Genomic DNA, 144,179 nt, shown 5'->3' with positions numbered 1-144,179 from the left:
ATTTTGGTAAACCCAAACCCTTCTGAAATGCAGAGTTATTTTCTACCAAGTTATTTCTCTGTTGGGTCTACTTTTATAAATCCTTTTAAAATAAGCGACTGATCATTACTTCAATAATACAGAGAAAGTGGAGCAATACCCTTAAAACATATGAATCAATATGATCTCTACCTCATTTTATAGTCTATAGCTAGACATAGTCACAATAAAGAAATGTATGTGCTCTTGTACATTACAAAGGGACATTTTTAAGCCTTTGAATGGATGAAGTGCAGATCCCTCATCTCCACCAAGCCTAGAAACATATTTTAAAAAGTGAAGCAGAAATGAAAAGAGAACAAAAGGAAAAGATAAATAGAGTGACACAGCAGAAACAATTGTCTGAATTTCCAAAGTGTCATAGATAATCCAGAATTCACTTTTTTTTTTGTTTGTTTGTTTTGTTTTTTTTAAGGTTTAAAGATCATAAGATCAGTCCTTTTGGTAACATGCTTTCCCCGCAAAGAAAGATTCACAAGGAAAGCGAAGTGTGAACAGCAAGGAGTTGGTGTGAGAGATACAAGCTTAGAGGCAGTTAGCTGGGGGAACAAAAACCCTGTTTACTTCCAGAGTACACAGTACAGTAAAACTCCATTCTACATAGACAGATCACCATGCTGTACAGTGTTTATTAGCCATACCCCCAAATAAACGTGCAGCTTCAAGAATTCCCCTCCTGGGGTGGGTTTTCATACTTTGACAACATTCAGGAAATTATCCCCCACCAAGAGCAACATTTTTAGACATGTTTTAAAGAAGGGATCTTAAATGTTTACAACTTCAATGTATTGTCTTTTTAACACCACGTTCTTGTGACAAAAAACACCATTCAAAATAAATACAAATTTGTGAATAGGAAAAATCTTAAATGGAAGACTCTTCTGTGTGCTGGGGTTCATAAACTCCCAGGGTACTCAAACACCTTGGCTTGGGACTACTGAACTGAACCTGAAAATTCCAGTGACCAGTTTGCTTCAGCTCCTGAAAGGGCTGTGGACTTCTCAATGCCTACTATCATCTGCAATGTGACTTCACAACCATTGCCAAAGGATGCAGAAACTACCTGATTTTAAATAAATAATCCATAGCTTTTTAAAATATTTTCCTGGCAGACCCCCATAAATGGTGGGGAAGGGGGGATCCTCTTTTAATTTCTTTGGTTTTACATTTCTCCAGAACTCCAGCCTACCATGTTAGTTATCTATTGCTTAAGACCCTCCTGAGTATTATAGGACCAAGAAGATATTCTGTTCTCCAAGAACATTATCTTCCATAGCAAGTCATTTGTCCTGAAACACACTCAACTGAGGAACTACTTTATTGAAACAAATGCACTGGAACCCATAAAGCTACGCCAGTTTACATCAGTTGAGGATCTGATCTGATCTGTGAAAATTAACTAGAGTTGTGGAATTTTCCTATGTAATTTTTAAAAAACACGGTCCATGTAACAATCTGAATGTTTATGGTTGCAATTTCTTACTTACAAGTCAGTACACATGTAATGATATCCTGAAAAAAAGAAAAGAAAAGTGACAGACCTGGTGTAAAGACAACATTAAGAGTAAGGCGGTGCAAAAAGATAACAAATAACAACAAAAAATCTTCAAGGAATTATGTGTATCTGGTTTTTAGTCCGTCCCCCCCACCTAATATTCTTAAAAGAGAACCAGTCAATGGTTTAGTGAACACAAAATCAATCACATTTGAAAAAACAACAACAACATTATTTGATGTCTTATTTGATCTTGATTTATTTTAATAGCTTTCCTCCTATTTCTTTCCTTGCCCATTGTAGATCTCACAGGGCCCAGCACTGACAACTACTCCTTGTAGTTTCCATTTGCGTCAACATTCTTCTCTCGGCCTAGTTTGTCTTTGAGGAATGCCCTTCTGGATGTCATTGTGTTTTTGCTGAGCCTCTCAACAAATGTGACTTTATGGGTATGGCTACACAGCAGCTGGAAGCATGCTTCCCTGCAGGACTAGACAGACACATGCTAGTTCTGCTTGAGCTAGTGCACTAGAAATAGCAGGGTGGCTGCAGTGGAGGCTTGGGTTTGCTGCCCAAGTACATACCCAGGGGGTTGGCCAGAATTGTACTCAGGCAACTCACCCATGTCATGGCAGCCACACTACTATTCTTAGCATGCTAGCTCAACCCGAGCTAGCACGTGTCTGTCTCCCCATGCTGAGAAGCACCTCCCAACGTAGACATACCCTATATGGAGTAAGGGGGTAAATTTGAAGCTGTAGTGGAAGTATAGAGTAAGTTCAGTAGTCAATGGATGGATTCTGGAATAGTGACGAATTGGGAGCATCTATTCGTCTAAATCTACTCTGAATGTCCCATAATTACTTACTCATTTGTATTTTTATTACATTACACTTTTTCCATGTTTCACAAAAAACATGCACCCACCTTACATCTCCTTTCAAAAGATGTCATTCTTCCAAATTGGTTAACATAAAAATAACTCTACTCTGTAAGTCATTTGCACGCCAATGTTTCATATTTTATAATAAACATCTCCCACATGTAATGAAGCTGAAAATACTGCAAGTTTTACTAGTTCCTCTTGAGTCATATCAATATTTACCTTGGACACAGTTTTGTATCCTTTTGTTTGTAATACCAAAATTCTCCAAGACAAGCTTATCGTTCCTGGCTTGGCTTGTCTCTGTCACAGTTTAACACTTTCATTAACATATTACAGATAGCAAGGCAAATAATTTGTTGAGTTTGTATCTGCGGTTGGATAATCCTAATCCAAATGACTAACACCATCACACCTACGTCAGGAGAAAAATCTGCTCTCTGTACACTGATGTAAATTACTCAATTTAATTGGGCTCACTGCAGTTACTCTGGATTTGGGCAGGTGACCAAAGCCCACAGGTAAGTCAAGAACATGGAGACCTGGGAGAAAGTTTGGAATTTGGGGGGAGCATGGGCTGTTATATCAGGGATAAAGGAGACACAAGACGGAACTGGGGCGGGGGGGGGAATCAAATCAGTATCTTAGATGTCTGTATATAATGCAAGAAGTATGGGGAATAAGCAGGAAGAACTCAAAATGCTAGTAAATAAACACAACTATGACATAGTTGGCATCACAGAGACGTGGTAATATACATGACTGGGATATAGGTATAGAAGAGTACAGCTTGCTCAAGAAGGATCGGCAGAGAAAAAAGGGATAACGTGTTGCCTTATATATTAAAAAGGTATACACTTGGACTGAGATGGAAATAGGAGACAGACTTGTTGAAAGTCTCTGGGTAAAGATATAAGGGTAAAAAACAAGGGTGATGTCATGGTAGGGGGTCTGCTACAGAGCACCTAACCAGGAAGAAGAAGTGGATGAGGGTTTTTTTAAACAGCTAACAAAATCATCCAAAGCACAGGACTTGGTGGTGATGGGGGACTTCAACTACCCAGACATCTGTTGGGATAATAACACAGCTGGGCACAGGTTACCCAATAAGTTCCTGGAATGTATTGGAGACAATTTTTTATTTCAGAAGGTGCAGACAGCTACCAGGGAAGAGGCTGTTCTGGATTTGATTTTGACAAATAGGGAGGAACTGGTTGAGAATTTGAAAGTGGAAGGCAGCTTGGGTGAAAGATCATGAAATGATAGAGTTCATGATTCTAAGCAATAGTAGGTAACAGCAAAATAAAGACAATGGATTTCAAGAAGGCAGACTTTAACAAACCCAGGGAGTTGGTAGGTAAGATCCCATGGGAATCAAGTCTAAGGGGAAAAACAATAGAAGACAGTTGGCAGTTTTTCAAAGAGACATTATTCAGAGCACAAGAGGAAACTATCCTACTGCGTAGGAAAGATAGGAAGTATGGCAAGAGACCATCCTGGCTTAACCAGGAGATCTTCAATGATCTAAAAATAAAAAAAGAGTCCGACAAAAAGTGGAAACTAGGTCCAATTACAAAGGATGAATATAAACACACAACACAAGCATGTAGGGACAAAATTAGAAAGGCCAAGGCACAAAATTAGATCAAACTAGATAGAGACATAAAGGGTAACAAGAAAACATTCTACAAATACATTAGAAGCAAGAGGAAGACCAAGGAAAGGATAGGCCCATTACTCAATGAGGGGGGAAAAATAGTAACAGAAAATGTGGAAATGGTAGAGGTGCTTAATGACTTCTTTGTTTCGGTTTTCACCAAGAAGGTTGGTGGTGATTGGACATCTAACGTAGTGAATGTCAGTGAAAATGGGGTAGGATCAGAAGAGGCTAAAATAGGAAAAGAACAAGTTAAAAATTATTTGGACAAATTAGATGTCTTCAAGTCACCAGGACCTGATGAAGTTCATCCTAGAATACTCACGGACCTGACTGAGGAGATATCTGAGCCATTAGTGATTATCTTTGAGAAGCCATGGAAGACAGGAGAGATTCTAGAAGACTGGAAAAGGGCAAATATAGTGCCAATCTATAAAAAGGGAAATAAGGACAACCCAGGGAATTACAGACCAGTCAACTTAACTTCTGTACCTGGAAAAATAATGGCGCAAATAATTAAGCAATCAATTTGAAAACATCAAGAAGATAATAAGGTGATAAGTAACAGCCAGCGTGGATTTGTCAAAAACTAATCATGTCAAACCAACCTAATAGCTTTCTTTGACAGGATAACAAGGCTTGTGGATAGGGGGCAAGCAGTAGACGTGGTATATCTTGATTTTAGTAAAGCTTTTGATACTGTCCTGCATGACCTTCTCAGAAATAAACTAGGGAAATGCAACCGAGATGGAGCTACTATAAGGTTGGTGCAAAACTGGTTGGAAAACTGTTCCCAGAAAGTAATCAGTGGTTCAGAGTAATGCTGGAAGTGTATAATGAGTGGGGTCCCGCAGGAATCAGTTCTGGGTCCAGTTCTGTTCAATATCTCCATCAATGATTTAGATAATGGCACACAGAGTATAATTACAAAGTTTGAGGACGATACCAAGCTGGGAGGGGTTGCAACTGCTTTGGAGGATAGGATTAAAATTCAAAATGATCTGGACAAACTGGAGAAATGGTCTGAAGTAAATAGGATGAAATTCAATAAGGACAAATGCAAAGTACTCCATTTAGGAAGGAACAATCCACTGCACTCATAAAAAATGGGAAATGACTGCTTAGGAAGGAGTACTGCGGAAAGGGATCTGGGGGTCAGCTAAATATGAGTCAACAGCATAACGGTGTTGCAAGAAAAGTGAACATCATTCTGGGATGTATTAGCAGGAGTGTTGTAAGCAAGACATGAGAAGTAATTCTTCTACTCTACTCCGCCCTGATTAGGCCTCAACTGGAGTATTGTCCCCAGTTCTGGGTGCAACATTTCAGGAAGGTTGTGGGCAAACTGGAGAGAGTCCAGAGAAGAACAAAAAAAAAAATGATTAAAGATCTAGAAAACATGACCTATGAGGGAAGATTGGAAAAGGGTTAGTTTAGTCTGGAAAAGAGAAGACTCAGAGGGGACATGATAACAGTTTTCAAGTATATAAAAGGTTGTTACAAGGAGGAGGAAGAAAAATGTTTTTCTTAACCTCTGAGGCTAGGACAAGAAGCAATGGGCTTAAATTGCAGCAAGGGAGGTTTAGGGTGAGCATTAGGAAAACCTTCCTAACTGTCAGGGTGGTTAAGCACTGGAATAAATTGCCTAGGGAGGTTGTGGAATCTCCATCATTGGAGATTTTTAAGAGCAGGTTAGACAAACACCTGTCAGATATGGTCTAGATAATTAGTCCTGCCACGAGTGCAGGGGACTGGACTAGATGACTTCTTGAGGTCCCTTCCAGTTCTATGATTCTATAATTTACTAAAGGCAGAATCTGTCCTTTCATTTTTGGTACCATTAAAACATCAGTGGTAGCCTTTTCCATTTATCTTCTTAACTTCTGAGAGTGATGATCCGGAATCAGGAGGCTTTGCCATTTCCTGTCTCCCTTATCTTGTCTTTGACATTTTCTCTTTTGTCCACCTGCTATGCTGCAACATGAAAAGCCTCAAACCTTTCCTGAGGAAGCTTACTGCATTTCTATACTCCATCACCCCCTTTCATACCCTTCCTGGAATCTCTGCTCTTTCATTCTTGCTGCAAGCTGATCCTGAGCCTGCATCTCTGATGTAGCAAGTATGCAAACAAATCTTTGAAGGTTTTCAAGCCGGGAATCCTTGGTTCAAATGCAAGTAAGGAGAGAATACAGTACAGCATCTTGCAAAATGGTACCCCGCACCTGATTGGGACCTCTGGACACTACTGCAGTATATATGTTATAACAACTACAGGAAGCTTATGGGGACCAACAGTGTGCTGTGCAGGGACTCAGAAAATGCTTTCATGATGAATGCTGGAGTGTGATTAAGGGTCTCTAATGCCCTACTAGACTTTTTCAGTGAAGCATGGTGACATCTACAAATGGACAAACAAACTGATATGTTATTTATCGCACTTCATGCTGGGGGACGAGGCTCCTTGCTTTTCTCTTTGAGGTTTGCACAGAACCTGGAAAAATAGAGTAGGCATTGCCTGCCCTGCCTGCTCTGGATCAGCTGCCTCTGGACTCATTGAAGACTTGTTATCACAGAACTTAGACAATCCACTTGCATTTCAATAACACAAAGGTACTATGATTTATTAAAAGCTACCTGAGTTGTTTCACAGCGAGTGGTGTTCTCCTGGAATCTCTGAGACTTTTCAGAGTAAAAAGAGAAATTTAAATGGCATCAAAACCACAGCAGAGATATTCTTTTTGGGAGCTGGCTTCATTTACAGAATAAGTCTCTGATCATGAGGTTCAGTGCATTCAGGCAGACACCTGCACAGTGCCATTCCCAACGAGTTGCAGGGATCAACACCTAAGATGTAAGGTCTATCAATGCAAAGAAAAGATGCAGATAGACCTATAATGTAAAGATTAAATCCTAGAGCAACCTGTCTGGAATGGGGACAGAAGGGCCCAGGTTGCAGGAGGCACCAGGAAGCCAGTCTGTGCACAGCTGGCTGCAATACTAGCTGCAGTTGCAAAGAGACAGTTTAATTTTAGAAACAGGGAGACTTTCATGTTATTTGCACCCAGCAAACAGTATTTGAAACAGATCCTGCTACGTGCTAAGCATCTCATGCAAGGTGCCCTGAGCATCTGTAACTCCAGCTGTAGTCAGTGGGAACTGAGAGTACTCAGCACTTCCCAGGATCAGGCCCTTTATTTATAAATCCTAGTGCAATAGGGATAAGTGTTGTAAATCCATTTGAGAAAAGGATATTCTAAATAAAGATGAGAAAACAGAGTTAAAAGTTTGGAAAAAAGCGATGTAATTTTCTGGACACTTGTGACTTGTTCAGTTCATGTTCTTGCTCAAAGTGTTAGCACTAAAATATAGCGCCAGGTTTGATATACATGTATTTGTATTGAAATAAAACATTCTGAAATTTATATTGGGTTATGAAAGAATCAAGCTGGCAAAGTGCTCCAAAAATAAAAACAAAGGACTTTCATCTGGGTTTGTTTGAGGTCATTTTATCTGTTGCTCTTGACAGTTTTTAAAACTACTTTTAGATTGACAGAAAAGGCATACATCACTCACTGAGACCTGCAATGCATAGGGGCATGCCGCTGGGCACAAACCACATGGAGACATCCGGGGAAAGAAACTCACAACTTTCTGAGCTCTTAAGAGCCATGGATGCCCTCCCCACTCAGCCACATCTTCTAGGAGGTGACAGAATGACCTTTGGATAGTCTCCATCATCAGCCAACTTGTTTCTAGCTGGTTGAGAATGCTATTTTGTGCAAACTCCCCTTTATGAAGTGATTTTAGTAATAGATCAAGGAGACCATATTTAGAGCTGGATCCAGATGTGAATAGGTTTAGGACTAAAGTTCACTGTTTGTCTGAGGCTGAATCAGGGCTTGCATATGAGTGGCTGATAGTCTGTGCTTAAATCTAGTAAGATGTTCTCACGTGATTTGGCCAAAATGGCTGTAATCCTCCCCTAAGAATAGCCATTTTTGCAAGATATTAGCCACATCGAGGTCAGAATGAGGCATCTTCCCATTTTGACCCAATCCAGAATCAAGAAAAGAGATGGGTTTGAATCTGGAGATTTAAACCCAAACCCTTTGAGATGCCCTGCACCAATAAAGCCAGGGGTTTGGATCTAAGGTTACAGTTCTGGACCATCTCTCATTGATGGTCATAGCTGTAAAATTCCCCAGCACAGAAAAAGGGAGGGGATACGACACGTGCACACACAGAGAAGATAAAAGGGAAGAGTTTAATAATAAATTAACGAGTTTGATGTAAATTTTCAATTACAGAGACCTAATAAATGATACTGTGCAATATACTGTCAGGTTTTTTTCACTATCACTTTTGTTTTGCATTTGTCCTTAGAAAATTTTCCTCCATAGAGGATAATGTTCAAGTTTTAACATGTCAGTAACTCCCTGTGAAGCAATTGTTATATGGAGTGGCTCTCTCTTTTGTTTTAACGTGTTAGCTTATTATAATGGAATATAAAGGTGCTTTCATTTTGCAGCATTGCATACAACAGGGGTGCATGTGCAGGCACTGAAAAAAACAGGATGAATAAATCACAGAAATCATAGTGGGAAGCAATATTTTCTAAACCGAAGAGGTTTTAAAAATGTAGGAAGTGCCTAAATTACCAATACTACAACCCAGGGGGAAGATCCTCAGCTCATATGAATGGTCATAGACTCTGTTGGGCGGTCCTTTCACCCCCTTGTGGCCTGATGCAGTCCTGCAGGAATACCCCACCTTAGTCTCCCCTGATTGGCAGCAATAGATTCACTTTAACAGCTCAGGCCAAGAAGCTGCCAATGTACATTAACAAAACAGCACTTTAAAAAAACAAAAGTAAGGCTTCCAGACAGAAGCAGTTAAAAGAAATAGTTCATAAGGTCTGTCACAGTTTCACAGGTGGACACTCCCTGCCCTGGGTCATCACTGAAGGCACCACTTAAGGTTTTAGGGTTCCCAGCCACCACCTCTCTTGGACCAGAGACCTACGTCTCTCCCCCTACAGACCAGGGGGCTTAGCCCTGCAGTACTCCTGTATCTCACTGCAACTTCCCAGCTCATCTGACCAGGGTCCAGCACCTGTAGTTAACTCCTTCTCCAGAGGCTAGAACAGTGTACAGCAGTTATCAACCAACTTTCATAAGCAAACTGCTTTTGATCTTAGGGCAAAAGCATGACAAAGATAGATAGACGTATAAAAACCAATAAGAGTTCACCAACATGTGCTAAAAGCTTACCAGAAGGCACCCCCCAGTTTTATGGGGCCCTACAATGAAAAGTCTTTCCAACCCTTCTGCAAGTGTGCCCCCCCCTCCCGGGCCACTCCCTTGGACAGAGGGAGTCCCCATTTGCTGGACTAGCAGGAAGTCCATTAAAACAAAGCCTTTTTACACCAAAAGCCCCATGTCTCTTGGTCTATGGAAAACCCAGTTTGAACCAGTATGTGTTAGCTTCCCCATGGGGGCAGTACTTCTCTGGAGGGGTTTACCACCTGGGCAATTGACCTTAATGATCCCCTTCTCCCCATTTTTAGTTCTGGGGAGAGCTGGGGCAACCCTCCCCACCTACAGTTGCATACAATTCCTTGCCTACAATGATCCATAAATCATTCATAAACTTAATACAACATGGTCCCCAGAGATACTGCAATATCTGTCACACAAGATCCTCACCTCAGGAGCATGGTGCAGAGATCCCATACCTGACAGCTAAAACACCAACTTTCTGAGTCTGATGAGGCTAGTCTCCTGGAACCTGAGAGGAAAATCACCACCTGCTACAGCCTGAATAATTTCTACTCCCCCTCTTCCTTGCTCAGTTTCCCCGCTTTCCTCTTCCTTTATATAGCCCAGCCCTAGAACTGGGTAGGGCCACCTTGACTGCACTCCAGGCTGTCCCTTAAAGAGGCAGTACACTCCTTCACAGATTCATTTACTGCTATGGAGCTAGGACAATTTACACAGCTAAGGATCTGCCCACAGGTTACTGATAGGTCTCTCTCTCACGTATAGTTTACTGGCCACATTCCCATATGAATTTTCACACCTGATCTGGGGATGAAAGTTGCTATAAGTGCTAAGTAATGTTATTACCTGTATTATGCTTCACTGAATCCAGCTATCATTCCAATGGAGATCAAAGGCTTTATAGTTACACTTAGTATTTCTTTATATTCCATCTTGTTCACTCTCTGCTGATAGTCTGTTGTCATCCTCCCCACTCCCAACACTTGTACACAGTTAACTTTAGTAATAGAAAATTTACTAGCAATAAATCTGTAGACACAGTTTGTGTATTTAATGTAAAAATGAGCACCAGTGCCCGATTCAACCACTGGGGAGAAGTTATAAAGGAAAAAAACAACAACTGAAAAGAGACTGAAAATATGAGAAAGTAGCGAACAATATGGCAGGCAGCAAATCACATCACAGAAGCCCTATTCAAATTAAAATTCTAAATGAATGACTCTGGTGAAAAGGACAATATCCATCTGACAAGAAAACATAACGTATTATTTTTACTATTGCTATCATTCCCTTTTCTAATTTGTTCCAGCTGCGACCTTGATGAAGCTAGGAACATAGAGATGTTTGATATGGGAGGATATTTTAGTATGTTTCTTTTCACAGAAGACCTCAAGAGCACAGATAAGGGAATGCAACATTGCACCCACCGCGCCTACACACCCTGTCCTTTCAATGCTTTACACGTAAGTTTGTTGTGACTGCATGCAGTTTAAACTTAATTGCTTGAAACACAGATTGGAATTATGTGGTGTTAAATTACCAAACTAAAGGCCATACATACACTGCCTTTACAACCTTTCTTATGGTCAGATTCTGATATCCTTATGCATGTTAGGTTGCACCTTAATCCTTAAGTACTCCCATGAAACTATGTGTGGGGTAAGGTGCCACCCACCATGAGTGAGTGTACCAGAATTTGGCCTTAATGAGGAAACATTCACTTACTGGATTAACTGGAGGCAGGATACTGTCACTTTGCCTTTAATGCTTTAAATGGGGCCTGCATGGTGCATAGGCCCTTGTGTGAGCCCAATGCACTGGGGTAAATCCTATGCTCCAGAAATACCCACCAGGCCTTCTCTGTCCTCCCAAACACTGGGAAAGAAAAAGGGCCATTGACCTTGGGTATGGAGAAGGAGGGGAGGGATTAAGCAGAAGAAAGAGGATGGAGAAAAAGGAGGAACGAGAGATAGAGGGGAAAGATGGCACTGAGGGGATGGAGTCTGAAAAACCCTAATGGAATGCTAACTGTTATAAATGCCTGAGAAGCTTTTCTCATCTTTTATTGAAACAAATGTAGATGATAATACAACCCCCCACCCACCAAGGGGCTAGCCTCATCTCAGAGCCCAAAGGAGTTACATATGGAATAGTGTCTCCTGGGTACCCCATGAGTTAAGCTGAGGAGCTAAAAGTACCAAAAGAGAGCTTAAACTAGTAACGGAAATCTGGAAAGTGCTAAGTGATTCCTTTGCTATGGGCATTGCAGGGATGAAGAGAAACTAAAACTGGGGCTTTTCTGTTGGGAGGACAGAGAAGGCCTGGTGCATATTTCCAGAGCGTGAAATTTACCCCAGTGCATTGGGCACACATAAATGCCTATATGCACCATGTGAGTTCTCCAGGACAAGGACTGTGGCTTCATGTGTGTAAACTTAGTACAGGGGTGGGCAACGTGCGGCACACATGCCAAAGGTGGCACGTGAGCAGATTTTTACTGGCAATCTGCTGCCAGCCGAGGTCCCGGCTGCCGGCCCCACTCAGCCCACTGCCTGCCTGGGTGAACGGAACCCCTGGCCGGCAGTGGGCTGAGCGGGGCCGGCGGCCGGGACCCCAGCTGGCAGGACCCGGCAAACAGAACCCCAGACCGGAGGCGTGCTGAGCTCAATTCTCAAAGGTTGCCGACCCCTGACTTAGCATATTGTTGGTGTTGCTCGAGCACAGTAATACCTTGTATAACACAAGAGCTTAAAGTCAGGGTCTCTTTCACTTATCTGCTAAGATGATTTCTAGGCTCTCAGGATATTAAGGGAGTCCTTTATATCTTCACTCCATCCATATATCCCTGTGAGGCTCCCTGTTGCTCTCTGAGGCCTTGATTCAGCAAAGTCTAACTTGGCTTCTGTGGGACCTAAGCATTTAAGTGCTTAAAGTTAAGCATATGCTTAAGGGCTTTGATGAATCAGAGCCTGGCCCTCTTATTTTTGACTCTCTCCCTTTTACATTTTATCCTCTTTACTCACTTTATCCCACTTTATCCAAAAGACTTCAAGCTATTGAGAGTTTGTTTTCAGTAGCCAGGTTGCCCTCTTTTCCCTGAGGCGAGCTCAGGTGGTGGGAGCAGCACCTGTAACACCAATGGGCCTGTCTTGTGATCTGTCTTCCTTTCTCTATTCTATCTATGCTATAGGCAGAGAGGAGAGCAGAGCGCCAATCACCAAGGGCAGAGCTGACCTGACATTTCAAAGAGAGGCTTCAGCTTCTACTTCACCCTCATCCTTAGCTACTCCTGATTTCTCCCACTCCCAACCCCTCCCCCAGCCTCACTTACCTCAGTGCTAGTCCCAAAAAGTAATGGTCCCCAAGGATATTAGACTATATATCCTCTGCTCCCCACTGCCCATCCTAGGGATAGGTGGGTTTGCAGCAGCAGATCTGCTTCTTCCCCTTCAAAGGCTTGGATGGGGATCGTTTGCTGCATGGGATTGTCCTCTCTGATCAGCACCACCACTGCTCCTCCTGTTGTCAGCTACTCTTCATGCCTCCTTTCTCTGCCTCCCCACTGAATAGTACGGAGGAGGAAACACCTACCAGGGAGACCACAAAGAGTGGAAGATGCGGTGGGGAGAGAGCTGCCACCAACCATAGATGAGAATCAGTCAGAGGGCAAAACAGCAGAGAAACACGCCAGCTCTCCCACTGCTCCCGGTGTTCCAGGGCAGGGTTAGATACCATGGTGACAGAGCAACTAGAGGTCAAGGAGGTCAACAGGAGCTTGTTTCTCTTTTCTTCTCCCCACTTGGGTCGAGTGAGGAGGCCTACCGGAGCTCTTTCCTTTTCCCTCTCTCCCCCTCCTTGGGGCAAGGAAACTCTGCAGTAGGCCTTGACCCCGCTCCTTTGTGGAGTAGACAGGGGAGCCAAGCAGCAGCTACAGTTTCTCTTTCCTCCCTGCTCTACCCCTAAGAGATGGAAAGGCACTGCTTTAGCAATGCATCACCTTCACTGCTGCCCTCCAGACCTGCCTCTGCAGCCAACGATGAATAAGAACATTCTCAGTTGCAAAAGAGTTAATTTAAACCCAGATTTTCAGACACGCACTACAGACAGTTGTTACACTTGTAGGCTTGGAAGGATTTGCTTTTTATAGGTAAACGTTGATTCCACTGTACACGCACAAACTAACGAAAAAAATATTTCCATGCACAGTAATCAAAATTTGCAGATAAGCGAAGTAAGAAAAATGCTACTTGAGAACTGGAGTTTGTGTTAAGGATATTAATTTTGTATATTTTGATATGTGATGGTGATGATTTATGTTTTAGTGGTTATAAAGCTTTAACTTTTTGAATCTCGCCATTCACCCCCATTAAATAATTATTTTCTGACAGCCCCCTGAATTTCTGCAATTGTGAAAAGTTAAATTAATAGTTTCAAAATTCTTAAAAATGAATATGGATACTATTCAATACAATTATTCAAAAAATCAAATTCTGCCAAGCCTATCTATCTCTGCACTTACATATCAACTGATCATCTGCATGTGTGCTATCCATGGATGTGAAGGCTGGGATCTGGAAATCAGGTCTTTGAATTTCTCACTGAATAAAGACAGGTTTCAGAGTAGCAGTCGTGTTAGTCTGTATTTGCAAAAAGAAAATGAGTACTTGTGGCACCTTAGAGACTAACCAATTTATTTGAGCATAAGCTTTCGTGAGCTACAGCTCACTTCATCGGATGCATTCCAAATTCTTCTCCAGCTCTTCTGACCCCACCTCAACTCACCTCTTGATCTCTCCTTTCCTCCCTGCTAACATCCCTTCCTCATCACCTTCAATCTTCAGCTGTTCCCTTTCCTGACCTCCGGTCCTTTATTCTGGAGAAGGGGAAGGGTGGATTGAGTGTATTTGTGGACAGGGATCTGGCTAGATTACCCGCATTCAAGAAGAGCATAGAAAAGAACTCTGCAAGAGCCAGGAAGCACAGGACTTCAGTTGTTGAATTACTGATTAAAAACATAACAAAAACAAAAAAAACCAATGGGTTTGATTTTAACATCACTCACTCCAGTGGCAATCCAGAGCAACTCCAATAAAGTCAACAGAGTTACACTGGTCTGAGGTCCCAATCAAGATTGCATGTTTCAAATCAAGATTGTGTGTAGCACTGAAAAAAATTATCACATACATCTCATCTCTGGCTTGTGAGTTATGTTGAAGGTTTACACAGCAGCTACTGTATTTGCGAGCATAGCAGAATTTCAGATTATGATCTCTGATTGCTTAAGATTTATTCAGTATCTTTAATAAAGTTTGAAAAGGTTCCATCAAAGAATGTCTCCTTTGATTAATCAATTGAATTTGATATTTTCTCTATGGGGAATGCAAGGCAGTATATCCCTTTGCCAGTTGTTTACAGGCAGCTTCGCAGCACACAATAGAACAATTATTTTCTAAGTCAAAGAGCTGTGATTAGAAATGTTAATAAACCACTTAATAGCGTAGCATCTTTCTATTCCCTTAAAAATACATAATAGGGAAGTATCAAGTCATATTCGAATATAATCTGCATAATTTCAAAACAACATATTCAAGTGAACAGATCCTTTTAAATGCCCCTCTTTGCATTTACATCTGGAACAGCTGCAGTAGCAGGCAGCTCTGCTGGAGTTGACTTTATTCAGTGCTTCAGAATCAACATAAAATCTAGGCTGAAAATTAAGGTGAGTAAATTTACCTCTGACATTCGAAGAAATGGTTTTGGTCCCAGAGAGTATTTCTGACCACGACTCATTTCCAAAAGCAGCATTGAACTTGCTTTGTCATTTGTGCCTGGCCTAGCTCCAATAAATGCTTTTACGATTTGTTAAATTTTCTATAGAACCAGGAGACCATTTATTAGCCCGATGGTTATTGTACTGTGCTTTAGTTATATAATAATAGTCATTATTGTGCTGAATACTGATGCTTTGTAAGAAAGTTAACCTACTAGAAAGAAATTTAGAAGGTTCTCAAATAAATGATTTTGAGGAAGATCAAACTTCCATTTTCTGCTAGTTGAAAGATGGAAAGGTCCCTTCTTGATATAAATCATGAATAATTTGAATAGCCTTTTTTCCCCTAAAGCAAAACTCCTTTTTCTTTTAAGGGCATTGATAGCTTGGGATTCAAGCAGAAGAGTATGAAAATGAAAGAACAGCTTATTCTAGAAGAGAACCTGACATGAAAACTCTGAGATTAGCAGGATTTTAATTTAATTCTAACTGGGAGAATGTGTGTGTAAATGAGGATGGGGGAGGGAATCTTCCCCATACTCAGTTTTAGGGAGTGTCAAACATAGGGGAGAAGCATTCGTATGGGGGCAGACCCTGAGGTGGTGTAAAAACTGCCATATTCCATTGGTGGAGCTATAATAATTTACAGCAGTTGATGATTTGCACTATATATAGTTTTCAGCTGACTGTCAACAGCCCAATCAGGCAAACTGCTGAGCACCTCATGTAAGATGCTGAGTGATTTCCACTTCTGCTGAGTTATGGGCAAACAGCAACTCACAGGATTAACTCAAATTAACAAGAGCCCCATTTCCTCCTTTCCCCCAGCAATACCTGCCAGAGGTTTCCATGCATCTTTCTCTTCCAGCCTAATTTCATAATTTCTCATACTCTTTCTTTTTTAAAAGAATATATACATTGAAGTGAAAATTTAGCAGCTCTGAAACTGATTCCAACTAATTCAGTCCCTCAAACTTCACTGTATCTGGTGGGTGCTGCTGTCTTGAGCTCCTCCAGGAAGATTGAAGTGCATGTGAAATTTTCTCTGCATTCATTCATAGCCATTCGGTACAGTGCCTCTGGCAAACAACATATAGGAGAAAAGTGTATTCAGCTATCTTACTGAGTTCTAGGAGACAAGAATATGGACCATTCTACAAATCATTGAGTCTGAGAGTAACAATACTTGAGTGTTTTCAGCAATAAGCAGGGGAAAGGGGTGGAAAGGAATTGCTTGTCAGGAGTGATAGGGTTCAGAAACACATACTGCAACACTTTCTTACCCTTTAACATATATGGCCAAATTTACTCACAGATTGGTGTTTCAGTGGAGATTTTATGGATTTAAGCCCATTCAAATGAGAGCAGAATTCAGCCAACAGGCCTTTGTTGACTAACATTACACCATTTTATTAAAAAAAAAAAGTCAATTTGTAACACTGATGCCCCATCTACACTACAAAAAGAACCATGTTAAACAAACATGATGTGACCACAACCATGGTATAATGTATTTTTCCCCTGTTAACACAAGCAAAAATAAACTGTTATAACATGGGCTGGCCACAACCATGTTATCATATGGTTATTTTTGTAGTGTCAAGAGGTTCTGATTGGATCAGCTATGCTCACTACGTGGATTTCATTTTTCTATTCCAAACAAATTTCCTATTTTTCACAGCAAGAATTCAGATACAATTTTTAACAATAAAATATGTATTTAAAGTAAAAGTGTTTGCATGTTACACACACAGGATCAAATGAAAAGTGCCAGATGCTGGTGTCTCGTGCCCCTATGTAAATGACGACTGACTACATGAAGGTCAATAGTTACAGCAGATCCACATGATTCAGAATGGAGTTTGACTCACACTTAGAAAGTGTTTCCTTCCCCGATAAAAGTACAACTGTGTTGCTTCATGAAAAGTTCTGTGTTGAGTTCTAATAGAGGCTTTCACCATCAATAGTGTTGAGCTCAAGATCATAATAAAACCAAAGGATAAACAAAGTAGATCATCTGTGCTCTAATAATCTACTTATATTTTTGAAAACAGCAATTTTGATATTTAATACTTACTGCCTTCATCTTGCAAACAACGAGCCTTCATCTTGCAAACAAAAGCCCCATTGAAATCAGTGGCAGTTTTGAGTGGGCAGCAATTAAATAATCAGGTCTTTACTTAGCAGTGAAAAAAAAATGGCCAAATTTTCCTGTCATCCGTAAAAAGAAAAGGAGTACTTGTGGCACCTTAGAGACTAACTAATTTATTTGAGCATAAGCTTTCGTGAGCTACAGCTCACTTCATCGGATGCATCCGTGTTACTCAAACTCTAAAATGGATTTGAAAAGTAAAGTTAATATTATCAGCAGAATGGGAAGCAGATTTGTCTTCAGTCTAACATGCATAGAATACCAATATAATTTTTAATTGATTTTCATACAGGTGTTCCTTTCAATATAAAATTAGCCCCTCTTCCCTACAGGAATGGTCAATGGAGAGCATTAAACTAAGCTATCACTTCTACCAGTAGAAAAATATTTACAGCCAAAAAGCCAGAAATCAAGCTAACATTCCAGCCCTGGACACAATCAAATGCTAAATCAAATAAATGCACCTTGCATCATGCTCTGATACAAACAATGCTGAATCTGGAAAAGAGAATGTTCAGCAGAACTGTAAAATCAGTAGAGATGGGCAAACAGGGATTTTTTCAATGGTGTTTGTAATTTAGCCATTTCACAAAGACAGGTTCAGGTGTGCTGCTTTAAAACTGCTTATCTGGTCTGGGCTTGGAGAGACATTTGCTCTCTGTGATCAGCTAAGTATTGAATTTGAAGGGATTTAATAATTCTTTATGAGTTTCTCTCCAACCTTTCCCCTCTTTTCTTGGGAAGCCTGATTAAATGAGTATTATTTCTTCTTAAGTAATTTTACAGGTCATTTATCTTAGATTTATGGGTCTCAATCTTTGTTAGAAGGTATTAGATAGCTTTAATGTTTAACACATTCTCTAAATCATTTACTGTGCTTTCCATTTGCACTAGACGATCAGTACTCTTTTCAATATTAGATTTTATTGATAATGCACCATACAGAGTTCTAGTTCATTATATTATAATGATGCAAGATAGCTGAAAGATTAGGAATGAATAAATCCAAAGGTTTACTCCTGATTGTTGACACAAAGCACAGGAATAACAAATTCTTTCATATCAAAATGTTTTTCACGGATACAAAACATGTACATTTCTAATTCTGAGTGTAAACAGAAACTTGGAAATAGTATACTAGAATTTTTGATTTAAGATTGATGGACCAAATCCTGAAGTTCTGTTTTTACTCAGTTAAAACTCATTGAATTCAACCAATCAACCAAAAAAACCCTCTTCAGAATCTGGCCCATTAGTTTAAATTTGTATGACAATCAACAAAAACGTAAACAAAACATGACCATGTCTTCATATAACTTTATCCGAAGGACCAGATCCTCAGTTAAGGTAAAACAGTGTTATCCATTGACTTCAATGGAAAATCTGTCCCTATATTTATATTATTAATGGAAAACTAGAGTTGATCGGAAGTGTGAAAGTTCACAGGGCCAGGTCCTCTTAATATGTCCACTGAGTTTTGTAGAACTATGACCCTTTATACCTGCTGAAGCATTTGTCCTCGCAAGATATATTGTTAGTATTCTTTGCTGTTGTAATGTTTTGCTGCAAATTGAAACAACCTGTTGCCATTATAGCTGCTTGAAATGTTTCAGAATATAGATTTTTGGCAATATATTTTGTTGAAACCTCAACTAAAAAAAATACCAGGGTGAATTTTTGTTTTTTATAGCAAATCAAAAAAATATTGATTAAATGATCTTTGTGTGTGTGTGTGTGTGTGTGTGTGAGAGAGAAAAAGATTCTTATTTTTCCATCTAGCTGTAGCTCATGTTACAAAATGTAGGAATTGGCATACATTTGTGTAACTGCGAGTAGCAACAAAAATCAGAGTGGACTCACCGTTTCTCACGTTGCTAATTCAAAGAATCACTAGTTGTGACAAATGCCATTGACCCTGATTTAGTAGCAGAGGCTCTGGTCTTGCAAGATGCCTCGTACTTTCGACTCCCACTGAAATCAATATTGGGCCCTGGGTAAGGTAGTAAAGCAATGCTTCTAGGCTTCATTACTTCAGTAAAACATTGTGCAGACAATTAGCTAACATACAATGAAATATTACAAACATCCCAAGTCCCATTTTTTCCAAGTAAATGAACAAAATGCTTCGTTTCATGCAGGACCTAGATTATTTTAGCATTCATTTGCTAAATTGGGAAAATGTAGTAATTCTCTACGGGTCTTCCAATCACGAGTACAAATTCATTAACTACTGGGGGAGGGGTCAAGAAGGCTTGGGAAAATTTGTTAATATGATCCACAATGTGTATCTATCAGAGAAAGGAATTGAGGACATTTCTTTGGAAAGCAATCAAAGGGCAAAGTTCTGTTCTCGGAGCTGCCTGGTGATTCTTGATTTACTGCTGTACTCTGGGGAAGGTTGCAACTCTGAACAGTAGAGAGACCGGAATAGCTGGGCTGAGGTCTGCCTAATGGATCAGATAGTAGAATTTTTTCCCTTTGATAGTAGAAATGTATGATTGTTTATACAGTACCACAGGTATGTATGGCAGTTTAGAGGTGATTACTAAATGACAACTTTTGCCCCAAAGATTATAATTTAAATGATATAGCACAACAAGGAATAATAAAAGATAAGGACAGGGCTAGGGTGTGGTATAATGCTGGTAAAAAACTAGATTCAATTTACCTGAGATGCCTAAGAAGGGATTTGTCTTAACTGCATGTTGATATGTATCTCATGCAGGTCAGTCATCTGTAACTTTTTTTTCCTTTGTCATACTTGAACAGGCATAGAAAATATCATAATGTCACTTTATAAATCCCTGGTATACCCACACCTTGAATACTGTGTGCAGTTCCGGTGCCCCATCTCAAAAAAAAAAAAGATATATTAGAACTGGAAAAGGTACAGAGAGGGCAACAAAAATGATTGGGCGAAGGAAGAGCTTCCATATGAGGGGAAATTAAAAAGAATAGGACCGTTCAGCTTGGAAAAGAGAGGGTATGATAGAGGCCTATCATAAAATCATGAATGGTGTGGAGAAAAAGTGTCATTTACCCCTTCCCATAACACAAGAACCCAGGGTTACCCAATGAACTTAATAGGCAGCAGGTTTAAAACAAACAAAAGGAAGCATTTCTTCACACAACGCACATTCAACCTGTGGAACTTGTTGCCAGGGGATGTTGTAAAGGTCAAAAATATAACTTGGTTCAAAAAAGAATTGATAAGTTCATGGAGGATAGGTCCATCAATGGCAATTAGCCAAGATAGTCAGGGATGCAACCCCATGCTCTGGGGTCTAGTCTACATCACAGACTTAGATGGGCATAACATCATCACTCAGGGATGTGAAAACTCCAGTCCCCCGAGTGAGTTATACCAACCGAACCTAGGTAGACAACACTATGTCAGCAGCAAAGCTTCTGTCACTGACATAACTACTGCCTTTCGGGGAGGTGGATTAACTATGCTGATGGGAGAGCTCTCCCATTGGCATAGAGCACGGGTTCTCAAACTTCATTGCACTCCGACCCCCTTCTGACAACAAAAATTAATACATGACCACAGGAAGGGGAACCAAAGCCCGAGCCCTACCGCCCCCATGTGGAGGCGGCCAAAATTGAAGTACAGTGCCTCAGCCCTAGACAGGGGACCTGCAACCTGAACCCCACTGCCCAGGGATGAAGCCCTCAGGCTTTGACTTTGGCCTCAGGCAGTGGGGCTTGGGCTTCGGCCCTAGGTGCTGGGACTCGGGTTTTCGCTTTGGCCCGGGCCCCAGCAAGTCTAAGCCAGCACTGGCGACCCCATTAAAATGGGGTTGTGACCCACTTTGGGTTCCTGACCCACAATTTGAGAACTGCTGGTACACTGTCCTCATTAAGGTGCTACAGTGGTGCAGCTACATTGGTATAGCTGCACTGATGTAACATTTTAAGTGCAGATGCGCCCCGGGTGTCCTAAGCCTTTAACTGCCAGAAACTGGGAGTGGACAACAGCAGACAGCTTAATTTAGGAGAAATTAAGCCTGCCAATGCTTAATTAAACGTTCCAGAAAGGATGCATGGAAGCACAGAATTCATGGGGTCCACAAGGCAGAGCAGGTTTGGACTGGTGCCCCACAACACTGTAAGTGACCCAAACGAAAGCTCATTGAGTTAAAAGATAAACCTCCTCCACTCAAAGAAGAATTTAAAATGTGTAGGTTCTGTCTTGCTGGGAAAAGAAAAACAGTACTCCTCAAGCCCAGAGGCTCCCGGGACAATGGAACTGGCATGGTTCTGCAGCACAAAGTGTGTGCGCCTTTTGGAATTGGCAGAATTCCAGGAGGCCTTACAGGATAAGGGCATATAAGGAGCCATGTAGCCTGCTACAACCACTGAACTGTAATAACTTTTAAGGAGAAGCTCCATAGCTGCTCTGGGAGTCCTCCTTCCAACTCCTGTTCCTCCAATCTGCCCTTCTACCTGGGCTGAGGATTTGTCCATACATATATTTTTAAGTCTTCCCTGGACTATACGTTACATAGCAAGAAGTGATTCAAAAGGCAAAGTTATAGTAACTCTTGCTCTGAAGCCACCTAGTATGGGTTTTAGATTTGTTCCTGCTTACATTAAATTCCACAATAAACAAGACATTGCCACATTCATGCCAGTATGACTTGCACATTCCTTACTTTATATAAATAACTTTCAGGGAGGAAGGACTTTACCTTGTAGTCTCCAACAATCTGACTGTTTACGCTTCAGCACTCCGTTCACTCCACCTTGAAAGGATGTTTGTTACAACTGACATTTTTTTTAAATCGACTGTGTACATATGTAAAACAAATACAACTATCAGCTGTCATAGCCAACAGTGCAGGTGTAAAGCTTTACGTCAATACAAAAATATTCTTAATGGAGTTATTATGCAAACTTTCAAACAACAGGCCTCTGCTCTACAGTGTGACAAGCATACTACCCTCAAAGTTGTCTGCCCGCTGGAAATATTTCACATTCTGTTCTTCCTATTGTGGATATTATGAATTCAAGTAGGACTATATAAATTTATTGGGAAAATTTAATGATTCACTGAGTATAGTTTGATTTTAACTGCCGTATGTGTTGTCTGGTTACCCAGCTTCTATAATTTGAAGCTGGCTATATACAATGAACACCTGAAGAGGCACCACCAAATAATCAGAAGTTAAATAACTTTCATTTTTGACTTTGCTCATTTACAAACAACAAGTGTTTCATTTGCATGTTTCATGTTCTTTATTAGAGCTCCACTCATTCCTCAAAACCAGGGCAAATTTAGGCATTTAGTCAAAGCAAGGAGTAGGACGGAGCTGCTCTGCCCCAAAGGAAGTTTTAGACAGGGATTTTACCTCAAAGAGAGTCGCTGCCTCAGCTGCCCCATGTACAGGGGGACTGTGCAGGTTGTACTACCCTTTCTGGGACTAATTGCGGACTCCTTGCTGATGTTGATGATCACTTAACTGACATGAGAACCCTTCAGGTAGCTCTAATTTATGTCGGGGACAGGCTAGGCACATAGCCGAACCAGGAACAGGGCAGTAACAAATGTAATGCAAAGGTGGGCCAAACCCATCTTTGCACCCTCTCTCCTGAGCGGCCCTCTGTGTTTCTGGGCTCCAGCTAAGGATCACAGTCATAGCGGGTAGAATAACAATAGTGGCATTAGGAGCACTGGAGGTTCAGAAATAGTGGTATCCTCAAATCTCACAGGAACGAAAGAGAGGATCACATAGGCCCCTCCTGGGTGTAATTCCAAGTAACTTTAAAAAGGCAAACGGGCAGAAACAGAGACTCGAAGTTCTACATATCCTGCTGATTTTCAGATTGAGAAAGTGTGACTAATAATTTCTGAAAATAACAACACAAATGGCTAATATATTATGGGGTCTTTGTAGGCAATCCCATTACACAATTAGTACAACCTGTGCACAACCCCCACCCTCCTCCCAAGCCCTGTGCAATGAAAATAATATATTACACTTGGGGTAAAAGTCAGCAGTATGGGGGCATTTGGAAAAACCTGCCATAGCACATACAACTTGGGGCTCAACTGTACAGCTGTGCTTATCTGCATCAACATATGCTGATTTTGTGGGCATAATGGGTGTGTGGATTTTTAGCAGGTACACTGATGTCCATTTGGGGAAATTTTAATTTCACATCTGTGAAAAGTGGCTTATAAGTAACTATTCTGAAAAGGTAGCCAACAATTTTAAAGAGGACACCTAATTATTTGATGTGTTCCAAATTCAAGTGCAGTCTTGGTGCAGAGGGACAGAAGGATGATTCAATGAGAGAAGCTGATCAAGATATTAATAGATGAAAGAAACCATTCTCTCTTTGTCTCCTTCTCCCACTCCACCTTTTCTAAGCTCAATCTCTCTCTCCTTCAAATTGCTCCTTGCTTAATCTTCCATGTTTGCTTAACCTTCCATGTCTTCCCACACGAAGGCTATGTCATCACTGCAGAACAGATGTTTTTTTAAACAGCAGGATCACTAATGCATATGAACTATCCTGCTGTAAAATCCTACTGGCAATAAGCACTTGTTTATACCACAAGGTAGCCAGGCGAGGTCAACACTGCACCTCTACCTGTGGTTGACCTCACCTAGCTACCTTGCAGTAAACCCCAAGTGCCTTCTTGTTGCCAGTAGGATTTTATAGCAGGGTAGCTAAGGCACATAAGTTATCCTGCAGTAAAAACACACCCTTTTTTTTTTGGCAGCGTGGACAAATTCACCCACCTTTTCCTGTCTTTATATTGAGTCTGTCCAACTTCTATCAAAAGCTCTTCAGGGCAAGAACCTGGTTAAACAATTTAAACTATGTTCATGGGAAAGCACTGTGTCCATTATTAGTATAACAAAAGTAATAAATAATAAAGACTAAGTATACTAAAAGTTGAAAACAGTCCCATTTGTTTGCACAAGGAATTACAATGTAAGCTACTTTTAGACCAGGGGCGGGCAAACTTTTTGGCGTGAGGGCCGCATCAGGTTTCTGAAGTTGTATGGAGGGCCTGTTAGGGGAGGCTGTGCCTCCCCAAACAGCCAGGCATGACTTGGCCCCTGCCCCCTATCTGACCGCCCCCACCCCGCTTCTTGCCCCAACAGCCTCCCCTGGACTCCTGCCCCATCCAACTCCCCCTGTTCCCTGATGGCCCCCTGGGTACCCATCCAACTCCCCTCTCCTTTCTGACTGCCACATCCAACCAACCCTTCTCCCTGTCCCCTGACTGCCCCTGGAACCCCTGCCCCTGATTGCCCCCTGCTGCCCCTTCCAACTCCTCCTCTCCTTCCTGACTGACCCCCTCCCCGGGACTCCTGCCCCCATTCAACCCCCCTGTCCCCTATCCACACACCCCCATCAAACTCCCCTGCCCTTTATCCAACCCCCCTGCTCCCTGCTTCCTTACCGTGCTGCCTGGAGCACTGGTGGCTGATGGCGTGGCTGCACTAGGACAGGCAGCCGCGCCATGCAGCACAGAGCACCGGGTCAGACTGGGCTTGCAGCCCTGCCGCCCAGAGCATTAGGCCAGCGGCAGAGTGAGCTGAGGCTGCGAGGGAGGGGGGAAGAGCGGGGGAGGGGCTGGGGGCTAGCCTCCCGGGCCAGGAGCTCAGGGGCTGGGCAGGATGGTCCCGCGGGCCACAGTTGGCTCACCTCTGTTTTAGACGGACACTTACACAGGAATGCAGTATGACAAGGGATCTTAAAAACAGTAAGACTGATTTTTACCAATAAGAGCCAGGAAACCATAATTCATCATATTGTACCTACATATTGTATTAATATCAGTACATTCACATCCTAAGCATGACCTGTTGCATTTCATGTTAGCATTTTAAAACATAAAATTATTTTCCATTTTAAGATTAGGACTGTCAAGCGATTAAAAAAAAGTAATCGCGTGATTAATTGCACTGTTAAACAATAATAGAATACCATTTATTTAAATATTTTTGGATGTTTTCTTCATTTTCACATATATTAATTTCAATTACAATATAGAATACAAAGTGTACAGTGCTCACTTTATAGTTATTTTTATTACAAATATGTTCACTGTAAAAAACAAAATAAATTGTATTTTCCAATTCCCCCATTACAAGCGCTGTAGTGCAATCTCTTTATCATGAAAGTTAAACTTACAAATGTAGAATTATGTTTAAAAATAACAGCATTAAAAAACAAAACAATGTAAAACTGTAGCGCCTACAAGTCCGCTCAGTCCTACTTCTTGTTCAGCCAATCGCTCAGACAAACAAGCGTGTTCACATTTCTGGGAAATAATGCTGCCCGCTTTTTGTTTACAATGTCACCTGAAAGTCTGAACAGGTGTTCGCATGGCACTGTTGTAGCCAGAGTCATAAGACATTTACGTGCCAGATGCACTAAAGATTCATATGTTCCTTTATGCTTCAACCACCATTCCAGAGGACATGCGTCCATGCTGATGACGGGTTCTACTCGATAACAATCCAAAGCAGCACGGACTGACGCATGTTCATTTTCATCATCTGAGTCAGACGCCACCAGCAGATGGTTGATTTTCTTTTTTGGTGGCTTGGGTTCTGTAGTTTTTGCATCAGAGTATTGCTCTTTTAAGACTTCTGAAAGCATGCTCCACACCTAATGCCTCTCAGATTTTGGAAGGCACTTCAGATTCTTAAACCTTGGGTCGAGTGCTGTATCTTTAGAAATTTCACTTTGGTAACTTATTTGCATTTTGTTAAATCTGCAGTGAAAGTATTCTTAGAACAACGGGTGCTGGGTCACCATCCGAGACTGCTATAACATGAAATATATGGCAGAATGCTGATAAAATAGCAGGAGACATACTATTCTCCCCCAAGGAATTCAGTCACAAATTTAATTAACGCATTATTTTTTCAACAAGTGTCATCAGCATTGAAGCATGTCCTCTGCAATGGTGGCCGAAGCATGAAGGAGCATACGAATGTCTAGTGTATCTGGCATATAAATACCTTGCAACACTGGCTACAAAAGTGCCATGTGAATGCCTGTTCTCACTTTCAGGTGACATTGTAATTAAGAAAAGTGGGCAGCATTATCTCCCATAAAATGTAAACAAACTGGTTTGTCTGAGCAATTGGCTGCACAAGAAGTCAGACTGAATGGACTTGTATGCTCCAAAGTTTTACATTGTTTTGGTTTTAAGTGCAGTTATGTAACAAAAAAAAATCTACATTTGTAAGTTGCACTTTCATGATAAAGAGAATGCACTACAGTACTTTTTGAGGTGAACTGAAAAATACTATTTCTTTCATCATTTTTACAGTGCAGGCATTTGTAATAAAAATAATATAAAGTGAGCACTGTACACTTTGTATTCTGTGTTGTAATTAAAATCAATATATTTGAAAATTTAGAAAAACATCCAAAATATTTAATAAATTTCAATTGGTATTCTATTGTTTAACGCTGAGATTAATTGTGATTAATTTTTTTGAGTTAATCACATGAGTTAACTGCAATTAAATCGACAGCCCTATTTTAAATCAGTTCTTACATTTTGAGAATCATATGGTATGTCAGATCATTCATCCTGGTGTCTCCTTACAGAACCCAGGGATGAAAACCTGGCCCTACTTAAGTCAATGGGAATTTTGCCATTGGCACTGTTAATTTACTTCAATTGGACTTTTTGTACAAGTTTGGCCTGTGGGATTTGAACTAAGTTTAGGAATTTTAGTAGATTCCTCAGCTGTTCTACATATATACTAAGTCTGCATGTTAAATCAGTGTAACAATACTTTGCACTCATATCGTACTATTATTCATCTACCAAGTGCTTTATAAATCTCCCAGAGCTGGCTACACAGCTATTAAACATTTGTGGCTGTGTCAGATGACTAGAGCTCACGGGGCTAAGGGCTGAAGCCCGATCTCAGGGACCCTCCCTCCTCACTGGGTCCCAGAGCTCAGGCTCCAGCCTGAGCCTGAAGTCTATGCCACAGGTTTATAGTTCTGCAGCCTGAGTCCTGCGAGCCTGAGTCAGCTGACCTGGGCCAGCAGAAGGTATTTTTGGGGGGTAATTTTGGGGGTAACTTTCATACACAACTCCTTGTGATCTATTTGTGTGCTCAAACTAGAAACTGTTGGCTTTTATAGCTGGATGTGAGCCCTCAGGAGTTTGCTGACCAATGCTATATGAACAGAGACCAAAAGTGACAAAATCAGAAACATTAGCATAAATCAACCATTATGAGTTGTCAGAAAGCTAACCTTTTCCGGACTAAAAATATTCTGCTCATGCAAAATTTTAAACAGTTGCTATACAAGGTCATGATGTCCACATCTGAAATATTGTCTCAAGTACACATTCACAGCCCATTCCCACCCAGATGTGCTACTGGATGTTATTTATTTTTTAAATTACTTTTGATGCATGATGTGCAGCCACTGCCCCCTTCTGGTTTTAGTCTCAGTTCTGTACACACCAAGTATATGCCCATGCAAGTGAAAGAGTGGCAAACAAGACTCTTTAGGTAACTCATTTTCTTTCCTAATCAGGTTTAGACAGGTTTTTCATTAATGTGTATTTTCACCATCATAAAATGTGGATGGAATCGAAATAATTTCTTTAACATGTTATGAGAAACAAATATGTAATTTTACTGCTTAAAATGTTTTCAAATATTCCATTTACTATTTAGCCTAACCTTAGAAGCATGATTCATATTTAACCAAGTGCTTTCAAAGAGTCAGAGCTCTGTAATATAAAAATGAATGGGTTTAACAGTTCTAGAACATATTACACAGTTAGTCTCTCATTTATTTGTTAGGTTTCATTTTGGGCTAACCAACATTTATACAATATGTGCTAAATATGGAACAACGCTAATATATATTGAAGTAACAAATACAGTCAGAATAAAGTGTTACGAATTTCCAAACAAAACTCCTATTGAAGTCAGAAGCAGCTATGTCTGAGAAAGAAGTGTAGGATCCAGTCCTATGTTTATGTAATTTCAATATGGTGGACAGAAAGTGTTAAATGATACTCGAGTTTTTAACAAGTTCAGCAAAAAATTTAATCTGAATTTAAGAAAATAATTGTAGATCAAAAATATATAATTACATGTTAATGACATTCTCTCCTTAATATAGCCGCAATGTCTTCATATGGTGTTCTCTATTGTAAGCCAACAATATGCATCTCCATCAGTGAAAATTTACGAAAATATTGTAGATGGGGGTGGGGGGGTGTTGAATGCTAGAATCAGATCTAAAAGTACTTTACAATAGGAGGAACACAAAGGAGTGGAATTACTAAGAAGTTTAAAATTTTATCAGAAACTGCTATTTAGAAGTAGACTTCACTTTTATATTTTTGAACTACATATCCTTCTAATCCTTTTAGCTTACTAAGTATAGAGTAAATATAAATGATATTAGGAGACAGTAAAGTTGTGAAATTTGAATGAATATTTTCTCAAAAAACATTAGCTCAAAAGTTTCCTTTGTAAAAAAAATAATTAAATTCATGCCAACTGTGTTCTTTTGTTTTCGTAGATTTCTCTAAAACTCGGCACCACTTCTTGTCTAGCTACTCAGGTCTATTTTAATTTGTCTATTCTCACAGAATAAGCCTCTTCCTGCATTTGCAGTTTTTCGTTTATCTCAGTCTGTGAAGACAATCAGAAAAAAAAGTGGTTACGATGGAGCTATTTTGTGCTGCACATTGTCTTTGTGGTTTTGACATATTATAGTGCCTTAAAGACAGACATTTTCCTGCACACACCTTCCTGTTTTGCAGACATTATGATGTTCCAGCCTGTACTTATGTGATAACACTTTATCATATTACTGTGTACAATCCCAATGTAGTAGGTCTGCCATGAACAGGAAGTGATATTGGGACAGCCATTTTTCATATAACCTTAAATTAGGAGATAGGCTAATTTGTCTGTATTCTCAGACAGATTTCACCACTAACCACCAAATCAGAAAAATTGCTCTGGGGTTTGGTTATTGCAGTGTTTTCTTTTGCTGCAGATATTAGGTCTCTAGTGTAATACATGTTACTGACCCACTACTGGAACTTAGAAAGCATATTGGAAATGAACAATAAAAAAACAAGGTTCACGAGATGTTGCTTGTCTGTCTTGATCACATACATAATAATGAATATATATTATACATAGGAACTCCAGAATTCTGAAGCATTTCAGTGCTTAAATGCCAATGTAATATTTGCAATGAAGGTACATAGGATGAGACACATTTTAGCAAATTCTTTGGCAGTGATAATATGAAGCTGTCTGCAATTCTGCTGCCTGTAGAAATCTGGGCACACTGGATCTAATTCCATGAATATCAGAGGCCTTGGAATTTATGTAACCTTTTCAGTATGCATAGATGTATATGTCCATGGAAACAGATGGTGTTTCATAACAAAAATAGATCAGAAATGGAAAGAACACAAGATAAGGTCCTTTCAAGTATTTTAAGTTTTCTATGGAAGTCTGGAGAGGGTAAAAATATACTTCACTGTCTCCACACAAAATGATCATAGATTTAGGGCCAAATTCTCTATTAACTTCATATTCATTTCAATAGAGCTATGTAATTTATACCAGTAGAAATATTGGTCCTTAAAATCAAGTGCTGAATTCCATCTAAGAAAGTTTGTAGTAGGTTACCTTTTCAGTTAAACTTTAGGCTTTTAACCTTAAAATCCCTATTATTGCCATACTCCAACATACCAAGCAGTGATGGCCAAATCTCAAAATATTCTGAAATTCTGAAAAGTTTGGATAAAGCACCAAAAAATCTGAATTCTTATTTGAACTTTATCCAGATCTTATTTGAACTAAACTCAGATCTTATCTTATCTACCTTGTTCACTATGTTTGGACCACTGTCAAGTATAAACGAACAAGTCCATATCCCATTGATCTGTGTCTTCTAGGTGCATACTTAATCACTTTCCTGAGGAGAACTGAATCTCCAAGTTAATTCTCTCACTCACAGCCTAGCTGCCCTTCTGTTCCCATTCTTATATCCTTCTCTGATAAATGTCTTTAATGAAAATCAGCTGTCCCAGTGGCAGCTCCTGCTTCAGTCCACTACCATTACCGTCACACCTACTTTGAGCCAGCACTGTGATCCGACACTTAATGGTATTTCCTTGATTCAACCAGCACCAGAGGATGTATTACATCCATTGGAGAAACAATGCAGAGTATAAGATCACAGTTCAATGTCTAAGAATGTAGTGGAAGGATTTTGAATATGGATCAGACAGAATCGAATGATAAGAGCAACTGGGGGAGGAGGGTGTTAAAGAGCTGAGGAATCAGTTGCAGAAGAGACTGTGGAGGACAGTTACTATAATAAAGAGGATATTATTCTCTGGGTAGGTAACCAGAGCTTAATAGATGGAAAAAATGCATTTCTCACTTGATTCTGCAGTTCTTTTTCATGCAAAACTCTCAGTGACTTCACTGGGAGTTTTGCCAAGGTAAGGTCTGCAAGGTCAAGAGAAAAATATGTATTTAATTTCTTAGAAAAGATGCAGGTTCTATTTGCATGTATAGGAAATTCACAATTCAGGCTCAGACTTTTTCACCTATTTCTAATGACAAGTTGAATGGGAATACGGAATCAAACCTGGAAGGCATTGCACTGGTGTCAATTTTCCAGCTGATGTTTCCCATTCATGCATAATCCATACAACTACAGTTTCTCAATATCAAACAATTTTCAGATAATGTGATATTGTTAGTAATAAACTTTCTCATTCAAATACGTATATCACTGTGAGCAAATTTGCACCATATAAGATTTTAATGGCATGTTCTGTTTACAACAGCTAATACAGAGTGATAGGTGCAATGAAGACAATAATAATGGATATTGAACAAGGTTTGGCTGTTTCTCTTCAGTATGTTCAGATGCTTGATGGAGCAGGATGCAATATGAGATGGTCAAATAGTCTATTCCATTGGGGCAACTCTTATGTAACTACATACAAAGAAACTAAAGTACAGACTAGGCTTACATATGTTTATAATACAGAACCTACATAATAATTGAGTGTGTGTATACGTTTCAAAGGTTGCATGTTTCTGAAAATTCATATTGAGCATATTCAATATGGCATGTGTTCTCTCACTGCATCAGATCCTACACTACTGAAAAGGAATTTTTCCATTGATATGAAAGAGAGCAGGATTTAGCCCATACTTTCTAAATAACACAGCAATTGTGAAGATGTATTTATATGTTACTGAATCTATTTTTGGCTCTTATTACATGTGAGGTGACTAATTTGCAAGTTATGTATACCTGTTAAACCACATTCCTACAGCAGATGAATGTGTTGTTTGTCAGCATAGTGTGGATACAGTTTACAGTCATTAATTAGTTAATTAACTACAGTTAGAATTAGTGAACATATTTCTAAAATAGTACCTGAAGGCTGCCAATAATTTCATTTGTGATCTGACCCAATACTGACTTAACATCTTCAATAGTGAACCCAGCCATAGGATCTATATTCAAGGATCCTGTTTCTGGTTGGAGCCCTTCGGGATGACATTCTTGATCGATTTCCTAATAAATTAAAAGTAAATGCCACGAGAAATGTTTCAGTTCGAACATTCCACTATTATATACAATATCAAAGTGTTGCCAGCCCAAAAGCACAACAGTAATGTGCTTTGCTGGCATGTGAGAGATTCTAATTTGGGAGAGATCTTCAGAGTTCTTTTCATTGGCCAATACAAAGAAGGCACACTGCTGAGACATTGTGATTGTTTCCTGAGGAATGGTGGGAGAGGCTGACTGAAAACATGACATACATGCTCCCTTGCTGACCAATTAATGCAACAACAGCAACTTCATTCAGTCTTAAAACTGAGTGCACATTATACCCTGGTAGCATAAGATGGACAGAGGAATCAAACTGGTGACTTTCACTGTGCTCCTATGGGAAAACGTGTGTGTGGGGGGGAGGGTGGCTCATAGTAGAAAAGAAGAAAAAAGAAACCCTTACCTCAGTTTCCACCTCTGATTCTGGGGGTAACACAATAAATGATGAATACATATCGTAAGATATACCTTCTTCGAGCGGAGCAGGGAAAAGTGTATCCATTGGTTTGACAAGTTCAACCACATTCTGTTTGGATTAAAAAAACCTCATTGTAATATTGGATTTAATTCTTGCTTACAGCTTTGTGAAGACTTTTTGAAAGGAAACAAAATGCTTGTCTCACAACAAACATAGTACGTTTTTGTTACCATCCAAGTGCTTGATATTGGAAAGCCTACTGACAACTATTACAGATCACTGTTTACTTTCTGACATGTGCTTCCAGGGGCCCTCATTTAAAACTGAACAATTTACCTGGAAAGAGCTGTTGATTTCCATAGGTTCCATAGCACTGCAGTTCCATATCCACATGGATAATGAAGTTTGGAAACTAAAGTGTTGGACATACCTTGAGGATTATTATAAAATATAAATTTGTCACTCCTGAATAAGAATGTTTGTTGTATCTTAGAGTCAAAAGTCCCAGTTCATCACTGCATTATTTTAATAATTCTAAAGGACTTATACTAGGGTTACACAGTGCCAAGTCAGGCCCCAAGATTATATGATGTAATAATCTTCAAGTATATTACTATAATTTAATACTGTTCATAAGTGATTATCTAACTATTGCTTCTAAATCAGAGAGTAAAAGAAACCAGTATAAATAATAAAAACTAAATTAGCTTTTTAAAATAAATTCAGATTTAATCATTGAATGTGTTTTTTGAAACATAGATAAGGTTTTTGTTTTTGTTAATTTGTTTATTTGGGGTGTTTTACCTTACAGTTTCCCTTTAAATAGAGTCATAGTTAAAGGCATGGAGGGACCAAAAGCTCATGACCTCCTATATATCACAGGCCACCAACACCATCCAACACCTGCCCATTTAAACCCAACAACCAAAATGAGACCAAAGTAAATGAGACTCACAGGAGACTAAATTATTACGTGGTATAGACAAAGAATAAGAGGGACCGAATTGCACCAGTGCTTGAGGCCCCTGCAATGGGAGAGAAATGATTAAGAGAGATATACCCAGATAATCCTGGCAAATGACCTGCAACCACATGCTGCAGATAAAGGTGAACCCCCCCAAGGGTCACTGCCAGTCTGATCTGGGGGAAAATTTCTTCCTGACCCCAGGGACTCTTCCCTCCTTTTCTGTTCTGAGTCTTATAACACCCTTGAATTATCAGATTATAACTAAATTACAACACAACTAGTTTCTTTTATAAACCATAACAGTAACAAATTCAAACAAAAGATATTAAAAAGTGCCTGACGTGAGAAAGGTAGACTATGAAATATCTTGTTTAGTAATAACAGGTTTATGAGCAGCACTATACTTCGAAGCCAAAATGCAGTGAAAGGGCCATTATGAATTGTCCCTTCTTATATGTTGCATTCTTAATAAGTCCAGAGGAAAATTAGAATGAATGAATTGTGGTGAAAGCACAGAGCCAATGACTGCATTTAAATGAATCCTTCTAATGTAATACTTTCCTTTAAAAACTACAATTAAGTCTTTGTATTTCCTTAGAACAAAGCCTCATGTTTAACACCAGAAATGGTTCTGTAGTAAAATCTATTTAAAAACACAGAAGGAGACAGGGTCAGTATTATACTTCTGCTTATAAACAGTTACAATTTCCCTAAAAGAAACTTATAACTTTCTGAAGTCTGTGAATAGATTTAAGACAAATTACACTGATCTATATTAAAATATTTGTGCTGCTTATTGAAAAATTCTGAAGTTTTTTTTTATTTTCAGACTTATTTACTCATGACAAAATTGTGTTGTTCAAAATATCTTCTTAAATCACTAATTCTTGACCTGTGAGAAACAGTTTGATGGGGGAAAAGCTGACAAAATATTATGTTAAGGGATTATGCAATCTATTTGTGCTAATACGGTGTTGCACTTGCCACAGAAATGAGTCAGATCTTCACCGACTGCTATAAGTCCAGTGGTGCAAAGGAATCTTAAACCACCCTTAAAGTGGCTGATGAGGATTCCCCCATATTGGAGGAATCCTGGGCTGGCCCCACCAGTGCAGAGGGTGTCTTGATCAGCTGGGGACAAGGGAAGATGTGATAGAGACAGAGGAAGTGGAACTAGATCACAGTATGCTTTGCCAGTCTCCGGCTGGTGCAATGCTCCCAGGGAACCATGCTAACCATGACAAGTTACAGCTGCCCAGCCGCTGCTCTAACTTGCACTGGAGGTCAGTTTGGTGAAGGTGGTTTAGAGCCAGTTTTGGATCCCCCTTCAGCTGCACCAAGTATGACCTTGGTACAGCTGAGGATTGCACTTACTTGTTTCAATGTTACTCTAAACCTATAACCGTACACAATTACTTTTCATTTAATTCTTTTCTAGTGGAGGTTTGCATAAAAATGGAAAAGTCTTAAAAAGTAGTCATGTTGTTCCCCATGTATGCCATTTGTATTTTTTGTTCAGAACTAGCAGACTGCCTTTTTAGAAATGTGGGCATAGCACAGATAATAAAATAGTATAAAGGAATATTTCTAAACAGAACAATAGCAGGATTAGTAAGAAATTGTAATAAATGAGTTCTACAGATGTGGTGGTGGTTATAAAATTAACTTTGCATAAGTTATGAATATAGAATTACATTTCCCCCAGATGTTATCTGTTACTTAAATTAATGTTGCTTAAGTTACCATTGTAATACATTTTATCCAACACTGTATTATATTATTTAAGTTTCTATTGCATAAAAACAAGCAATGACATAACTTTTAATAGTGTATTTAAAGAGTTTTTAATATTCTATAAATGACTGTTTGGTATATCTTAATAGTCATAGCACAAATGTCCACTCTCAAAATATTATGGAGATTAAAACCAGCTATTGACTTATGCAGTAATTCAAGTCACTGGAAAACTCTGCAGTATTTACATATGCAGTATGAAGTGAACCACTCTATTCATGGAATAAATGTTAGAGTTTGAAAATCAGCAAAAGCTAATATTAAGGTCAGTTTGGATTTGCTAATATGTTTGCAGAAAATCAGAATCTACATTTGTTGCTTGTTTCTTCTTGAATGAGAAAATGTAATATTTTGGCCCAAAGCTCTATTTGCTTCAAGCTTTTTGTATCCTAAAGAAACTTTAAATTATTTTTCCCATCCTACAAAACATCTACAGTACTGTACTCTCCTCCACCTGATTAAAACTTTATTTCTTTGTAGTAAATCTTAACCAAAAGGAAGAAGTGCACGTTATATAAAGGATGAAAAATATTCCCAAAATTCTGTCTTATGGACCTGATCTAAAACCCAGTGATGTACCGGTGAATCTTTCCACTGATTTCAATACACTTAGAATCAGGCCATATATGAATGATAGCAAAATTAGAAACTATTCCTTGTTTCTTCTGTATAAATCCACACACCATACTTGTGGATTTTTAAATGGTATGCCTTAGGGCCACATGATACCTGCAGAGCCACACAGGCTTATCTCTAAAAAGTGCCTTAAGTGAGATTTCTTGTGACCAAAACACTTAATGCAGGATCTGCAGGATTTTACCAGCTACTCTAAACATGCTTAACTCCAGATCTGCAAATCATTGGGATGAAAGTCTGTGGTTTATATGGTAGAATACTTGGAATGAATAAACTAATGACTAGAGCTCTAAACTCACACTTTTGGCCAAACCACCAGTTTAGCCCCATCTTCAAGCACATATGCATACAATTTGCCTACTGTAGCTGCTTAATAGGCATTAAGCGGAACACCAAAATTCTAAAAGAGCACCAATTTTATGGGGAGGCTGCTGCTGCTAGCACCTCAGATACATTGCTTATACTACTTAGCTGCAATGTGGTGTGCACATTTGAGGACATAAGCAAGCCAAAAGAGTGAAGGCTGTTATCGGCCAAACAATCATTCCAAATATAGGGCCTATGAAGTCTGAATAGGATGGCAGAACTGAATTCTACACTAATCAGGGGCTAAATTTTTCCTCAACTTTCTTTACTTGCATGGGAGTTGTGTATGCACATTCAAGGGCAGAATTTGGACCACATGAAAACAACTACAATTACATAAAAGAAACAGAATAATAAATCACATTTCTTCTTTATTTTCCTTTTCTTTATCTTAGCATTTATGTTAATCCATTTTAGAAGTGGGTTTCTCAGCTATAGGAACTGAGCAATAAGAAAATACTTGAACTGTGAAACTCAACTTCACCAGGAATGAATCTGGCCCAAAATAGCTATTTTAAATAATTTGGTGCTATAACTAAATTCACAAAACAGGATATTTCCCCCCACAAAGCCGTAAATCAGTCAGTGACTTCTGGCCTCAAGGACATCAGTGTCATCTGAAATGTGGTAATTTATATTAATGAACATCAATATTAATTTTTAAATAAAAATAATTTGCTGCAGCCATTATGTTTACATATGGGATATTATTTATTGGTTGTGTTCCTCCTTTCCTACATTTTGCCCATAAATTATTGTAAGGAGAAACAGAGTCATAGTTATAAATATTTTCCCCCTGAGTTTAATCTTGTAAATATCCTCTTACTGTTTCAGTGCAAAAGGTACTCCCCTGTTAGCCAACAGGCAGGATTTTCTTGCTACTCCAGCAACTGCTGCCAATTTAAATGCTTGGGCAACTAGAAAAGGGTGCTCCTACAGAAAGCAACCAAACCCTTCCTTTCTAGAGGCCCCTCTGTGGAAAACACCTCTTAATGTCACATTCAGGGGCTGCCACAGTTTCAGGGACCAAAGAAAAGGAATAGTGCCTCCACTTTACTGGATTGCAACATGCTTTCTTTGTTTTTAACCAAGTTTTCAATTAATATTGCCAATTCTTAATACATTACAGACATCATGGACGGGACAGTGAAAATATTTCCAGTGTGCTTCCACACGGAAGGCATCAACGCAGTACTGATTCACCTTGGAACAGTAGCTGTAAATTCATATTGTGTTCACAGTAATGCTAACCTTCATGGAAACATGGGATTGCATGAGAATTTCAGCTTTCATTAAAAAAAACAAAACGTTAGTGTCTAGCCCTTGTGGTTGCTGAGAAAAGATTGGTTTCAGAGTAGCAGCCGTGTTAGTCTGTATTCGCAAAAAGAAAAGGAATACTTGTGGCACCTTAGAGACTAACCAATTTATTTGAGCATGAGCTTTCGTGAGCTACAGCTCACTTCATCAGATGCATGCCGTGGAAACTGCAGCAGACTTTATATATACACAGAGAATATGAAAAAATACCTCCTCCCACCCCACTGTCCTGCTGGTAATAGCTTATCTAAAGTGATCATCAGGTGGGCCATTTCCAGCACAAATCCAGGTTTTCTCACCCTCCACCCCCCCACACAAATTCACTCTCCTGCTAGTGATAGCCCATCCAAAGTGACAACTCTTTACACAATGTGCATGATAATAAAGTTGGGCCATTTCCTGCACAAATCCAGGTTCTCTCACCCCCCTCCCAAAAACCACACACACAAACTCACTCTCCTGCTGGTAATAGCTCATCCAAAGTGACCATTCTCCCTACATGTGCATAATTAAGGTGGGCCATTTCCAGCACAAATCCAGCACATGTGTATGGGGGTGGGGGGGATGTGAGAAAACCTGGATTTGTGCTGGAAATGGCCCACCTTAATTATGCACATGTAGGGAGAATGGTCACTTTGGATGAGCTATTACCAGCAGGAGAGTGAGTTTGTGTGTGTGGTTTTTGGGAGGGGGGTGAGAGAACCTGGATTTGTGCAGGAAATGGCCCAACTTTATTATCATGCACATTGTGTAAAGAGTTGTCACTTTGGATGGGCTATCACCAGCAGGAGAGTGAATTTGTGTGGGGGGGTGGAGGGTGAGAAAACCTGGATTTGTGCTGGAAATGGCCCACCTGATGATCACTTTAGATAAGCTATTACCAGCTGGACAATGGGGTGGGAGGAGGTATTTTTTCATATTCTCTGTGTATATATAAAGTCTGCTGCAGTTTCCACGGCATGCATCTGATGAAGTGAGCTGTAGCTCACGAAAGCTCATGCTCAAATAAATTGGTTAGTCTCTAAGGTGCCACAAGTACTCCTTTTCTTTTTGAGAAAAGATTGCAAATATAAATCATTGAGGCTCAAAAACCAGAAGGCAACCCAACATTTATTATTTTTAAGTCAATACCATGACTTCTTGGGGCTTGACTCATGATTTTCAAACGCTTGGAGTTGGCAAAACTGAGGTAATACCTCTTTAAGTCATGTACAGTGTTGTAGGAGTTTGGGTTTTTTTTTTTTGTTTTTTTTTTTAACACCAGAAAGCATGGCTCCTGTGTGTTTGAACCCTGCAAACTACTTACTGCTATCCCCCCCTTCTCTCTCACGGAAGTTCTGCCAGCAAATAAAGCACAGAAGCTGGCTCCAATGTAGGTTGCAGGATTTTGTTAATATAGACGCATACTCTCCCTGAAGATGAAGACTCACAGAGCATGTGTGGTTGGCACAACTTTTACAAACTGGCAGGCCAGCCTTGACATTCTTGGTTTGAAATCAGAGTTGTTCATTATATACAGAGATAGAGATATCTGAAATAAAAATCTAGGGACATTTGGACACCAAATGTCCATCTTAGTCGTCCAAACATTTTAAAACTTAGATGTTTTACCAGTCATAGGATACAATTTAGAAGACATTAAATTTGTACATGGCATGTGTAGCTACATCTAGGTGATGGAAAATAACCTTTCAGAAGAACTGTTGCCTATAAAGCTTCCCGGTGAGCCGCAAAGCAAGCAGTCAGAAAGGTGACAAAACCAGCCTTAGATGAACTGTATGAATTGAACAACTGCCCTCAGCTTGGCAAAAAGAAAATATATGCAGTTGCATGGACAAGAAACAAAAGCAAGGAATATGGAAGAAACACACCATTTGTAAAGATGTGGGGGCAGACTGCTTGTGATGAGAAACACAATATGTAACTATGAGAATACTATGTGAATCTAGTTAATGCAAACTCTTTATATGTTACACTAAACCAGTGTCAATTAATAATTATGGATATTGATAATCTGTCAGAGGCAGTGGTCAAAGACACACTGCTGAAGATGGCACCCGGAAAAGCAGCAGGTCCAGACAAAATCATGATGGAAATTATCAAAGCCTTGAGAGAGGTTGGTCACACTGCATGTAACTCTTAGAGCTGTGGTTCTCAAACTTTTTTTTTCCCACAGACCTCTTGAAAATTGCTGAGGGTCTTTCCAAATGTTGTTTGTACAGTTAGCTAAGTATTGTAAAGCGCTTTGGATAAAAGCACTATATAAAAAAAACCCCTTAATTAACAACATTTGTTGTTCTACAAATAAAAGCACACAACTTATATTCTAATACCAGTAGTACCACCTTTCTAGTGTGATGGATGTGCCCTCTCTCCCCTGCTGTGGCAGCCGCCGAGCTGGGGCTGGGAAGGAGGGCTGTCTCTCCCCAGCAGCCGCAGCCCTGGAGCATAAGCAGCCCTGCATGTCCCAAATTCCCCTCACCCCCTCTTCTCACCTCACTACCCCCTCCCACATACCTCCTATTCCCCCCAAGGCCACCAACTCACCTTACGTGTGTCTTCTCAGGGGCCAGGCACCTAATTAGTGGAGCCACGCCTGCATGGCTCCACTAATTAGGTGGGTGACCCTTCATTTGTTTGTATGCGGCCACCCAGGCTCGCACCTTAGAGGGAACTATCCGTGGACCACCTGAATGGAGCTCGCGGACCACTAGTGGACCACAGTTTGAGAACCTCTTTCTTAGAGGGAATCTCTTAGATGTGATGGTCACATCTGCAGAATAGTGGAGCCCATTTGAAGATAGGAGCAGTTTGGTTGTAGAAAAGGAAAAAGGAAGACAAATGTTATGTTCATTGTTAGACAGCTGGTAGAAAAGAAGCTGGAAAGGAAAAGAGCATGGTTGGGCTTTCCTTGAACTGGAGAAAGCATTCAACAAACTACCAAGTTGACTGCTGGTGCCTTTGATACGATTCTATGAGGTACTGGAGGATCTTGTCCAGATAATGTTAATGTATGATGGTTCTAAGAGAAAAGTGCAGATGTCCTTGGCCTTTGGTATAGTGGAAGATTTCAAGGTGAAGGCTGGATTCCATCAGGGATCAGCATTTAGTTCATTACTATTCATAACTGATGGATTTCATAATTAAGCAAATTCAAAGAGAAGGTGGGACAAAGATGATCTATGCAAACAATATTGCACGAATGGCTAATAGTGAGGAAGATTTCATCCAGGTGATTCACACCTGGAACAGGGAACTAACACATTTTGTCTCTAAATGAGTAAAAAAAAAAAGCCTGAAGTCCGGTGTGTGATTCACACGGAACCAAGACAGATGAATATCATCAATGAGGGCCTGCTCCTACATCGGGTTTCTGAGTTTAAGTACCTTAGGGGATGGGTTAGTAGCAAATGGAGAACACGACAGAGAACTGCAAGCAAGATGCCTGATCGCACGGGAAGTCTGGTGCAAGGTAAGTGCAGGATTTAAGATACATATATTGATTATATCTTACAAGTTAGTCAGTGAGGTCAGAGGAGGGATTTATACCTTTAGCGAAGACTCCCTTCACTTCTATCTGCTTGAAAGGGAAGATGGCAAACAGATGTGCCCGCGTACCTGCTGAGTTTAGCTGTACAAAGGCCTACCAACGTTTTGAATACTTCGGTGTAAAAAATGTGGTGGCACTACATTTGTCTCCTGTGAGCCCACCATAGTAGCAGATACTAGAACTGTGCCCGGAGCTGCAGGTTACTCACTCTCGGTTCACTGGGGCAGTTGCAGCTTCTCAGACTTCATCTGACTATAAGGGAGGTGTTAGTGACCCTCATCCAGAGCTAACATGCTACAAGTGTGAGGGAAGAACCCTGAGAGGCATAGGCTGAAGTTCATGTCATGTTCTTCTGGAATTGGCTTTCTGCTAATAAAACCAAACTGTAGAAGGGGGACTTTTTGATTCTGTGATTAGTGGCTAGCTATTGCCTGAAGCTAGACAGAGATTCCACCAGCTCACCTATTCTGTGAAATGTCAAGGCCTTGCCTGTCATACAAATGTATAGTACATTCTTCTCTTATCTTATGCCTCTGATTAGAGCACTCTCTGCATTCAAGAGTGGTCATACACAACTCCTCCTGCCCCAAAATGAAACAAAACAAAACCACCACCCAAACCAAACAAACTATGCATTGTGTGCAGCCGCCTCCAACTGTCAAATGGCCAGGAAACAAATTGTCTAAATTCCTCTCAGCCCATGGGTGGATCCAGTATCATTACGCTACCCTCCTCAACTAATTCTCAGCTGATGTATAAGTAAAATAGTTGTTTAATTTTTAAAAAGTTGGCATTAAAAAAACCACTAAACATAATATTGATTTTAAGCTAGTAGGATGTACAAATTGCTCATGTGATTTAAAGAGTGCAATATGGTGTTTCTTTTTAATATGTTGCACTATAAAAATGTTCTGATATAGGGTGATATAAGGACAGAAATGTTGCATCCTGTGCTATTAGACATAAAATATAAAGAGCATTGGCTTAAGTCTTTGCCTTGGAATGTGTAAGTTTCTGTTAAAACAACAAATTGTCCTGTGGACTATAAATTCAGTTTCTGTTTTTACTGGAATCACATTTTGCTTTGGAAACAAGCATGCAGAAAAACAACCAGTAAATATTTTAAAAACATCTCAAAACAGGCCCGGTTGTGAGATCAGTTGCTATTATTCTTCCTCTGTGAACTGTAATGTGTTTTAAATCCATTTCCATATTTTTAATTAACACCTAGCTCAAACAAAATCTTACCGTAGGTCATTTTAATCACAAATGAAAAAACAAGTTTATTTTATCAGAAAATTGACTAGAGACTGTTTTAGTGACTTATTTTCATGTTTGTATCATTAAAATTAAGTTATTAACATGCATTTCTGGATTCACGGATGTATACTCTGAAACAGTTATCCTCTAAAATTTCTAAGTTACAGATTTTAAGTTGCACCTCTGCATGTGACACTAATTTGGGGTATTACCAGTTTCCATCTTCAGACTACAATATTTGATCAACACTCATCAATTTAACAAAATAAAATACATAGCTTAAAAATACGAATCTTAAAATGATTGTCAAGGTATCAGTATTTCATGACAGTTGGGCTGCTGTATAAATTCTAAGTCAAGAACTCCAGCCATATTTTTTTTGATCTGAAAGAGACCATTGGTTCAGTATACCATATAAAAAGTTGACCTACTTTACATCCCACTATAAGCAAGCCAATACTAACTGGCTCTCTACTTTTATAGTACATGTTCATCAGTTTATTTATGTTGGGTCAGAAAGTAAGTTGAGTATTTGGGGGTTGATTAAGCTGTATTGTATGTTCCTGCAATTTATGTTAAATAGAACTGTAGTTATGGACCGGGCTATGTTTTTGTAGTATGACCACTTACCAACATAAAAACTAATTTAAATTTGGGTTAAATCTGCCGTGGTGGATGATTGGAAATAAACTTCCTCTTGGTTAGCTGCCAAAGCTATCCGCACCTTGGATGCTGTGAGTCTGGTTGGATTGGAGATAGTTATTGAGAGGGTATGAATCTCCTATCAGAAGGTTTTTCTTCTCTCCAACAAGGGTTGGAAAGTTTTGGAGAAGACATTTTCCAGTTCTGTTGGGTTGTAATGGTTTCTGATGGAAGAAACCATTTCCAACAGAATAATTTTTCCTTGAACTGAGTTTAAACATAACAGTCACTTAAGTCTGTATCCCCCACCAACTGTAATTTAATCTCCATTCTTAAAAAAAAAAAAAACAGCTGAATTTGTTTGCACAAGATCTTCATAATCATGTAGAATTTTATCTCAACCTGGGATTCATGGCAAAGATTTTGAGCTTTAAAATTATACTAAATTTAATCTTTAGTAGCTGCAGAGAATGTGGCATTTAAAATGGCTGTGTTTGTAGATATTTTCTGTTTGTTGGCCACTTTGGATTTCTAAGTGACTATAAGTGAAAGATTTTGTTATTGACATCCTTGTTTGTAACTGAATGTTCAAATGATTTGATTTATCACTGTACGCCTGTTACATGTAATCTCAAGCATTAACATTTCAGTTTCAGTTCTATGTCAAAAATTATGGAGATTTAAAGTTCAACGAAGCATCACCATAGCACTGAGGCAGAAGCCTTGACTCTTGAGATTAGTGACTGGATAGATAAAGTTTGTGTTGTACTCTAAAGGGAAAAAAGCCCTTGATATATACAAATTGTACCTTGTTCTAGATGCATATTGTACAACTCTATGTTTAACACTTTAAAGGGACTTTGTATTTTTTACATTTATAAATTAATATTCCCAGTAACCATATAAAGGTGAGAAATATTTTCATAAGATCATGTAAGTGGATAAGGTTACAAGATTAAATCTGAATCTTGATATTCCCCTCCCACCCCCCACAATCAAATGCATGTCAGTATCCTTGGGGACAGATGGACTGGCAGAGAAAATGATTATGAGGGGTGTGAAGACAGTTGTGTCTACAATTAGAGCAGTATCTCCATCATGGTCAGTTCTGGAGGAAAAATGTCAGAAGAATTTATTATTTACTCATTCTGAGAGCACCTATTACCATGGCAGCAATGCTCTTCAGTTCCAGATAAATGAAACATAAAACAAACACAGTTAATCCAATGTAAATCAAAAGAAATGTACTTTGCATCATTACCTGAATGATACTAGGCTATGGCTATGAGAAGACAGCCAAGGGGATTGAATGCTAAAGCTCTGCACCCCTGACAAAGCCTAGCACCAGAGCTGTTGGGTTTCAACCTGACCATCAAAACGGGAACCACATCAGGAACACCAGTCATGTCAAGACTGCAGGCCAGAGAAGCTGAGGAGGGAACAGATTTGGAGGCAGGCAAATGTCGGGGGGCGGGGGGGGGCGGCTGGAGACAGCAAAGGAAAGGTGGGAAAAGCACAATACAAAATCAGTCTTCTGGAGGAGAAAAGGCTTGTGCGGTGGCTCAATGAGATGAATGAGGGAGAAATGGGAAGCAGCTAATGAGAAGAGGTGGGATGGCTACTGGAGTGGCCAGGGGGTGAATGAAAGTGAACATATTCCTCTTTACAGATCCGCCTATATACTTTATTCTTGAGCTAAACCACCCCTGCTATTGGAATCCTGTATTTGTCTTAAGCATTAACTGCCCTAAGTGCCAATCTGTGTCAGGTGAGTAAGTGTCTTGAAAGAAACCATCAACATTAATTTCAGTTGTGATGCAAGTCAAAATTTAAACTAAATTCTCCAGAGGTAAAACAACAGCCCCATAACCAATGCCAATGACTCCATTCAAAAAAGTGGTTTGAGAAGCATCATATTCCTCTGGCTTACCCAGCCACCCTTTTACATAATCCTCTATCAACCTGGACAGGCTACCGTACATTTTATTTATATAAAATTAATAATTTTATGAAGCACTTTGTCAATGCCTCTTTCCCTTATGTGGTTTTCCTGCTCTAGCCCTTTCCCCATCTAACATTGGCAGAGTATGAAATTATTGATATACTTATATTATTCTAGTGCCACAGGATATGTCCGCACTGCAACTAGACACCCACAGTTGGCCCGTGCCTGCTGACTCAGGCTCATGGGGCTTAGGCTAAGGCTTGGCCTACACTACAAACATATGTCAGTATAACTACATCATTCAGGGGTGCAGAAACTCCCGGTGTAGACAGTGCTATGCTGATGGGGGGGCTTCTCCCATCAGCATAGCTTCTGCCTCTCAGAGGTGGTGTACCCACATCGATGGGATAAGCTCTCCAGTTGGCAGAGGTAGCATCTTTAATAAGTGCTACAGCAGCACAGCTGCACCTGTGCAGCTGCAGCGCTGTAAGTGTAGACAAGCCTTAAGGGGCTGGTTAATTGTGGTGTAGACATTTGGGTTTGGGTTGCAGCCTGAGCTGTGGGACCTTCCCGCCACAGAGGATTCAAGAGCCCGGGCTCCAGCCCGAGCCTGAACATCTACACCACAATTAAACAGTCTCTTAGCCTGACCTCCATGAACCTAAGTCAGCTGGCACGGGTCAGCTGTGGGTTTTTAATTGCTGTGTGGACATACCCAAAGAGCCCCACCAAGGGCCATCATCCCACTGTGCTAACTCCCATCATTGGCATTGGGCTGGTCTTTTACATCAGCTAGAAATACTCATTCCTGCATCAACAGACATACTCTCTCTCCAACGCACAGAATGTATCCATCCCAGGGTGCACCTATGCAGCTGCTATTTATCATATTAGACTAAGGCATTTTAAAGCTTGACTAAATAACACAAGCTAAGAAACAACTATGCCAAATATAAAGGCCAAATTTTTAGGTCATGGCTTCTAATTTTACACATAGTATCATTTGCAGCATTTATACATGCAAGTATTGCTTCCAGGAGCTCATTATATCATTTATACATGCTAATAAATTATATCTCCTGCAGAACTCCATATGGAAAAACTACAGATTGACAAGAGGCCCCATTTAGGAAATAAGGCTCCAAAACCACAAATAAATTTGTTGATGATGTGAAATATCCTAAGTGCATGTTTTTGTCCATCTACAGCAAATTAGTCTCAAGACTCCACCCTAGTAGAAGCTCTTCCAATGGAAGGAGGTTACATATACCACAATAACATCATATGCAGCTCCTCAGCTCATATTGGAATGAAGTCAGCAGCTGATTTAAAAGTTTTAACAATTTTTTGGCAACTAAACTTGTTCTTTAAATTATTAAAATTGTTTGTCTTCTTTAAATATATATGTCAATTGGTGTTTTACTAGCTCCCATCCCCATCCCAACCCCCCCCCATTTTAATTTTCTCATTTGCAGCATCTCCTGGCAGAGCACAGAAGAGAAAGCACAAACCTTTGTCTAGAAAGTAATCAGCAATCTGATTTTTTTTTTTTTTTATAAATTAGAAGTTGCTGACGGGGAAGCAGACAGAAGCATGCTTTGATCATGATACACATCTTGATCTCTTTTATCATTTTTAAAAAACAATAATATTACAACCAAAAAATCATCATACAAGTTTTTCGATCAAAGTGCGTCACTGTCTGCTTTCCAGTCAACATACTGCCAGAAAGCTGGCAAGCTACCCAGAAAGAGCAGGCAGCAGCTGGTGGATTTGATGATCATCTATGAACTCTCTAATGTACAAGATTAACTGTTATGTCTCCATCTAGCGGTCTAATGCATTTGGCAGGAAATTCAAAGTCAAGGAGATTTTTGCCATTGACATCCTGTGAGCAGGCTTTGGCACAAGATTTTTACCATTTTGGAAATCTGTAGGTAACAAGAAAGGCAGAGAGACAGATACTTAGGCCCCATGTACCATACATAAGTGTGGTAAGTAACCATATTATAGATTGTTTAAACAGAGTTCTAGCTAAAATGTTTCTGACGTCTTTTGGCGAGCAGGTGTGTACCGAGCCAGACTTTGCAGAGTTTTATGCTTATTGTCTCAATGATTTTCTGATCAAATTTACTCCATTTCCAAGTAACAAGTTTTTGTTACATCCCCCCTGACCCCTCCAACTACAAGGTAAGCTTGGGATCTGAAAAGCAACCTATGTTTTTAATGGCTTGCACATCTTCACCAGTTAACACATCTCAGTTGCATCTGGGTAACAGGTACTTAATGAACAATTGTGGTATACACCTCTGCACGCTCTGTGGATGATATACGTGTGTGTGTGTCGCAGATACAGCAGTTTCCTGCAATATCCTTGAAATTCTTATTGAATCAAGTATCTTCGGTTCCATTCTACTATATGCAAAGTTTATATAATACTGTGGGCCAGAATCGTATGCAACCTCTGTACGGGGGAGATGTGGTGTAAGGCCTAGATGATCAAAGGACTACACTGAACAACATGCCATACAAGAATGGACTTTTTGGGACAACAACATGTGAAGAGGATTTCCTGGGAAATATCTAGGGGGACAGGAGTGCAAATTCCAAAGCTCTGGTTCTGCAAAACCCCAACCTTTTGAAGCTATGCCCCGAGGAGTGTCTCTTTCTCTGGCTGATCACCTGTTACCTGAGGCCAAGATCAAAGGCCTGAGCTGCATAAGGGGGAAAAAATGAACTATTTATGTTGGTCTGGCTTTGAATCTGAGACAGTTATGAACTTGTAACCCTGAGGAAAACCCATTTGTGTGTTTTGAAGGACTAACATCTACTAGTCCAGACATCTACTGGATTTGGGGTGACCTCTGGGAAGCTTTTTAAGCATATGTATACATTCTTTTATTGTTTTTAAATGTCTACTCTCCAATGCTTACACCTTAAGAATAAATGTGCTTGCTTAGAAAGAGTTGTGTGGTAACCTGTAACTGCTGGCACCTACAGTTGTTTATAGCCTCTGAAGAGAAAGCACTGCAGGTCAGTGATGGGGCCAGAACTAGAACCCAGGTCTGGAGTCCTAGATTAATCAGACCACACTGCCTCTCTGGTTTTTAGTCTCCTCTAACAGCAGCACAGTGACCACTAGCACAACATTTGGACATGTGTTCATGATAGCAATTCAGAGGAAAGTAGCACAATGAAAAATCACCAACACCAAAGAAAATTCAGGCTGCTGTAGAATCTGGACTTCTCCCATCCAAATACAGATCAGGTCCAAACCTCCTTAACTTGAGAAACCTGTTGAGGTCACAACCCAACAGAGTACAGTTGCACTTAATGTAAGGACTGCAGTGGAAACAGGTGATCTTTTATTTTGCTAGATATTCTTTTTAATAAGATGTGTGCTCCAAGGCCAGTGTTTTGATTTGGCACATATAAAATGTATTAATGTAACTCATGCATACCTTTATGAGATCCATTTTCTATTGTATTCTACAATTTCGTGCACTGAAATTAAGTTTATTACTCTATAAGGAATTAATCTAACGGGACTCCAGTATAATAGCAACTGATATATACGCAATATGACCTAAACCAGCACACTAGAAAATGTCAAATGTAATCAGATATCTTCCATTGTTGTTTGCAATGCTGTTGTAGCTGTGTTGGTCCTAGGATATTAGAGAAACAAGGCAGATGAGGTAATCTATCTTTTATTGGACCAACAACCGTTGGTAAAGGAGATAAGCTTACGAGCTCTTCTTCAGCTCTTGAAGGTGCAACAGACTTTTTCTCTTTCACCAACAGAAGTTGGTCCAACAATAGATTTCCCTCATCCACCTTGTCTCTCTAAATTTAATCCAGAAGAAGATCTACCTTATAAAGATCACCTTATCAGAAAAAGTGTTATCTTTCAAGAAACTTAGCTGTGTGAACTAAAATAAATCTGATATCTACCACAACTGTTGTGCTAATTTATTATTGTTTTTATTTGTGCAGGTCAGAGATGAGTTATTTCAACCTAAATTTAATTCTCTCTATTTCAACAAGAAATAGGAACCCAGGATATTCCATAAACTGTTTGTTGTGATAGAGGTTTTATATTTTTATTAGGTAAGCACTCACCATTTTTGATTTCTCAATGTGCAGCATTTGTGAACATAACAAAGACTAAACAAGTATGCTTTAGAATATTAGGAAAAAGAAACTGCTGACTGCATGGTGAAGAAATAATGATTTATAATATATGGATAGAGGCAATAACTGGATAGCAAGCTGTACTCAAAAAAGCCTTAACTCACAGATCTGACATCAGAAAGTCATAACCCATCGATCTGAAATCAGAATGATGGATTATGACTAAGAATATGAAGGTATGTCAGTTTCATGAGCATTCCGGGAATTGTAGTTCAAATTGTTTTACTGAGCTCATTTGAACAATTTCAGCCTTTTCCAATATAGCTGATGCACTAATATTTTTAAAAGTAAAAGTTTTGTTGGACGCATATATTATTTTTAAAAACCCAGAAAACACAAATACTATAGGCCACTGTGAGTTGCGTTGAATTTTTGTAAATTACAGCTGGCCATCTATTGTTCTCTCCTCATAACAACACTAAAAATCTAGTCAATTTTCAACACATACCTTTTATGTCAACAAGAATTTTTGCATTATTAAAATTTGGAGGTGAAAAATTCATGCTGCAAAGTGAAGGATTAATTGCAGTGATTTGAGCCAGGCATAATGTGGAATGGCACTGTGCAAGCAAGCTATTGCCGATGCATCTTAAGGCTTGTCTCCAAGAAACAGCAATGCACACTACAGGGGTGTTATTTCTAAAGCGCACTAATGTGTTGCACTAACTGGGGTTGTGTAGACCCTGTTCGTAGTATGCACTAAAAGCTCCTTCATGCGTTTTAGTGTATTATTGTTTGAAACCAGTTTTAATGCACACCAGCACGGTCAAAACAGAGCAATTAATGCACAACACATTAGGGCTCCTCAATCACACCTCTGTAAGTGTGCATTACCCCACCATGTAGAGCAAGCCCTTAATTTTGATCCCTAGTATTTCCACAGCTTCAGCCCTGGGCACTTCTTAAGCAGAGACTGCTTAGAAATGCAAAGAAAGCATTTGAGCGGTATTGACATATTCACAAAATAGAGCTGGGGTATAGTATAGACCAAACTCATTTTCTTTTTGTGACAGACAATAGCTAGACCTGGAAGTCTACTCTCAAGTGGTAATAGGTTAATATATTAACCCAATATGCCATCTAGTCCCCTCAAAAGAGGTCTTTTGAACTACACCTTCTTAATGAAAGCAAGCATGAATAGGGCCATTACACCAAAATTCAGAAAGTTCAAAGACGCTTATATTGGGCTTAGTGTACTTAGCTACATATTAGCATTTGACAGCAAGATCTGCTAAAAATTTCCCCATTATAAATCAATGCAATCATCTATAAGTGATCTAATGCTTCACGGGAATTCAATAGCTCCAGATAGCTATTTGTCACAAAGTTTGTTCTTCCCTCAATAATTACCAAAAGCCAAAGGAAAACCCCTCTTGAAATATAAATATATGGCCAAATATTTTCAGTTTGTGGATACATTAAAATGTAATTATTTATCTTCTAATAAACATTATCTTGCAGAAGAATTTCATCTGGTCACAAGGGCTGTAGTCAGGAGTTACAGGGCTCAGGACATAAAACGAGCCCCCCGTCCCCTATCCATTTCTGTATTTTTGCACAAATTTCCTCCCACCCCCACATTCACATTGCTTTTCTCCCCATCCATTTTCTCCTCACCTAACCCCATTTCCTTCAATGTTTTTTAAAAACTTTTAACAGCTCTCTAACCAGTATAATTGTGCTAATTTTCTTCTGCATTCATATTTATCTTACTAAATGTTCCCAAGTGAGGTCACTCAGGAAGGGGCCACACTGCAGTCAGGTAACTGAGCTAGCAGATCTTTATAATGGATCAAATCCTGGTTCTATCAGCGTCAACATGAATTCTACCATTGACATCACTAGGGCCAAGATTTCACCCAAGGAACCCTGGGTCCCATGCTCAACCTAGTTTAAGGACAGTATACAGCCTGTGGGGCAATAGCTATTTTCATTTAAATCATTTAGGGCAAAAACAAGATGTTGTTAATAAATTGTACAGAAACAAATTTTGGACAGCTAAATGTAAAGTGGCTAATAATAATAACTGACATGTTACATAGTGCCTTTCATCCAGAGATCCCAAATCTTTCACAAGCTTTCACAGTCACCTCTTGAAAGGAAGCCTTTAAACACCAATCACAGTCAGCACTACACAGCAGATTCATATTTATAGATTCTAAGGTGACCATATAGTCTGACCTCCTGTATAACACAGGCCATAGAACTGCCACAAAATAATCTCTAGAGTATATCTTTTTAGAAAAATTATTCAATCTTGATTTATAAAAGGTCAGTGATGAAGAATCCACTATGACCTTGGTAATTTGCTCCAATGATTAAATACCCTTACTGTTAAAAAATTATTTGATTTTCAGTCTGAGTTTGTCTAGCTTCAATTTAAGAACCTAAGAAGGGCCACCTGTATCAGACCAATGGCCCTTGTAACCCAGTATTGTGTCTCTCTCTGACTGCAGCCAGTGCCAGATGTGTCAGAAGGAATGAACAGAACAGGGCAATTTTGAGTGATTCATTCCCTGACATTCAGTCCAGCTTCTGGAAATTGGAGGTTTAGGGAAACCTGGAGCATGGGTTTGTATCTTGGCTAAGTTCCAGCCATTGGATCATGTCATACCTCTCTCAGATAGACTGAAGAGCCCACTATCAAATATTTGTTTCCCATGCAGGTACTTATAAACTGTAATCAAGTCTTCCCTTAACCTTTTCTTTGGTACGTTAGCTCCTTGAATCTATCGCTGTAAGGCATGCTTTCTAATTCTTTAATCATTCTCATGGCTCTTCTCTGAACCCTCTCCAATATATCAACATCCTTCTGAATCATGGACACCAGAAGTGAACACAGAATTCCAGCAGCAGTCACACCAATGCCAAATATAACAACTTTTCTACTCTGAATTCAAATTCCCATTTATGCATCCAAGGATTGCATTAACTACATTAGCCACAGCATCACACCAAGAGCTCATGTTCAGCTGATTATCCACCTTATGCTCTAATAAATTTGTTAGTCTCTAAGGTGCCACATGTACTCCTGTTCTTTTTTTGATTATCCACCAGACACCCAAACCTTTTTTCAGAGTCACTGCTTCCCAGGACACACTCCCCAATTCTGTAATTATAGCCTATATTTAAGGATAAGATTTTGTCATGGATATTTTTAGTAAGAGTCACAGATAGGTCATGGGCAATAATAAAAAAAAAATCATGGAAACCTGTTACCTGTCCCTGACTTTTACTAAAAATATTCCTAACACAATGGGGAGCCCAGTTGCAGGGTCCCCATACAGCCTGCAGAGGTTGGGCAGCTGTGGGCGCTGCTCTGAGCTCTGGGGACCCCCACCACCTGTGGGGGCTCGGAGCTCCAGGGTCCCCTGCCTCAGAGCTCCAGGGTGCCCCTGCCACCCGCGGCAGCTCGGAATTCTGGCCCTCCCGCCACCTGTGGCAGCCAGCAGCTTTGACAGTGCCACCTGTGGCAGCTTGGAGCTACGGGGAGCCCCTGCTGCCTGAAGCTGCCTGTGGCCCGCCACCCACGGCAGCCAGGAGCTGCGGCAGCTGAGAACTCCGGGGGGCCCCCAGTACCAGTAGCCATGGGGAGCTGCAGGGTCCCCCTGGCGGCAGGGTACCCTACAGCTCCCGGCCGACAAGGCTGAATTCATGGAGGTTGCTAGAAGTTACGAATTCCATGACTTCTGTAACCTCCATGAAAAAATCATAACCTTACCTATATTCTTTGTTCCTAGATGTATATATTTACCCATATTAAAATGCATATTTGTTTGCTGTAACCTAGTTTACCAAATGGTCCAAATCACTGTAACAATTACCTGTCCCCTTCATTATTTACCACTCTTCCAAATTTTTGTGCCATCTTCAAACTATCAGTGACGATTTTTTCTTTCTTCATTGGCAAAAATGTTGAAATCGGGTAGGGCCAAGAACCAATCTCTGCAGTACCCCACTAGAAGCACACCTGCTCAGTGAGGATTTCCTGTTTAATTACATTTTGAGACCTATAAGTTAGCCAGTTTTTATCCATTTAATACGAGCCATGTTAATTTTATCAAGAGAGATGAAGAGAGAGTGAATACCTACCTCAACCAGTTGAATTTACCGAAGAATTACTGTAGGAAGGCTGTAATTACTCATTTGGAATATAGCAGGATGACATTGTGGTTAACACTTACTGTTGTGATTTGTGTCCTTGAGCTAATGATAAGTGGTCAGCCATCAGTTTTATATCTTCTCGAACAGATCCTGCCATGCAATGCCTACCACCACCAAATCATGGCATTGGTTCACTATTTATTTTGTTACCAATCATTTTCTACAACACCTGAGGGGGGTGGGGGGTTGGAATATTTCCAACCAAGTATTGACCCAACTTAATCTTACCTAGCTATGAAATCTGATGACACCATATCTAAAAAGAGTATAGCCACTTAGGATTTCAAGGTGAGGGGACAGAGACAAAGATACTAGTCTTCCATTTCTCTGTTCTGCCTCCTTTCTGCTACTAGACTGGTTGTATCTTTTACCCATCTTGACTGACACCACACACTCATTTTGCATAGGTTGCCAAACAGCTTCAGACTTCAATAACTTTCAATCACTACTCATCTGGGCTTGAACCAGTGACTTGAGGTGAAAGGCTCTAGATCAATATTAATCCCCTGAGTAATCCAGTCCCCTATACTGGTCCAGTTTTATACACATCTCATGTATTATATAAACACTTATGCAAAACTACTGTAGTCCTTATTTTGTCATGGCAGCACACTGCAGTGATAAAAGCTGAATTATAAAAATTGTGTGTTAGTGAAATATAAATCAAGCAAATGTTAAACCATTTAATCTATTTCAAAAGTTTTGACATATTAGTACAAAGGATTTAAATTGTACTTCTAGCCCTAAGGCTTGCAATGTGGAAGCCTGCCTGATTAATGTAATTAAAAGGACCACTTAGCTCAAAATTCATTAAAAAATTAAATAAATTTGGCCTTATTGTTTGCTTCCAACTGGCAGTGCGGTTTGTAGCTAAAAATGTCCGCTGCTTTATACATATCATATTGTTTTAGCACATCCCTTTTCCCTGCTGTGCATATGATTAAAGGAACAGAGGTTAAACAGCCATAAAGAATTTGGTGAATTCTATTTTTGTTAACACTGTCATCCAGCTCCCCGTCTCAGTTTTACAACAGTCTGGAAATATAGTATCTTCACTCTGAAATTAGTTAAAAACCTACTTCTATTGCAAAAGTTATTTAAACATCTCAAAGTTTCCTGCTGTACTAATTTTGCACTGTCCTTGATCCAGTGCACCAACCAGCAGTCCCTCCCAGAATATAAGGAGTGGGGGGAAGGAGGGGGCGGAGGAAAAGAACGAAAACAAGTTGGCAAATGTACAGACAAATATTTCATTCTGGAACTGTTCTGTTTTAGAAAATATTGCAATAGCTGTATACGCCTGCTCCCTTGATCATGGATAATTAAAGCCAGTAAAAATAAGGGGGCGGGGAAAGAAAAAATCAGGGCTAAAATATTTTCAAAGGCATGAAAGTCTTTAATTACGGCTCTGTTATTTAAATTTATTTGCCATTACTTGAAATTTACTTTAGTCTATCCAAAAAGAATTTAAACGCTACATATGTATACTAACAAATATAGTTTCTACTATAAATGCTACTGCAACATGCTTTTAATGTTGAAAACTAAATATCACTGTTACCTTAATTTAATGTTGATGTAATGGGGTTACTGTTTACTGAGCACCGCCGCATGGCCAGAGGTCACTCAGCAGCATCCTGCCTCTGTTTCTCCCCACTTCAGGTTTCCTTAAGAACTGCAGAAAGGCTTGTCTCTCGGTTACTACCACACCTGCCAGTGGCTGGCTTAATAACAAAAACAGAATTTAATCTTCAGGGTCCCACAAGAAAATCCATAACCACCAAAAAGTCAATATTTAGTTCTGGTGTCTTCTTCCGTTCCAGTGTGCTCTCACAGCCCATCCTCCCAGTTCTTCCTAGGTGGAGCTCAGCCTTCTGGTACCGGCCTCCAGGCCCAAACCCAGTCAGGTTTCCCACAGCAGCCTCTGCCCTCTGAGCTCCAGCCCCTAAATCCCCTTGGTTTTCAGGGTTTTCCTGAAGGAGCCTCTCTCACTCCCCACAGTATCCTATGCTTCCCCCTCTCCATGCAGCTTCCTGCTGATATTTATGGGGAAATCGTCTCCTCTCTCCCAGATATGCCTCCTTAGTAATCAGTGCTCGCTGGCCCTAGGCCTCCAAAACTTAAGGGGCAAGCCACTCTGTCACAGCTGTAAATAAACAATAAAAATTGGTAAAAAATGTCTGGAATATGAGGTCTTCTTCAGGACTGATCTATAAAGATAAACTACACCACCACTTTCTCCTATCTGGAGCAAAAAGCTGCACTAGCATTTTGAGAGACTATAAACTAGGGATCTTTGCATTCTTGTGAGATCATCCTTGTGTTTAAATTATCTGTAAGGATTCTAAAGTGGGGCCTGATTTTGCTACCTTTACTCACAATGTTAGTATAGTAATTTACTCTGCAAACATCCACTGACATTGTTGGGACTACTTATGGGGTGAGATACTAGTCAATGGGAATGAGGGGGAATACTCAACAGTTTTCCCAAATAGCTGTAATAGTGGGTGAAATTCATCCCTCCCCATACAAATCCTGTGTAATTTGGGCTTTGTGCAGCATGCTAAACCAGGCAGAGCAAGATAGAATTCACCCAAACCCTGCACAGCCACTCTTCCTTCCAGTCTATGAGGAACAGCATGCAGGGGTTTGGGCCCACGGGGTCTCCAGGAGACCCTCCAGAGTCCGGTTCCTCTCTCTCTCCCCTCCCCCCCCCAACTATGCGACCCTTAGTGGAGCTGCTACAGAGACACCCTTAACTGATGCCCAGAAGGTGCAGCAGTCCTTTCCCTATCCCCTGCATAGTCTTATGTGGGTCCTGTGCACGTGGGTAAATGTCACACCGTATGAGGTGTTTTGTTAATATTCACACTAACCCTTCTGTGCTCCCACCCACAACATGTGGGAAGAGTACAGGGGGAATTAGGGGAAAAAAATTCACTTGTCCTGTACAGACTGATCTTGGAGGCACCGTCATGATCAAGCAATACCTGTGTTTCCAAATTTCATTGTTCGTTAGCAAATTGGTCAGAGCAGGATTTTTTTTTTAAATGACCTTTGTTTATTAGAAAGTAGGTAGAAACCAACACATTTCACATAGTCTGCTGAACAATTACTCCATATTCAAAATGGTGACTAAGCAGAGAAAGACCCTATAATCTCATCATTAATTCCCTGAGCAATCCAGTTTCCCCCATTTTATTATATTTGATATGCTAGGTCTTAGGGGCTGTATTTCTTGTACCACCCTTCTGAAATCTTTTCTCCAAATAAGTTACATTATTCCAGACTTTTAAATTTTATTCTAATGTGTATGTTTCATATGTATTAGTTTATTTAATGTACACTGTACTATGAAGGAGAAAAATAAGATACAAAAAGACGACGTCTCATTTTCTCTTGCACTAGTCAAACACCAAGACTCTTAGTCTGTCAGACTTCTAAGCTTGTCTAATGTCTGTCATCTGTGTTTGAAATTAATAAAGTCTATCCATGGTGTATGATTTTTCTGTTGCTCTGATATTCAATATATACAATAATTCGCCATTTAAATTCACAGAAAGATGTGCGAAAGTAGCTATGTGTTTTCATTGTCAGTTCTAAAGGCTATGAACTTGATGACTGACCCCAAAGCCCTGTTTTGCCCCCCAACCCATTACATAGCTCTAGCAATGCTTGGGCCGACCAGTTACTTCTAGTAATTTGATTGTGTACCCTTTTCCCTTTATTACTTACCATTTAATTTGGGTCTGATCAGAACAAGGAGAGACTATTAAATACTGGACAATACAAATACCATTAATAACAGCAGGAATTTGAGTTACACCAGCAGAAGCTAAGAAATGCAAAGATAAGACTAAGATTCTGTTTTTAACCTCTCTCATTGGGTTTTGCTATTTCACGGCGCCAATGAAAAGGGGATTATTTTACATTTCAGTAGTAATTCGGATAGTTTTGTTTGTAAGTGCAGCAGAAAAGGACAAAAGGTAAAATCCTTTTGGGAACTATTCTCATGAGTAGTGTGAACAGGATTTGCCTCAGAGCTCCCATTCTCAGAGAGACTGGAATGTAATTATGTTTTTAGAACTCCCACACGAGGGCACTACAGTGCACCTCTGGTAAGAGAGTCCAAAAAAAAAAAAGAGAGCAACTTCTCCTCCAGCCATCAGTTGCTTTTAACCTGGGCCAACAGGGACAATAATAATACTAAAAAATAATACATATATATAATCTCCAATAACGAGAATGGTTTGGAGTAAAACTACATTAAATACTTCCTTTGAAGTTACATAATTACAGGTAATTTAGCATTTTTCCGAAGGTAAACCTTCAACTAATTCCTAACTTGTGGAGAACACAAAAGCTAGCAAAATGTCTTTGTTAGAACAAAGAAGGATCATTAATGGGCCTGAATATGTAACAGATAAAGATTAAAATGATAAATGGACATCATGAATACTAAAAGAATTCTATGTGAGAAAAAATGTGAGAGTATTCAGCAGATATTCAAAGAACTATAATAAGAATTAAGAAGAAAAGGAGTACTTGTAGCACCTTAGAGACTAACAAATTTGTTAGTCTCTAAGGTGCCACAAGTACTCCTTTTCTTTTTGCGGATACAGACTAACACAGCTGCTACTCTGAAAAGAATTAAGAAGTGACCCTTTCACACCAACTCCCCCCTTTTTTTTTAAATGAAACAAGAGGCAACACCTAATTAATATAGAGTCTAAATACATTTTCAATGGTGCACATGTCAATACCTCCAAACCTGTATGCACAACACATAAAATATATTAAATGACTTAAAGTCTATGAGAGACAGTCATGAATTCCAACTGCCCAGTGTCCAAAACTGCTGGAAGTTTTGCCAATCCAAAACTCAGCGTAGAATACTTTCAAAAGTCTAAAACCGCATTTGGATTGTCTTACCTCAGAGGAAGTTAAATACTCTGTAATCTACACATCTATCGCTTAAGAATTATGCTATTATGCCTTATACTGTGTAGTTCAAAAAGAAATTCCCATTCTATATTTGCAACCCGCATTCAAATAGACCACTGACCCACTACCATGGTATACAGCAGGCAGTGCTCTTTCAGCAGAATAGAAAGCCAATGAAACTCTTGACACCTACAGGATATCTGAAGTGGTGGAAATAGGATACTTGTATAAATAAAGAGTGTAAAAAATGTGGGCCCTAAAAAGTGTGTTGTAAAAGTGTCAACATTATGCCTATGGCATATTTTCTCAATATTATGGGGGGGGTGGGGTTAGTGCAGAATCTGCCACAAAGGTCAGCAGGACCAGCATGCAACACAAAACTGAATATTACAGGATAAATGTTACTAGAATTTAAATGGACACATTCAGGACAGGGTGTAGTCCAATCTTTGGCCAACACCATCTATGGCATGGAGCCTCCAGAAGCTGTGCAGGCTATCTAGGCTCTGCAGTCACAAATAAAGCAGATCTTGAGTGCAAAAGCAGCATCAAGGAGGCCACATAATGCTTACACAGCCACTCAACACCTCCCCATCCCAGGGTCAGAGTAAAAGATTGTACCCATTGCTGCATACAAGGGCATCAAGTACCAGAGAATGGTGTAAGGGGAGACACTGAATGACATTCCAGTGGGTAAGAAGATTCTTCCCTAGTGAGTTATAAGTCAGTCGAGGAGAAACTGAATAGGGTTCCTCAGCTGAACAACCTTATATGCCCACAGCACAATGGGAAACTGAAAAAGGGTAAATCAGGAAAATAATCTCCTTGCTACTTTAAGTGTATTCTGACAACACTGGAGTTCAAGGATCCAAGAGCTGTCTTCTTTTCAGCCTGCCTTCAAAGACCCGACTCTCATCCTCCTTTTATCTATTACATGCCACTTTCATGAGCGTGGTACCTATGACCACACTAGAAGCTCTGAGATTTTGCAGGCAGTCCTGCAAAAAAGCCAAAAATTAGGCATGTTTGCTGACAGTTCTGAAATGGACCTCAACTAAGACCAAGCCAGGGCCAATGGGCTGATATAACCCAACCTCCATGACAATGGCGGAGAGGTATGGGCCAAGAATAGAGAGTCCAAAAGCCAAAGTTCACTATCACCACCACCTTGAAAAATCAATTTTTTCTCAATAATGAAAGAATATAAGAATATGGACCCAGTCCTTTCCCCTCCAATCAAAAGAGCTACTCTTGGGTTACTACAGCTCTAAGGATACTTCCCATGTTCTTCTTGGCCAATCACTCTGTTTGGGGACGTGCATAGGGCAGAAAGCTCATGCATATGAATTTCCCTCCTTGGGCAGCCTGACAGCTCCCTGTTGTATTAATGGTACAGGTTCCCTCTTCTTTGCACACTGGGTGCACAGTGCATTCAGACTGCCTATCTGGACTTATGTGCCTCCATCTTTTGATACATGGGGGCCTGTGACTGAGCACTATTGGTGAAAGTCCCTCTCATGCAGACAGTCCATACAAAAATTATGCACTATTTATGTCCCATTTTTAAACCATTTAGTTTAAATGGTTAAGCGAAACTCAAATGGTGTATAAACAACATTGCACAGGTATATTTTGGCAGGTTGACTAATTTAATTAAAAATACAGAAAGTGAAAATATTTGAAGTTCAAAGGTCCAGATAAAGCATTGCTTTCTTTATTTTCCATATACATAATTAGACCTTTAAAAAGTCTGCACATCTGTAAATTGGTAAAAAATGCAATCCAACACAAAAAATTGCCATTTTCAAGCTTAGCTAAAATATCAATTAAGTTCTTATCTCTAAACAAAATTACATGAAATAATTTGAAAAGTTCATAATTAGAATACCATCAAAAATGCCCTCTGAACAAACAGAATACATAAATTATAACAAAGATGGAAAAGTCAGTCCCTATTCAGAGCTCACTGCCCTATCTATAAAATTCATCTCCCCTGTGAGAGAAAGAATAAATGTATCCTTCTAAAGCAAAATTTTAAACAGGGTTAAGTGAAGTGGATTTGAAATTTGTTCAGGATTCTTGCATTGTAAAAAAAAAGTTTCCTTTGTCTTTTTATGTTTTGATTAGTGAGTTTAAAAACTTGCCAACAATCTAGATTGTTAACAGACCACAACTGTTTAACTTTGAAGGCTCTTATTTTTAAGATAAATGCATAGTTCACATTAATATTCTATATCCTCATTATACTTATTATCTTTTTATTGAAATTTAAAACTATTTTCATTGCTAAGGTTTATGTATAAATACAAGTTACTCAGTGGTGAGCTGGAGCCAGTTTGCACCGGTTCGCTAGAACCGGTTGTTGAATTTAGAAGCCCTTTTAGAACCGGTTGTTCCGCGAGGGACAACAGGTTCTAAAGGGGCTTCTAAATTTAACCGTCCCAAAGTGGCGTCTTAGGTGCCAACTCCATGGGTGGTCCAGGGCTGGAGCACCCAAGGGGAAAATTTGGTGGGGGCAGAGCACCCACCGGCAGCTCCCCGCCCCACGCCCAGCCCCAGCTTACCTCTGCTCTGCCTCCTCCCATGAACGCACCGGCCCGCTCTGCTTCTCCGCCCCCACCCCCACCCCAGCTTCCAGCGAATCAGCTGTTCACGCGGGAAGCCGGGGCGGGCTGAGAAGCAGGTGGCGGCTTCACACACAGGCCCAGGGAGGCGAAAGTGAGCTGGGACGGGGTGTGTGTGTGTGAGGAGGGCCGCCCGTGCCGCAGCAGGTAACCGGGGAGGGGGGAGGGCGCACAGGGGAACCGCTCCCTGCCCCAGCTCAGCTCCACCACCCTCGGCCTGAGCAGGAAGCCGCCGCCTGCTTCTCAGCCCTCCCAGGCTTCCCACTGAACAGCTGATTCGCACGAAGTCGGGGGGGGGGTGCATTTGGGGTGGAGGTGAGCTGGGGCCGGGTGCAGGGCGGGGAGCTGCCGGTGGGTGCTCTGCTCCAACCAAATTTTCCCTGTGGGTGCTCCAGCCCCGGAGCACCCATGGAGTCAGCACCTAAGGCACCATTTTTTATGTGATCAGTGGGGGGAGTGGGCACTCCCCCTGCTCCCCCCATAGCTATGCTCCCCCACCCCTAGGAGCCAGAATGGGAGCTGCCCCAGGTAAGCACCGCCGGATTCCCCACCTCGCCCCCTGGCAGGTCCCTCTGGCTCTTAGGTGTGGTGGGCACCCACTACGGTGGCCCACGAGACCCTCCTGCCCGGTTCTGGGGGCAGTCAGGGGACAGGGGAGGGGGGTGGATGGGGCAGAGGTCCTGTGGGAGGCGGGAGATGTAAAGGAATGCGGGGGGGTTGGATGGGCAGGAGTCCCGGAGGGCGGGGGTGGGCAATGACCCCTCGTGGGGTGAAGAGGGAACCAGTTGTTAAGATTTTGGCAGCTCATCACTGAAGTTACTACATATATCAACTGAACATACCATACAAAATTCAAGTATGATAACTATTTAAATAATGTTATGAGTTTTGATTAGTTTACAAACAAGAGATAGGCAATCAAAATAACATTATACAAATTAAATGCTTAAAGATTGTAGATCCAATGTTAGGTACAGATACTCTCCATTGTAACAAATGACCACATATACATATTAAGGTGAAATTTAGAGGACATGCTGAACTTTCCGGAGGATTTTAAGAGGGCAGCAAAAACTATCTTCATTACCGAGGTCTTATTAGTACTTTAAATATGAAATTAACTGTTAACTCTTCTTAATAGCTAAGTGGGTAAAGGTTGTCAGAGATGACAATATATCCACAGCTAAAAATCACTTATAGTTAAAAAGAACAATATTGTCTAGTGAATAAGGTCAAGCTCTCTGTTCGCAACTAACTCACAATGAGGTTTCAAGATGGCTGTGTAAACATGTCATATGGATATTCACATGTGAAGATGCATTTGCATGAATAACCACAACACTTTACAGTTCCAGAAACATTTTTGTGAACACAATTTTTGTTGCACAAATTCACACAAAAAGCGAGTAAATGGTAGTCACAAAAGCAGTTACACAAATTCGTGACGTCCATTACAACAAATGTTCATTAATCTTTGTGTGCAATAATTGCCTAGGTCTAATTGCCAATTAGCAACAACTGTGGTGGTGATATCTGCAATGTAAACACTTGGCCTTGCAGATTGGACTGTAACCACCAAATGATATCACACTGGATGCCAAATAGCCAGCAGATGGTATCAACTGTCAATCACTAAACAACTTGGGCAAAATTTGAACTGGTGACCTAAATGTGAAAGACTGTTCAAGAGGATATGATTTGTTCATCCACACTGTCCTTGCCGAGGCATTTTAACTGAATACTGATGTCTTATTCTACATTAAGGACACTGAATTATTCAAATATGACGTTTCTGGTCTTTTTGACAGATTCCTCACTATTTCCTTTTCTTTTTTTCTTTTTTTTTTTTTTTTAGAGCTGGTTGGAAAAATGTTGACAAAACATTTTTTGTCAGAATTTGCTGATTCATCCAAAGTGAAATGTTTCACAGGAATGGTTCGATTTTCATGACATTCTGCTAGAAACCAGGCGGATTTTGAAACCTGTCTGGTTTTTTCATAGCTCATCTGCTTGCCTCTTCAGCAGGCAGGCTAGTGGGGAGCCAATAACCTGGAAGCCTTGTCTCCCACCTCCTCCTGAATGGGTCTGTCAAGGTTCCTTCCCCACTCTGAACTGTAGGGTACAGATGTGGGGACCTGCATGAAAGACCCCCTAAGCTTATTCTTACGAGCTTAGGTTAAACGCTGCCACCACCAAAGTGTTACATAAAGAACAGGGGAAGTGCCCACTTGGAAACGTCTCCCCCCCAAAAAATATCCCCCAAGCACTACACCCCCTTTCCTGGGGAAGGCTGGATAAAAATCCTCACCAATTTGCATAGGTGAACACAGATCCAAACCCTTGGATCTTAAGAACAATGAAAAGCAATCAGGTTCTTAAAAGAAGAATTTTAATTGAAGAAAAAGTAAAAGAATCACCTCTGTAAAATCAGGATGATAAATACCTTACAGGGTAATCAGATTCAAAACATAGAGAATCCCTCTAGGCAAAACCTTAAGTTACAAAAAGACACAAAAACAGGAATATACATTCCATTCAGCACAACTTATTTTATCAGCCATTTAAACAAAACAGAATCTAACTAGATTGCTTACTGACTTTTTACAGGAGTTCTGACCTGCATTCCTGCTCTGGTCCCAGCAAAAGCATCACACAGACAGAGCGAACCCTTTGTTTATCCCCGCCTTCAGCTTTGAAAGTATCTTGTCTCCTCATTGGTCATTTTGGTCAGGTGCCAGCGAGGTTATCTTAGCTTCTTAACCCTTTACAGGTGAAAGGGTTTTTCCTCTGACCAGGGAGGATTTAAAGGTGTTTACCCTTCCCTTTATATTTATGACAGGGTCACTCTGTATTTTTTAGGAGTTTTTGTTGTTTTACTTGACTAGTATATGAAAAATAATTAGCAGTGGGTGGAGCACCTCCGCAAAAGGTAATTACAGTTCCCTGCGCAGCTCTATTTAATTACAGAACTAGTCAAGAAAGCCATTAAGAATGCCCAAAGGATACAGACAAAGTAACCTATTCAGAAACACTAGAGAAGCAAACAAAATTCATACCCAATCACTCTACCCCGAGCTACTTGGCTTCACCATTGGAGAGGTCTCCTGGTCAACAAAGTACTGCCAAGCTTGTGAAGGGCTTACACTAAACTCAACAGTATTTCTCTGTCAGTAACTCAATAACTTTTAAATGCCTCATTTGATCAATTCCAAAATTTCAGGGAATGTTTTAGGCATCAATGGCCAGAACCCATACTGATTTGGAGAAAAATCAGAAAACTGGAAGAGTGACAGTGGCCACATGAAGCCCCTGTTAGCTCTTTAACACAGCCATAGCCTCAAGCACCTCTGCAATTACATATAGATCAATTAACCAGTTGATGCCAGCCATTAACACCTTCCAGCATAACACTACCCTTATATCAATCACTGCTTCTCCTTCCAATAGAGGTAAACATGCTGACACATGGAATGATTTCTCTCTCAGACAGAAAAAATAATAATGGGGGGAGGGGGCAGAGAAGAGGAAATGGTGAGAAGGGGAAAAGGGGTGTGTGCACACCCCAGCATGGGGGTGAGAGAGAATGGGAAACCCTGGAATAGGGGGAAGGGGGCACAAAGAACCCTTTGTATGGGAGACAGAATGGAGACCATAGTGATGGAGGCAGATGGGAACACAGAACCCCTGGCATGGCAGGGAAGGAGGGAATGTGGGGCACACCGTACCTCTGTCTGGGGGAGAGATTGGGATATCCTGATATGGGAAGAAGGAGGGAAGGTTGGGGAAAAGAGGAATGGGATGCATACAGATCCCCTGCCATGATGGAGGGGGAACATATAACCTCCTCGTGAGGGGAGACTGGAGCAACCTGGTAACAGGGAACGGGGAGGCACACAGAGCCCCTACCCGGGAGGGAAGAGGAGTAGAGGAGCACACACAGATCCTGCCATGGAAGGGAATGGAGGGCTTGGGGAAAGGTGGGATGAGTGTGTATCCAGAGCTGCTGGTATGGGGAGAAGAGGAGACCCTGATACGTGAGACCCTGGATGGGGGGCACACAGAGACCCTAGCAGAGAGGAGGTTAACTGGAGTTGCAGGGAGTACTTAAAACAGGGGGTTGCAAACAGGGTGTCTGTGGTGGAGAATGGAGGAATGCAAGGACACGCAGAACGTACAATAAGCTCCGCTTACACAAGCTACAAAGTGTGCTCCCTAGTTTTAAACAATCATAGTAGTACAGTAAAACTACTGAATGTACTTTCTTCAATCTGCTTTGATGTTTTGGCTAAAGTGATACCTACAAAACAAAGCCAAGTAAAAACATGAACATTTAAAGAAAGACAGCAAGCTTTGAAAAGTGTGCACTTAACTAGCTAATCACTGTGTGATTAAGTGTGAGCCTAAGGGCAGGTCAACGCTGTCTGGTTGGTTCAGACTATGGAGGTGTGAATAACAGTCTGTTTCCAAGTGCTGTGCTGTAACTCCCCTGTGTGGATACTGATGGTGCAAACTTAAAGGTTCCTACTGCACACTGATGTAGTCCTGTTTGGAGGGGACTACATTAATGAAAACTAGGAACCCTTTCATTCACACCCACAGCATCCATGCAGGGGAGTTAGAGTGCAACACTTTGGTGTGCACTGCTATTCAAAGTCCAGCACTCCCAACTGTGGGGAAGTGCAGACATGTTCCATATGCTTAAGGAAATTGTCTAATATACAGGTTTAGCATGTAAATGTGTGCAACTCTTCAGTTCAAAATATCAGAATTCATTAATCAAAACCATTTTTCATCCCAACCAAGAGGCACCAGTTCTATGATGATTATGTCAATATCGAGTTTCATACTTCAGCTCCTTTAGAGTACCCTTGTCTAAAAAATTTGTAGTAGAAGTTTTTACAATATAAATAGTATATTCCCCTTCTTTGTCCCCAAACTCAAACATAGAAAAGATACTGTTCAAACTTTTAAAAAAAAAATCACATTTGGGTAGAGAGCAACCTTAGATAAATTCAGCTCCAGAAGCTTAATGTTTCTGCAAGTTACAAACGCACAGAAAAAGGACATTATCATGGAAATTGTTCTGAAACTCTAACTGTACTGGGTGATATCTAGCAACTGCTATAATATTAAATGTGCACTGCCATTAAATTTAATTTTAAATATTGTTATTGCAACCTGATCCACTATGACATCTTTAAAGAAAATGATATCGTATAGTATTACTTCAAGAAGTGAAACTTAGCTAGTCATCTGGACCATAAAATAGCAGATTACTCCATCATGCTGGCTAGAGCAGCTAGGAATAAAACTAGATTTACCAACCACATTATTTTTATTCGGAAATGTTTCAAAACAGACATCATCCAAAAGACTTTAGACTCATTCCATCCAAATATACAGTACCGAGACCAGCAAAAACATGTACTGTGTAAAGTACAATTTGTAAATGTTGTGGAAAAATATTACAAGACATTCTGTAATATATCATCCTATCGAAGTAAAATAAATTAACTGAAGACCGAAATAGAAAATAATAAAAACTTCTATGCAATTCATGTATTAACAATTTAAATCTTTATGAGATTTGACATGTGTTAATGGGAACTGTTCCACAGAATCCCTGTACATCAAAATTTAGTCTGATACCCCACTTGCTCTCTCTGAATTTGCAGTCTAATATAAGTACATTAAATCACAAACTAGATAGTGAAATCTCTGGACTTGGTACGGGGAAAACAATAACAATGAAAATCTTGAAGTTAAAGGTGGTAGGTTAGTTCAGAGTGTAAGTTTTGTATTTGCACACCTAGGCTCTGATACTGCAATGAGCTCTGTAGGGCACAACAATCTGCACCATAAGTTCTCACTGCAGCACTGGGAAACTACTTTGCAAAGAATTTATGCAGCAATTGTACACACAAATTAAACTCATATTTACATGTCGAAATCTTTTAAATATCAAGTCCAGAAAATTCATAGTGCTGTCATTTTGAGTTTGTTGACATCAATGGAGCTATGCTGATTTTCCTCAGCCAAGGATTTGACCCATTTTCTTATTAGAGCCTCTTTCTATACCCAAAAGGGGAAGGTACCTTACAACAAGAATACTGTTTTTAAGGGGAACATCCATATACTTGTTAAAAACAAAAATGGAAGGGATTTACACAACTATCCCGTACGTTTATATCCCTCTGTAATTCTTGTACTGTCATGTTTATCAAAAGATATACATGTATATCCAATTTTTCAGTCCTTGTAGAGCTGGAGTGAAGGAGAAGTAATGGGGTTGACAACTGGACAGGCAAGTTTAAAGTCACCAAATGTGGTTAGATGCATGCTGTGTGTTTTATTACCTTACCAAACATACCATTCGTTTTTCAGTTTTGACCTTTTATTCCTATGCAACATAAGCATCTCAGCCAATATTATTCAAAATACTTTAGCTGAAGTGAAAATATAGAACAAAAACATATTATAATCAGTGTTTTTTAAAACAAACCACCAAATGTAGTCTGCCCTTTAAAGAGTTAAAGTGTAGTTTTTTATAAAACTACAGTATATTATAATTATATTATATTATAATATTAGTCGGACCATGTGGGACCACTGATTATGAGTTGTATTTATGTAACTGAAATTCTGTTAATTGGCATGACCAGTGATAATGTATGAATAATCTAACCACCTTGATTCATTTTCCATTTCTAGCTTGATGGGTTCTACACAAGTAGTAACATGGTCATTTAGCAATAACTGCAGTGAAAGATCAGAAAAGCAATCTGATCGAGAATACTGTACAGTTGTTTACATTAGAGAAAAATAAACTTCATTAGTCCAATTTCCCTAAAAGGATCTCTGTTATAAAATTCTCACAGTTCTGATCTGTTGTAATGATGTCTCTTTTGAGGAAGCATGTGTTGGGGTTAGAACACAAGACTTTTAGTCAGGCAATATAGGTACTGTTCCCAACTCTGACATGGTGTGTGATGTGAAGCAAGTCACTTAACTGATTTATCTCAGTTTCTACATTTGTAAAATGGGGATAACGGTAACTAATTCATATGCCCCTAGCCGTGTCATGGTTATCAGCATTGTGCACACCATTGCCATTCAGAACCTCGCAGCAGCTCCAAAGACAGAATCTAGATCCTCTAGCTCCAAAAGAAGAGACTCTTCCATCAGCTGCTAGCAGCAGAGGGCTTATAAAACAAAACTGAGACCACCTGATTCTATCCAGTTGAGGGTAGCGGTGCATATGTTTTAGTGATTCCCCCATTTTGGAGAGAACACTTATGTGGATGGGAGAGCTTCAGACTGCTTGCCCTCTTCCACATTTGTCACAACTCTTCAGTAAGGAAATTGTTTTAGCCCCAAATACTAAACTCAAGTTCAGACTAGCATTGCTGGAGACAGAGCTCATTACGGGGCACCTCCATCAGGAGGGCTTGTACGCCTTATACGGGGGATGAGCTTTGAGTGGGGCTCTTATTGTTAGAGCCCAATAGGCTTGAGGCATGACTGTGCCTGTTGGCAATATTAATGTAGGCAGACAGCCCAGTTGGTTGTTTAAGGGACTGCAGGGACATGGGGCACTAGGTAATGCTTTGCTTGCCAGATAAAATCTGGAAATGAAATCTTGTTGAAAGCAGAGACTTTCAGTCATATAATGGGTCTGATTCCCATCACAGGGAATGTGCATGCAAAATCTTAGATATTTGCTTTTAGAGAAAATTACTTTATTGAATATCTGGAAAGCTTTAAATTATAGCTTATTAGAGTGAGTGTAAGAAAGCAAAGAAAACAATATATAACTATCAGTATTTATTAAGCACTGAAGTGTGGTCGGAGCTGTACAATACAAAGAAGATCAGATAAGTACTGCAACAGGGCCTTACCATCTAAAAGAGACAGACAGGCAGGTGCATAATACACCAGATGATTGGAGGAAGTTCCAAGTTCAAAACTGGTGCAAATTTTTATTGTGGTGGAATTTTTGTAAATTAGATTTGTTGCTATGGAGGATCACCACTGGAATGTTTCAAATCATAAGTTTATTTTAAGGAGGGATTTGAATGTCACAGGATAAGTGTGTCCTGATGCTAGATAAATGCCAGGGCAAATTGGGTGACATTCATTCATGACAGTGTTCTTTTCCAGTGTTTTCATCCCTAGTGCACCAAATGATTAATAAGGAAGATGGTGTCATTTTGGCTGGTAGACATTGGTTTAGTTGACATTTATTTACTGTTCCATTACTGAAAAGCTGCATTCTGACTCAGATAATTGATTTTAGCCATTCAGAAATGAGCTTTACATAAAAACAATTTTAAAAGATTTTCAATTAATTTATAATACACTAAAAATGTAATATACCTCATAAATTACAAAATGTATGGGTGAAACGATTTCTTAACTGAAGCTTCACTTTTTAAAAATAATTTTGCCAGTATGCAAGTGTTAGCCAACCATTCATCTGATTAGCTAACACTGAAAAAATAAAACAACATAAAGACTGAGGGTGAAATCCTGATTCTATTGAAGTTAATGGGAGTTTTGCCGTGACTTCAGTGGAGCCAGGATTCACCTCAATCAATGAATGATAACATGCCCTGCTGCATTGTTACAGGTAAAATGTAGTATTTTCTAAAATGCTAATGACTGCTTCAAGAAACAAACCTTTCATATGTTTTATTAAGCCAGTCAGAAGAAACATGGAAGAAACTGGATAGTACCATTTATAAACACAAACTGCCAGCTTCAAGCGTAAAGGAAAAATACTGAATATTTTTTTCCCTTTAATTTATTTCCATTAATATTTATAAGCTAAAATTCAACCCTTTTTTTTAGCAAAACAACTGATTGCCTCCTCTCATAAAGTAAAAGCATAAAACCTTTTCAATCTATTGTGAAATATATCCTCAATTAGTAGAGTCAAGCAGAAAAACAGATGAACCTGAACATTTGATTAAAGGCTAAATCTTGAGTCAATGCATTTTTGATCAACGTATCCGTGCACACGCATAAAAATTAAGATATATGTGACAAAGATTATCAACACAATTACCCATTGTTACCTGAGTGCCTTAGAAGTCTTGCATGTCTAATTAAAATGTTCCTATACAATCAATATAATTATCTGTTGACAGCTGCCATTAAAAATAATGGGCCTAGGTATTCTAGAACTGTGGTCATTGTGGAGTTACTGCACGTAACCTTTTCTGATTTGAGTACTGATTTTAAAGTGGAGTCATGCATTCTCTAATTAAAATCCTGAAGATCATTATTATAAATACTGTACATGAAAAGAAAAGGAGTACTTGTGGCACCTTAGAGACTAACCAATTTATTTGAGCATAAGCTTTCGTGAGCTACAGCTCACTTCATCGGATGCATACTGTGGAAAGTGTAGAAGATCTTTTTATACACACAAAGCATGAAAAAATACCTCCCCCCACCCCACTCTCCTGCTGGTAATAGCTTATCTAAAGTGATCACTCTCCTTACAATGTGTATGATAATCAAGGTGGGCCATTTCCAGCACAAATCCAGGGTTTAACAAGAACGTCGGGGGGGGGGGGGCGGGGTAAGGAAAAAACAAGGGGAAATAGGTTACCTTGCATAATGACTTAGCTACTCCCAGTCTCTATTCAAGCCTAAGCTAATTGTATCCAATTTGCAAATGAATTCCAATTCAGCAGTTATTTGCACTGTAGTGTCCAGGAAGGGGATCTCTTGTGTGGACTGGACCAGGCTGAGGCTGATGGTGGGATGGAAATTGTTGACATTCTTGTTAAACCCTGGATTTGTGCTGGAAATGGCCCACCTTGATTATCATACACATTGTAAGGAGAGTGGTCACTTTAGATAAGCTATTACCAGCAGGAGAGTGGGGTGGGGGGAGGTATTTTTTCATGCTGTGTGTGTATAAAAAGATCTTCTACACTTTCCACAGTATGCATCCGATGAAGTGAGCTGTAGCTCACGAAAGCTTATGCTCAAATAAATTGGTTAGTCTCTAAGGTGCCACAAGTACTCCTTTTCTTTTTGAGAATACAGACTAACACGGCTGTTACTCTGAAAACTGTACTTGAAGATATTTTTAACTCAACAGATTTAACATTGTAACCAAGAAAACCACATTTTTCTAAACCCATAACTCATTTTGGAGACATATATCTTTGCATCTAACTTTTATTCTTTAATCTGCTATTCTGTATTGTTAGCACATCAGCAATTTTGACAAAGTTGCTTTGAGCTTTATAAAACAGATGTCACAGGGCATGCATTAAATAATTCTGCTTAATCAGTTCTATTCATATAGATTACTTACCTCATCGCCTATTACAAGTTCTTCCCTGGGATTGTGGAAAAGATATTCATATAGTTTATAGTGTTGAAATAAACTGAAAAAGAAAAGAAAACGTAGCTTCAGCACAGCCACAAATCTTTAGAAAGGAAGTATTCTAAACATATTTGTTACCCTAAGACTTATTCCCTAGGTCAAGATACCTCAGCACTAATAAGAAGAGACACTTGTTGAGCTCTAATTCTAGCTACAATGTGTAAGCCATTGCAGGTATTACAAGATTCATATCAGTTATAATAAACTCAATATGACAATTGAGATATCAGCCCTACCATTGTGAAATTGAGTTTTGGGGCTTAATATTCTGCTCTGAAAAATAACTCAGAAGTTAATTGTTACAAGGGCATAATTTGACCTGCAGGATCTTTATTATTGGTGATGGTATGGGAGTAGAAAATGCACCTAACTCGACTTTCAGATCCCAGGCTGGTAGTATACCAAGAAAGACTGAACTGGAAAACTTGAGACACAACAAAGATAGAAGCAAATGAAGCCCTTTTTACATAGGTTTCAGAGTAGCAGCCGTGTTAGTCTGTATCCACAGAAAGAAAAGGAGTACTTGTGGCACCTTAGAGATTAACAAATTTATTTGAGCATAAGCTTTCATGAGCTACAGCTCACTTCATCGGATGCATTCAGTGAAAAATACAGTGGGGAGATGTATATCCACAGAGAACATGAAACAATGGGTGTTACCATACACACTGTAACGAGAGTGATCAGGTAAGGTGAGCTATTACCAGCAGGAGAGAAAAAAAAAACCCACCTTTTGTAGTGCTAATCAAGGTGGGCCACTTCCAGCAGTTGACAAGAACATCTGAGGAATAACAGAAAATCACTATCCATCACCTTCAGCCCCCAACTAAAACCTCTCCAACGCATCATCAAAGATCTACAACCTATCCTGAAGGACGACCCATCACTCTCACAGATCTTGGGAGACAGGCCAGTCCTTGCTTACAGACAGCCCCCCAACCTGAAGCAAATACTCACCAGCAACTACACACCACACAACAGAACCACTAACCCAGGAACCTATCCTTACAACAAAGCCCGTTGCCAACTGTGTCCACATATCTATTCAGGGGACACCATCATAGGACCTAATCACATCAGCCACACTATCAGAGGCTCGTTCACCTGCACATCTACCAATGTGATATATGCCATCATGTGCCAGCAATGCCCCTTTGCCATGTACATTGGTCAAACTGGACAGTCTCTACGTAAAAGAATAAGTAGACACAAATCAGACGTCAAGAATTATAACATTCACAAACCAGTCGGAGAACACTTCAATCTCTTTGGTCACTCGATTAGAGACCTAAAAGTTGCAATTCTTCAACAAAAAAAACTTCAAAAACAGACCTCAACAAGAGACTGCTGAATTGGAGTGATCCTGCAATTGCAAACAGGATACAATTAACTTTGGCTTGAATAAAGACTGGGAGTGGATGGGTCATTACACAAAGTACAACTATTTCCCCATGTTTATTCCCCCCCACCCCCACTGTTCCTCAGATGTTCTTGTCAACTGCTGAAAATGGCCCACCTTGATTATCACTACAAAAGGTTTTTTCTCCATCCCCCCAACCCACTCTCCTGCTGGTAATAGCTCACCTTACCTGATCACTCTTCTTACAGTGTGTATGGTAACACCCATGGTTTCATGTTCTCTATGTGTACAAATCTCCCCATTGTATTTTCCACTGAATGCATCCGATGAAGTGAGCTGAAGCTCACGAAAGCTTATGCTCAAATAAATTTGTTAGTCTCTAAGGTGCCACAAGTACTCCTTTCCTTTTTACAAGTCACTTTTCATCTTAGAATTGCATTTTAAACTCCAAAATAAATATTTTTTCCAGATTAAAATTTACCTTATATTTACGCTATACATACAGTAGGAAAAACTTGGTAAAAAATAAGTTAGGGGTTTTTTTCTTGTGTGGCAGAGTACAAGAAATGGTACATTTCATTGTTACCTCTTTGTTTAGGTTTGTTTTCCCCAAACAAATGGAGAACACAGTATATCAATAATTTTAATTCAGATGACATACTCCCAGAGACCAGGGATTGACACTGGAGTTTTGAATATTACCACAAAAATAACTCCATATGTTTTCATCTACAGTACTTGTTCCTGTGAAGTTGTAATACTGTAATTTCTGACATCCCTCACAATACTGTGACACACTGATGGCAAACACAGAATTATGACTTCACAGCAAGTTCAAGCAAAAGTAGAAGTCAACTTCAGTGCAGGCCAAAAACACAACACCCTCTCTTCCAAGAGTTCATCCCATTCACACAAGTAGTACTCATGGAAGCAAAGACAGCAATCAGATAAATTATCTGTGACTCTGACTCCAGCCCTTCCTGGTTTGTAAGGAAGAGTTGATAACACTCGGGAACTTTACTTACAGATTGTCAACAGGAACTCTACCACCCTTCCTTAAAAATGCAATTGTCTAACCAATACTAAGGAAGCTATCACTTTGTGTAGAGCACAAATTACTACCCAGCATCTCAACCTCCCACTCCATTCCCAAGCCAGGAATGAAGAAGTTAGCAAAGACAGTCTCTTAAGGCCACGTTTCAATTGTTAATAGCTTAGTGTTCTCTCACTCAGGCTTTAGGCCAAGGCAATGGTATTGAGAGAGCATTTGTGCTGATGGATAGCCACCCTCCTGTCCATAGACAAGGGGTGTACACTCAGACTCATCCTGTTGGATCACACCTGCAGCATTAGGCATCACTGATCACCAAACACTCCTGTCCTGGCTCCAAGAAACTGCAGTTGTAAACGGAAACACCTTGAAATGGCTGGGTCTTTATTCACAGAAGGCACTTCACCTCCTAAACACTCACATGCAGAGACCCACAGGGCTCAGTCTTCTCCCCTATGTTATACAAGATATACATGTATAGTATAGCAAATGTCTGAAAAAATACATTGCCTTCAATAATACAATTCTCCGGACCAGATTGTTAAAGGACCCCCTACTTCTCTCCCCCCCCCCGAAAAAAAAAATCACCAGAAGCAATCCTATCTCTCAATACAGAAACAGCTGACAGGTGAAAAGCAGAAATTCCCAATGTTAACACCACAAAAATTTTACAAACAATTCTTAGTAATATGGAAGAATTTATTGTAACTAGTTTAGAAGGAAAAATGTTTAATCTTGCTTAAGTATTCTTTCACAGAATTCTAGAGAGCAGAGAATTCTTGTTCCTCTCCACAGGCATGCAATAGTAAGGCATTGGAAATGCCAGAAACACAGTTAGCATTTAATCTGCAAAATTCTCCCACTGCAGGAACCGAGCAAGACAGCCAGCCATAAAAGTTGCTTCCCCAGGACCCACTCATGAGTTCAGGCATACGGGAAGGTCAGGGGTGAAGCCATAGCACTGAGGGTCACAAGAGAAGAATGAGGGGGGATTTGATAGCTGCTTTCAACTACCTGAAAGGGGGTTCCAAAGAGGATGAATCTAGACTGTTCTCAGTGGTAGCAGATGACAGAACAAGGAGTAATGGTCTCAAGTTGCAGTGGGTGAGGTTTAGGTTGGATATTAGGAAAATCTTTTTCACAAGGAAGGTGGTGAAGCACTGGAATACATTACCTAGGGAGGTGGTGGAATCTCCTTCCTTTGAGGTTTTTAAGGCCCAGCCTGACAAAGCTCTGGCTGGGATGATTTAGTTGGTGATTGGTCCTGCTTTGAGCAGGGGGTTGGACTAGATGACCTCCTGAGGTCGCTTCCAACCCTGATATTCTATGGTTCTATGATTCTAAGCAGTGCTGCAGCCCATAGAGCAGCCCAGATCAGCTGCTGTAATTAGACAAGATCCCAAGGCAGTCCAAGTTATGCTGGTGGCCTCTCCAGACCTGGGAACTGCCCAGAATCAGGAGGGCACAGAGGTGTTTTGCCTGTGCCTTTTGGGTAATAATAATAATTTTCCTACAGACTTGCCCGAATGCATTTGCACAACTTTCAAATGTATGTTTATGTGTGCGCAAACAATTTTGTGCATGTAAGTAGATGAATTCTCAAGTTCTGTGGGCAACTTTATGGTGGCGACTTAAATGTATTTACTGAGCAGGCTCCACAAAATGTAACTGCAGAATGTAACTATTTCAGCCACTCAATTTAATTTGTTGACAACTGAGATTACAAAACAAAACAAGAAATTCAGCTGCGTCAAACTCCAAATTTTCTTCACCAGACACAGATTACACAGACAACTAATTTGTTCTACAGTATCTGCCATTCCATTTACAGTACATTTTGTCTGCAATACTTCAGCTCTGATTCCTGCCATGTCCTGGTAGTGAGATATAAGCCTGTGTTTACACAGGCCTCATAATTTATCTGGAACTAATTTAGGTAATTTTGACCTTCATATGACTCTGACCCTCCCAACCTCCTTTGCCATTTTTGGTAACATTTTAGTGTGGATCATTTGTAAATGCCAAAAGACATGTTACTAATAAGTCAAATACCTTGTTTGTCTTATTAGCCATTAGTTTTAGACCATTTTATGTATTTACTGAAAAGGCCCAGAAAGGAGCCAGACTGACAGTGCTGAACAATCAAATCCTCTCTTTATACCCACAAAATATTTCATGGTATATTGTAGTGGATTGTGTCTTATGTATATCACATTTTATTTATTCATCATGATGATGATTTTGGAAGTTCTGAATTCATTCTTTAATGGAACTATTTTTAACCTAGCACCCATAATCCTATGTTAAGGACAAAAATTCTCTTTCTTCTAAGATATATAAATTTAATGTGCTTGCTCTTTGTTTCTGTTGTTACCGATGGTGATTTTTTTGGTGACCAATGCTATTAACAATTGCACACATAATTAATTTTACTCTTGTAACTATTTAAAGAATCGGACCTTTTATGATGTCATGTAAGCAAGTGAAGGTGATTAAGACTGACATTTTCCTAGATCAACTGTTTCCTGAAAGAAACTGGCAAGAGATAAGTTGATGTGTATTTGCGAAGGGAAACAAAACAAAAAAAGAGGATAACTGTCATCTTTCACTAAACCTGAAAGCTGCTGAACAGTTTGTGCCAATATAGTTAAGCATTCATTCCTATTTCCTTTATACATCTCAGGGGTTCATAACTCAACTGTAAAAATTTGATCTGAACTGAAACATAGCATATTCACTTTAAGAGCAACAGACCTATCATTTAAAAATTAAACAAGTAAAAGGAAGATGGGAAAATACATTAATTAAAAATGTAACAAAAATTAGTTATTTTTGTATTTGTATAATTTGAAAATGACTTCAAAGCTTAAATATACCGATTTATTTTTTATTTGTTAAAAAATATGAAAGCGGCTGAAATAATGGCTTTTATATATGGTGTACTTTAGTGTATGTGTATATATATTTTGCTCAGCAATTTGGAAAGGATTTTTAATATTCATGCATACCCTTGATTAACACCCAGATTAGTTGTTAGCTGGATTAACATTCCACTGGGAAAGTTATAGGGTCTGATCCTACACCCACTGAAGTTAAGATTTCAATAGAAGTAAGACTAGGTCTATGGTCTCATAGGTCAAAACACTACAAACTACATGGATCTGATCAGTCTAAATACATAGTTACCCAAGAGCACTGTGGTCTTTCAATGAAAGAACCTTTGTTCCATAAAAACATATGAAAGTTTTAGAAGGAAAAAAAGATAAAAAGTTAAGATGACACTCATAAATACCACGACAACTTTTACTTTAGGGCTAGAGGCAGTTCATTTTTGCACTGTGCCTCGAGCACTGTGGGAGTGAGATTTTCAGAATCCCCCACCTCATCTCCCCACTGCTCAAGACAGTGTGTGCTGCACAGGTGTATACCTAGTACGATGTATGCTCCTCAATGTGCTGGAGGTATTCTTCACTACCTCTCATCCCTTTTTGCCCACCTGCAAAAGCAAGGGATACAGTGGCTCTGTGAAGCATGCCACCTGCCATGTGATGGAAACAAATGGCATGGTATACTGGGGTAAAGAGTGTCTTACATCCCCTTACTCCCTTGCACTGGTATGCAGGATGAGCCACTATCCAGCCTTACATTTGTTACATTTAAAAAATACATACTGCTGCTTGTTTGCAGCCACATCTCTTTTTGTGCTTACAACAGCAGTAGTTTGCAAGCTGGTGATGGACCTCTTTTGTATTGTGGTACAGGCTGCCTAGTAAAAGCAACACACTAATGATTTTTAGAACAGCGTTGTACATAAAACATGGATTTCCTATTCCATTCATGAGACCATCCCAAATTGGCTTTGAACGTAATCTATGTTCAAAATTCAAATAATTGTCATGTTTGCAGTATTGTTATAGTTGTGCTGGTCGCAGGATATTGAGAGACAAGATGGGTGAGGCAATATTTTGTATTGGACAAACTTCTGCTGGTGAGATAGAGAAGCTTTCAAGTTACACAAAGCTCTTCTTAAGATCAGACAGATGAAAGTCACCTGAAGAAGAGCTCTTTGTAGCTCAAAGCTTATCTTTTACCAAAAGAAGTTGCTCCAATAAAAGATATTACCTCACCCACCTTGTCTCTCAAATAATGTTCATGAGTAGTATTTATTCATTATGGCCTTGAGCCAGTACAGTACTCAAGTACATAACTTTAACCATGTGAGTAATCCCACTGAAATCAATCGGACTACTCACTGGTTTGAACTTACATACATGATCTAGTGCTTTGCTGGACTAAGGCCTAAAACTATGCCATTTATAACTGAATCATTAAGATAATGCTCTACCCTTTCCCTCCTCTCTCCATTCCTCACCACAAAAAAACGGGGGGGAGGGGGAGGAATAACTTGCTGTTGCCCAGTTGAAGCATAGAGAATCTTCACCATCAAGACCATGAAATAGGATAGAGTGTTAGTCTAAACTTTGAAGTCATTGGGTTGTATCATTTGAGGCCAGAGCCTTGTTATTTAAGTAAATGGTGTTGGGTTGTTGGGTTGTTGTTTTTTTCGGGGTGGGGAAGGAGGGGGTGTTAGTGTAATGTTCAGGAGTTTTTGGCAAAGTTTGATCATGTTAAACTAAATAACTCTCTCTTTTTATTGGCAGATACTTTACAGTGCTGAATTATTAGAATATAAACATAACTGATATTGGAAAAAAAGTATACCTGATCTTCAAGTAATTGATTATAGCCTTGGCTTGATCAACACTGAAGAAATCCAAGCCACCACTTTTTTCTGAATGAGACTCCCCTATTCCAGCCATTGCTCTCCCAAGCTCTTTTATGTTGTCTTCAAGGGTCATGTGTTTGGCTGCAATTCAATCCAGAACAAAAACTAAACATAGATGTGACAGATGTTTTCTTGGCACAGTACTGAGAGACTTTTTTAATGTTTGAAAAGTTCCATTTGAGGCCATGTAGAATATTTTTTTAAAAATTGGACAAATTTTATTGCTTATTTCCATTATTCTTAAAAAAATCCAGTAGTCTTAACATTCCCTCACAACACCATCGATGGTCACTTTGTCCTGTAGGGACAAAAGTAGATCACACACAAACTACTTAGTTGATAGCTTATTTACTCAGATATTGACATCATAATTACATGAACAGAGAATCAGGGACAGATTCTATTTCAGATGCTGAACACAGAGGTATCAAAGAATAACCATGGTGGGAAGAGAGGAGAGTAATCTTAGATACACAAAATACGGTGTGCACAGGAAAGAAGCCACAGGAAGTGGGAAGACTGAATAATAGAATTGGGAATGCCAACAAATGGGGAGTCCCCTAGAAGTAAAGCAAAAAAGGAGTGAAGTTGTGGGGTTAGAGCAACACATGAAGAAGGGACAGAAGTCACACCTGGAAGCGAACTGGAGGCCCTGCGCACTCCTACGAGGTGCTAGGCACCATAAACTCCTACTGACTTCAGTAGCAGTTGAAGGTGCTCAGGGATCTGAAGGGATCAAATCTGGGCACCAAATGCTGTCCATGGCTGTATTTTCTACAGCCTTCAATCTTCAAGCTAGATTGCAGTCTGAGACTAGCCCTTCTTTGAATTAGCACTCTTCCAACTGAGGCACAACTAACAGATGACTAATCCAAAGTAGTATTACTTATGCTGCCTCAGGCCCTGTTTCAGCATTTATTTATGGATGTGCTTAACTTTAAGCACTTGCTTAAGTCCAACCACATGCAGCAAACCATTTTAGCACAAGATGAACATTAAAGACATGCCGAAGTGCTCACTGACTTCAATAGGAATTCAGCACACGCTTAAACTTAAACCCACATGCCAATCTCTCTCCTCCAGCTTCTCATTCTCTCTTAGAGTTCACCTCCCCACTCACCTCTTTGCCCCAGTCTCTTTGTCCTATCAGTTACAGTTCTCTCCTCCCACCTTCCCACACTGGTTCTCAGTCCCAGTCTCCTTGCACAGTGAGTCCCAGTCTTCCCACTAGCTTCCAATACTTGTCTCCCGGCTAACCAGTCTCAATCTCACCCTCCACCCCAACTTCCAGTTCTAGTTCCCTTACCCCTCCAACCAGTTTCCAGTTCTAGTCTCCCAATCTTCTCTCCCAGGTCCAGCTCATGTCCCCATTGCATATGAAAAGGCAGCTTTCTTCTCCATGCTCATTCAAGGGGGGCGGGGGGGGTAGGAATACTGAGATCACAGGAGACAGACTCCCTTGTTCTCAGACAAGATGTCTGAACCCAGCATAGCTCGTAGCAGAACAGCGACTGCAGGGAAAGTTCTGCTCAGTCCCAGGATGGAGCATGCTCAGTAGAGACAAAATCTTCAGTGAGTTAAATGCTAAAATCTAAAAAAAAAAAAATCTACTAAGCATATGTAAATAGTGATTTTTTTCCCCAAAAGCTTATAACTTCACCAAATTTGGGCAGATTTTCACAAGGACAGAGAAAGACACATCCCTGATACGCAGGTCACCCTCCTCCCAAATTTCAAGTCCCTGCTCCAAAGCATGAGATGCTTAAAAGAGAGAAAAAAAAAAAAAAGGTCACCAGGATATTTTAACATGGGCAAAACAATGTATTCTTCCACACTCTCATAGAAATAGCGGAAGCGTTTTAGCTGAAATTTTCCAAAAAAAAAATCAGCCTGAGGCAGACACCTGGCATGGAAAATTTCAGCCCAAATGGTTAAAGTTTGGCAAAGTCTTAAGCAACTGAAAATAGGGTTTTATAATGGAAAATGTCAGGCAAACCTAACCACAGCCAGCACTACCAGTCCTGCCTATAGTATTATGTATACACATACACGAACACAGATACACCCAGGAAAACTCATTTCTGATATGCTTCCATTCTTCTCAATAGTTTCATTAGTACAGTTAATCCATATTAAGGTATTCGTGTAGTGAAGACTCTATAGCAAGACAACTGGAATTCCTAACAATTATTTTCCTAACCATGAAGCATATGTACATTCTGGCAAAATTCCTAACTAATTCTATTCAAGGACCTTTTGCAAGGTAATAATATGGTAAAAAGTTGTTATATGTTTAATTTTTTTAAAATTCACCTATTCTTTTCTGAAGGAATAAAAATTTAACTGCAGCCAAGAGTTATATCCAAAATACAATGCACACACCATGCTGATACTCAGGGAGAAAATGAATAATTTAATATTTATTTCTAATTAAAATATTAACTACTTACATTAAAAACAAGTAATTGAGAGAACATGCTAAGTTTCTGTTCAAGTGAATATTTTAAGAATTATACTTACTGCTGAGGTTCTCCAACAGAAAGTTTAAGATGGCCATGAATCCTGAGAGCTGTAGATGAGTGAAGTCCATCTCTTTAGCCCACCAAAATCCAGACACATAATAATCTAGTAAAACAGCTTCCTTCAAAGATGTCTTAATTTGTCTGAAATTGAGAAACTCTTCCAGTTTTCTGTGGTGGAAAGGTGAAGTATAAAATCAAGTGAAAGGTTCCACAAGTTTGATTTAGTCTGCCTGCAATCATGTGTGTATTCCAGGCAACTGATTCAGCTATATCATTTAATACATTAATACTGTTCACAGGACAAATCAGTAATTAGCAACATGAACCCAATTCTTCATGTTTCCTCAAGCACTGTTTAGGTACATTAAAATACAAGTTATGATGATACTACATTTAAGTGTAAGTTATGAAGAAAAAATGGTACGATGACTTCATCTGTATATCAGTGGGTGCACTTGACACATTTGACTGATCAAAGGTATCCCTTCTTGTATCTTTCGGGTGAGATGTGCAACCACAAAATCAAAAGTCTTCTATGTAACAGACATGTAACAGATATAAAGGAGATCTAAAATTCACAAATTATTGAGTGAGATGAAGCTGAAAATCCAAGAGAAAATCAGCTTTTATTTTCTTGGGAAGTTTTAGGGTGAAATGAGACTAGAAAGGAAAAATACTGTGAACCCTGTCTTCACATACACTTATAAAAGTAAGCTTCATTGCAACTCCACTTTCTACAAAAAGGTCCTAGCTGCAGCTCCATCTGGGAGCAAAGTTGAGGTTGCAGTCACAACACTATGACTCAAACAGCATGATAACGTGACACCTGCCTTTATAATAATAATGATAATGAACATAATACTCACTGGTGACGATAATTGATTTTACTATGTTGTACTAAGAAATCTGTCTGGAACACTCAAACACAAATGGGTCAGGTATGCAGTGTTAAGATGTAAATTAGGTTTAGGCTAAAGATTTGGGTTTGAGGCCAAATCAAGGCTAGGGTTTAGGCTCAGAATGGATGGTGACAAAATCCCACAAGTCATTCTTGTGCAATTTCAGCATCAAATGGCAGAATTCTCATACCAGCATTTATTGTTGCAATATTTCCTAGGGTATCTGCAGTAAGCTACAGCCATTCATGCACAGGCCCATACCCTAAATACTGACCCCTGCCATGTCCTGACAATGCAGTTTTAACGAAGCCATGCTCCTAGGGCCTCCCTTTGACCTCAACAGCCCCTAGGACCCATCAGATGACATAGAACAGAGAAAACTTTCTAGGCTGTATTTTTTGTCAATATAATGTCATTTTCAGAATTCTTTTTCTTAGTAGGTTTAATATAACCAATCATCCTATTTGCCTTTTCGCTGCAGCTGTACAGAGTAGCCATCGTTACTCCTCTTAAGTCTCTTTTCTCAGTGGTTCCTGCAAATTCATCACCATAAAATTTCTTCACCCATGCTTACATTTTTTCAAAATTTAGTGTTATCTGCAATGAAGTTGTCTAATATTCAACATGTTTAAATCCATCTGGAGTTTGTCACAATTCTCCAAATCTTTACTAATCAACTGCATAGTGCTATACGCAACCTTCACCAACTCAGCGTACACTTCCTCAGTCAGCCTATTATTGATTCCTGGGGACCTCCTTACTCTTTATCTCTCTCATTACGACTCTTTATTTCTCACAGCTACACAAGTTTTTAATTGATAATAAGACTTTGCTCTTTATCTCAGGCTATTCATGTTCTTTAATGCTCCCTTAAGAACAAAACTTACATTATATCTGAAAATTCAACTAAATAATATTGGGTAAAATTATCAAAAGTGCCTAAGTAATTTCGTAGCATAAGTTTCATTTTCAAAAGTGATTTGGGCACTTAGGGGCCTAAGTCTCCTTGAAAGTCAAGTCACTTAGATGCTTTTGAAAAAGTCTCAATCTTTATTTTTTTCTAAATAACAAAGTTTAGAAAGGAGAAATTTCTCCTTAGAAAAGCCATGCTTTTTTTTTGACCATATTCATTTATGCCTATTGTGTTCAGAATTAGTACTATCCTTTTTTATTTTTCTGCATTAATGCAATGGATTAGAGAGGGACACGGCTGGGGACTTCAGTTTGCAATTCCGCCAGTATACCTCAACTGTGTTTTAGAGAAAATAGTTTAGATTCCATGTTCTCTCGGTCCTTGGCCAGTTAAGATGGCCAATAAAGATGCCAACTGTGATAATTGTTTTTACTTCCCAAAAAATCTGAATCTTTTTTCTCTGCTTCTTATTCCCTCCTAAAAAGACAAAGTACTGTCAGACCTACGAATAGGCAACTAACTGTTCACAGTGTTCACAAAGCCAGAAAGTTATACTGTTGAAGGATACAAAAAAAAAAAAAGATGTGTTTTATTAATCAAACTAGTGAACAATATAAAGGCTCACTAGTGAACAATATAAAGAACATAATTCATTAAGTTTTGGTTAAAGCATTACCTCTGTTCTACATGATGAATTTGTGCAGCTGTATATATACAACTTGGTTAAAAACACTGAGTCATGTACTGAAATGGAAGTGGAGCGTGGCCAACTGTGAACTTTCCAAAGTTTGAAACAGTCCATATCCTCTGTCTTATAAGCTTTTGCCAACATTATGCTTTCACAATCGTTATTTCAAGGGAATTAGGGTTTTCTGATATTCATTTTTTCAATATTCTGCAATGTATGTGATTGACACAATGAGATTCTTTATATATCTTCTATTATTACTATTGCTATTTTTTTCATGGAAGATGCTCAGGTACTATGGTGGTGGGCAGCAGTAAAATCTTTAGATCAATAGACAAAACAAGGATATTGCTATAACACATCAGACACATAATCCATCGAGCACAACAGTGGCCAGGAAACCTTACAGTATATAAAAACGATGCCCTATGGTGAGAGACAGATGTTTCAATACTGGTACTAAATTGTTTGTGCTACCTAAAATGCCCTTGAAGCATCCTCTTTTCAGTCAAATGCAGTACATGTCATAATTTAAGATCCATCTGTGAAAGTGTATATATATCAGCTGAAATGAAGAGAAGCACAAAGGTCTCTCAGTATTTTCCTTTCTAATCTTAGATGAGAGATTTTGACAAGAAATTGTGTTACAGGGTGATAATGAAATTTGGTCTCAATTGACGTGAATGTTTCATTCTCTAATGCCACAAGTAGGAGATCTATTGTGCAGAGTAAAAGAGTAAATGGGGGAAAAATCTTTTTAATATTAGATGGGGAAAAATGTCTTTCCAATTTCTCTATGGAATCCCACTAGGTCAACAATAAGTGATCTTTTTCCTAACAACAAAGAGAAAGAGTATTTCAAGGTAATGAATCATATCTTTTTAATCTTATCTAAAACATTTGTATTTATCCACTAACGGCAGAATTTTCAAAAGTACCTAAGTAACGTTAGAGCATAAGTTCCATTGACTTTAGCTTGCTAAGAACTTACTGCTAGGTGACTTTCAATGGGACGTGTGCGCCTCAGTCACATAGGCACTTTTGAAAATGTCACCCCTGAAATTTAAGACCAACACATTCAATTGTGGATGCCTAAAGTTTGACTCCTAAATCCTTAAGAACGTAGATAGCTTCATATGAAGCTTTTTGCCACTTTCTTAAGGGTCAGTTTTTATTATATCCAAACTCCTCTATTTTTTCAGCCTTAGACATTAATCTGAAACCTAAAAATGAGGTCTAAGACACAGGAGGAGGCAGTTTAAAGTGCTCAATTTTGCCCTACTCTACTCACATTGAAGTCAATAGGAGCTTTACCATTACCTACAATGGGAGCAGTCAGCCCAACTCACTGAGCACTTTCGAAACAAATCACACCTGTATATATTTAAAAACATCGAATATCCAAAACCATATCAACTTGCAATATTCATACAAAGAAAGTGAGCAAAGGAGAAAGAAAAATAAAAAGATGGAGAGAATATAGGAGAAGAGTACATTCTGAGACCAACATATTTTCTTATTTACTCCATTACTGCCATTGTCCACAAGTGTCCCAAAAATTGGATTAAATCATCATTCACTTAGCATACAAGTCTTCAAAAAATGCCATTTGCCCACATATATAAATCAATATTGCAGTGCTGGTGGAGTTAATTTAACCAGCTATATTAAAATAATTGTCTTGCACAGAGTACTAGTGTTATTCATTTCTTTTGCAAATGAGATTTTTTAATTTCAATAAAGTCATGAATTAGTATCATAGTGAAAGATCAAGGTAGTGGCAAGTTCACTACTTTCCTTCAAGTTCACCACCTTCAGAATTTGATTTAACGTAAGTCTTTTATGAAGGCAAGATCACACCAAATGATCAATATCAAAGTTATCACTCCTGATATCTTCAACAAAAACAGTCAACTGATAAATCACACAAGTTCTCTTTCACCAAGACACAAGCACCAGCATTATCTATATCTGTTATATATTACTGTTACTTACTTTTGAACTCCTTCTACATTTTGTTCTGACAAAGCACTAATTTGGGGAAGAGAAAGAAACGTCCATGCCATAATCTCTCTACCTACAGTATCTTGTTCTTGGCCTTCTTCCTATACAAAAACAGTAGATTTTTTAAATACAATCATCTAATTTACATAACACTTTTGTTCTCAAAGAACTTTACAGAACGTTCGTACAAAGATAATTCATCCAACACCAAAATAGAAATGCAGGAGAAATTTTCTGCCAGCAACACAAGACAGCAACGGTGTTTAGGGATGGAGGTGAAGTTAGGTGGATACATGAAAAATAACTTGTTCACCCACCTTAAACTAAAGGGGAACTTTTACTTTTAAAAGACAGAAACTGCTCTACCATTCTATTTGCTCTGTACCGAGAAAAACAAATGCTTGACTTTTCCCTATTCATCTCAGTGGCGTGTTAACCACTAAACCCATTTTTGACAATTTAATTCTGTGCAATTAAAAATAAATACATGATTTTCTAATAGTCTAACAACAAAAACAAGGAAATGTATACTGTGATCTAAATTATGTAACTACTTTTCCAAAGAAAATGTATACTCATAATGCTGAGAATAATTGTTCCCCTGTGGTGTGTATAAGAAATACTCATTCAGAAATATTACAAAGCAAGATATGTGGTTGATAGTAGATGATAAACTGAACATGAATTAACAATGCAATGGTCTTCTAAAGTCAAGGGAAATACTTGACTGGATTATATAGTTGACTTCAGTGGGAAAATTTAGAAAGTCAATCAGTAGGCAAATAAAAATTTGTTATTAGAATAGTGAAGTAATGAAACAAGATGTCAAGAAAAGTTATGAAATCACTGTCAGTGTCTGACACTTATCTATTGGCTAGTCTACACTACTAAAATGTCCTGTTGCTGATAATGAATGGCAGCAATTGGTGCAGATGAACTTGTGATGAACACAGTTCATACACAAGCTTAGACAAGGTCAAACCGTGTTCAGCACCATTTCACTAACAGTGATTCAACCTTGCTGTGAGGATTCAAAGCACTATAAAATGGAAGCTATATCATTACAAAGTTTTAAAATGGAATTGCTGTGCAAAATGAATATTTATCTACTAATAGTTTTTGGATATTTCTGTAGTGAAGCAAAAGAAAGTGCTAGTAGCACTAAGACATCATGAATTGTATACATTTTTATACTCATAGGATTCAATACCACTAAAGTCTATAAGGATTTTTTCATTTACTTGAAAAAAAATGAGGTGGGATTAAGCTCCTGGAATAAGGTTTGTGCTCAGTTACACACACAAAGAAATGGAAGAGGGCCTCCAAAGCTGGCTCAAATTCAGCATCACTGACATTCACACTTCAAGGCAGTATGAGTACTGGTAAGGTGGGAGTACAATTTTGGACTGGTGCTCTGCTAATTCTACCAATAGCCAGAGAAAGAGACACTGAAGAGTACCCCTTCTGCTGCTGCAGAGTTGTAGCATGACTTCCACAATCTTGGAGATGGCGTAACTGGGCAGCTGATTATGGCTGCAAAAAACAGGACTGCAAGAAGCAATGAGTACCAAAGATCTACCGGACACACTAATATTTGCTGGTTAAGCATTAGTCTATTTTCATATGTACTATAGTTGATAATATTCACTCTTCTTAGCTTTTCATTTTATACTGTCTCCAGCGGTAACAATATTGACCTAAAGTACGTTTCAAGACAGTTCAACAGCATGAAAGTAATGAAGAAAATAAAAACTTCCCTCTGACACAAGTAATGGTAATAAAGCATTTATTATGAAAAAAACTACTCCTATGTTATACCAGTGGTTCCCAAACTTGTTCCGCTGCTTGTGCACGGAAAGCCCCTAACGGGCCAGGCCGGTTTGTTTACCGGCTGCGTCTGCAGGTTTGGCCGATCGCGGCTCCCAGTGGCCGCGGTTCACTGCTCCAGGCCAATGGGAGCTGCTGGAAGCGGCGGCCAGTACGTCCCTCCGCCTGCACTGCTTCCAATGTACATGGTAGAGGGGCATTGCTGGCACATGATGGCATATATCACATTGGTAAATGTGCAGGTGAATGAGCCCCTGATGGCGTGGCTAATGTGATTAGGTCCTATGATGGTGTCACTTGAATAAATATGTGGACAGAGTTGGCATCAGGCTTTGTTGCAAGGATAGGTTCCTGGGTTAGTGTTTTTGTTGTGTGGTATGTGGTTGCTGGTGAGTATTTGCTTCAGGTTGGGGGGCTGTCTGTAAGTGAGGACTGGTCTGTCTCCCAAGATCTGTGAGAGTGAGGGATCATTTTTCAGGATAGGTTGTAAATCTTTGATGATGCTCCACCCTCTTGTCAACTGTCTAAATGGGACATTTTGATTACCACTACAAAATTTTTTTTTCTCCTGCTGATAATAGCTCATCTTAACTAATTAGCCTCTCACAGTTTGTAAGGTAACTTCCAACTTATCTGTATATATATATATATTATATATATATATATATATAATCTTACTATATGTTCCATTGTACGCATCCAATGAAGTGAGCTGTAGCTCACGAAAGTTTATGCTCTAATAAATTTGTTAGTCTCTAAGGTGCCACAAGTACTCCTGTTCTTTTTTCAAAGAAAAATGTTTGCAGGACAGTCATAAGGTTAAACATCAGATATTGAAAAGCTCCAGCTCTTAAGTGAAAAACAAATAAGATAATGGTGGCTTAAAAAAGTATACTATGAGTAATACCAGAGAGGGTCTTTCGACAGACTGGTGTATCCATGAGGCACATCTGTGAAAATTACTGCTGATATGATATCCTGGAAGGAAACTGAACTATGTCCCTCAAAAGAGACAGAGAAAAATGAATGTAAGAGTCTCTGTACCTCTCAAAGATATTTATTTATTCACATGTATATGAAACTACAATATAAAGTACTCATCTAATGCTTTGGGCACCCATGAAAATCTTTTAAAAAAATACACTAATAAATAAACAGACCCATCAAATACCTCAGATCAAATCAAGTAACTCAAGCGTGTAGAAACCTGAGCACCTCCTCCAAAACAGTGCCACAGAACGGCGGGGGCTATGACTGTGGACAAAATGGAGGCCAAACAACTGTCATATAAAAGGTTGCAGCCCACTTATACTACCTTATAAGGCATTTCATTATTAAATTAACTATCAAATATTTTAAATCCAAAATCTGTCTATATGAAACAATTAAGATACAATTCTTAAATAACAATTTAAGAGAGCCTCCATTGTCTACTCCAACACTGGAAAATTAAAATCAACAGCCACTATTTTTAACCACTGTACTTCTCTTGCTGTCACATAAATAAGGAAGAAAACAAAAATAGCCAAATTAATTTCAATTCCATTCAAAAGAGAAAAACAGATGTGTCACATGCAAATGACAAAGCCTATAAACTAAGAAATGGAAGTTTGTTCTCATATGTTTGGTGTATATTTAAAGCAATAAAAAGTAGAAATCAACAAAACAGAAAATATCAGAAGCACTTGTGTCCTTTTAATAATAAAATATTGTATTTTTCTGAGATGCCACAATTCAGATTTCAAGAAGATTTTGGATCAGCATATATTTGTTCTGAAATTAAACTTTTACTATTACTAGACAATCTGCAGCTCTGAAAATAATGAAGGATATCTCAGTAATAAAAATACCAAATGAAGAAATGAGACCCTGTTTATATTGTATGTTGCGATATTTATGATTCAAATGTTGTGTTTTCTGCAAACAGTAATATATAATTGTGTGTTTCTTAGAAGGTCAAACAGTTAAGACTGTTTAATCAATCTAAAACAAAACTGTGTCTTGAGATTCTGCAGATGATAAAAAGAGTAAAAATAATAGCACAGTGTACCCTGTATTTTGTAGCGCACATAACAAGTAACATTAGATTCAGCCAAAACCTGAAACTTATGTAATTTAATGCAGAATGCATGACATCACCAAGTTCGTAATCAAACAAATTCTTGAGACAATAGTATACACTATAAACTTAATTTAAAATACATTAAATGAACTAAGAAATGTGAGTAAAAGATTATAAAACCTAACAAAAATAGACTATGTGAAGAAATTTACTCTGAACTCTTTATAGGAATTGTTATAAAGTTGTAAAAAAAGAAAATACTTCTGTGATATATTTCAAATACAATATATTTTCTACAAGTTGCCTTCTTCTGTATAGTATACTTATTTTAAAACACAATTTAGTTGATTGAATCGTACCAATTTTTTGCTGTTTTCCCGACCAACCTGTTTACAGATACTAATATAAATAAAAGTAATATTTTGGAAAGTATGTAAATCTCTCCTAAAACACTAGAATATTTAGTAATACATTTTACAGAAGAAGAGGATTTCCTTCAACACGGGCTTTTTAAATTCCCACTATCAAAGAGAAAAAGAATCTTAGAGTTTTGTATATCAACCCATCACCACAGTGTCTGAGTGCCTAAAGATGTCAAGGTATCATTATAAATTCAAGCCTAATTTAATGGTGTCCAGTTTGCAGATTAATTCCAGTTCTACTGTTTCTCGTTGGAGTCTGTTTTTGAAGTTTTTTTGTTGAATAATTGCAACTTTTAGGTCTGTAATTGAGCGTCCAAGGAGGTTGAAGTGTTCTCCAACTGGTTTTTAAATATTATACTTTGATGTCTGATTTGTGTCCATTAGGCTTGAATAAAGACTGGGAGTGGATGCGTCATTACATTAACTAAAAACTATTTCCCCATGAAAAGAAAAGGAATACTTGTGGCACATTAGAGACTAACAAATTTATGCTAATTTTCCCCTACTGTTACTCACACCTTCTTGTCAACAGTTTGAAATGGGGAATCCTGATTATCACTACAAAAGTTTTTTTTTTCTCCTGCTGATAACAGCCCACCTTAATTGACTGGTCTTGTTAAGAGTTGGTATGGCAACCCCCATTTTTTAATGTTCTCTCTCTCTCTCTATCTTCCTACTTATTTTCCACTGAATGCATCTGATGCAGTGGGCTTTAGCCCACGAAAGCTTACGCTCAAATAAAGTTGTTAGTTTCTAAGGTGCCACAAGTACTCCTCCTTCTTTCTGCTGATACAGACTAACACAGCTACCACTCTGAAACCTGTCAGTGAAATAGGTCAAGCTGACACGTCATAAAGTATTGTCAGCACTTACCTTTCCATAGGCTAAATCTTCTCTGTTCCACTTCGCAATTTTGAGGAATTTAACTTTATTCATGCATTTAAACATCTGAAACCAGCACCTCTGACTGAAATGAAGATCAGGTTTATTTTCTAATGCTCTACAGAGGGCATGGAATCTGCACATTAAGGCATTTGGGGTGAAATAAGCCCCCAGAATGGACAGAATTAGCAAAATAACACTATCTCATGATACCATCTGAAATATATGGATTTGGAGGTAGAAAATTTGAACTTAAGCAAATGTCGACCTAAAGAGGAATAACTTGTACTCTTGAGCTTCCTCTGAAATGCAGTCCATACAGAGTTGTGTGTCTACCTGTGAAATCACACATCTATAAGCCAAATCCGAGATCTAGTATAGAAAAAAAGAGCATTCAGGAGGAATCTTGTGAGGATTTGTGAAACTCCCTAGAAGGCTTTAGGTACATAAATCAATGAAGGGATTACATGGAGACAAAAATATAATATCATCTGTGATAAATCTAATCTTGTTCCCATACTGTTCATGTCGCAAAATAAAACTGCATGCATTTCCCTCAGACCAACAATGAAATTTTAAAAATTAAGATGCTCTCTCAGCATGAATAAACCAAGAAAAATCTGTATACTGAGAAGGGTCTATAAAGGACACAGCATATTTCAAGTACAATAAACATATATCACAAAAACTTCATTTAAAAACCAAGGAAAGGTGCTGAGAAACAACAATAGACTTACCTATCACATAATTTACAAATTCACAAGCACTTAAAAGCAACTATAGTTAAGGACATTCTAAATTTTACAGTCCACACAGAAGGAATAATTAGTTCATATTAAGTATGAAGTAAAGTTACTTTATCACAGAACAACCTTAACGTTGATAACCTCAGCTAATCATTTCCTCGCTTTTAATGAGACAATGGGTAAATTAAAAGAGTTGTCAGTTAGCAACCTCAACTGGTTTTAGAAAAGCTTTTGGTATGGGAATTTCCCACTTTGTGTATGTGTGTGTGTTCTGCTTAAACTCTCTTTATTGTAAATATTACAAGTCTATACCATGCATAAAACTTTCATTTCATTGTCACCAACATTTTTAATGCATACACTCTTCTTTTTCCCTTTTGTACAGCTAACTGGAGAACTAGTAACATCTCAAAGGTTTAAATAAACAGGATGTGACTTGCCAACAGATTATTAAACAAAAGGAGTGAGCACTGCTGGCCAACCTCACAACAAGAGTCCTGCCTCCTGCAAAGCACACCTGCTCACAGGCAGGAGGCGGCTGAACTAGCAAGGCCTGGCTGCACCCCTTCCCTTCTCCCTGAAGGCGGGGCTAAGGCCTTGCACACTCAGGGTCAGACCCAAGCCTGCGACAAGCTCTGGCACCCAGCGCGCGGGGCTCTCTGCACCTCGGCACACTTGCCGCTACAAACCCGCCCGGGGAGCCGGCGCGGGGGGCAGCCGCGCGCAGCTGGTGCCGGGGAGCGGGAGGCTGCCGTGACGCGCCCGCCCCGGCCCACAGGCGCTGCCTCCAGGCGGGATAACGGGGGCAGCCCTGGCCCCGCCACGCGCCACCCTCGGGCGGGGCCCCGGGGCCGGCGGAGGGGGCTGCGGACACTCGCTAAGGGGCGGGGAGCGGAGCCGGTACCTGCCAGGTTTCCTGCCCCTTCGCCTTGGCCGCCATGCCGGGCGGGCCGAGCGTCTCTGCGTTGCCCTGGGAGGCGGCGGGAGCGACGTTAGCGCAGGGGTAGCGGCCGGGAGAGCAGCGGCCGCGCAGGGCGCTTCCCGGCAGCGCGATCCGCCCCAGCACCCCTCTGTGATCCCCACCGCCCCCATCCCCTGCGTGACCCCCCCACAGCCAGAGCCCCCATCCCTGCGTGACCCCCCCACCGCCACAGCTCCCATCCCCTGCGTGACTCCCCCACAGCCCCCATCCTCTGCGTGACCCCCCACACAGCCTCCATCCCCTGCGTGACTCCCCCACAGCCCCCATCCCCTGCGTGACCCCCCCACAGCCACAGCCCCCATCCCTTGCGTGACTCCCCCACAGCCCCCATCCTCTGTGTGACCCCCCCCACAGCTCCCATCCTCTGCGTGACCCCCCACACAGCCCCCATCCCCTGCGTGACTCCCCCACAGCCCCCATCCCCTGCGTGACCCCCCCACAGCCACAGCCCCCATCCCCTGCATGACCCCCCCACAGCGCCCATCCCCTGTGTGACCCCCCCACATCCACAGCCCCCATCCCCTGCGTGACTCCCCCACAGCCCCCATCCCTGCGTGACCCCCCCACCGCCACAGCTCCCATCCCCTGCGTGACTCCCCCACAGCCCCCATCCCCTGCGTGACCCCCACACCGCCACAGCACCCATCCTCTGCGTGACCCCCACACCGCCACAGCGCCCATCCCCTGTGTGACCCCCCACATCCACAGCCCCCATCCCCTGCGTGACTCCCCCACAGCCCCCATCCTCTGCGTGACCCCGCCCCACAGCCCCCATCCCCTGCGTGACTCCCCCACAGCCACAGCCCCCATCCCCTGCATGACCCCCCCACAGCCACAGCCCCTATCCCCTGCGTGACCCTCCCACAGCCCCCATCCTCTGCGTGACTCCCCCACAGCTCCCATCCTCTGTGTGACCCCCCCATAGCCCCCATCCCCTGCGTGACTCCCCCACAGCCACAGCCCCCATCCCCTGCGTGACTCCCCCACAGCCCCCATCCCCTGCGTGACCCCCCCACAGCCACAGCGCCCATCCCCTGCGTGACCCCCCCACAGCGCCCATCCCCTGTGTGACCCCCCCACATCCACAGCCCCCATCCCCTGCGTGACTACCCCACAGCCCCCATCCCTGCGTGACCCCCCCACCGCCACAGCTCCCATCCCCTGCGTGACTCCCCCACAGCCCCCATCCCCTGCGTGACCCCCCCACCGCCACAGCACCCATCCTCTGTGTGACTCCCCCACAGCCCCCATCCTCTGCGTGACCCCCTCACCGCCACAGCACCCATCCCCTGTGTGACCCCCCCACATCCACAGCCCACATCCCCTGCGTGACTCCCCCACAGCTCCCATCCTCTGCGTGACCCCCCCACATCCACAGCCCCCATCCCCTGCGTGACTCCCCCACAGCTCCCATCCCCTGCGTGACCCCCCCACAGCCACAGCCCCCATCCCCTGCGTGACTCCCCCACAGCTCCAATCACCTGCGTGACCCCCCCACCGCCACAGCTCCCATCCCCTGCGTGACCCCCCCACAGCCCCCATCCCCTGCGTGACCCCCCGACAGCCACAGCTCCCATCCCCTGCGTGACCCCCCCACAGCCCCCATCCCCTGCGTGACCCCGCCACAGCCACAGCCCCCATCCCTGCGTGACCCCCCCACCGCCACAGCCCCTATCCCCTGCGTGACACCCCCACAGCCCCCATCCTCTGCGTGACCCCCCACAGCCACAGCCCCTATCTCCTGCGTGACCCCCCTACAGCCCCCATCCCCTGCGTGACCCCCCCACAGCCCCCATCCCCTGCGTGACCCCCCCACAGCCAGAGCCCCCATCCCTGCGTGACCCACCGACAGCCCCCATCCCTGCGTGACCCCCCCACAGCCCCCATCCCCTGCGTGACCCCCCCACAGCCAGAGCCCCCATCCCCTGCGTGACTCCCCCACAGCCCCCATCCCTGCGTGACCCCCCCCACAGCCACAGCCCCCATCCCCTGCATGACCCCCCCACAGCCACAGCCCCTATCCCCTGCGTGACCCTCCCACAGCCCCCATCCTCTGCGTGACTCCCCCACAGCCCCCATCCTCTGTGTGACCCCCCTACAGCCACAGCCCCCATCCCCTGCGTGACTCCCCCACAGCCACAGCCCCCATCCCCTGCGTGACTCCCCCACAGCTCCCATCCCCTGCGTGACCCCCCCACAGCCACAGCCCCCATCCCCTGCGTGACCCCCCACAGCCACAGCCCCCATCCCCTGCGTGACTCCCCCACAGCCCCCATCCCTGCGTGACCCCCCCACCGCCACAGCTCCCATCCCCTGCGTGACTCCCCCACAGCCCCCATCCCCTGCATGACCCCCCCACCGCCACAGCACCCATCCTCTGCGTGACCCCCACACCGCCACAGCACCCATCCCCTGTGTGACCCCCCCACATCCACAGCCCCCATCCTCTGCGTGACTCCCCCACAGCCACAGTCCCTATCCTCTGCGTGACTCCCCCACAGCCACAGTCCCTATCCCCTGCGTGACCCCCCCACAACCCCCATCCTCTGCGTGACTCCCCCACAGCCCCCATCCTCTGCGTGACCCCCTCACCGCCACAGCACCCATCCCCTGTGTGACCCCCCCACATCCACAGCCCCCATCCCCTGCGTGACTCCCCCACAGCTCCCATCCCCTGCGTGACTCCCCCACAGCCACAGCCCCCATCCCCTGCGTGACTCCCCCACAGCTCCAATCACCTGCGTGACCCCCCCACAGCTCCCATCCCCTGCGTGACCCCCCCACAGCCCCCATCCTCTGCGTGATCCCCACCCCACAGCACCCATCCCCTGTGTGAGCCCCCATAACACCCATCCCCTGTGTGACACGCACACTCCCACAGTACCCAACCTCTGTGTGATACCCCACAGCACCCATCCCCTGTGACATCCCCACCCCCACAGCACCATCCCATGTGACCCCATCACCCCCACAGCACCCATCCCCTGCGTGACCCCCCCCCACAGCACCCATCACCTGTGTGACACCCGCACACCCACGACCACAGCACCTATCTGCAGTGTGACACTCGCACCCACACAGCACCCATGCCCTGTGTGACCCCCCATAACAACCACCCCGTGTGAGCCTCCCACTCCCAGAGCACCCGTCCTCTGTGTGACGCCCTCACTCCCACAGCACCCATCCCCTGTATGACACCCCCACCCACACGGCATCCCCTGTGTGACACCCCACAGCACCCATCCCGTGTGAGCCCCCATAACACCCATCCCATGTGACACCCCCACAGCACCCATCCTTTGTGTGACCCCCTCAGCCCCACAGCACCCATCTTCTGCGTGACCCCCTTACTCCCACAGCACCCTTCCCCTCTGTGACCCCCACATAGCACCCATCCCCTGTGTGACTCCCATAACACCCATCCCATGTGAGCCCCCCACCCCCGCAGCACCCATGCCCTGTGTAACCCCCCACAGCACCCATCCCGTGTGTGACACCCGCACGAGCACAGCACCTATCCCCAGTGTGACACCCCATGTCTATCTCCCTGTGTGAGCCCCCTGCCCGCACAGCATCCATCCTCTGTGTGACCCCCTCACCCACGCAGCACACATCCCCTGGTGTGACACCCCACAGCACTCATCCCCTGTGTGACATCCCCCACCCCCACAGCACCCATCTCCTGTGTGACACTTCCCACCCCCACAGCATCCATCCTCTGTGTGACCCCCATAACACCCATCCCGTGTGAGCCCCCACCCCCTCAGCACCCATCCCCTGTGTGACCCCCTCACCTCCATAACACCCATTCCCTGTGTGACACCCCCACTCCTACAGCACCCATCCTCTGTGTGACCTCCTCACCCTCACAGCACACATCCTCTGCATGACCCCCCCACAGCACCCATCCCTTGTGTGACCTCCACCGATGCAGCACCCATCCCCTGTGTGACACCCTCATCCCCACAGCACCCATCCCGTGTGTGACACCCCACCCTCACAGCACCCATCCCCTGTGTGACACCCCCCTGCTCCCATAACATCCATCCCCTGTGTGAGCTCCCCGCTCCCACACCCATCCCCTGTGACACCCCCACTCCCACAACACCCATCCCTTGTGACACCCCCCACCCCATGACACCTATCCCATATGAGCCCCACACAGCATCCATCCCCTGTGTGAACCCCTGCCCCCCCAGCACCTATCCCCTGTGTGACACCCCCCCGCAGCACTCATCCCCTGTGTGACCGCCATAGCAGCCATCCCAGGAGTGTGATCCTCCCCATTGCACCCATCCCCTGGGTGACTCCCCCAGCCCCAAAGCACCCATCCCCGGGTGACCCCCCTGCCCCCACAGCAACCATCCCATGTGACCCTCCCCCCACTCCCATAGCACCCATCCTCTGTGTGACACCCCCCTACACTCCCACAGCACCGATCCTGGGAGTATGACCTCCATCGACCCCCATAGCACCCCTCTTCTGTGTGATCCCCACCCACTCCCATAGCACCCATCCTCTCTGTGACCCCTCCCCCACTCCCACAGCACCCATCCTGGGAGCGTGACAGCACCCATCCCCTGTGTGACCCCCACCCACCTCCATAGCACCCGTCCCAGGAGTATGACCTCCACTCATCCCCTGTGTGAACCACACCCACAGCACCATAAGGTTACCAACTTTCTAATTGCACAAAACTGAACACCCTTGCCCTGCCCCGTCCCTTCCCTGAGGCCCCGCCTCTGCTCAGAGGCCCCTCCCTGAGCTCAATCCATCCCCCCTCCTTCTGTTGCTGACTCACCCCCACCCTCACTCACTCGCTCATTTTCACCGGACACCTGGCAACCCTAACAGCACCCATCCCCTGTGTGACCCCCACCGACCCCCATAGCACCCATCCAGGAATGTGTGACCCCACACACCCATAGCACCCCATCCACAAGGGTGTGACACCCCCACCCACCCCATAGCTCCCATCCAGGAATGTGTGACTCCCCCCTCACACACCCATAGCACCCCATCCTGGAGTGTGTGACAACCCCCACACCTCATCCACTAGTATGTGACGCACTCCTTCTCCCCACACCAGAACACTTTCCCTGTTGCTGGAGTCTTTCTCTGTAGCAGGGAAGGGCTCTGGCAGCTCCCTGCAATGGGGAAGGTCTCCAGCAGCTGGGAGACAGTGAGACTCGGCACTGCTAAAAACAACAGTATAGACATGAGAGGCACTGCTTGGGCATGCAGCCAGCCACGGTGGGGACATATCCACAGGGTTCAGTGAGCCTTTACTAGCCTAAATGGTGTCTCATGGTCTATCTACACTGCTTCTTATACCTGTGCTAGTGGGGGGGGAAAGGTTCTACACACCACTGAAAGAAGGTTGCAGCGTAGACAGCTTCGATGACTCAGTTTCCCCTCTATAAAATAAGGGTAATACTACTTCCCCAAATAGGAAAGATTGTGAGGATAAATTCATTAATATTTTGTGTGATGCTAAAATACAATGGGTATGGTCTCAATCCAGCAAACCACTTTAAGCACCCATTGACTCATTGACCCAGCATTTACTATTCCATAGTACAATAAAAAATCAAGTAAATATCAAATAGCTTTGGAAGCAATCGGCACAGTCTCAGAAGCAAACTACTTACAAATTTATACAAGCAAAGTAAATTTTAAAACAGACTCCAACGAAAGACTGCTGAATTAGAATTAATTTGCAAACTGGATACAATTAACTTAGGCTTGAATAAAGACTGGGAGTTTATGGGTCATTACACAAAGTAAAACTGTTTCCCCATGTTTATTCCCACCCCCCCCCCCACCTCACCCACACACAGACACTGTTCCTCAGATGTTCTTGTCAACTGCTGGAAATGGCCCACCTTGATTATCACTATAAAAGGTGGGGGTTTTTTTGTTTTTTTTTTCTCTCCTGCTGGTAATAGCTCACCTTACCTGATCACTCTCATTACAGTGTGTATGGTAACACCCATTGTTTCATGTTCTCTGTGGATATACATCTCCCCACTGTATTTTCCACTGAATGCATCCGATAAAGTGAGCTGTAGCTCACAAAAGCTTATGTTCAAATGAATTTGTTAGTCTCTAAGGTGCCACAAGTCCTCCTTTTCTTTTAACATGTGTGCAACTTCAGGCACTCAAGCAATACATTGACTCCAGGGGGCCTCCTCACTTACTTAAAGTTACATATACGTGTAAGTATTTTGCTTAATTGGGGCCCAAATGTTCAGTAGAACCTCAGAGTTACAAACATCAGAGTTACGAACTGACCAGTCAACCACACACCTCATTTGGAACCGGAAGTACGCAATCAGGCAGCAGCAGAGACCAAAAAAAAAAAAAAAAGCAAGTACAGTATAATACTGTGTTAAACGTAAATTACTGGAAAAATAAAGAGAAAGTTTAAAAAAGATTTGACAAGATAAGGAAACTGGTTCTGGACTTCTTTCATTTAAATTAAGATGGTTAAAAGCAGCATTTTTCTTCTGCATAGTTTCACAGCTGTATTAAGTCAGTGAAAGAACAAACAACATTTTGTTCAGAGGAATGAACATTTCAGTTACAAACAACCTCCATTCCCGAGGTGTTTGTAACTCTGAGGTTCTACTGTACTTTTTTAAAGAAATGAGTTGGAAAACCCCAATACCCAAACTAACTTCCATCTCAGGTAATTAGTCTCCCTACTGAAGATCCCCCTGTAATTTCAACTGGACATATTCTTTTATTACCTTCCTGTCCTAAATTGTTCTATGTTGTTTTAAAAGCTGGTTAAGATCATATGGAGAAGGTGGCAAAAATCCATAGAGTTTCACAACAAAGACCTGAAAGAGAGAAAATATAACGCGTCTTATAGAAGTGGTGTACCTATTCAAGGGCAAAAGGGCAGGGACAATGGAATCAGTGAATTTATACCTTTTCCCACAGACTTTACATGTTCCTAAGATATAATAATAGTTTCTTATCTTTGCTTTGTATAGCACTGCATTGCTATCTCCTTTGGTCTGCAGGCAAAATGAAACAATAATGTTAACTGAAAAGCCTAGTTTTGAATATTTAAATATACTTTTAAGATACTTTTTTTCAAAACAGAAATGTCTGACCTTCAGCATGAAGCATAATTATTATAGCATGTTCAAGGGTGTCACAAATAATGACAGTCCTTTCCCTAAAGAGTTTAAAATCTAAAAGATAGACAGATAGAAGATGGGATATTCAGACCAAGGGGAAAAGTTTTTTTTATGTAATATTTTAAATACATATTTTTAAAACTATATAACACTTTTAACATTGTTTATCTCCAGCTTTGTGATTATAATACTACTTGTTGTACAGTTTGGGACACTAGTTCATTCTTCTGTATTGTATCAAATATAAGCTGCTTGTCTTCACTTTCAAGGCCCTTCACAGTCAATCTGCACTCTACCTACCTACCTACCACACTCATCTCTCATTCACTCTCTGGTTGTTGATGCTCACCTCTGATAAGCCTTCTCTACCCACATGTTAAATCTTCACTCAAATACCTTTGTGCTTTCTTAGCTGCTGCCCTTCCAACTTGGGAGGCTCTCCCTGTAAATATCACAAAGCTACTTCATTGTTTTCCTTCAGTCCCTCCTTACTTGAGAATGGTTAGACTGCTGGTATGCTGTTATCAGTGCCTGTCACCTGTCTCATTGTTTCCTTGTACTGTCCTGTCTGTCTGTATCTATCTGTTGTCCCTTGTCTCATGCTTAGACTGTAAGCTCCTTGGGGTAGGAGCTGTCTTTTTGTTCTGTATTTGTAGAGCTCCCAGCACAATGAGTCTATGACTAGGGCTCCTAGGTACTACGGTAATACAAATAATAACAACAGCAGCAGCACTCACCTGGGATGTAGGAGATCTAACTTCAAATCCTTGCAATGACTATTCAAATATTTATACAAAGTAGAACAGTTTCAACAGGAGAGATTGAGAGACCTACCCCTGAATATCCCATAGCTCAGTGATTAGAGCACTTTTCTGATCCTCATCCAGCAGAGAGGGAATTGAACCTGAGTCTTCTATATCCACACACTCCTAGCATTGATAGGCACATACCTGGTCTTAACTCCTTTTGAGAAATGGTGCTTAGGCCACTGTCACATTCTGGGATAAACCTACACCACTGAGGGGTTGTGTCACCACCTGCCCTGTAACCTGGGTACCTGAAATGCTCTGCTGCTGCGGCTCAAAGCCTGGACACCAACAGCCAACAGACAAGCATGCATGGAGTGTCTGTGGGTTAAGCAGCTCTGGCTCAGTACTCTGATTCCAGCAGCCTGCTTGTCACACCCCTGCCACACTCAGCTATCTACCAGCCTTGGTTATTACCAGCCAAGTGACTCCAACACTGTCCCAGTCCTGAATTTTCCCCAAACCGTGTGGTCTGCAATGTCCAGCCCCTTCCTGGACCATTCACAGGAATAATGATGTTTGTTTGCTCCTTTAAAGAGTCAATACCTAGCAGCTTGCCACATTAACTGGAGTTAACAATCACTTCAATACAGCACTGGTTTGGTTTAGACTAAAATAAAACAAGTTTACTAACATAGATTAAGAAATGCCAAGTAAAAAAAAATAAAGGTTGGAGATAGTTACAAGCTAATAACAGTGAAAAAACACTCACCTAAAAGTCTAAAACTTAATCTAGTCTTTGGTACAGCCTTTGTTTAAGAAGGTTTCTCTCACCAACACTTTTAGGTCAGCATAGCTGACTGTCTGTCAGTCAAACCTTCCCTAAAAGTATAGGGAGCTGGTTCCCCTTTGTCTTCCTAGGTGAAAGATAACTCAGGGTTCTTTGCCCCCCTCTTTTATAGCCCAGTGAAGAAGGTTACCCCGCACCCCAAAATGAAGTTCTTTCAAGCTGTGAGGAAGGAGTCATGGAGTCTGGTGGTAAAACAAGTTCCATGCTGGTTTCTTCCCCTGCTGGTGTTTGCTAAAATGCAAATTGATTTGTTCTTCCCTCTCCAATGCAAATGAATGGCCTCTTGACACATGGTTGCTAATTTATTCTGATGATACCTGGCTGGAGGCATTGGTTTGTCCGTTGCCTGGGAGAAACCTGTTTACCCAATCCCCAGATTTGTCTGGTAAACACATTTGTGTTCCACATTTCCTACATATTTGTATGGTCCCTTGGGTGTTTACCATGCACACACCTCACAAGAATATTAATGATGAGTGCATTATTAATTTTCCAATGATACCTTACAAGACAAATGTGAGATATAGTTTATGACATTAATGAATTGGGGTAACTGAACTGGTCAAGCTAGATGAAACTCATTACCAGGTACCAATAAGCCCCTGGCCCTCTTGCACTGGGATGTAGGGTCACAGCCACATACACTTTTCTTGGCATTACCTACCGGCTAGCCTAAAAGGCTCCCTGCTAAGTTTGCTGGCTTTTGTGGGTCTCATTCTTAGGTGCTTAACTCCCCTAGCACCGTATAGGAAGCCTGGATGCCTAATTTGGGACAGTGGATTCCATTAGGTGGCAGGGTGCCTAACAGTAGGGATTGCAATGATGAGCCTAAGTCCTCTTGTGTATTTAATACCTAGGGTGAAATCCTGACCCCACAGGAGTTTTCCAATTGACTTCACTGGGGCCTAGATTTCACCTCTTGTTGCGAATATTCCCAAAGATGTATAGTCAACCCTTGTTAAATTATTATTCAGTGCCACCAATGTACTTAGTGCTGCACAGGACACAGAAAAAGGAACTCCTGTCCAGAGGAGCTTACGGCCTTATTTAACACTTAACAGTGTTCTTGTTTTCCCCGTATCAAATTTGTGAATCTTGACAGTGCATTCCTTTATAAAGGTTTTCTGGGAGATTCACTTAGAACTATTTTTATACAACTCTTGACTATCTAGCATGTAGATCTTCTGAGACACCTGTCAGCTAAGTTATCCACATTTCTTTGTTGTGTGCCTCAGGTCTCCAGGTTTAGACTCTTAAAATCAATTTATACTTAGTGATGACAGAGCCCTAAGAACTCTTAGTTCATGTTGATGGCACACTGCAGTAATACATGCACATTTACATTACTCCTAAAATTTATTACGTCGTCAGGGATCAATATGAACTATTGATACTAAATAAATTCAGTGTTGGCAGGAAAAAGCACAGGTCCCAGGAGATTGATTACATGTTCTTAATGGTCTTTTCCATCTAATTTCTAAAAATTCTATTAACCTAAATTCAATCCTTGGAACTAACTATTTAAATCTTTTGGCGGAGATCAAGAATAGTATACATTTATTATTTGCTTCTATCTTCTTGAGGGACTACTCCTTGCAAGGACAAGATGATGGAATCACTGATACAACTCATGTTTTCCTTCTTTCACTTCTATGAACTATGTTATTTTAATACTTGGCAGTTTGTGATTCACTGAAATTAACACACTACATAGATAGAGCACTGGACTCGGGCTGAGTTCTCTCCCCAGCTCTGCCACTGGCCTGCGGGGTGATGTTGGATGACTCATGTCACCTATCTGTGCCTCAGTTTTCCCATCTGTAAAATGGGCATAATGATACAGACATCCTATGTAAAGAACTTTGAGGTCTACTGATGAAAAGCACTATAACAGCTAGGTAATAATAAATTATATTTATTATTAATTATTATTATTAATTAGGAATCCTGATATTCCTACTCCCCAAAAATCCCTATTGATATTAATGGAAGCTTTGCGTGAGTAAGTTCTGAGTGAAAATTAAGGGGAAGATTCTGGGTTGCACTTCTTGAAGACATGGCACAGAAGATAAAGCCAAGGGTTGGGTGTATAGGATTGGAGTGGAGGGGAAAAATCTCTCCCTAAGTAATTTGGGATTTTGTCCACTTTGTATAGTATGTTGGGATGGTCATATCCTTGAAATTGTGTGTGATTTGAATTGGCTCTTTCTAGAACAGGGGTCGGCAACCTGCTGATTTTTACTGGCACGCTGCTGCCAGCCGGGGTCCTGGCCGCCGGCCCTGCTCAGCCCGCTGCTTGCCTGGGTGAACGGAACCCCCGGCTGGCAGCGAGCTGAGCGGGGCCTGCAGCTGGGATCCCAGCTGGCAGGAGCTAGCAGAACCCCAGACCAGCAGCGGGTGAGTCGCTGATGGTCTGGGGTTCTGTCCGCCACCCACCTCAGCCCACTGCCAGTCTGGGGTTCCGGCTGCTGGCCCCTTGCCAGCCAGGGTCCCAGCTATCGGCCCTGCTCACCTCGCTGCTGGTCTGGGGTTCCAGCCGCCCGAGGTCCGGGCCTCCGGCCCTGGTCATCCCTCCTGCCGGCTTGGGGTACCGGCAGCCAGCCCAGGGCTCTGCTCCTGGCCTGGGTCCAGCACTCTGCAGCCCTTATCAAAAATCACACTACAATTAGCTTAAAAACTTGAAAACTTAAAAACTTTGTATATTACAGTAATCGTTAAAAATGTATAATGTTAATAAATACATAGGTTTGATTAAACAAAGTAGTTGTACTTATGTGCCTGTGCTTAATTTGTGTTTTCGATGATTTACCTTCTAAAAAAATCTTGCATGTCTTGCACTCCCAGAAAGGGCATCTCGCACCCCCAGGGGGTGCATGTACCCCAGGTTGAGAACCACTGCGCTAAACTGATAAGATCTGCATTTTAATTTCGTTTTAAATGAAGCTACTTAAACACTTTAAAAACCTTGTTTACTTTACATACAACAATAGTTTAGTTATATAATATAGACTTTTAGAGAGAGACCTTCTAAAAACATTAAAATGTATTACCGGCATGCGAAACCTTAAATTAGAGTGAATAAATGAAGACTCGGCACACCACTTCTGAAAGGTTGCTGACCCCTGCTCTAGAAGGTCAGACATAGCTTTGTTCATGTTGTAAAAAACAATGACAACTGGAGTTTGTGTTTCTTTTTCTTAAAAATAACCATGCATTGACTCTCTGAAGCTTATAGAAAAGAAGGGAAATATAAAACTGGACCACTTTACTGAGGGGAAATAATTGTCACTGGATAGAACAGCGTACTACGATGTACATTAAAAAGGAGGAGTCGGGGAGGATGATTAATTGCTATGTTAATACTCTTAAGAATGATGATACAAGATCTGCTATTAAAAGCCACCTAGCACTGATGTAGTGCTGCTGTCACAGAGGGAAGACTAGTTATTGAGGGAATGAAACCTGCTGTGTTGGGCAAGTTCCTAATCGTGATACAGATTTTCCTGAAACCTAACCCACAGGGCACAGATTTAACCAATTTGTTGTCATGAGTGGACAGCGAAAGGGATCTGTGCATCGATGTGGTTGTAACAAGCAGAATTTCATTAAGAATTTCCACCTGCTTTTCATCCTGAGTTTACATACCTATGATTATTAACATGATTTATGATGCTTAACCAAAGGTGAATGGAAAAGCTTTTGGAAGTAAAAATCTGCTTAAGGACTCTATCAATAGTAGGTTGTGTGTGGATATACTTGAAGTGACAAATACATTTAACTTTTATAATAAAACTTGTGAAAATCAGTCCCTCAGTTTTTTAGTGCCACGCTAAGAAATTGTGGAGTGTTTAAGTTGGATCTGTCAAATTTGTTTCCACCTCTGTGGAACCTGCACATCCTGCATTTACAAAAGTCAGTCTGGTAATTATATAGTAAATGGCTCCATATATATATATATATATATATATATATATACACACTTAAATTCTCATTTGTGTGCACAAATCTGGATTCTGTTAACATAAGGGGTCCATGCAACAATTATGAAAGAACATCTTAGTTGCCTGCTTTTGAGAATCTATCCATTTATATCTACACATATATTTTAATACTGACTTACTATCTTGAATTAAAAATAAAAAGAGCCTATGGCGCTCACCATTAAAACTGCAGATTGAACTCCAGTCTTGCGCTCAATAGGAGTTTTGCTTGAAGAAGAATCCAGTGTTGGGCCCTTATATTAAATAAGAAAAATGGAATTACTTAACCTTAAAGAGCTTGAACCTCCATTTCTTGCACATTGAAAATGTTCACTGAAGCCAATGGGTATTTTTGTTGCAAAAGGAATGGAGGATCAGGCCCCAAATCTACTCATTACCTACCAAATTATCATAAGGAATATGGAGAATGTTATATTGCATCCAAAAGTCACATTTAATGCCACATATTTTCTTTACACCTTATTTCATGCAGCGTTTGTAATTCTGAACAATGTCTTTATGTGGTTGGATTAATACACACAGTAAAAGAGGAAGCAATTGCAGCTATACTACTGTCAGATACAGAGCATTGTACAAATTGTAAGAATTCACAGTGTGCGCGCTACACAGAGCCAAACCAATTCTGTAAAATACTATGACTAATTCTACAAAACACCACGGGATCCACCTCCCTGAACCTCATTCAAACAGATTTCTGACATTTTTTTTGGACAGTTATTGGTATACATATGTCAGGGAAGGTCAGAATTTCTGAGCAGCAAGAAGCAGTTATACACATGTTGATTCTCAAACTATAAATCACAAGCTTAGTGGGTAATGGGCAGTTTCCAGTTTGTTGTGACCCAACTACGGCCCATGTTTTGTACTGAGCATTTTTGCACATTATAGAACATATAATGACAACCTTCAAAAAGTGGCAAACTGCTCAGACATAATGGCAAGCATTGAAACAGCTGCAAGAACCCCCGGAAGTCTAGCCAGCATGTGGGGCATGGCAAAGAAATAATTTTATCATACAAGGTCTCTGAATACATCAGTGAACTTTGCAAAATAAGTAGTTTTCCTCCTTCCTCCCACTACTGTATAGTGAGTTGTTCTCCCACAAAAAACTTGTAATGGTAGTAGATCCTACAGGCAATGTGATACAGACCTGACAGAATATGCAACACCAGACCTGACACAGAAAAAGTACTCTAGTCCATCTTATAGTTTATTAAACTATAGGTAAACTATAGTAAACTAAGGTAAAAAGAATAGGACAAGGGAGTAGAGAAAAGGGGAACATAAACATTCTCTATACTACTGTACATCCTAATGCAAAAATAGCTTAGGCTATACATTTTCTCCCACTTGTTACAATTTGTAAATTTTCACCAAATGCCAGGTCAGACAAATAGCTGTGACCAGACCCTCAGCAGGAGTAAATTGAAAACACTGATTTTTGTCGTCAGACTCCACCGGTGTGGTGCTCTGCTCTGTTCACTGATGACAACAGTTGTCTGTGTGCGTTTGTTCCCTCTGTGTGCTGCCCCGGCTCTGCGCAGATAGTTGGTACAGCAGACCCCGAGAGAACCCCCAATGACCACAGACTCTGATAAGGTATGAAGGCACCCAGCCAGGTTTATTGTCAAACAAAGCACAGTAATAGTTCCCCGCATGGACACACTACAAATATATGCCCCCTGACGATGGACCAGCTCAGTCAGTGGTGGGACTTTCCACTGCCCCCTAGGCCAGACAAAGACATCCACTCAGGGATGCATTCTTATACACAGGTACAAACAGGTTCCACATCGCTCCTGATGTATTGAGGTACCACCCCTCCACGCATTAGGATGCTGCCACTCCAACAGGTTGGTTCGAACGAACAGGTTGGTTAGAACAAACAAGTCTATCTATCATATTGTTCTTCTGACCCTGTCTTTAAGATGGGTCTGCCTGTTCCTTGTTATCTCTGTGGAATGTGTTCATACCGGGATGTTCTGGTGCCATCTTGGCACACATTCATCTTATTAGTGCTTATATGTGTACACGTGCTTTTAGCAGCCTTCTTCTTGCCAACTTCTGTGAGCAGGGCCTTCCTCTGGCTCACAGCTTAACTTTGTTTTGTTAGCAGAGTCTTGTCCATTACTTTAGTTCAGGCCTCAGGCCTCATACAAGGCCTCTGATACCAAGGGTTTATGTTTCAGAGACTCATCTTACTACAATTTGCACTAGATGAGGCTGACCCATAGCTCCTTGTGTTGACATTCTCAGTATTTCAGTTACTTATTTCTAATATGCTCTCTTAAAAATCTGCAAATGTTGAGAAATCTGAATGCTTGTTACAGTAATTGCAGGAATAATGGCTTCATGCTACAACCCATATTCACAGGAGTAACTCTTACTCACACAAGTAGTCCCACTGAAGTTACTGGGACTAGTCCTGGTACAATGAGTACAATGATTTGTTTTAATATCTAAACATAAAAGGTCATTCTGTGATCACTGGGCAATGTGATTAGAATTATGACAAGGCTGTGTAGTCTTACCCTTCCCCTTTTCTTCCCTGATTCATTTGAGGTTAAGGACAGATCTTGGCAGAGTACATTAAAGTAAAAGGGTTTCTAACTCAGTAATCAGTCTTGGGAGCACTTTCCTTCTTGGATTCTGAGTTTGAAATATATGCCATGCAAGCAGATGTTTATAAAGAGCTGCAAGGAGGAGTTAATGTCCATATTCACTCCAAAAAGATTATGTGCTTGCATGCAAAACATGAATTTGCAGAGCTCTGGAGAGCTTAAGTATATCACTGCTAGTAAAAAATAAAACTAGTTGAGCAGAGGACCTGAGGCCAGCACATATATTTATATAGAGAATATAAGAACTCCTTTTTTCATCTGTACAAACTCTGCTGTGATGTCATAAGGAACATTCATAGATTTATTCTAAAAGTAGGATCAAATCTTTTCTTTAGATCTGCATGATCTATAACCAAGGTAGGGGTTGACATTAACCTCTTTGAGGAAACTACAATCCACCCAAATTCTAGTATTCTTCAAAAAATACATGCCTCTATATATACATCCATGTTCAAAATGGGGGAGGATAGGGGAAGGATGGCACCCCTTCCATCCACTGTTTTCCCTTTTGTATAATAGCACCACCCAGAGTCAGTTTGGGCACCAATTCACACATCGTCTATATCTAAGTAACCAAGGGATTTTCTGATCGGTAATAGATATTCTGATCAGAATTGCCAAAATGCTGGAGTTATTTTATGATAATATAGTTCATAAGAGGATTTACATACACCATGCAAGTTACAGCAACTTTTGATGGAACAAACTTTTGTTTTTTGAGAATCCTGAGATCTTTAACCAGGAGCACTGTGTGAATACAATGGGATCTGATTCTCCTCTCACTTAAACCAGTGTAAATCTGAAATAAATCCTTTTAAGTTAATAGAGCTACATTAGTGTAAATCAGCATGATTTTAGTATCTGATGTAACTTCCCTTCTTCCCCACGTCCAAAACATGTATATATTTTGTCATGTCTTTGCATATAATGCCCATTAGCAATGCTTCATGTAACAAGTATTATTTATCACTTATTCTTATTGTTAATAAGGCACCTATTACTCTGGTACGTAGGTACACTTTACATAGTTTAAATCACAAGCAAACACTAATTTCCCCCCTAAAATAGTGAATATATATATATATACTCTGTGATATTCAGTTTATGGTATACTGTAACAGCCAAGGTATAATTTATTCACATCTGACTGGATTACACTACTCCAATAATTTTGTAGTTTCATCTGAGAAAGACCACATATTGATTCTCTAGTCTTCCCTTCCCATATTTTTTTTTAAAAACAATCTATGGAAAAAACACTTCTAATCAGAAATTGCTTATGGAGAGAGTATGTAAGGAAGCATGGTCAGAGGTAACAAGGCAGACTGAGAAGTTTATCCTCATTTTGGTAATATTATTTCCATGAAAAACCATGAATCTTTGAATTAAAGTGTTTTTTCCAACTGTGTAACTTGTGCAGGCTATGCCTGAATTTACTCTTTGATGACCTTACAATAGAACATGTCCTTCTGATCAGGAGACTTTGTTACCGTAATTCCTCTTTAGTAGTAGTACTTCCAGCAGTTCTTCTCTGCCACTTTCAGTTTGTGCAAGCTCCTGCATTACGTCTTGTCATTGGATTGAGTAACCATTACCATACTAGTTTTCTGCGAAGCTAGGTTAAATAGGGCAGCAGCATATCAGTTTACATAGAAGCATATAGGAGCTTTGTTTCTATAAGGACTGAAGTATTGAGCCCTTAATTGTTTTTTTAAAATGAAACTTTAGAGTTTGCAGAATGCACCAAAAAACGCCCTAAAGTTGCAGAATCTTACAGTTTTCTTACACCCCCTGTATCTACAGCTCTTTTCAGGCCCCATGCTGCTCCTGTTGAAGTCAATTACAAAATTCCCCTTAATGCCAAAGGGAATAGGATCAGGTTCTTAAAGAAGATTTTGCTTCATGAGATACTTATAGTCTCTCATACACAAAACTGAAACTGAGTGCATCATCTCCTGGGCCTCCAAGGCAAAAAGAACATGTAGTTCTTCCACCTCCCATGTGATATCACAAAGTGGGGGAAGGGCTCACTGAAAATGATCATAAATTATTTTTCAGTAATTATCCTCCCCTCCCCCATGCCTAACAAAGACACTACTTCTGATTAAGGACAATTTAACCTTCCATCTTCAACAAATTTTTGTAGAGCCATGCTTTAGAAGTATTGCTAGAATTCTTTTTTATAATATAAGAGAGTTTTTGCCAGCACCATAGGCCAAAATTAAATGTCTCTAAATTCTCAACAAAACAAACAAAACAACACAAAAGGGCACTTCTGGGCTGCCATCAAACATGGAAAGTTTCAGCCCCAAGACAGAACCTTATAAAAAATTATCAGTGTCTGCAATCTCGCGGTTATAGTGGAAATAATTTAAAAAGTCATTGCAATAGCTTTTGCAACTATCAAAAGCTATGCATTCATTTCCATTTGTATAATAAAGGTAAGTAGTCATATTTCTTTCTGTACTAATCCAAACAAGTTCTAACTACCGTATCATTGTTAATAAAATGTAAAATATTATATTAAGTTGAAAATATTTGCCTCTTTTGGAACAATGTAACCAATCTCCATCCCCTCTACTTTATAATTAAAAAAATCTGAACAATATGTTGGGCCAAACTTTCATCACAGTATGTACTGTTAATAGGTACTGTATACCTCATTTCACACATACACTATACTGAAATGTAATAGTGTAATTCTTTGTGAGTTTGATTTGCTCATTACTTTTTGCCTTTAAAATAAGTAAATTGTAATTAAGAGCCATTTTCTTGGATTTTATCTACTGGTTGTACAGTTTCTACTTTAGATTTAAAATAGTGATTTAGACAATAATGCATAACAGCAGAGTAGTTATTTATAATAGCTGTGCACCTGTGGTTGATTGTCAGTAGTTTAATTCTCTTGTGTATTATAATAGGAGTGGTAGTGACCACTGTACGTGCAATAGTTTAGGATGTAATGATACTTTCACTAGAGCCTTACTTTTCTGATTGCTTGGGACTTTTCAAATATATTTCTTTTGGATAGAAATTCTCCATAATTAGTACCAGCCCAGAGGTGTGTAGATTTTCTGTTTGTTTTTGTAAGCTCAGGCAAAATCCATTTACCCATTTGTTAGTTGGATATGTGTAAATGAAATAAAATAAATGAAAAAAAATCACAATTGTCCCATAAATGCCAAATCAGATATTTTGCATATGCATAACTCAAAAAAATGTCTGTCTGGATTTTGTTTAAATGCGACTGCTTCCAATGCTCTCACTTAGATTTGTAGTTTTAAAGTAATACATTGAATGTTTTTCTCACATAAATATACAGTAGGATCTTCCATTAGAGTTTTTTTGCTGTATCCGTGACTTTGAATGCTGAGGGTATACACATGCAGTGTACTTTGCTATTTAGTTTTCTGTTGATTCTAACAGAACTTTGAACTATCTGAAAGGTGACCAGACAGGTCAATTCTGTGAGTGGTGAAGCATGGATTCACAGTAAGAGAACTATTGCTATCATTTAGTTACAGCAGAAGAGGAATGTGTCCACACTGCCACTACATGGATATAACTCCCATCAGTGTGAAGTTACTTTGGATGTGAACTGGAATTACTTCCATTGATAGATGTTTGAAGAACAAATTTGTGTATGAATGCATGGAAGGTCATTTCCACCAATATAAGGATACTTCTTACCTGGCTGGAGTTTTCATGTGTCGACAGAACCTTAGTTTCCCTTGTCTGTGAACTAGGTCTAAAAATATTTACCTATCTTACACTGGTCTTATGAGGTATAGTTAGTTCAGGTTTGTAATGTGCTTTGAGATCTTTGAATGAAAGATGCTATCTGATGAAAGTGCAATGGGTTATTACTATTGTATTGTTGTTAATAAAGCTATGTTAGTTTCTAGCACCATTAAAATATAAAGGGAAATGGAATTGTTTGCCAAACTGAAAAGGAAAAGTAATTTTCAAAAGATCTGAGGATCCAAACAATGAAAAAAGAAAATATTTCAGAAAGGAAAGTACTGACCTTTGAAGAAAATAACTGTAAATGAGACAAGAAGCAATCAGCCTACTCTGGACTGGGATGATGTCATTATCAATTAGTGAAAGTACTTTCTTTTATCACAGCCATCTATCTGGTCTATGTCCTGATTTAGTGTACTGCCACAGGGCCAAAGTCGACTGTGGAGTAACTCCACTGGGATCAATGGAGTTACACCAGGAATTAGCTTGACTAGTGATACAATGTTTGTATGTGACAGAAATACTTAGAGAAACTTTGTCAGAAAAGAGCAATACGGAAAGATTCATTCCTGCCATAAATCTCTTCAACTTCATGTTAATGTTATTTATTCACTTGAGATAGAGAGGACACCATATAATATATGTATATTGTGTAATATGGTATAGTGGTTTTGTAATGTAAACTGTCCATTAGTAATGCAAAGCAACTTATTTTCATCATCTAGATCATTACTGCCAGTTTTTCTTCTAGGTTTCCACATGCAATAAATCTTGGTGAAGTCACCATCTTGTTCTCCTTCCCTTATATGTCAGCTCAAATCATTCTGCCCTAAAATGTGTTTAAACTGGCCCTGGCATCTTACAGAGCTGTTTAGTTTTAAGAAAGCCTGTCCTTCCCCCAAGTTCTGCACCTGAAATGCTGGTCCCATGGAGGTCAATGGGAATTTTGCCATTGACTTCAACGGGAACATGATTTCACCCTTTTAATGCTGTCTGGAGTGGCTCACGACCATGAGTGCCTACTTCAGGGCAAACGGTCAAAAAGCCAGACAGATATCCCAAACTGGTGGTATGGTCTATAATTAGATTTCACCAACCTAGTAACAAATGTGAACTCCCAAAGTACTACAAGTACAATAGTCTTGTGATGGAGTCACAGACACTTAGACACTCCAGTCTATCTAGGCACCCAGGAAAGCTGGACTTATTGATAAATGGTCACTTATACCAAAAATCACAAATATTCCAGGTTACACCCAGTCCCAAGAGACCAGTCACTCACCCAGGCTGATTTGCATCCTAGATCTCATCCCAAAGACAACACTGGTAGCCAATTGTATATAGTAAACTAACTGAAGGTTTACTAGCTAAGAAAAATAAATGAGAGTTATTGAGAGGTTAAAGCAGGTAAAATATATGTACAGGTGAGTCACAGTCTATCATTCCAAATGGTAGCAGAGATGTAGTAATCTGCCAGTTTCCCGAAAGTCTCTCAGGGCTACCTACAACAACTCTGGAGATCTCCATCTTCTTGTTCAGTTATTCTGCCCTGTTAGAATCCAAACAGTCCAGAGATGAAGAATTTTTCCTTGTGCCCATAGCTTCTATTCACAGCAAAACAATCTGACACCGTCACTACCCACCTGGACCCTTTCTCTGAGGGTGGAGAGGAATGCATTTAGAGACTTTGATCTCCGATCACCACACACAATGACCACTTGCTTTCAAATGCACAAGAATTAGTACTTGGTACAATGTAAGGTATAGAGCCCATGTAATGGCTCCAATGCAATACCCTTTCCCTGTGACCAGAGTACTGGGCACGGTTGGTGTTCCCCAGCATGCTAGCAGTTCCTAACTGCTGTATGAGTTTCTCTGGGCCATTGCCAATCCTGTAAGGTAGAGTAGCCTTCAATTGCTTGGTGTGTGGCTGGTCCAGGATCTAGGGAGCACTGTGATGATTTTAAAACACCTTTACATTCCCTTCTTGAGCTGTGCCGTTATGAATGTAGCAGTAGGTTATATGTATTGCTGTTTTCAGCTCTCTGCCAGCTGACAACACCACTCCAAATCTAGAAGCTGTTACCACATAATTAAAATCTTCTAAAACAGTTGACACTTGTTAGTGTTTCACTGTGACAGGGTCAGGCCAGATGGAGAGTGATAAAAGGCAGATATATTAGCCCCAAGTTAAGTAGGTCCTTTTTCCCTGGGTAAGGTAACAGGGAAGGTTCCAGAACAATCAGGAACTTTCTAGAATCAGTTAAGGTGAATCTTGCCCACATGCTCAGTGTTCAGCTGATCGCCATATTTGGGGTCAGGAAGGGATTTTCCTCCAGGGCAGATTGGAAGAGGCCTTGGAGGTTTTTCGCCTTCCTCTGTAGCATGGGGCACAGGTCACTTGCTGGAGGATTCTCTGCACCTTGAAGTCTTTAAACCATGATTTGAGGACTTCAATAACTCAGACATAGGTGAGAGGTTTATCGAAGGAGTGGGTGGGTGAGATTCTGTGGCCTGCATTGTGCAGGAGGTCAGACTAGATGATCATAATGGTCCCTTCTGACCTTTATATCTATAAGTCTATGAGTCTATAAGGCAGGCTAATCAGGACACCTGGGTTTAAAAAGGAGCTCACTTCAGTTTGTGGTGCACGTGTGAGGAGCTGGGAGCAAGAGGCACTAGGAGCTGAGAGTGAGAAGGCGGACTGTTGGAGGACTGAGGAGTACAAGCATTATCAGACACCAGGAGGAAGGTCCTATGGTGAGGATAAAGAAGGGGTTGGGAGGAGGCCATGGGGAAGCAGCCCAGGGAGTTGTAGCTCTCACACAGCTGTTCCAGGAGGCACTCTAGACAGCTGCATTCCACAGGGCCCTGGACTGAAACCTGGAGTAGAGGGCGGGCCTGGGTTCCCCTCAAACTTCCCAAATCCTGATCAGACACAGGAGGAGTTGACCTGGACTGTGGGTTCACGAAAACGGCCAAACTGAGGGCTGCAGTGAATCTCCAAGGCGAGCAAATCCAACAATAAGAGCAAGACACACCAAGGTAGAGGAGGAACTTTGTCACATTCACATATAAGCTTTTCTACAGATCAGTACATAACATTTATTTCACATGGTCTCTTTTTGTCTTTTGAGTAGATGGGTAGTCTACCATGGAGGGCAATAGCACCTAGTGGTCTGCCCACCCTGCCATGATGCTTTAAGACAGAGGTCCCCAAACTTTGGGGTGCACCCCACTAGGGGGGCACAGAGGACCCATTGGGGGAGTGTGGCGGGGCCTAGGCCAGCCCCCACAGGGGGCAGGGAGGGAGCACCATCCAGCCCCTCCCCATCCTCGGTTCTGTTCCAGTCCTTTCCGCAGCCACATCCCCGACTCCTGGCCCTATGCCTGGCCTCATCCCCAGGCTCAGTGCGACTCTGCTCCCAGCCTTACCCCCAGCCTTGGCCCCTGGCTGCGGCTTGATCCCCGGCCCATCTCCTGGCCCCAGACCTATCCCCAGCTGCGGCCCCAGCCTTGGCCCCCTTACCTCTGTCTGGGTCTTCCCCCACCCCCTGAGCCAGGCCCCATTCTCAGCCCTGGCTCTGGGATGGGGGAGTGCTGACAAGGGTTGGGGGGCGGTGACCCTCAAAAGTTTGGGGTCCACTGTTTTAGGGCATCTTTTCTAGTCCTCTTCCCATTCTAGTCCTGATCAACAGTGCAATTCTGAAAAGTCAAAATGGCCAGTTTAGCCAAAGATGACTAAACCATGGACAGAGAATTATAAACATTCTATCTAGTTACTTATACGATCCCCCTGACTGTAGTATCTGAATACCTCCTAAATACTGAATAACCAAAGTCCAAGAGCACTTAAATCAGTATCACCTCATCTAATACCATCACAAGTATTTCCTCAGACTGAGTGTTTTCATTCTCAGTGTCCAGTCTGCATTGTCAGATTTTCTGGAAACACTTGAGTTGAACACACAGCTCAATTTGGAGCTCACAATTTTGATTGGTCAGACTGATTTGAACATATACACCTCTGTTTTGCACCTCAGAACTGAACTCAGCTAACAGTGTGTTCCCAGTAAACAGGACAAAATTGCTCATGGCAAATATAGGTCAGCCATGGCAACACAATCTTAGAGCAAGGGCCTGGGATGAAGGTTTCTGTTCCCACTTCTGTCACTTATTTAATTTGTGTCTTTGGTCAAGTCATTTAGGGCCAAATGACTTTGTACAGATATTTAGGCACATAAACATGCAGAAATGCACCTAGAGAAATTTTCCAAAGCACCTAGGTGCTATTTGTACATTTTGGTTTCTAAATACCTTTGAAAAATTTGCCTTTTAGCTTCTATAGGTCTCTGTTTCTCCAGCTGTAAAATGGGTATAAGTAGTATGTACTTAGCTCCAGAAGGATCTGAGAACTGCTTAATTCATATTTATAAAGCACTATGAAGCTGTAAATCCCTATATAACTATGAAGTATCACAATTTTATTGTTAAATATATTTATTGGTTGGAGGGTCAAAGTTTAATAATATATACTCTGTGGGAAACCAGAAAAGTAAATACAATAAAGATTTAAGTACTGTACTAAATTATTTGGGAAGAGGTACCTTGGGAAATCTGAAATATTGGTTTATGAAGAATTATTTAGGAAATAATCAAACCTATTAAGATTTTTCCTGGTGTAAAGAACAATCTCATCTGTGCTGAGGGCCCAGTTTTCACCTCATGGGAGAGTCAACCTTGGAATTACAATTCTTTCTCCATTACAAGTTTTCCTGCATGTCTTTGAGCCACTTTTCTATCTATCAGGGAATATGTCTAATTGACCAATAAGGACAGAACCTTAAATTTTAAACTGTACTATGCTTTTTTAAAGTGGCTTGACCAATGATATGCTAATAAAAATATTAATGCATTATACACTTTTCCTTTTTTGTCTTTCATCCCAAAGGATCCCCAAGCACTTCACAAACTACATACATGCAGTATTGGCAGAATGCAGCCACCTCTGGAGCAGTAGGAGGCATCCAAGAGTATGTCTAAACTAGACTGTTTTGCTTCTGTTTTAACTCAGGTATTCTGCTTGCCACTTTATATGATTGTAAATGCTTGTCTATACATGCCCCAAAGTTTGTGGCTTTCCTTCGGGTCCAGCCTAAAGCCCAATTCTGTTCCCACTTTACACTTCCAGAGAAGAGAGGTATAATGGGGCCTCAGGGTAAACAAATCAAACACAAACTCCCCAAAACCACCTCCTGCACCACCATGTACCTTCACCACATGGCCACACATAGGTCTTTGTGTTGTAATGGTTATCTGTACCACTGTTCCTTGGCAGTATTCAGAGACATACCACAGCAAGACAGCTAGTTAAACATGAACAATTCAAAGTTATCGGACAGGTTTTCTATTACCATGAGTTGCAGTTATGGATGATGTAGCTAACTAGCATGTAATTTCTACCTTGCTGCTAGATAAGGTGGTGGCCCAACACCTTGCAATTTCTCCATGACTTTAGTTGGGTGGAAACAGTCTCCTTCTCTGCCAGATCTGTTGCTGGTGGTTTCATTCATGAGGCTGGACCATCTCTTGTACATGTCAAAGTATTATGTAGTTGCTGCAGCACAATCTTGTTTCCTGATAGGCTTTTTGGTGGTATTCCTCCCACCAAAGAGTCCATCTCCCACATACAATCGTGTGTCAGAAGTCACTGGCACTTGCCCGGTTTGACAGTGTGCAAGCTGACTCGTTGTTACATGGTGTTGTCACAGCCTTGTTAATTTTAACAGGCTGAACAATGTGAGCACGGGGGTTACATCTCAGGATGGGAGATGAATATTTTGTGCATTGTGATCTATTATATTCCATATTTTGTAACAGGCATAGAAAGCCATAAAATACTTCACAGATGTAGAGCTGAAATCTTAGATCTGACTGATTCTTTTAATTGTATTTATATATATTTTGGATCCCATGGGGACTCTAGAAAATGTATATATAAATTTTCTAGAGTCCCCGTGGGATCCAAAAGATGTCTGAATTGAGAAGGCTGTTGGAAGTAGTACATGCATACCAACATTTATGGCTGTACCACCTAGTTCATTGTTTTTAGTTTACTGACTGGATTTGTTCCTCATTTCTACAGCTGTATGATCCCCTTGTAGAGATGGATGAGTGGGCAGAATGGGGTTGATTATAATTGGTTGAGTAGCCCAAAAGTATTTTTTCCATTGTTTATTCAGCATTTTACTAAACATGTGGCATAATTACAGTTACATTGGCTTGTCAAAACAATGATCTTTTGTCTTATTTTCCATCTGATATTGCTTTTTTTGTTGAGCTGCACTGATTTAAGCAAAATATTAATCGAAATTGAAAACAGATTTTCCTAACATCCATGAAAACACCAGTAATACATATTTGGTGTTCGGTGCATTTAATTTCTCTTGGAAATCGCTGTTCGCAGCTCCATTTGGTACCTCACAAACCCTCTCTTTTTTGTGCCAGTAGTAGCATATGCGCCACATGCTGCAGTAATGGGTCAGACACACTCTAGCGTTTCCACCAAAGGAATTCCTTTGGCTTCTGCATTCAGTCCGAAAAATCTGCTGCGGTAGCTGCTCAGCTGCAGTGTGATTGCAACAACTGTAGGCAACTGTCTCATTAAAAACAATTCAACTTTATATAGCCATAAATAAGCTACTGTGCAGTTGTAATTTGTTCCCAGGCTATTCAGTAGTATAATACAGATATCTTTTGAAAGGGTAGGTAATAAAAAATCTACCAACAATATGTGTAGGTACCCTGTTTTATTTTCAGAGTCATGTTTATATTTAATATCTGTAGTGAATTATTTGACCCAAATGTAAACTGAAAATGTGCATTTAGAGAAAATATACCAAGATATCCAGGACGAATGTCTCTATCTCATTGTCTCTTCATGATTTTAATTCAATGCACTGAATTTCAGTCTTTCATAAACTAAATATATTGTACAATCAGCTTTATGACCAGATATACAGTATGCTGAATTAAATGATTTTGCACAGAAACACATGAAATCTGTCCACTATCTTTAGGAAACAGTGGGAAACTTGCAACCTTCACTACCCACTAATATGATTCAGACATCAACTGTGAAATAATCCAAATGTTTTCTGGGTAACAGCTTCTGCAGTTATCACAGCAAGGTTTTAAAAACAACAATTGTATGTTAGAAACATTGTACAATGGAGTCTGTTCTCTAAAGGATGCTTGGAGGTCTCCCGCCACTTAAATCTCAGAGGAAGGTTTGCAATGAAATGCAAAACTCCAAATTTCGGGTTTCCCTACAACCTTGAAATGAGGTTCAAAAGTCTTGGTAAGGTTCTTTTACATGATCCTGAGCCAATTTATAACTTTGCATCAAAAGCATGTAGTTTCTTATGGCTTGACACAAAAGCTGGTCACAGAACGCAAAGGAAAAACAGGATGTGAAGGAAGCAGGAGTGATCCACAATATCAAATGAAGCAGAAAGGGCAAGGAGGATAAGAATGGAGTACTGGCCTTGAGACACAGTGAGGAAGAAGTTGTTTAAGATTTTGGTGAGAGCTGTTTCAGAGGAATGGAGAAAGCAGAAATCGGACTAAAGTGGGTCTAAGAGCAATCTTAAGGTGACGAAGATAACACAATGATTGTGGACCACCCAATCAGTGAGCATAGAGGAGGGAGATAGCGTGATAGTTGGAGAGACTAGTAGAGTCAAGAATAGACGCCTGATTCTCACTGACTTCGCTTTGGTAGCAAAGTGGCCTTAAAGTGGGTCCATGTAACTTTCACTTTGGTATAAATGAAAACAAGGCTATAGGTTTTTAACGATGGGAGAAGCCAGAGGAAGTGGACAGGTTCACAGTGAGGGAAAGAAAGGAGGGCTGTGGTTCGGACAAGAGAGGTTAATAGCTGAGAGGAAGAAGGGTCAAGGACAGGTGGAAGGATCACAAATGGGAAGTCAGTGAGAGATCTCACAGTCATTAACAGGTGAGAAGTATGGGAGGTGAGGTGAGGAAGAAAGAAGTTGAGGGAAAGGGAAAGTTATGACAGATCTTATCAGTCTTCTCCTTAAAGCTATCTAGTATGGGAAATAGTTGTGGCAATTGTATGGTATTGTCAAATGTTCACTTTTTAATGACAACCACTACACATTTTCTGATGCCCTAATTAAAAAAATACTTTTGGAGAGAAAGGGGATAGAAGTAAATAAAAGTACATACTGTACTTCTCAATGCTTGACTATCTTCAATGGTAATTTTAGTAGAAATCTGGAGGGAAGTGAATCCAGAATTGTAGGATGGTTGAAAGAACCCTGGAGGCTAATTATGGGTTCCTCATCTGTTTTGTAACCACTGAGCCTTATGGTTTGGGGTTTGAAGCTGCATAAAAAAACCAAACAGACCTTGACATCTAAATGTGCTCCATATTTTATTATACATCATGAGCTATATTTAAACTGTTTTTCTGTTTATTTCTAAATGTATAGTAATTACAATGCAACTATAGTCACGAATGCACTGTGCTGCTCCTTCTGAAATCATAAATGCCATTTTAAACAAATAGATAATTTCCTAGAGTTTAAAGTGAATTTTTATGTCCTTATAAACTTCTTAGTGGCAATACTCCTGCTGTGAAACCAGCAGCTGAAGGAGGGTAGATTAAATTATTTTGGCCAGATACTGTTCCTTGTTGTTTTTATTAGAAAAACTCCTACTGATTTTAAAAGGAGAAGGATCAGATTCTGATTTTAATGATATGTAAGTTTCAGATATATATATATCATCACCTGTATATGTACATATATAGCATGTATATGTACATATATAGCATCACCTGTATATGTATACACACTAATTTTAATGTCAGCATTCCTTCATCAAGATTTACATACACAGAAAATGCTCATCGTTTGACATATGCTCACTATTTTAAAATGAGTACGTTGTGATATTTTCAAAATATCATTTGGGATGGGGAAAAAGGCCAATGTACAGATTCTAATGATATTTATACTCTTAGGTGTTAATATTTGGATGATATTGAGACTCCTGTGTATCGAACTCTGAACCGGATTGTATTCAACTCCTCCTCCAGTAGACCTTAAAATGCATATTAAGAGGGTTTATTTGGGAAGATGTGTTGGTGGTTATTCAGTAGCCAGCAAACACTTCTTTCATACAGTCCCCATCATTTCAGAATTTTCAGAGGGTCCTGAGCAACCTAGTAAACTAACTATCTTCTTCACCTAATCTTGGAAAGGTATTCTGGAGGACAGGAGTGAAGAGGGCAAAATCATCCACTCCCCTACACTGCAGCAGTGAAATTAGGACATATTAGCAGACTAGGGTCACTGGCTTCACTAATGGCTGTAAATATTTGTGGGAATTATAAAATTAATGTGTTTTTTTCTCCTGAATATCTCCAAGTCATTCAATGCTTCAGTGTTTGGACCTCTTCATGTGGACACTGTCTGATGTTCAGCTTCCTGACTGGATACAAATTGCTGGCTTTCATATTCAGAGACAAATTTTTAAAGGGACCTCACTGGGGCAAATATATTTGCTTCTGAAAATTGAAACCAATAGGAGTTACAGATACATAGTAGTGTTCAGAATTAGGCTCCGATTTTGCAAACTCCAAAAGCCTATATAGTATAGCATGTGAACTTCGGAGTATTTATCCAAAACAAATCTTCCAGCTCCTTGAGGCTTCATCCATGACTATTAATAACCCATCTTTGTTTCACCTTTTGGAAGAGAAATATTGCACTAAATGACAACTTAATTTCCTGTGCAGAGGTTGATTCTCTGTGTGACTCATCTATGTATTGTATTCCAGAGCACAAGTATGAATCACAGACCACTGATAAAGGAATACAAATGAATCTATTAAGGTATATTTCCTTCCTCACTTTAGTTTTTTTACTTTAAAAAAAGAACACTTTTTTTCCCCCTAGCTATGAAACTTTCCAGAATTAAATGCCTCTGGGATGAAAGCAAAGTGAGGTAGCTGGCAGCGTTATGGAATACTGTAAGAGATCTTAGTATTATAGAACGATGCAAGACCCAGTTTTTCTTGTGATTGAACCTAGCCAGAGACAGAGTTCTAAGGCAAATTATTCAGCGGCATTTCTTCTGTGCTAACTTTCATATAAAAGGGAAAAAACTAATGTCTTGGGCTGTGATCATCACAATATTCAATATCTCTCCTATTAGGTATCACAGTAATGAGCACTCTATAAGAACTTAGACAAATTAAACATTGTTCCCAAGATTAATAGCTGATGTGTAATAAATAAATACATCTCATGAGAGTCATTGCTGATAAATTTTTAAAGAGAATATCTGGCATTCATTAAAGTTGGTATGAGCATGGCTATTGACTTTAATGGGTGCAGGATCAGGCTTGTGATTGTAATGAAAGGTGCCAGAGTAACAATACTGAATATAGAAACTAAGGCCTCCTCATTTTCTTTATTGGAATAGTACCATAGCTTACCTTGCTGCCCACTGTACATTAACCAATTGAAACTACGTGGATATTTCACTTTCTTATTTAGTCTTAATCCATTTTTAGTCTTGAGTCTACTCTATTATGTGTGTATGTGTCACCAGTGTGCTGTGTTTAAAGGGGGATTGCCCCATTTAGCATCACGATGTCGTACCAGACACTCCCCCTAAATATGCTCTTTTTGCAGAGTTGTCAAGTCTCATCCCAAAAAGTCCTCAGCCGCACCCTTGCTAGCTGGGTAGTACTATCCCTGGCTCCAGCCCTAGAGGTGGGACACAGCAAACAAATAGTCTGCAGCTCCTAGCAAGGCCTGACAATAGCAGCCTGGGACTCTGGCCCGCTGGGCAGGGCAAGGCAAACAAACAGCCCATAGCCTTCTGGCTAAGGTGAACAATAGCAGGTGGGCCCTGATCTTTTGGGTGGGGCAGAGCAAAACAACACTCTATAGCAATGACCCCCAGTGGTAATGTCTAGTGGCAAGCATAGGATCAAGGTAGGGGAACCTAGCTTCTGACCCAGGACCGGGTCAGAAGTGGGTAATCTCCTTAGTAAGGATTCTGGTGTCAGCTCCGAACATTTATCCTGGGTTATGTCTTACCCTTGAGTCTCCTGTGGGCTTGTTCTCCCTGGGCAGTGGCTTGGCGTCTCTATCAATCTCTGCAGTCATGGGATCCTCCGTAGTGTAGGCTGGGGTACCCGCCTGTGCAGTCTGGAGAGCTGATGTTTCTTCCACAGGAGCTGGCAGTGTCCATTCATCCTCTAGCCCCAACTGAACTTACTAGTTGCCTTTTATCTGTTCCCTCCCCCAGAAGCATGTGCAGCAGGGGTGACGGGGTGTGGCCTCCTCTGCCAAAAGTGATTGGTTAACCCCACCTGACCAGTGTGGGGTTTATATACAGTTTCAACATTTTTTTACAGCAAGCCCTGATGATAGTCATTCCTTTTGATTAAATTAAACTGACAGAGCCATCTTAATATTCACTTATAGATAGATATTAGGGTAGTTTGTATTTCAAAGTATTGAGTTGAAGTGAATGTCTTCCCACCACACCATTTTTCTTCTGAGACGAATATTTCATGCTATGTTTGATTCTTCACTTGTGGAAAGAGTTTTAAAAAGTAATTGCAAACTATAAGAGAACTTTAAAAATGAAAGACTAGTGCTAATATTTACTTTGTGCTGTTTCTTTGCTGCATAATTATGTATTCAAGACATGAAAAATAATACATAAGCCTTCAAAAGCCTCAATCTATAATTAACAACATCTGACAAGATTATTTGTCCAGCTGACAAAAGAATGTTACTTTTAAAGGAGTATTACACAGATTAATAAAAACAGGCAAAGGGGGCAAAAATTGTTTTGTTTGTCTTCACTGGTACAATATGCGCAGGGGTTTTTTGTTTTTTTTTTCCTTTTTATAAATACTTAGAGTGACTACATTGACTTGGCATGCAGATCAAAAGACTGACAGACTTTATTCGTATTTCTGTGCTCTGCAACGTGACATATACAAGCCAATCTGTGCACCTTTCAGCCCATAATTGAAGGTAGTGCAAACAGACTTTAAAAATGAGTAGTGTGCAACTCAATTGTTCGTAATAGCTAACAGACACTATTGCTATTTCATTGAGTTTCTTACACCTCTACCTCTCATTTTTAACAAGCATCTTTGACATCCTGCCAGTGGACAGGAACAGTCATTAACTGTACAAATATATAAATTCAAAGACTGTACAAGAATATGAAGTACTCTGATTTCTTGTAGTTTGCTTATGTAGAAATGGAAAGTTAATATCACTAGATTGAGATCTTTTGCATTCTATCACATATATTGGTCGTTAAGTGAAGTTGCATCTGCAAATGAATAAAAATGGCTTTGTTCATTTACAGGCAACATTTCTTCTGTATCTGGCTGAGTTGGAAATTAGCTATAGTATTTCTCTTTAGTACTTTGTGTTGTTGGTGTATTATTCCGAACGTCATAGTACAAGCAATTCTATTTTTAAATACAATACTCTTTTGACTAGTACTGAAAAAAATGAATAAGAAATCACTAACATGGCAAATTATGCTAGGTCAACATATAATGCCTTCATTTTCCAGATGTCTGAATTCAAGGCATTTCCTCTAAAGATGCTCATAAGTATTCCAAGTTAATGCATTTTCCTGTTTTGTCTATCAAACTGTCACTATATCCATGTGGAAGTCAGAGGCGATATATGGATTTAAAAACAGTATATCCAGAAACCTTCCTTTCCTTAGCATTTCTTTTCAAGATCTGTAGCAGATCAGTTAGATTAGTCCTTTATTCAAAAAAATTTGTCTTCCATTTATGGCTACAGATAGTCTCAAAAGTAAGTTTAGTTATGTCCTGATCCCCTTTATGATGCTATTCCAAATTTGTCCTAATTTTAAATTGTTTGGATCAATTCTGCCCACATAAGAACAGTGTGTTTGCCTATTTACATGAAATTGAACACCTCACTAAATGGGAATAAAAAAATTACATCTTCCTAGAATTTAAATCTACATCCCAGACTTAGAGTGAAAGCCATTGAAGAAACACAGATGGTAATGGTGGTCAAATTTTTGTCTAATCTGTTTTTGATGGCAAATTGGGGGGGTTGATTAAGCCAAAGGAGGGAAAGTGTCTGCTTTCCATATAAAATTTAAACTTCATTGAAAAACCTGGAAACCCAAAGAGTTTTCACTTTTCACTGAAATATTTTGATTTGGATACACTACCACATTGCCTCATATCACCATTCTTCGCCAGCTGGATTTCATCTTGCCTGGTGCACTTTGGCCATGCATTTCCCATGATGCGCTGTTACAGTTCAGAGAGGGAAAACCAGGTGCATCATGGGGGACACACATGGCCTGAATAGGGAGTCCAACCTATAGAGGAGTATGAGAGCATGAGCAGGGCTGGCCTTACCATGAGGCGAACTGAGGCGGTTGCCTCAGGTACCAGACTGTGGGGGGGAAGGGGGGCACCACTAGGACCCAGAGTGTAGAAAATTGTGTCTGCTGCTAGTGCATATGTATTCTCTCTGCTCTAGATGCCCAGAGATGGTGGAGTGCTGTGCAGGAGGAAGGAGGGCAAAAGAGACATAACAGGCAGGCAGGAGAAAAGGTGAGAGGGAATAACAGAAAGCAGCAGGAGCTGCTGGGAGAGAGAGGAGGAGGAGCCTCTTATGTACCTCTCTAGCACCCCCAGGAGCCTGGACTGATTAACACCCACTTCTCAGGGAGCTTCCTGTTTCCTGCTGCTTCTCTGAACCCACCTGAGGAGAACAGGCAGTCAACTGAAGTAGTAGGAGCCAGTTAGGCCCTTAAGACGCTGATATCTTCCCTCACTCAGGCCTGCTTATTTTTCCCCTTCAACTGAGTGTTGAAAGCCACTCTAGCTGGCACAGCACAGCAGTCATGAGTGAAAGAAGAAAACGCCCCTCTGGGGCAGCATTCAGAAAAAGAAGAAAAGTTTCCTTTGCTTTATCTAAGCAGGAAGGAGCTCTCCTGAGATACATAGACACACATGTTCACAGTGAGCCTTCCAGCCCCAGTGAGGATGTGAGTGATGAGGAGATGCCTGATCTTCCAGTTAGTCAGAGTGCAGGTGACCTGACAGCTACTGCAGCATCCATATCTCCATCTCAAATGGATGTAACCATGCACATTCCTGAAGAAAAGTGTAGATCAGAGAAGAGTGTGGTAGAGGTGCAAGAAACAGCTGCTTCTGAGTTTAGTTCCTTAAGTCTAGATGATCCAGGACTGTGGACCCACTTGAGCAGTAGACTGAGGGACTTCCTTGTACTGCATGGGCCACAGCAAGTGAAAAACTTCATGTTCCCCAAAGACAATGAAAATAGAAGTTTCCATCCAACACGTTACTAGCGTGAAATCCCCAATGGTGACAAAGTGGAGAGGCCATAGCTTACATACTCAAAAACCCAGAATGCTGCATACTGTTTTTGTTGCAAACTCTTCCAGTCTAATGTTCCAGCCACATTGGGTTCTACAGGAACAGAAGGACTGGAAAAATCTTGCTAGAAATCTGGCATGCCATAAGAAGGCAGCAAATCACCAGAGAGCATTCCATAGGTGGAAAGAGCTTGAGATGAGACTAAGGTTAAAGGCCATCATAGATGATCAACATCAAGAGAAGATTCTATCAGAGTCTCTTTACTGGCAAAATGTTCTGAAAAGGCTCGCTGCCATTGTGAGAATACTTGCTACCCAAAACCTAGCACTGTGTGGTACTTCAGCTATATGTGCCAAACAATGGAAACTTCCTTAAAATTGTGGAGCTGATGGCTGAGTGTGATGCTGTACTCCAGGAACATCTAAGAAGAGTCACCACCCACAAAATGTACACACACCACTACCTTGGAAAAACAACTCAAAATGAGATCACACAGTTATTGGCAATAAAAGTCAAACAGAAGATTGTGGCAGATCTGAAGTCAGCAAGATATTACTCTGTTATTCTGGACTGCACACCTGACATCAGCCACACGGAACAAATTACTTTAATGGTGCGTTTTGTAACAACAGAACCTAGTGAAAATGTCCCTGCAATGGTGACTGTCAGAGAGCATTTTCTACAATGTATTGGCATTGATGATACTACCAGAGTTGATATGACAAATGTGCTTCATAAAAAGCTGGAAGATACGGGAATTGCGATAACTGACATGAGAGGTCAGGCCTACGATAATGGTGCCAACATGAGAGGAAAGGACAGAGAAGTGCAGACATGGATCCGAGAGTTAAACCCTCAAACTTTTTTTGTCCCATACAGTTCTCATTCATTGAACTTGGTAGTCAGTGATGCAGCATCAGCTTCTAGTGAGGCTGCTAAATTTAATGTCATTCAAAGCATCTATGTATTTTTCTCTGCATCAACTCATCGATGGCAAATTCTGAAGCAACATCTGGGAACATCCTCTCTGACACTGAAACCACTGAGTGAGACACGATGGGAAAGTAGAGTGGAGGCGATAAAGCCTATCAAACACTAAATTGGGAAGATAGATGATGCCATAGTTGTCGTTATGCAGGATAATGCTATGACAGGAACGGTTCGTGGGAGAACAGTGGCAGAGGGAAATGGAATCACCAGAAACACTTCAAATTTCTGTGTGGCTTAGTGTTGTGGCATGACATACTGTTCGAAATAAATGTTGTAAGCAAGAGACTCCAAGGTGTTGACCTTGATATATCTGGAGCAATTGAACAACTGGACAAAGCAAAGTCCTACCTACAGTCTTACCGGTTAGATGAGGGATTTCAAAATGTTCTGAAGAGTGCACAGAAGTTGGCAGAGGAACTTCACACTGAAGCTATTTTTCCACCCATTCAAGAATACAAGAGTCACCGACGAAGATGACATTTTGATTATGAGGCACAGGATAATTCCATGAGACCCCAAACAACAATTCAAAGTTGAATTATTTACCCAGGTGCTAGATTGTGCAATACAGTCAGTTGAACGTTTCATTCAGCTCAGGGAACACAGCAGTATATTTGGGATGTTGTATGATATTCCAAAACTCCTCACTATACCCAAAGAAGACCTACATCAGCAATGCAGGGCACTAGAGACAGTTTTGACACATGAAGACATGCGCGATATTGATGCGACTGATTTAGGTGATGAACTGAAAGCCCTTTCAAGATACGTTTCAGCAGGATCAACTCCAAAGGCTGTTCTGGAATATATGTGCACAAATAAGATGACCACCCTCTTTCCATTGCTTTTGTTGCTCTGCACCTACTTCTAACACTTCCTGTAACAGTTGCCAATGGAGAACGCAGCTTCTCCAAGCTGAAGTTAATAAAAACACATCTATGCTCCACAATGACACAGGAGAGGCTGGTTGGCCTTGCAACCATCTCAATAGAGCATGAGCTGGCCCAGACTGTGGACCTTCAGCAGGAAGCAGTTCAAATCTTTGCAACCAAGAAGGCATGGAAAGCACCACTGATTATTCAAACAGATAAAAATAACAGTGTTTACTATGCAGACAAGAAAAGTTAACTTTCAAATGCCTGAACAGCAAATGTAACTGTTTATTTAAAATTTTTGAACAAGGCATTTTAAGTTGTTAGTTCTCCTTTATTGGGGTAGGTAACAGAGCAGTACCATGAGAGGAATAGAACAGGAAGTAGGCAGAATTGAGACCTTTCAAAGTTTTGGCCCAAGTGAGGGGGTATGGGGTCATCATTTGAACTCCATGCCTCAGGTGCCAAAATGTTGTAGGCCGGCCCTGAACATGGGGCACCACAGGAGCATTTCTGAATTGAAACATTGTTATTTGGGCAAAATATTTCATTTTTCAGTCAAAATAATTTTGGTTTAGATTTTTTATTTTTACTGAAAAAGCACAATTTTCTATGGCAATTTTTTTCAAACAGTTGCCATGGAAATAAGATGAAATAAGTCTCCTGGTTTGGAGACTGCAGAAATTTTAACGGATGTAGAACTGAGTCATATAGTCCATCCAGGAAGGCACTGCATTATAGTTTGGAAACAAAGGATAAATCACCATGTTGGCATTTGACCAAGACAGTAGGGGACAAAGTCTAGAAATATTATTGAAACGGCAGAATATTCTAACCACATGCTGTTAAAAAAAAAACCACAAAACTGGTCAGATTTAATTTTCTAATTTCTTAGATTGTAAATTCTTTGGGGCTCTGAGCAATGTTGGGGCTACATAATATAAAAAAATAATAATAAATAATAATATAAAAAAATAAATAATGTAACAAGTTTGCACTTGAAACATCTGGATTGTCTCTATCTTCAATTTCTGAGCTGTTTTGCTGTTCACTTCTGTGTCTATGTATTTGATTGTCCCTTTGTGTTTATGATTCCAAATCTTCTTAGTGTTACCTCTTAATTCTCTTTTGACTGGTTTGGTGTCATTGTGCAAAATTCAGAAATTTAATGTTAAATTTATTTGAAACATCAGATGTTGATAATTCAGCTCTTCATAATTGGAATTTCTGGACCAAATTTACTCCTGCTGTAGGTATCTCAGCCAGGCTCCTCACGATATTGAGAATCCTATCATCTGCAGATTTAAATCCAGATAAGTCTAAAAGTAATGCCCTACTATTGGTTACATGTTGTGCATCACTACTCATCTTGGAAAAATGTGAACATGCTCTGCTCATGTGAACATAATACATATGCTGCACATCAGATAGCAGAAGGCAGGATTGGAAGTGACTAAACAGTTAGAGAATGATCCTGCAACACAATATTAACTCTGAGGTGACTCAGAAATGAATCAAAGCCAGAAAAGCTTAAGACGCTGATGAGAAAAGGGTGAGAAAGGGGCCTTATTAATGAGACATTTTATTTCTACATTCGTCTTTTTAAAGGAATTAACGCAAGCATGCAAGTACATACATTGGGCAAAGAAAACATGCAATTAAATATCTGATGTGAAAAAGGAGCAAAGGACTAATAGATTACACCCCTTTTTATGTTAGCCAAAGGATGGCAGCGATAGACTAGTTTAATCTTGCATTTGGTAAGAGGTAAAATTCAGTGGAATTGTCTTGACTATTCCTGCCCCATCCCTTTGGGAATAGTTGGGCACTGAAGTCTCCTCCTTTTCCTTTTCTTCTCTGCATATAACCCTAAGATGGCAAGAGAGCAAAGGATAGAGTAACTTCCTCTGTCTGCTTCAATAAATAATGTTGAACTGCCAGAGTCTGGGTGGAAGGAAGTGTTTCTGACACAGTTGAGTGATGGACAAACAAGGATTTTAAAAAAAGGAAGCTTGATCTTCTAGGTTTCACCTTTTCATACTATACAAGGGAACCATGACTTTAAGATATTTTAATTGCTAACAGCATCTTACAAATGTAAAAATGAAAAACTGTTTTCACTTTGAAACTGAATTTGTCTTTCACCATTTCTGTAGCATCTCTATCAATTTCCTCTTCCATCCCATTGTCTTTATTAACCTGCCAAATAACACACACTTACTTCTAGATCTGTATCTTCTAGCTAGTACTCAACAATGATATGCTGGCTAACTGACCATTTCTGGGATATGGGGATGGCAACCACCCTCCTTATTTTTATGGTCATTAGGAAGGGGATTGCTTTCTTCTGTTGCAAAATTGGATCACAGTATGAAGGAGAAGAACCACAGTTCTAGGAGTAATGAAAGTCACTCTGTTTATTTTCACTGAAAAAATAAAGGTAGAGTTAAAAAAATGTAACCAGCATCTTCTACTTTGATGCAATTATTTCAGTACATTATGAAGTTACAAGTATGGATTTGAGATTGAGGGCAAAACTACCGTTTGGGTTTTTTTCTCTTCTCTTTGGGCTTAGACCTCAGCTGCTCACACTTAGCATGATAAAAGAGGGGGGGAGACTAACCACCTCCCCTGGTCATAATGCTGCCGGCTGCTGAGTCCATGAAGAGAGTTAAATCAACCTTGCATCAGCAGGAACTGTCACCAGCTGGGAATTCCTCCAGGAGCCATACCAACAGCTGGGGATGGCGGGAGCCAGCCAGATTTGGCCACACTCCTCCAGCCATGCTCCAAAATGTCTCCTTTGTGGAGGGGGCAAAGAGAAGATGAGCTGTGCTGGCTTTAGACAAACCCTCTGGTAGTGTATGAAAGGGGAATCCCCAGCTGTCCAAATCAGACAGCTTTTAGTCCCTTTTGTCACCTCTGGAATAGTGCAAAGGGACATAATCTGGTTAGGAATTTGACCCCTAATAAATTTGAGGATATAAATTTAAACACTAAATAAAATAAAAAACAGATTATAAATTCAACTACACCTGACCATACTGTCCTACTGATTATAGATAACATAAAATTAGTCAAATTTCATCACTATGATCTGAATTTAGTACCTGATTCTGATCTTACTGACACTAGTTTTATACAGGTAAAACTGCATTGACTTCAGTGGAGTTAATCCAGATATACAACAAGAAGAGATCAGAATTAGACCCTTATATATATTTTTTGCAACATGTTATAGAGGGAATCTTGCCCATCTCCAACAGCTGCTTGTTTCCTATGTCTGTCTGACTTTTTTTTTAAATGTCAATTTTTCCAAGTTTCTGATGCTAACTGTGTAACAGCACATCATTCAGTTTTCCCTTTTGCAATCAGGTTTTAACAATCAAAGCCAGATGTTGTTTTCATTTACAACCTTGATCCCCATTCGATAAGATTTCAGTGTTTTACTATCAAAAGCAGTCTTCACTTTCCTTTCAATGTGGCAGGCTCTTAATGCTTCCATAATCTATTTCACCTTGGCATTCTGTATTGTCACAAATACAGCATGCCTGATCAACCCTGAATGTTTGCCTTTGTGTTCTTTTCACTCTCTTTTCCTATTTCTTCTATACAGCATCCTTTTTTAAAACCAGGTCAGCGCAATATACATCAGGGCATTTCTCTGTATTGAGATATTTAGAGATAATTAAGCACAGGGTGGGACTGTGGAAGGAGAGGTGGAAGCAGATGAAAAATTATCGATTTCAAGATCTGAACTTCAAAGAATTGCTTGATCCTTTTCTTTCAGAGATTCTGCTCATATTGAGGAAAGATACAATTGATGTATTCTGTACGGTCTGTGGGGACTTCTTTGTTTCATTTTGTGTGATAAAATATGGACAATTCTGCATTTAAGGAAATGTTTCTGCAGAGGATGTAAAATGAAATCTTGTAAACAACAAAGTCTCCACATCCTATGCTGCTCACGGACACACAGTACTGCTACATCATTGTGTTAGTAAGATTAAAAATAATCTTATTCATGGGGGAAGTAGGAACAGCGGGCCAGATTCTATTCCAGGTATCATTTTCTACATATGTCTCAGGGCATAATTTGGATCAAAGTGAGCCCCAGACCAGTCATTGTCAAAGACCAAGCATAATAAAATGTATTCAGATGAGTCTTCAGAATATAGGATACGTGTCTCTGTTTTGAATACATTCCACGTTTGATTTCACCTGTTCTGAAACAACGAATGCTGAGGCCAACTAATAGCAATTGAACAACGATTCTTTTCCCCTGGGGGCGTGGGGTCTCCTGAGTCATTGGAATATGGTTTAATAAAATAAGTATCAGATATAACACAATGGGGATTTCAAAGCCAATGCAGAATTCAGTGTAGTTACTGGACTCCTTCCAGAATGGTGCTATTATATGGACAAATACACATTACTGATAGATCCTCTTTGCTTTCTAGCGTCTTTATTATTTAGGTCCCAATCTTGCAATCTGATCCATGTGCGCAGTACCTTATGCCCAATGAGATCCTTCCACAATCCCACTGAGTCAATGATGCTTCACGTGGGCACAAGGGTCCATATGTCAGTACCAGACTGCAGGATTGGGGCCCCAACAGTCCAACTTATTCGGTAGAAACCTTATATTCATGAAAAATGTAATTTAAAAAGAAGGATGTACAGTCAAACTGACAGACAGTCAGTGATCAGCATTGACCTGAGCCTGTAGTGGTGTTAAGATCTAGCATGTGAATTGACAGGACATTTGACAATGATGAGACCTCATTTCGCATCAGGTATCATGCCAACTGCTGAAAGGAATACAGTACCTTACATCAGTTGTTAGACAAAACACTGGCTGTTGTGTGGATTATATTCTTTATGCCAGAGATTCCTTAGTTTATTTTTTTAAAGGTATTTGCAAGTAAAAGATCATGAATGCAAGTTAGTGAACATGACTCTGCATATTTGAGTAATTTACCCAAATCTTGGTCTCAAAATTCCATTCCATTTTAACATCTACAATTTCTTTGCTAAGAAGGCTGACATTTAAAAGATTCTTTCGATTGTTGCTGTAATGTGATATCCCTAATGAAAGTCAGCCCACCAACCACTTTATCTTTACAGGTAGCCTGCTATCTTTAATTTGATTTTCTTTTTAGTTGGCAAAGCTTTTAAGTTGGAGATATAGATAGAGGCAGGTTGGGAAGTTGCTTAAATTAATCTGTCTTTAAGATGCCAAATGCTGTGTGTGTAGAAAAAAAATCTGTAAAAAAAATGTGAATTAAATTGTTGTTAATAAAATTGCTTAAATTGTATTAGCCTTTTCTCATGGCTTTTGGGTGTCTGACTGGTACCACTGCAGAGTTGGGTACAGAGACTAACACTGTTATTTTGTGTTACTACTCATCACACTTCTTGTTTAGAGAGGCTATCATCGAAAGGGTGAAGGATCTGATGTCAAATTGTTCCAGTCCATTGGCAGCAAGTGGCGCAAACTACAGTTAGTGAGCCATATCCAGAACTGAGCTGCTTAGAATCAAAGTCTAGCAGCCAAACGCTTCCCTACTGAAGACAAAAGTAGTGAAACTGAAAATTTCAGTGGGCTGCAGAACACATTATTTTTGCAAATGTGTCCTTGGGTGCAGTTCCCATGTCTGCATTTTTTCCGAGAGCAATCAGGGTTTAGCACTTACCAATGTCCATTTGAGTATTTTGTGTAATTGCCATGCAGCCAGAATGCATAATACTTGCTTAGTGGCTTTGAGGACTAAATCTTACCTATAGTGTCAGAAGTTCAGGATTCAAATGCCAGGAAAGACCTGATGGTGGATGTGAGAACTATAACACCTTACATTTGAGGGGGAGAAAGACTCCCCTAGTTTAAAAGGCTCTGGCTGTGACTCAGGAGAGCTGGTTTCAATTTTGTGTTTAGCCACAGGCTTCCTGTATAGCTTTGGACAAATCACCTGTACCCTCACTTCCCCATCTGTCCAGAAGGTTTAATAATTCCCTACCTCACAGTAGTATTGTGAGGATAAAATCTATTAGTAATGTTTTTGAGGTGCTCGGGTACTAGACTGATGAACACAAGCTAGGTACATAGCTTTGTAGTTTAAATCAAATAATTTCTCATATAGAGTCCAGACAACTACTTCAGCTAAAATAAAGACATAGTATTAGATAATTTCCCCAAGTCTAGTATCATAATTGTGAGTTACATTTAAAAAGTTAGGCAATACTACACCACAGCTGACAAGCAGTACACCATTTTCTGCATAAACAGTTTCCATTCTCTTGTATTCATTCTCTCTCCTTTGCAGTAAATAGGAAACTTGTCTGAGAAAGAATTGCAGGACTTGGCTCCTCATAACAAATGATTAAGCAGAACACAGAGTAGCTTTTAATTTACAAGATGAACCTTCCCTACTCCCTGCTGGTCTAATTTAAATTAGAGGAGAATAAGGCTCTATATTAAAAATTGATATTAATTTCTAATGTAGTGAGACAATCCTGCTCTGGAAGAGCGGTGGTGGATGAAATAAATTGCAGTAGGAGGTCTTTTCCAACTCTAACTTCTATAATCCTGTGTTACTAGGTTTGAGTGGTAAATTAAGAGCAGTGTAGTCCAGTCATTAATTTACAGACCTAAAGATCTCCAGAAACTGTCACAAATCTATATGATGTCCATGCTCCTGAGTGATAGATTTTGTATTTATGTCTCCAATGACATTAAAGATGCAGCCAGAAAGGTCCTATTGGCTACACATCTGAGGAGGGTCAAGAGTGTAAGTTATTCTAGCTAAACTTGGAAGTAATTTATGCTTAATAAATTGGCTCAAGCGCTGCTAAATCTAACAGTTGTTGGCTAAACCACTTTGCACAGTGTCAGAGGCCAAATAAAAAAAAAGGTACATCTTTTGAATTTTTAAACAGAAGCTAGTTCTACTAACATAGCTGACATGGTGGCTACATTTCCCAGCCTGCCAGAGAGAACTAAAGAGATTGATACTGAAACTGGAACCACCAAGATCTAGGTGGATAATTCACCACAGAAAAGAGAGGAGAGTTTGAGCCCAATCGACTCATAGAACTCTTGGTTTTCACTCTAAAGCTGCTCATCAGCATGGGCTTCTTTCTCAGACCTAGACCATGTCCCCTCCACTCTGTGACAATGTTCACTGTCCATAGGTGTTGTTACAAATCTAGAATGAGGAAAATCTGCTTCATTAGGATTCCCCTCAGAAACCTCACAGGGCCTACATCCACACCCTCTTTACATAGAAGTATAAATCAATGTATTCCATGCAAAGCAGCAGGGAACCAGGCCCACAATGAGGCCCTTGGAGAATAAAATCTTCTGAGATAATCATTGTACATTCTTTTGGTCTTTTATTCCCTAACTAGTCAGAAGACAAATGAGGTCATTGTATCCTAGATGTACAAGATATAAACGAATACTCCTGTATGGGTAAGGGACTCTATCTTCTTTAATGGTGTTAACGCACACTAATGGCATTGGCACCCAGCTCTCGCGAGCACCCCCTCTCTGGCCAATACGTGCCCGGAAGCACTCAGTTTTGAACAGGGCAGCACTCACCTCTCACAAGCACCCCCTTTCTGGTCAGGTGTGAGCTTGCTTTTCCTTCAGTTTTGACAATTGGGTGGGATCCACTTCTCATGAGCACCCCCCAACCAATGGTTGTTTGGTGGGTCTTCAGTGATTCAGCCCTCTGGCTGAGTCACACACACACTGTCCCCCTTTTCTGGGAGTCTCTAGTTCTTTCTCACTGCCCTGGTATAGGGCCAAAGATTCAAGGCTTCCTTTCTGGAGCCACTGTCTTCTTTAACAGCCCAAAAGGGACCCATCTCAGTACCCGCAGTTTGTGTCCTTTAGGCAACCGTCCATGGGCTCAGTCTTCAACCAGACCAGCAGGACCTATCACAGGACCCTCACCTGGTCTGGCCAGGTCCTGGGCTCAGTCCCCCTGGGCTTCAGCCTGCCCACACTGACCTGTCCATGGTCCTGTTTCTACTCTATCCAGCTAGCCAGGCACCCAGTCTTCAGCAGACTTCCCTGAGCTCAGTCCTGCCTGCAGTGAACTGTCCATGATCCTACTGCTCTTCCAGCCAGCCAGACACCTGGTTCTACCTCTTTGAGCTCCAGGCAGCAACTGACTGCTCTGCTTCTGTAGCTTCCTTTTATATGGTCCTTCTGGACCTTGACTGGTCGCTCCAGCAGCCCCTCTGATTAGCTGCTCCCCTGCAGCCACTCTAGGCTGCCTCAAAGACTTCTCTGCTCTTTTCTGGGGCAGGGTGAGGCAGGGCCGTGAGGCCTCCAGCAGGGGCCTCCAGACCTAGCCCACCCCACCACACATACCCTAACCAATGTAATTTTTCTAACTATGCTGACTCAATTTTCTTTTTAGATATCAGAGGTAAGGCATTAATTCTAAAGGATATTCTCTAAATGAGCAGTCAGATTTATGCCAACATATTCAAAGTGATTTTTGTTTGTCTTTGACTGTCCAAAGGAGCAGTGATACAGAATGAAAACACAAACACAGAGAAATTAATTTAGGATTGTGATACCTCACCAACCATAAGTCCCTTTGCACTAAAGTGGCTAAAGAGATATCATTACTTGAAAAATCACATATCCATCTGAAAAGAGTTTTCTTCCCTTCAATTGATGCAAGTATCAGCAAGAGTATTATAGAAGAGATTTTGTTGCTCTTTAATTTTTTCAGTTTGTTCACTCTGTACATTAGATTGCACTTTGGTATCATCAGTTGCATTGGTTTGTTGAAGGCCAGATACAAATTTTGTCTCCCAAGCTGGCAGGACACCACTGATGACCTCTCCACCTTTCTTTCCATGGGGCTGAGGTCTGCTGGTTTTACATTTAAAGTGGAGGACAACAACAAGAATCCTACATAATGGTTGGAAGGTCTCCTTCTTTTATTGGACTGTCCCCTCCATATCTGTGCTGTATCACCTTCTTCAGACAGCAGCAGGCATGCAGGCTGCTCCTAGGGGCATTAACTTCCGGGCAGTCACAAGTGGAGTACAGAGAGTGCATGTGCCCTAGCTCCATTTCCTAATTCCTTGAGCACACAGATTTAGCAATGAAGGGCTCTCTGTTGCTTACTCTATTGATTGAGCATTAGTTATATGATTAATTAGAAAAGTCAGTTAACTCTGTAGTTTGTCAGGGCTCTGCCCTGTGACCAGAGCCAGAGGTATTAGTTATCATGAGGAACTCAGTGTGTACCTGAGAGGCACTTACACTTAGGAAAGATGTTTTGTCCTTATAATATTTTTATTACAGTTAGCAAAAATCCCGAACACTCCAGCCAAGTAAAGCATAATATAAGATAGTCAAAACATGCCACATATGAGCATCTATATAATCACACCATCTCTTGCAGAATAACCCAAAGTGCTAGTCATCATCCTCATCATCATCACCACCACCAATGAAAGTCATTCTGACATCTCCCAAGGCATGCAGGCCATATACAGCTTTTATAATATGGTACTAATTCTTAATGCCTATAATGCCTACTATGCCTAATGCATATTCAATAGGAATTTCAGCCCCTTTTCCTTATCTGTATTTCCTCATCCTACTCCCATAGGTTACTAGGCCTTCTAACATGGCATTCTTATGATTGAATGTCTATTGATGCTGGTATAAACTGGCATATTGTGGTTACCTGTCAGCAATTTAATCATACATATTACAGCATTCTATTTTGTGATACCTTATGATCCAGGGTTACTCCTGGTTAGCTGCTTATGCTAAGGTTTTTGGGCCATATGCCTTGATGAGTTTAGCTAATCTATTGCCTGACAGGCCTTGAGGCTTATAGGCTCATTGCATTACTGCCTTAACTTATACCCATACCTTACCTACCTATACCTTCAGATTACACCTCACAGGATCCTGGCCTCAGGTGGATGTTCATGCAGCTGAACCCCTGCTGTCCCAACCTTCCATATTCACTATTTTGTGCCTGCTTTGGCCACCCTCACTCCATGGATGGGAAGAAGATCACTGGGACCTATGCTAATGGTGTTTGCCTTATTTCCTTTTTCCAAGAACATTCTCTTCAACAGTTTGATAAGAAATAATACCTTTTTTTTTTAAAGAAAATAAGATATTAACTATCTCCCACATGCAAGTCCTTTGAGTTTTAAGGTTTTGTGTTTTTATTCCAACTCTCTGATTAAGGTTTCAAGGCATTCATTTTGGTCTAACTTTGTCCCTGGTTGAGACTAGACTTATAAAATCACCCCTGTAATATGACTTTGGCAGCATTCCACCTTGGGCTCCGAGGTGATCCCGGCAATTACAGGCCTGTAAGCCTGACTTCAGTACCGGGCAAACTGGTTGAAACTATAATAAAGAACAATATTGTCAGACATATAGATGAACATAATTTGTTGAGGAAGAGTCAACATGGTTTTAGTAAAGGGAAATCGTGCCTCACCAATCTACTAGAAATCTTGAGAGGGTCAACAAGCATGTGGACCAAAGGGATCCAGTGGGTATAGTGTTCTTAGATTTTCATAAAGCCTTTGACAAGGTCCCTCACCAAAGGCTCTTACACAAAGTAAGATGCCATGGGATAAGAGAGAAGGTGATCTCATGGATTGGTAACTGGTTAAAAGATAGGAAACAAGGGGTAGGTATAAATGGTCAGTTTTCAGAATGGAGAGAGGTAAATAGTGCTGTCCCCCAGGGGGTCTTCTCTAGGACCAGTCCTATTCAACATATTACTAAATTTACTAAAGATAGTTAAGATACTAAATATACTAAAATTACTAAAGATAGTTAAGACCCAGGCAGACTGCGAAGAGCTACAGAAGGATCTCTCAAAACTGGGTGACTGGGAAACAAAATGGCAGATGAAATTTAATGTTGATAAATGCAAAGTAGTGCACATTGGAAAGCATAATCCCAACTACACATATAAAATGATGGGGTCTAAATTAGCTGTTACCACTCAAGAAAGAGATCTTGGATTCATTGTGGATAGTTCTCTGAAAACATCAACTCAATGTGCAGCGGTAGTCAAAAAAATGAACAGAATGCTGGGAATAATTAAGAAATGGATATATAATAGGACAGAAAATATCATGTTGCCTCTATATAAATCCATGGTATGCCTACATCTTGAATACTGTGTGAAGATGTGGTCACCCCATCTCAAAAAAGATATATTGGAATTGGAAAAGGTTCAGAAAAGGGCAACAAAAATGATTAGGGGGTATGGAACGGCTTCCGTATTAGAAGAGATTAATAAGACTGGGACTTTTCAGCTTGGAAAAGAGATGTCTAAAGGGAGATATGATTGAGGTCTATAAAATCATGACTAATGTAGAGAAAGTAGATAAGGAAGTGTTGTTTACTACTTCTCATAACACAAGAACTAGGGGTCACCACATGAAATTAATAGGCAGCAGGTTTAAAACAAATAAAAGGAAGTATTTCTTCACGCAACACACAGTCAACCTTTGGAACTCTTTGCCAGAGGATGTTGTGAAGGCCAAGACTATAACAGGGTTCAAAAAAGAACTAGATAAATTCATGGAGGTTAGGTCCATCAATAGCTATTAGCCAGGATGGGCAGGAATGGTGTCCCTAACCTCTGTTTGCCAGAAGCTGAGAATGAGTGACAGGAGAAGAATCACTTGATGATTACCTGTTCTGTTCTGATCACCTGGCACTGGTCACTGTTGGAAGACAGGATACTGGTTAGATGGACCTTTGGTCTGACCCAGCATGGCCATTCTTATGTTCTTATATCTATGTCGTAAATGTTTGCATTTGTGTTTATAGTCCAATTACTCAACAAAGTAGTTTGGAGTGAATCTAGAATACAGGGAATATTTGATCCTTGGGCCAAACTGTCAGCTGGTGTACATTAGAATAGCATAGTTGAAGTCAGTGGAGGTTTGTTGCTTAAAATCAGGGTAGGATCTCGCCTTTAATGATTAACCTGAACATTGATACCACTAATTCTGATTTAGAGGCAAAAGGCTTGGTTTTCATCCCACATCAGTCTTACCACAGCTTACGTCCATTGATTACAGTGGAGCTAGAATCACTCCTGACTGGCACTGGCATAAGTGAGGAGAGAATTAGGCCTAGAGTGCAGAATTTGGTCATCTCAGTCACAGTCAACTAGGCAAAAGGTTTCTGTGATTTTTTTTATCTAATTTAAGCAGGTGTGATTCTACAAGGTGAAATTTTGCAAACATATCTTTTGAAGTATTTTGCATGATGGAAAACATATTATCTTTGTCCTATATCCAATGGGCCAAGTTCTGACCCCACTTACTCTGGATTTACACAAGTGTAACTACATTAATGTCAGAGTTATTCCAGATGCACCCCATTATTTCATCCTTCCTATTGTTAAATGGAGAATGAATTTTAAGCTCAATAGTAAGGTTTTGTAAAGAAAAGGGGGTTTTAATTAACCTAATGATTAAAACTGTTTTTCATGAGTGTATTATTACTTGCAGAGTGACCTCAGGCAAATCACTTAACCTTTCAGTGCCTCAGTTTCCGCAAACATAAAATGGGAATACTAATAATTGCCATTGTCAAAGAAACGCTGTAAGGCTTAATTCACTATGTGAACTGAAAGGATTTTTTTTCCTCTCACCAGAACAGCCACTTAGTCATTTATGCTGCAGAATGAGTGATGGGCCAAACCACCCATTAACAGCAATATTCCCAAATAGCTTAGGGCAAAGTCCCTCAGTTTGTTTTCAGTTTATAGATACTGATAACTGATACCAACATAACAGATGTGTATTTACCAACCCTAAAACTAGATAACTATCAGTCTTTGAAATTACTTAATTCAAAACAGTTAAGGTTGATAAGGGCAAATAGCTCTCAAGTCAAACCCCCCAAACCCAGGAAATTCAAAATAAAGTTGCACATCCACATATATCACTTTCTCCTAGATACATATCTATACTTCTCACAAAACACATACCGTCCCTACCCTAAGCAAATCAACATTCAAGTCACCACAGTGACACATAACCTTAACGCTGTCCCCAATAGGATGATTCTACATTTCCTACTTGGTATGAGTTTGATTTGGGCATTATTTGTCATTGAGAAATTAACTATTTTAAGGGTTTTTTTTCTTCAAATTGTTAATATTGGGTTTGGGATCTATATGATGTTGCCATAACTAAGGAGGGTAGATATGTTAAGGCTGCCTGCTTACATACAGCAATATACTTTTCTATAATTGTTTGCCACAATAGTACTCACTAGCCAATTTGGATAACACCAAGTTTTATTGAAAAATGAACTATATGAGGCAACTATGCTTTACTGCAGGTGTTCAGTTAAGGCAACACTGTATGCCATTGCCAAAAAGTCAATGACATACTGTAGTATCTGTTCAGACAATCTAATCTAATTTCTCTATGGTATTTCCAAGGCATGTATCACCATGGCATCCATCACTGGGTTTCAGTTGTTCCCCACATCCAAAGATAGTAGTTTATGACCATAAAGATGTCCTTTTGGAAACAGAAATGCCAATACTGCTAAATCCAAAGTTTGGAGATAATTAATATAGTTTAAATGTATTCACTGAGTCATACACTTTATCCTCTGCTGAATCAACCATTGGGGAAGGTTCTGAATAGCATCATTGTGGTGGGGCATCTGCCCCATACTGGCAGAAGAGGGTTTAAAACAGCCCGGGGGAGGCTGTGCAGGAGACAGCCAATTAAAAAAGGGCTTGTAGAGACAGCCAATCGGGAGAAGGTTTAGAGAGACAGCCAGGCTGAGCCGTATAAGAAGGAATGCTGAAAAGAGCAGCTTCAGTCATTCCCTGGAGTTTGAGAAGGGAGAACTGGCTGTGCTGAAGGCGGGAGAAGAGATAGTACCATGGTCAGAACAGTTCTGGGTGGGGTCAGGGGAGCATGAGTGAGCTCCCAGATGACTGCTGCTAGACTGAGGTCCTGATATAATGGTGGAGAAGGTGCTAGGGCTGTGGGGAAGTGGCCCAGGGAAACAGATGGTGGGGGTTGGAGGTGACGCAGTGTGTGGCTGCCAGCTAGAGGGTCCCTGGGCTGGGACCTGGAGTAGTGGGTGGGCCTGGGTTCCCCCTGCTTTGGCCCCAGTAGCCACTAACGTAGGTGGCTAGACCCTGAACTGCAGCCTGCCACTGAGGCAAGTGGTAGGGCAGAGGATTGCCAGCCCCCTAAAAGGGGGCGAGAGAACCAAGTGGGGCACAGCCAAAGGGCTGCGTCCAGAAGAAGACACTGTAGTCCTGAAAGCAACACGGGTCCTGATGACAGGAGCAACGGCAATGAGACGCCAGTAGATGAGGGTGCACTGGTGAACCAGAGCTAATTCCCAGGATAGCCAGCAGGAGGTGCTGCAGTGGTGAGTCGTGCCCCATCACAATCATAAATAACTAAAATGTTGTCTAGAAAGCAGTACAATATTTGATTATTAGCTTTTCCTGAAGCTTTTAAACAGACTTACACTAAACATAGGAATCTTCAAGTTTTTCTGTGTGCAGGGAAAACATGATTTAAACAGTTTATTACAGAATTTACTGCACATCTTAACTCATGCATAGAAAGTCAGAAAAATCCTAATACTTTATACAACTCAGAGCCTGATTAATTTATAAAGAATGTTCCACATATCATTGTAATATTTTGAAAAAATTGTGTAGCATAGACTAAATTAATTTTAGCATTTATGTAATCGTATACAGGGAATCACATGCATGGGATCTAATCAACAAATGATTTACACAGAATGTTCCAGATTCTCCTGTATGTTGACATCCACTCAAACCAGACAGGCAGGCTGAGTCAGGGAACCACTTTCAGCTCCTTGATCTCTAGATCAATCTACACCAGCTCTTAATTAGGTTACAGCAGCCTAAAGGCTGCTCTAACCTATGACAATTAGCTCCAGCCCCAAGGGATTATATGACAGTAGAGGATTGCTAAAGCACACTGGTTTCTGGCTATACTCCTTACAAGCCTTGTTCACCAATAGCTGATGAAGAAGGTGACTATGCCAGCTCTAGATCTGTTGGGGAGATACAGGGACTTTCTGCACCCTTTGCACTCTGGGATTGGTGCAAAAGGAGTAGAGTTAGGCCAGAAAATGTGACTCTTAACTCACTCTCAGGTAATGCAGATTTTTGTGCAAGTGCATAACAAAGTTCATGATGCGCTCTTTCCCTGTAGCACACAGACAAAATGCCAGACTCTGCACTCAGTTACAAAGGTGTGTAAAACTGAACACTTCTGATGGCAATTTAATTATTTCACATTAATACGGGCATATCCCAGATCAGAATCTGGCCTCATGGTTTAGAAACAGATGTCCATCACTATTGGGGGCTGGAGGAACTGGTTCAGATAAAATAAGAATGGACCCATATGTTGGCCCACAATTCAAAATGAATTCACTGTGAGGTGTGAAAAAAGTTTGGTAAATATTATTTATTAAGGTGCCCTTTCTCTTCCTGGTTTTGGCAAAGATGGTTAGTTGAAATATTGCTTTTCTAGCAGTATGTCTAACCCAGCCTAAATTGGGAAGTGCTGCAAATCTCAAAAGAGCCTATTGTCAGATATCCTGCCCTATATTTACATTGAATAGGGACTGGATAAACATGTAAAATTAATCACTGGATGTTCACTCATCACTACAGAGAGGTAGGCAGATTTAGAGAACTGCTATACAGTATAGTCTTTCCCTGTTCTGTCTGTACTACTAAAAAGAAAAGGAGTACTTGTAGCACCTTAGAGCCTAACAAATTTATTTGAGCATAAGCTTTTGTGAGCTACAGCTCACTTCATCGGATGCATTCAGTGGAAAATACAGTGGGGAGATTTATATACACAGAGAACATGAAACAATGGGTGTTACCATACACACTGTAACCAGAGTGATCACTTAAGGTGAGCTATTACCAGCAGGAGAGTGGGGGGACGACGACGACCTTTTGTAGTGATAATCAAGGTGGGTCATTTCCAGCAGTTGACAAGAGTGTCTGAGGAACAGTGAGGAAGGGGGGGAAATAAACATGGGGAAATAGTTTTACTTTGTGTAATGACCCATCCACTCCCAGTCTCTATTCAAGCCTAAGTTAATTGTATCCAGTTTGCAAGTTAATTCCAATTCAGCCATCTCTCACTGGAGTCTGTTTTTGAAGTTTTTTTTGTTGAAGAATTGTCACTTTTAGGTCTCTAATCGAGTGACCAGAGAGATTTAAGTGTTCTCCAACTGGTTTTTGAATGTTATAATCCTTGACATCTCATTTGTGTCCATTTATTCTTTTACGTAGAGACTGTCCAGTTTGTTCGATATACATGGCAGAGGGGCATTGCTGGCACATGATGGCATATATCACATTGGTGGATGTGCAGGTGAACGAGCCTCTGATAGTG

The 144,179-nt window shown here is 40.6% G+C and overlaps 1 protein-coding gene across 2 annotated transcripts; it reads right to left on the bottom strand.

The window, feature by feature from the left end:
- Nucleotides 1-28,313: 28,313 nt before the first annotated feature.
- CABCOCO1 (ciliary associated calcium binding coiled-coil 1) lies at nucleotides 28,314-92,345 on the bottom strand. Of its 2 annotated transcripts, none has more exons than XM_084635423.1 (8): nucleotides 92,196-92,345; nucleotides 85,344-85,453; nucleotides 80,847-81,016; nucleotides 78,263-78,407; nucleotides 71,058-71,130; nucleotides 32,307-32,429; nucleotides 31,724-31,864; nucleotides 28,314-28,932 (listed from the first exon to the last, which is right to left on the bottom strand). In XM_084635423.1, the coding sequence occupies exons 1-8, from the start codon at nucleotides 92,229-92,231 to the stop codon at nucleotides 28,864-28,866; spliced, it is 867 nt and encodes a 288-aa protein (XP_084491549.1). In that variant the 5' UTR covers nucleotides 92,232-92,345; the 3' UTR covers nucleotides 28,314-28,863. The 2 variants fall into 2 exon arrangements, with proteins under 2 accessions (XP_084491549.1, XP_084491550.1); XM_084635424.1 differs by having other exon boundaries at nucleotides 85,344-85,449; nucleotides 92,196-92,279.
- Between the last annotated feature and the right edge of the window lie 51,834 nt (nucleotides 92,346-144,179).

This window comes from Lepidochelys olivacea (assembly GCF_965140295.1).
Source record: "Lepidochelys olivacea isolate rLepOli2 genome assembly, chromosome: 7".
NCBI classification, from domain to species: domain Eukaryota; kingdom Metazoa; phylum Chordata; order Testudines; family Cheloniidae; genus Lepidochelys; species Lepidochelys olivacea.
This window is presented reverse-complemented; position numbering and strand designations above follow the sequence as displayed.

Excerpts from the sequence above, each read along its gene's own strand:
- CABCOCO1 (XM_084635423.1), bottom strand. The coding sequence starts at position 92,231 with ATGGCGGCCAAGGCGAAGGGGCAGGAAACCTGGCAG. Across the intron at positions 85,454-92,195 it reads AGGGGCAGGAAACCTGGCAG|GAAGAAGGCCAAGAACAAGA; the intron begins GTACCGGCTCCG and ends GTTTTTGTATAG. Across the intron at positions 31,865-32,306 it reads AATCAGAGGTGGAAACTGAG|GAAATCGATCAAGAATGTCA; the intron begins GTAAGGGTTTCT and ends TTAATTTATTAG.